The sequence below is a fragment of the Scophthalmus maximus genome, chromosome 9 (assembly GCF_022379125.1).
Source record: "Scophthalmus maximus strain ysfricsl-2021 chromosome 9, ASM2237912v1, whole genome shotgun sequence".
Lineage (NCBI taxonomy): Eukaryota > Metazoa > Chordata > Actinopteri > Pleuronectiformes > Scophthalmidae > Scophthalmus > Scophthalmus maximus.
Window position 1 is genome coordinate 7,901,615 of NC_061523.1, and position 142,887 is coordinate 8,044,501.

General features: G+C 45.4%; 6 protein-coding genes and 1 long non-coding RNA gene across 23 annotated transcripts; 4 read left to right on the forward strand and 3 right to left on the reverse strand.

Annotated features, from left to right (window-relative positions):
- Positions 1-40,196: 40,196 nt before the first annotated feature.
- Positions 40,197-81,116, forward strand: LOC118319490 (rho guanine nucleotide exchange factor 9). 9 transcript variants are annotated; one of them, XM_035649919.2, is made up of 15 exons: positions 40,197-40,548; positions 41,978-43,657; positions 44,766-45,098; positions 46,006-46,132; positions 46,255-46,361; positions 64,203-64,382; positions 65,075-65,164; positions 66,362-66,562; positions 68,747-68,926; positions 69,176-69,408; positions 70,469-70,598; positions 71,798-71,929; positions 73,614-73,857; positions 74,131-74,199; positions 76,216-81,116. In XM_035649919.2, the coding sequence occupies exons 2-15, from the start codon at positions 42,056-42,058 to the stop codon at positions 76,389-76,391; spliced, it is 3,804 nt and encodes a 1,267-aa protein (XP_035505812.2). In that variant the 5' UTR covers positions 40,197-40,548; positions 41,978-42,055; the 3' UTR covers positions 76,392-81,116. The 9 variants fall into 9 exon arrangements, with proteins under 9 accessions (XP_035505812.2, XP_035505814.2, XP_035505815.2 ...); XM_035649921.2 differs by having other exon boundaries at positions 74,131-74,222; positions 76,216-76,354; XM_035649922.2 differs by lacking the exon at positions 44,766-45,098.
- A 666-nt stretch (positions 81,117-81,782) lies between these two features.
- On the reverse strand, positions 81,783-84,782 carry LOC118319505 (ankyrin repeat and SOCS box protein 12-like). 2 transcript variants are annotated; one of them, XM_047334455.1, is made up of 4 exons: positions 84,598-84,782; positions 83,874-84,197; positions 82,350-82,878; positions 81,783-82,237 (listed from the first exon to the last, which is right to left on the reverse strand). In XM_047334455.1, exons 2-4 carry the CDS (start codon positions 84,156-84,158, stop codon positions 82,092-82,094), a joined length of 960 nt encoding a protein of 319 aa, XP_047190411.1. In that variant the 5' UTR covers positions 84,159-84,197; positions 84,598-84,782; the 3' UTR covers positions 81,783-82,091. The 2 variants fall into 2 exon arrangements, with proteins under 2 accessions (XP_047190411.1, XP_035505848.1); XM_035649955.2 differs by having other exon boundaries at positions 83,874-84,219.
- A 1,738-nt stretch (positions 84,783-86,520) lies between these two features.
- On the forward strand, positions 86,521-88,010 carry LOC118319508. 2 transcript variants are annotated; one of them, XM_035649960.2, is made up of 4 exons: positions 86,524-86,648; positions 86,762-87,115; positions 87,223-87,375; positions 87,485-88,010. In XM_035649960.2, exons 2-4 carry the CDS (start codon positions 86,813-86,815, stop codon positions 87,599-87,601), a joined length of 573 nt encoding a protein of 190 aa, XP_035505853.2. In that variant the 5' UTR covers positions 86,524-86,648; positions 86,762-86,812; the 3' UTR covers positions 87,602-88,010. The 2 variants fall into 2 exon arrangements, with proteins under 2 accessions (XP_035505852.2, XP_035505853.2); XM_035649959.2 differs by having other exon boundaries at positions 86,521-87,115.
- Positions 87,956-94,664, reverse strand: zc4h2 (zinc finger, C4H2 domain containing). Its single transcript, XM_035649958.2, has 5 exons — positions 94,421-94,664; positions 93,550-93,721; positions 93,148-93,320; positions 88,962-89,124; positions 87,956-88,646 (listed from the first exon to the last, which is right to left on the reverse strand). Exons 1-5 carry the CDS (start codon positions 94,471-94,473, stop codon positions 88,533-88,535), a joined length of 675 nt encoding a protein of 224 aa, XP_035505851.2. The 5' UTR covers positions 94,474-94,664; the 3' UTR covers positions 87,956-88,532.
- A 1,285-nt stretch (positions 94,665-95,949) lies between these two features.
- LOC118319498 (moesin-like) lies at positions 95,950-105,231 on the forward strand. Of its 3 annotated transcripts, none has more exons than XM_035649946.2 (15): positions 95,962-96,053; positions 96,686-96,733; positions 96,946-97,029; positions 97,108-97,203; positions 97,459-97,581; positions 98,754-98,905; positions 99,004-99,087; positions 99,176-99,322; positions 99,832-99,928; positions 100,622-100,785; positions 100,888-101,018; positions 101,187-101,347; positions 101,766-101,858; positions 102,355-102,588; positions 103,814-105,231. In XM_035649946.2, the coding sequence occupies exons 1-15, from the start codon at positions 95,970-95,972 to the stop codon at positions 103,976-103,978; spliced, it is 1,863 nt and encodes a 620-aa protein (XP_035505839.2). In that variant the 5' UTR covers positions 95,962-95,969; the 3' UTR covers positions 103,979-105,231. The 3 variants fall into 3 exon arrangements, with proteins under 3 accessions (XP_047190246.1, XP_035505839.2, XP_047190247.1); XM_047334291.1 differs by having other exon boundaries at positions 102,430-102,588; XM_047334290.1 differs by lacking the exon at positions 96,686-96,733 and having other exon boundaries at positions 95,950-96,053.
- On the reverse strand, positions 105,232-105,821 carry LOC118319518. Its single transcript, XR_004796016.1, has 2 exons — positions 105,680-105,821; positions 105,232-105,456 (listed from the first exon to the last, which is right to left on the reverse strand). It is a non-coding gene; the product is annotated as an uncharacterized LOC118319518 (long non-coding RNA).
- On the forward strand, positions 105,729-116,912 carry LOC118319496 (androgen receptor). Of its 5 annotated transcripts, none has more exons than XM_035649945.2 (9): positions 105,729-106,962; positions 108,005-108,141; positions 108,386-108,502; positions 108,893-109,039; positions 109,172-109,381; positions 110,015-110,162; positions 111,192-111,322; positions 111,443-111,594; positions 111,910-112,230. In XM_035649945.2, exons 1-9 carry the CDS (start codon positions 106,100-106,102, stop codon positions 112,033-112,035), a joined length of 2,031 nt encoding a protein of 676 aa, XP_035505838.2. In that variant the 5' UTR covers positions 105,729-106,099; the 3' UTR covers positions 112,036-112,230. The 5 variants fall into 5 exon arrangements, with proteins under 5 accessions (XP_035505838.2, XP_035505836.2, XP_035505834.2 ...); XM_035649943.2 differs by lacking the exon at positions 111,910-112,230 and adding an exon at positions 115,668-116,912 and having other exon boundaries at positions 105,731-106,962; positions 108,893-109,036; XM_035649941.2 differs by lacking the exon at positions 111,910-112,230 and adding an exon at positions 115,668-116,912 and having other exon boundaries at positions 105,732-106,962.
- The last annotated feature ends 25,975 nt before the right edge of the window (positions 116,913-142,887 follow it).

Sequence of the window (142,887 nt, forward strand, 5' to 3'; positions counted from 1 at the left end):
AACAACCAGCACCTTCAGTATTAAATCTTATAAAATACCTATTTTAGGGGGGATAAACTGGCTTTTCTGTCTCGCTCGCTCTTTAATTGGGAAAGGAAGTCATCCTCAAAGCAGTTTTCAACAGACCAGACTGTCATTGTCTGTTTCGGTTTCTCTTGCTGGCCATGATGGCTGTCTCTGTGGAGCGGCGAATGAGCTGTTGATTAGATTAATAAGGCAACAGATTGAATGTGGTGATGTGTTTGGTTTACAGGTCATTCCCAGAGCCCCTCTCCTCTCCCTCTGTGGTCGTTACATGGGATGGGGCTGTAAAGCCATTTGTTGCCCGCCGCGGATGCTGATAGGTCCCCCAGGAGTCGGTGTCGTCGGATTACTGCTGCAACACGTAGACGGTCGTGTTGCAATGAGATTTCCTTTTTGGTTTTATTTTCTCGTTTTCCACATGCAACGTGTGTCTCATATATCATCTTTATAACTCTGCACAAAATATAAAACCGAGCGAGCATGGCCGGTTTGCCTTCGATATTTCAGCGGCACGACTGAAGTGCGGAAAACTTTAAACATGGATTTCTAATATCCTGGTGTTGATATTGCCTCGTGTTATCAAGGTCCACCGAGGCTGTGCAAAACATTATTCCACGAGATAATGGAATAATGTCCCACAGTAGCCTCCGTTCCTCGTTCCTCTTCCTGTATAATCACTGATATGACATGATGTATTGTGACAAATGAAAAATATCACATTTCAAAGCAGCCAACGCGTCGCATTCATCATTGTTTCAGGGAATGCCCAAAGGGTGAAGCTGCAGTGCTTACCTGAGACTGTAGCCTATTGATCTCAGCTGGCAACGCTAACTGTGCTCTATTCATCCCGTTCTGGCTGAGGTCTCGCGCAAACAGAGCCGTCAATCACCGCCTCGGAGTAGCGGCTGGCACCACCCCTGACATTAAGCTAACAATATCATTTGTCACTAAAGTCACTTTTCTGCAGAATTATGGGGGGCGATCACAGGCGAATCCCGCTTGGTTTAGACTCTAAAGACGCAGAATTGAATTTAAAGTTTAATTAAGTCATAATGAAAGTTGAAGTGGAAGCAATATTCTGCTCACAGCAGTCATTTAAAGGATTCAGACTTGCATTATCATATGGAAACCACATTGGCTCACAAGAACAGCTAGCAATATATTCTCTTACTATGCAACACATTGCAATTCTGTGTCCTGTGTAAACACGGCTGCCTGGTGGTACGTGGGTGAATGGTGTCAATGAATATGCATTGACGCATGCTGGGTTAAGTATCTGGCTCAAGGTCAGAGCAACAATGTCACCATGTCAGGAATCCTGATCAGCACTTCTCTCTGTTGGAGAACTGTCTGGAAATAATATTGACACCTTAAACAACTGACAAATTCATTGGGAGCTCCAAAAAAAAAAAATCCATTGCAAATGATTTCCCCATCAGTAAAAAAAGAAAGAATACGGGCATTAATAATTCATCCAGATTCAGGGGGAATTGATCCAGAAAGATGGCAGAGTCTTGAGGGGTTCGGGAATTGCTCCTGCATATAAATTGTGTGGACACTTTTACATATAGACATGTAAATATGCATGCACATGCATGTGTAATACAAAAAAAACCCCCTGAATTTCATCACTCAGCTCCGAAATAGTTGGCTTACATAAGACAAGATGCACGTATCTCCCATAGGGATTTTAAAGACTAAATAACAACAAAACATTGTCAAGAGAAGCTACATCATTAAACAGCGATGATGAGTTTTGAATTCTCCCAAATTTCACAAAGGGCAGAATCCACGTTTTCAACCCGCACGTCTTTGGCAATGCCCCAGTTTTTCCGCAGTGGTTAAGACGGAGCCTCGCTGTCTCGGTATCCAAGAGCTTTCGCTTTGAATTGAGTTTATCCAATTATCTTGCAGGTGTGACATCACTGAAGCTGAAGAAAGCCTTGGGAGGCAGAGAAAGTGCTGCCGGTTGAACGAGAGATAAGCAAATGAAAAAGATGCAAATGGAGAAAAGTTATTTTGGAAAAACGTCTACGCTAATTGGTCGCTGGAGAAAAGATGCTGATGCGGAGGTTTCTGCAGCCTGCTGCAAAGCCACCCGGTCCACGACTCGCACAAAAAGCTCAGGGGCGAGCGTGTGCCGCATACAGTACACACAAAACACATCTGCCACGGCTCCACTAACGCCCCGCCGCACTTGCTTCAACAATACCGCCGCCTGGGTTCACTTTGAGATGCACTGGCCGTCATTTTGGTTCTCGTCTTCCGTATCATTTCTCTCGCCAGCCAGTCTTTTACTGACCGGCGCATGTTTAAAGATGACATTAGCACGCCGGAGTGTCCCGCTTTTGTCCTCTTTTTTTATCGCAAAGCATTTCAATCTCTCACCTGCCACTAGCCAACATGCTCTGAGTCATATTTTACAGTGGGAGGAGATGCAGAGGTGTTCCCCTCCACGCTCCATTAGAGACCGGGGGAAAGGAGCCTCGCTGAGCCCGGGACCCTCTCTCTGCAGAACATGCGCACACTCGCACTCTCACACCACGTGCACACAAGCATTGCAGTCGCTCACAGAGCGGCCGTCGCTGCGCCTTCACAACAGTCACCGTGCAGCTTTAAAAAAGATGCAATGAAATGGACCGAAAACAAAACGCGCAGAGTTTTTAATGAGCAGCTCGGGGAGCGGAGGACACCTGTTTGTTTATACAATCCCACGCAAACACAGTGCTGTTAATCACCTGAGCCGCCGCCGGGGGTGACACTCATCTACATTACAATGGTGGGGTCGGCCCCTCCATCAAACACAGAGGACAGATGCCTTTCCATTTTCCTTTGGCTCTCTCAGTTATAATGCCTGCCTGCCCCCCCCCCCCCCGCGCACATGCAGATGTTCAGCATTGTGCTGCACGTGCATTTCCAGCCCCGGCTCATGCGTGCCAGCCATCCCCCCAAAAAAAAACCCTCCCCAAAAAAGAAACACAGCCAGACTGTCTGTACTCACAATGAGCTGAGTGAAAAATGCGTCCCCCATCACAGATGGGAAAGAAAGACATCAAAAACGATTTCAATCTCACCTCAATTTTCTTCTCAATAGTCTTCTGCAAAGTAGTAGTTCTCCAACGTGAATACAGGGAATCCTATTACATATTTCTCATTTTTACTGGGTCTGTTGCCTCTGACGGCCTTTCAACAGCTGTAGTTACCCCCTTATTTACTGCCTCTATAAAGGTGACTTATAAGTTGTTATCACAAGGCTGGCAAGAAACGTCAATACAAGATAAAAAATTTGTGAGCAGAGAAAGGGACAGACTTCATTAAAGTTGTTATGGAGCTACAAAACGCCTATTGATATGTGAGAGACAACCAGGGGTGGTTGAGAGGTTCAATTGAGTCTCAGCCCCTCATTGACACCGACTGACTCCCATCGATTTGTCAGATGTAGCAGCCTGACGGGGAAATGTCACTTCGATTTACATTCATCGTTGGACAACGGTAAATATCGCTGATGCTGAGAGATGAGGAAATACGCCAAGGAGAAGTGTCGATTATTGTGTTTCTGGAATACAATGAGCCGGCCTGGAAACCAGACCAATCCCCCCCCTTCTATTCAGACCGAGTTCCATCTGTCCTAAAGCTGCTCGGGCCAATCATGACTGTTTATCTACACTGGGACAGGTTTGATAGGATGAATGGCAGAGCAACGTCCAGTGGGAGCATTCGAGGCCTTTTCCTTAACAACCAAGATGGTTCTGTTGATGTGTGGAGGTCTGCTGAATCCGCAGTGGGGACAGTATGAAACACACCTCAAGCAATAGTTTCACTCAAAGAAGAATGAACAACTGCTGCAAGCGGTAGTCTGTCTCCATTTTTCTTTCGTTCTGTGCTCCTTCACAAATTCGGAAAATGTGAAAAAGTTTTACCAGTATACCGGAATACTGGTCCTTCACATACGAAGAACACAGCAGGAGGTTGTCCTGGTCAGACACGTTCACAACAAAAGGAACAATTCCTGAACATTGAGGCGTCTGCGTAGATCTTGCTGCCGTATTCTCACATGGGCTAACTCTGACATTTTGTAAACTGTAAACTGTTAATTAAATAATAAGAAATTAACATAAAAATCTGATGCCGGAAGGCGGTTCAAGGCTTAGTAGATATGTAAATAGGCATTTATTTGGTATTTTTACTGTATTCATTCCAATATCCAATCCAGTCATTACCGATATGGAATATCGGATTAGGACATCCCTAGTTATAATAACAATAATATTAATAATGGCTTGCATTTATTTCCATACTGATCAAAATTGATAAGCAAACTCATGAAACCTGCTGGAGTTGTGTAAACCCCTTTTCCCAAGGAGAAATGTGTCCTGTAGTCTAGTGAAACACATCATTTAAACGTAAAACAATTCAACATAGATACAACACGTAATAGAAAATATGAAAAAAATGCACAGAACCTCAAGTACATCAAGCCGTCACCATCCAACCAGGCCACAGTCGGTAAGAATAACAACAAGCATTGTCAGTGTATGGGCACGTTAGTTTATTTTCAGTCAGTCCCACATGCAACGCCTGGAAATAGTTCCCAGCGAGTCATCCCCCAGCAGAGTCCTTCCACAGACTGTCAGTAGTCTCCTCTCAGTATCAGGTGGCCAGTGCAGTGTGAACAGTGGGTTTTTAAAAGTAGACCTTTAAAAGTAGATCAGAAAACTGTTACAAAAATATATATCTTTCTCCTCCTCTCTGGCACCAGTCCAGCTGGTGGTGCTGGACCGAGATGCCTCAGGGTTTTGGTCTTTTTTTCATGGGATTTGTTGAAAACAACAGCAACAAAACACAGCATCACTGGTTCTATCTTTCGACATGAGTTTAGGAAAGAAAAACTACATTGTTAAAGATCATGGTCGAGGTCATAGGAACATCTTTTTTTGTGGTCACAGAAAGCAGTTGGAGATTTTGTTTTTGGTATGGAATGGGATGTGAGCACAGGCATTGTGTTGAAGTTGCACTTGTTCGCCACCTTGCCCCCCCCCCCCCCCCCCCCCCCCCCTCCCCCTCCTGTATTGCATCTTTTTTTAAACAACATCATCCCTTCGCCACTGACAGAGGGGAATCTTTGTTCATAACGCTAAGAGGCCGCCTGTCACGAAAACACAAGCACAAGTCATTTCAGACATTTGAACAAGCAATTCTGTTGTTTTTCTGCCGAGGACTGTTAAGTTCTGTTGGTCACGACATGCGACAAAAATACGTCTCAGAAATATAGTGCCGCCGCTGCCGCCGCCGCCGCTGCCGCCGCCGCCGCCGCCGTGGCTGATTACTCACTTAATGCAGGTTCATGCCGCATCATGCTGTTCTGGTCTAGTTTGGCCCTCAGCCGCACTGACAACAGAGCGAACACCGTAGCAGGCGAAAGAGTTCATTAGAGCAGCAAGCTGGGGTCCACAAAAAAAGCAGCCTCTTCACACGGAAGAGCAGAGCTTAGCCTCCAGCTGTGACCTCTCCCGTCCAACATGCAGAGATAATACAGCAGCGCACAAACTCAAAGCGAACAGTGTTCACACAGAGACACATTTCAGTCAAGGCAAAGAGTTTAATAAGTAGCGCGGCATAACCTTGCCTCGCAGCACATTGCCCCCAAAACTTACTTCTATCCTAACCCCCCCAACAACAACTCTGCTTTTCAAATATATTTCTTTTATATATATATATGAATATTTACAAAGGTCAGTGTTTCAGAAGTTTGGGGAATTGTTGAAAGAAATATGAAGAGTTTAGGTCAAGGTTATGGGTGTCTAATGAAGGCAGAAAACAAAATCTCAGAACACATTATTTTACACTCTGCATGCTGATGACTTGCCCTCCGCCAACCATTGGGATGGAGCAGAACATGTACTCTCTCTGTCATATGGGCACAGAAAACACATGTCTACCTATATTCAACAGGTGTAGAGCACAACCCAGCAGTACAGTATATCATATCATCATATCATATCCCAAATATCAGTGTATTAGTAGCTTAATCAGTGTACCTAGAAACGGAGTTAGTTCTGATACACGGCAGTCGATTAAAAATGTACCCAAATTGACGTGTATCCTGACATAACCCAGAAACAGCCTCTCGGTTGCCATCTGTTCCGCAAAGAGATAACTTAGAGCATTTACGCGTTGCCTGCTCTGCCAATAGAATAGATTGCATCAGATCTAAACGTTATTCTTTCATCTCCGAGAGAAAAAAAAGTAAATCGGGCCCTCCCGAACTGGGCTTCACACTGTGCAACGAGGCTGAGAAAAGCCAGAAAAGATTTAATATTTTACCACTGCCAGATGCTTTTGTGGGGTTTTTTTTGCAGCGGTTGCAACAAAGGCACACACTCGTGTTAAGAGACTCCTGCTACACCTACAGTTGAAATGCATCTCATATCCAGATTACATGATTTGAACCCCTCGAATGATGTCCAAAGGTGGGGAGTGACGAGAGACCTGCTTCTTTGTGAAATGTGTAATGGCCTCTAGCTGCTCCTTGGCTATTGCCACACATGGAGTCGTTGTATGTGGATTGACAACGCATTGGGCTTAGGTCTTTGTGATGTACTTCCGTTTCAAAATAACGCTGCTCGTCTGTTTCCGGTCTGTTCACCCCTCACTGTTCATTCACTACGCCATTCAGAGTTTTGTCACGAGTGTGCGCAGGAAAGTGTCCAAAACGGGACGTCGTGGAATTCCAGTCTGTCCTCCCTGAGAAACTCCAAAGACGAGTCTCCTCAGGCACCGAGCAAGGCCATCTCATCTGTGGCAAGCCGAAACAATCTGAGAGCAGCTGAAGTTTCTCTCGGGGTGTCATAGTCGCGGGGACATGACGACATTACTCAAAGCTAAATCCACTACAGAGATGGGCAGACCATCTCGGGACGCCGAACACTGTGAGCCTGTTGATCTGTGTAGCGAACCGGAAGTCTCCTCAACATTGAGCTCTTCTAATAAATACTTCTGCTCAAGACATCCACGGTAACCGTCTTCCAGAATCAGCATCCACTCCTTTAATTATTCCATTTCACGGGACATTTTCTTAAAAACAGACGAAGAAGTGCTCGTGCTGTGTGCAGTGCTGTGTCCCACTTTGTTCGGCGTCATGATCGAAATTTAATGGCGTTCTAAGTTTTCACGGGTTTCCGACCCGTCCCGGCCCGAGGAGACGGCGGCTGGTAAACATACTCCAGGATCATTCCTCCGTCGCCTCTCACACGGAGGTCTACAGCAGACACTTCGTGACCGGTCGTCTTATAGAGACAAAACGGAGCGGAAACAGGTGAGCAGGTTTAACGTAGAACCTGGAAATGGTTGTGCAAGTAGCCCGTTAAATTAACTCTCGTGTTCAATGTGGTCACAATGCATCCCTGACCAACTCTTACTCACATGCGACCACATCCAATTACAATCAGATCGCCGTGACAACGTGTTTTAATGCCGAGGGTAAATGGGGTAAGTCTGAACAAGCATTTGAGAAAAAGAGTCCTCCTTGTGACTGGCAAACCGTTCATCAACTTTTCAATTCGTTCTCCGGGTTGAAAGCTGTGCAGTGCCTCCAAAAGTTTAGTTATATTTTCTTTATATATTTTTTTTTTTACTATTAAAGGCTCTGACAGCATCTTCAGTTCGGTCTGGTGTGAACGGGAGCAACAAATCAACAGCCCCTTAAGAGGCTGTTCTCAAAGCCAGGGGGCGACTTGCAGTCAGACGACTACAGAGCTTCTCCGGTTTGTTTGCCTCCCACTGGGACTGCCGTGCTAAACATGTTTACATATATTGACTCTTGGGATAAGTGTCCATTAAATGAAAAGTGTCAGCTTTTTCTGTCTTGCCACAATAAACACAGCATGTTCTAACGAGTTATGGAAATGCCTCGGGTGTCTGACTCACTCAGGCCTCCCTCCCCGTCCTTGTTCTACTTGTCTGCCTCCACCGATTGGGTAATGGATTTTGAGCAAAACACCAGCCAGGAAAACAGGCCAACCAATCAAAATGTTTTGTTTTTTTTCCGACAGAACATCCACTATCCCCATTGACGGCGGCTGAAGCAGTTGAGTTCAAGCATGAAGAGATCAAGGTGGGTAGTGCTTCTCACGGACAGAACTTTCTCTTAGATGTCAAGTTCTCCGAGAATATGGCGTTGATTATACATCTCTTCAAGAACCCTATTTCTTTAAGGCGCTATTATTTTCATGAGCAATTGCCTATATATCCCAGGAATTAAAATGAAAATCAAAAAACTTTCTAAGAAACTTTTCCTTCATCCCTGGTAATTGTCCAGGGGAAATCTGTGCGAACATTGCCACAGAAAGTTTCTAAAAACATTGCTTTTACAAGTCGTAAAAATGTATTGTGTACAAACTGTTTATTCAATTCGGCTGTAAAACTAATAGAAACCGAGCAGTAAAAGGACTAAAGGTTGTTGCGCTGTGTACACAAGATTTCCAACCTCCAAAACCTCAAGGATTTTATTGGTTTTTACCACCACTACTGCTGCGATTACGGTACCACTGCTTCCACGGGTGCAAATGACAGCCTATAACTGCCACTAATACTGTGCACCCTGGGAAGGTTGACAATCTATCACAGGGCTGAAAGAGGGATGGCCTCTCCAACTCGCAGTTCAGCCCTAATATCCCAAGCAATTACAACCATCTTGAAGGATTCTGTATCTCACGATTTTGATCCAAGGCCAATGTCCAATAATATTGTCACAAGGCCTTAAGTGGAGGTCAGGGTTGTGAATGGCCACGTACGAAACAATTGAAAAAAAAAAAAAGTCAGTTTCTTTTTTAACCATAACCATGACATTTTCTTTACCTTTGCAAGTGTATCATTTGCCTTACACTAATCATGCCATGTTTTATCTGCCACTTTTTTTTTTCTCCTAAACTTAACTGTACTATATTTCTCACTGAGTGTAAAAGAAAATGTTAATGAGCTTAATCTGAGTGTTGCAGAATTGTTAATGTTATATTATGTATATGTTGTGTGTCATGTAGCTTATGTTCTTGTCTCGCAAAAAAGGGTTAAGCCGGGGAGAAATTAACAAATTAAAGGTCCCACATTCGACACTTTTTTTAGTGTTTTATTTTAGGTTTAGGTTATAAATATTATAAATATATTTTTTTTGATTTGAAATACCAAAAGCCGTGTCCATGTAGTTTTACATCCCCTTTCTCAGGCTTCTCTCTGGAGTTTTAGCGAGAACAGAGCGATCGGCCGATCAGTCGGTGACGGTTTGTGTCGTCACAGGGTTAACGGCTACTCGTTTTACAGCATATTTTATATTTTTGAATACGCACCGTCTGATTTCTCCATAGATTGAGCACTTTGATACTTGAACAGTAGTTACTGTGTATAGTGGGGGGTGGACACCACATGAAATTCTCACTTTCTACATTATAGACCTTTCACCCTGATGATTTTAGAAAATAATTCCTACCAGTCTGGGTGTTGTTTGAGGTGCAGTTTTCGATGCCGGATTAATTGCTTGAAAAATCAACGATTTTTTTTACTTTATTTCATTAGAATTGACCGAAACTGTGCTGTAATATAAAACTGAACTTTGCCGGAAGAACAGTCGGCCAGTAGCTCCATATCTTTCCTTCAGAAACTTTTATTTTTTTCCTTCTTATTCTCCAACTACAGGAGAGGTGCAAAAAGGAATGCTGCCTTTCTCTCTCTTTCTCAACAATGAAGTCTCATTTCCCTTCTCAGAATAAACTTCATTGTCACTGGACAAAACTGACATGGCGTTCTGTGCTTACGTTCAGTGTGTGCACCCGGAATCGTGGGCAATTAATCTGTACAGTGTGAGCATGAAAGCCGAAGCTTCTGGCAGTGCAGAGAGGACAATTAAAAATGTGTAGCGTGAGTTGACATAGCAAACAATGTCAGCCCAGCATTACACAATCACATCTATTATAAAGGTGTTGCAGCACAGAGAGAACATGCACACTCCAGACAGTAAGACCCAAGGGGGCCAGGGAAATCCAGGTTCCTCTTGCTATTAGGCAAACCACCTCGTCATTTCACCATATTTCTGCAATGTGTTTAAATAAAAGAGAGGAAAAAAAAACGGTGGATTTCACGCAGTGTACTTGAAAGATTTCCAGACAAGGTGCCAGCAGTTCTGCAGTACGCTGAAAGAAACAGTCTGGCCTTGATGAAAAGGTGGGTGTTGATTCAAAGTCTGGAGAGCAGAACAAAAAAAAAACAGAAAAAAGCAGCCCTGAGATAAGCTTGAGATGTGCTTCACACCTGAAATCCTCATCACGACTTGGTCCTTTTTCAAACAGCCAATGGTTTCCAGGGTTAAAAAGGTAAAGGTCTCAACCACTTTCTTCCAAGCTGGGGCAGAACTTAATACTTTTTGTCACTCGGCACAGAACGGAGATGAAGAGAGGATGTCAACGTGTCTATGGAGCTCTGAGAAAAGAAATCTGCAAGGTCACATATGAATCAACTGTGAAGAATTTCCGTTGTCTAAGCTGGGTGCTATTGTGAACAGAAAGTAAGTAATTGCTAGTGTGCAGAGTACAGAACATTTTGAGATGTACTTGAGAAGTACGGCTAGATTTTGACTAGAGTGCTTTGAGACAATTTGCTCAACGTCGGCATGCCAACTGTAATATCTAGTGGGTTTACCATAATAGTTTAGCATGTTAGCATTTTTAAGATTTGCAATGGCAGCCAATAAATATTACCGTAGCCCATATATAAAGATGGACAACTTGACAGCTCCCAACATAAGAAGCCTAAACATATTGACTGCCCCCTGGTGGCTGGCTGCTGTATAGGTCACAAACCCCGCCTACTCTGAGTTAGCAGATGGGACACGGGCAAAGTGAACATGCCAAATGCATTTTTTTTTTCTAAAAATAGTTGTAAGGGCTGTTATATAAATTATCTGAGTTCGTGACACACTCATAAGTCATTCATAAGCACTGTCTATTTGAAGCAATGAAAATGGGGTGAAACGTCAAGACTGACTGACTGACTCGTGATTGGTCGAGCGCATGTAATGAGGGGACGCACCAACACGAGTACAGCTGCGGCCGATGGGAATGTTATCAGTTTTGCAGTGGTGGGTGAAATGTTATTGAACAAGTATTAATTTCCTGGACGCCATACTGTAGATGCCTGTGCCACATTTCATGGCAATGCATCCAGTAGCTGTATTATACTTTTCTAGTTAAAATCAAAGAGGTGACACCGGTGGGAGAGTTGCTCCAATGTGTTTTTCATCACATCATATTTCCTTGAGGTATTGCAGCGTTTCCTGAAGGTCTCCTACCACTACAGGACAAAAAAAGATAGTGTATGAGTCAATGAATTAATGAATCAATTAATGAGCATTGCAGTGGGTTGTTTTATGGGTCCTCCAAGTGCATAAAAATAATAGCTTTGCATTTCACTTGTGAAGCAGCCATTTGACATTACACGTGTAGCCCGCCTGAGCTGTCGGACGGAAAATATGGACGTATAATATTTAATTGTATACATTCATTACTGCAGCGATAGAAGAGCAGCATCTCCCCTCACGCACCACTTCAACCTGTGCCAAGACTGCCCTTCACAACAATTACTACCTGCTTCTTGAAACTGTATTCTCGTGATTATAGACTCACGGGCTGTCATTAAAAGCAGTAAAGGCAGTGGTGTGTTACATTACCACCGGAACAGTTGTAGGTCTTGCTCAACAGCCCCTCTCTTCATTAAAAGTTGGCTAAATGACGGTGAACTGGATCTACTTGAGGAGGAGTAATGAGCTGGGAGGGAAGGTCAGGTTCAGTCAATCGGCACTGATCTCACTCGGGCTAATTAATATGTGGAGAAAACAGAAAAATTCCAGTCAATTTGTACGTATAAATAGAAATGTTTTGGTGGAATAGTCACAAGAATATTAATCCCAGTTCAATATCCATCACAACTATTTCAACAATATTTCTCGTTTTTGTATTAAAACATGTTAAGTTAAGCCTAAAAGCACAGATTTTATCCCCTCACCCATCCTCTCATCCTCCGTCTATTCGACCGGTCATGTGCACATACGTGACTGGCTGTCCCGTCCACCTTGCAAGTGAACGTGTTAGCCCGTTTAAGTGAACACTTTATCATCCTCTCCTCTGTCATGGCATCTGCTCCTCTACACTCCCTTTGTTTCTCGACATCTCTGTTCTGCAGTTTTCATCTTCTGCTTTCTTTTTTCTTTTTTCTTTTTTGCATGCTGGCCAGTCTCCACGCTTCTGTTCTGCATATCTCCCCCCCCCTCTTCTATCTTTTGCTTTATCTCCTCCATCTCCTCCAGCTGTCCCTCTTGTTCATCTCTCCCTGCCCTTCCATCTGCTGATCATGCCCTGATTACGCTGCGGAGGAAGGCTCTTCCTCTCGTCCCGTCGCCTTTCTCTCCCGATGTTCCCCACTCGGCCCCCAGTCTATCAGATTTTCTTCAGACAAAATCCCCCTATTTCTACCTCTGCCTCCCTCCCTTTTTCGTTGTTTCCTTTCCTCCACCACTTCCGTCCAGCTCCCTCTTATACTCACCATCTATTCACAAAACTGTCCATCCCTCCATTCATCCCTTCATTCAGCCAGCTACTCTTTCCCTCTTCCTCCCAACCAGTCCAAACCCTACAGCGGTGGGATCAAAATGTCGGGCAGATAGAGCATGAGCCAAGATAAGCTCTCCCCGCGGGTCACTGTCTATGTACCAGCTGATAGGAATCAATCTGCACCCCGGGATACTGCTTCTTTTGTTGTGTTTTTCCTCTCCGCTGCCGACCCCGTTGTTTTGCTTTCCGTTTTCCCTTAATCCTCAACATTTTTTCCGAGGCACTGCCAAAAATCATTACAGAGCAATACGTTGATCCCTTCCCCCTCCTCAGTGCCATCACAATGTATGTATTTTATTTGGCTTTTTAAAATTATTTTTTATTTAATGCATACCAATAGTGTGTGCTTGATTAAATAGGCTCATGCCAGACTGCTCCCTCTCCCATATTTAACAAATACATTTAACATATAAAGCCAAGAATACCACCAGAGAACCAATGTCTTGACGTCAACGCCAGCTTCTGTAACCTATTTTTTCATCGCTGCTTCTTCAAAAAACTGAAATGTGTCCTTGTGGTTTATTTTCATTATTCTTAGCCTGGTGGATGGATTTAGAATTGAAGGGGTCAGCACTGATTGTTTAAACCTGGCTGATGAAATGATACCTATGGGACGCCAATGGATCAAATTAAAAGAAGGAAAGGAAAGAAAAGAAAAGAAATTAATAAGCAAAGAGAAACAGGAGCTGCTACAGTACATCACAAGAAGAACAAGCTGGTCAACGCTATTTGACATACTAGCTAAAAGTCCATTCCTGTGGCTTTTAGTGAGTCAGTCCTGTCAAGCCCAGTTCAGGGTAACAGAACCCGGAACATCCTGATGTCCAACTCGTTTGCATGCAACTTATTTTTGCCGTGAAGCTACGGCTCCCATGAAGTTATTCCAGCATGGCACCATGTCGTGTGTAATTGTTTTCCCTAAACTTTCATATCTACCTACTTTTACTTAAAGCAGTACTGCTTCTTTAATTTAAAGAGAAAAAAAATACAAAACTGTATTTGGTGTGTTGGGACTGATAAAATAATTTGATTCAGGTCTGGCGGATTGAATTGCCACTTAGCCTAATAGCTGTACTATTTACTAAAAGACAATACACAGAGCTTCAGCTGGCAAACACAAAGAAGTAGATGCAAACTGAACTCGCAAGCCAGGTGAGCTTGTTATCAACAGCCCTGCACAAAGCATATGTTCTGTTCAGTTAGTTTAGTTTATATCAGATTTTCCGCTCGCCGCCGAATGCAAAACGGCACTCGATCGCTATGTGTGAACTACCAACGTCGCGATCAGAGTGACTCTCCTTTTAGCTCTGATTTGGTCTGCACCAACTCCTGGAAAAAGATCTCTTTCCCTGCTAAATTCAAAATGTCGAAATTCCTCTGCGGGATCAGTAAAGGCACATCTTATCTTATCTACAACTGGCAACACTTAATTAGCATGTTCATTTGAACAGATATTGAACAATACTTCTAAAAGTGATATTGCATTGTTTTGTTTTATTACCATCCTTGTTGCGGGGAAAATCTATCCATTCTAATGTCCTCCAAAGCTTAATTAAAACCACAAAAGGTACTATTGTCAAAGGTTAGGGTGAAGGTCATTCATTTTTTAGTTGCTGGCAGTTGTCAATGAGAATCTAAATGAGGTTACTCTTCTCCTGGACCAGAAGCGCTTCTCGTTGACTCTCCGCATGCATACTGCAGTTGATCAACTGCACACCCATTAACAGTTTGTGATCTTTTCTATGGAGATGCTGTTTTCCCCCCACCGTAGGAAGGTCACAGTATAGGTGGATGGGAGTGGACCACACACTCTTCCTGCCACAGAGAGATATATCAAAGCAGCTTTGCTTCCCGAAACACATGGTTAATTTAGCAGCCATTACAGGTGACATCTTGATGAATAGAGAGTGCTGTTCACGCATACATAGGCAATTGGTAAACACACACAAAGAAACCACATACACACACACACACACACACACACTCACACACATGCTCATAGGAAGAATAATGGTCATTTTACTGCAGTCTGCAGGAGGACAGGAGATAAAAGTTGGGAGAAATATGTGTCAGGGTGGTTTCATTAGCTCAGAGATAGTAGATTCCTATCTGATCATTCCAGGAGTAATCCTTCACCACGCCGTAGATGGGCATGTGCGCTAACACAATGACAAACCATCAGGTTACTCACTTTTAATCCCAATTATTTATGCCTCCAACAAGCCCTGGCTCTTAATTAGGACTCCTGCTAATCAGGATTTAAGGTAGTTGAATCGCTGAGAGGTAAATGTGCTCCTGCACCTGCACGTCCAACCCGTAGAGAAGACAGTGTGCGCAGCCGCGGGACAGCAGGCCATCGCTCATCTATCCCCTCAGCCATTTGTCATCGTTTTCCTCCCTTAAAACTGATCCGTATTGATTTGGTGGGGCTGCCCTTCACTGCGTTGAGTAGGAGGTTCCACACAGACCACAAATATTTGATCACTGTCAAACATGTGTTGGCTGCGACTGTGACAAACATAGGCTGCACTGAGCCGCGCTCCAAAGCGCTGCCTATTCAAACTAACAGATGATATAGAGTTGTTCTACCCACACATGCAGGAAGCGATCTGCCTACGGTTGAACGGCAGCCCAAAACCAGGAGCTGGTAGAGAATATCCTTTTATGAGGCAGCGACTCATGCCCGATGCTTCTATCTCTCCCGAGCAGAACACACATACAGACCGACAATAGATCTCCATAGGCTCTGCAGAGATAAGCCTGCACTGCCACACGGCCGCCACTCTTTTTCTCCTGTCCCAGGGCTTGCAGGGCCACCGCGGCCCTCTATTATAAAACATGGACAAGATCATTTTGCGGTGCTTCGTTAAATATCCAAATGCTCTCTGAAGGACTAGCGTCAGATGCATTGGAAATTATTGCAATTGAGAGGCCCAAGAGCATGGGGCACATACTACTTGTCAAGAAATACCAGGAAGCAAATACTTTTACAATATCCTCCTCAGACCGAACAATCACAACAGATGTAAACTCATGTTTTTATCGCAGTCTTTCACCTCCATGGGTATGTGCAGCAGGGAGAGGAGTGTTGTCATTACCTCCTGCACCCATCAACGTGCATCCTGAAGGTCGGAGCTGATGAATTGAGGAGACAGCTCTGTGACAGAGAGCAGCAATTATCCACAATAGCGAAAAGGATTCCTTCACTCTCCTGAGAGAGAAGAGGCGAGAAAACAGTGAAAATAAAGGGATGAAAGTAGATGAAGATTAAAGGAGGAGAAATAGAAATAGACAAAGGGAAGAGGGGGGTGACGGGAGAGGCAGAGATGGAGCTCCACATCCAGTGTGCTCAGAGAACAGCTCAGTGAGGAGCCACTATGAAATGCTGATAGCTGATCGGTGACAAAACTCCCCTAACCACTTAAAGCTGACACCTCGGTGCAACTGTTTCTCTCCGCAGCAGGCAGTCACGGATGATATCAGTGTACCTGAGAGAAGCTAGAATACTCCCCAGCCCAGTTAGAGCTGACACCAGGAAACAGTCTCCCTCCTCCACTCCCCTCCGTCTCAACTCAACATTTTGTCTCAGCGGAGATGTCCTCTGACAGAATTCCGCTCTGAAACCTCTCCACGAGGCTGTTAGCCGCAGACATCCCCTCAGGCTGGATTTTTGAGAAGGGGAACGCCTGCTGGTTCGAGTGAATTAAAATGAAGTTGATCCGTAACCTTATCGCCAAGCAATTTGCCAATAATCTCATAACACGAGGACATCCTGTTTTAAACCCATCATTGCCTAAATTATATTTGCAACTGGGGCAAGGGGTGTTGAGCTGAACGGGGCAGCAAAATGGGATATCCCGTCCTAATGGGGGTCTTCTTGAACCCTGAGCCCATCCTCCAGTCTGTCTCTGCCTCTCTCTGCAGGCTGTGGTGATGAAGTGCTCCGCGCCTGCAATCGTCCAGCGGTGTGCCATGCATGATAAAGAGTAAGAGACTGTGTGGGAAGCTTGGGGAAGGCTGTGCAACCCAGCTGCTGGCACAAAGCTGCAGGCCAGAAGCCATGCTGTAGGCCGCGAGGTGAATAAATGATTTAAACGGCCGTGAAACGCGGATGAAAATAGGTTTGGAACGTAAACACACAGTGGCATGCATGAAATAACACGTATCAACAGGCGTGAGTGCCTGGATTTGACTCTCAGATACAAAAGTAATGCTCAGGAACACACGCCAAAACACCCACACGAGTTTTGTAGGTCGTACAACCATGCACACATTCAGCCTCGCGATCATCAGCAAGAAGATGGATACTGACAAGAGCAGGACATTGAAAGAAAAACAGCATGTTATGCCTCTTGTAACATACATTACCGTTTGTTCACCTGTGTTTTTGTGTGTGTGTGTGTGTGTGTGTGCGTGTGTGCTTGTACGCGTGTGCGGCCATCTACTTCAGTCCTCAAACCTCAGAGGATTAAATTAGTGGCGGAGTGGGTCCTCCGTCGTGAAGAGGGGGAAGAATGGACCACTTCAGGGGTCACACCTCCAGACTCCATCGGCACTCAGGGCCTCATTGAGGAGAAGTTCCTCCGAGGTCCAGGGTGGACAGGATGACCTGAGGTAGGCCTGGGGAGCCCACGCCGAGACGGGCACATGTCACCGTGCGGGTCAACCGCACTTCTCAAGGGGGTAATTAAAAAAAGTGAAAGGTGTGATTTCTGCTGTTGCCGCAAAATATACGGTATTTTGCCTGAGGCGAGAGCTGTTAATTTCTCTCCGTGAACATTTATACGATGGTCATTTGAAATATTTGGAGCCTTAAAAAGTCATAATTAATCTTTATAAAGAAATGGCAGATTGGCATTTGAATACAGGTTAAACGCATATTCAACATGACAAATGAGCACAGACTATCCCAGGCATGCCACATGAGCAAGTAAAAGTAAAAATGCCATTGTCACATTATTCTTTATCTGAAGTTGACTTGACATTGTTCTGCCTGCCTTAGATTTAAATAAATCCAACAGACTATTCATTTAAATCTTGTTTACATTATCCATCTTCATTGATGTGTACTTGTGACTAACCATTACCATATATCTGTGTGGATTCTTACTCAAGATTTCCGTAAGATGGAGCATTATTCAGTCATTTGTATGAAAAAAAAACAAGCTATCTGCAAAAACGGTACAAGTTTGTGTAAAATAAAAAAAACTGCCGCTCCTGTTGCTCATCTCTGGGTAAAGCGAGCATGTAATAGTCCTCAAACAGGACTATATTTATTATATTCCTTTTGTTACGATGGATGTAGGAACTGGACACAAAATGCAGAGGTGCAGAAGAAAAAAACTATTCTGAATTAAGTAAAACAAAAAACAGACTTACTTTGTCCCAATAAAGCAAAGCCAAATGCAACTCAAGGTGTCCACGGGTGTAGCAGCTGAAACAGGTCAATCTCAGGGATAAGAACAGGTCGCAAACACGGGAGTGGGCTGGGGGGGTTCACAGACAAACTGACACAAGTGAAGGGAAGCACAGAGACTAAATAGACACGAGGTGGGCACAGGTACCAAGACACAGATGAGACACACCAGGAAGAGGTGTGGACATTCGCTGGGGCAAGAGACACAGGTCAAAACACCAAACACACTGGAGAACGGGAGGTGACAACTCCAAAGTAAAACAGGAAATAGAAAAAAACTAAACACAAGAAACACGAGGGACAGCAAAAGAAGCTGAACAGGGCCACACGAGGAAACTTAAACAAATAAATCAAAGTACTGAAGTAATTAAATCCTGAATAACAGACCCTAGAGAAATACAAAGACTTCTCAAGGGTCGACAGGGTTCAAGGGGCAGAATCGTGACACCTGTAAGATTTCTAATAGTTTCCATGTTTCTGATGGACTGTGTAAAGTCACATCCAATAGGTGATGATCAGTGTAGACATTGTGATGCATTGTTACACACTGAATTACCTTGAATTGTTCTCCTACTTTGTATGCTGTATATATTATGTAGAATCAGCTCCACCTCCACCAGCCACAATATTAAAAGGGGAACTTACGAGCGATGGGGAGAACTAACCACCAGCCTGTGACGACTGTCAAATACACTGACTCTGGAAGAGCATTGTCAAGTCTTGACAAAATAAACCTGGTGATGATTCTCAGTCGGATTATAGGAAAAGTTAGGATCCATTTAAAGATAAAAGTAAAAAGAATCTTCACCGTTTAACTATTTATCGGGTTTCTTTTGACTAATGACTGTAGTTCAACAGAGTGGAGGATGCCAGCTCGCTCTGTATTTATAATAATAGTAATAATAACAATCAGAATCAGTTTAATTACATTTATTTGCATTTGAAAAGTTTTTTTTATGGATTTTAGGAACAAGAATAAATGTGTCACATTTATTTTATTTGAAATCACAGTGTGCTACAGCAGCGTATTGCATTCATGTAATAATAAAAATATATCAATCCCCTTCTCTCGTAATTAGGAGAAAAGAAATCGTAATCACGAGAAAAGATCTCCTCGGTAGTGTGGCAGGGTGGTACTGAATACCCCCCTCTTTTAAAAATAAAAACCTTCCATTATGACCATGCAGGGTCAGTCTACTGTATCTCTGACTGGCTGTTCTTTCCCTCTCTCTACATCCATGGAGACTACTGTATATTCAGGTCAGCACTGCCCCTGCCGCTTTCAGTTTGATTCTTTTTCCTATCTGTCTTGTCCTACGTCTGTGGAAGTGCAACACTAAATCGCTGGAGCACGCGCTATAAAATTCTGTTTGCATACAATGACTCATTATCAATAATTCCAGTCATAAAGTATAACACTCGTAGGAGCCATTCGGCATACTGAATACTTGAACTTCGTCAAACAATTTCTAATACTTTTGCACTTTTACTTAAGTAACACCCCCAATGGTGTTGATCAGGGTACTGCAGTTGGCATATTGGTATGTCTTATATTTAATGATATAAGGGGCTAATCCAGGTTTCAGAAACAAGGCTTTGATGTTTGCCATTGTGTGTCATTCATATAGATGGTGAAGGTGACCGAAAGAGGATGACATACTATTTTCCAACCAAAATCGTAATTTGCTTTATATTGAATATGGTTTTATATATATATATATATATATATATATATATTGCTGCATACCATCCCTTTCTCTGCCATTTAAACAAGCAACACTAACTTGCAATCGAAGAAAAAAAATATAGGAAACATTTTAACTTCAAATAGTTAATCATGTCTCCAGAGGGAGAACTGCAGTGATTGAAAGCTGACAGGATCTCATATGGCGTTCGTTCATTTGCTACCGTGCCATGTGGGCAGATCTAATCCTTAAGAGAACATCTGCTACAATAGAGGGCTTTGGCCAGCTGTTGATAAACCACGAGCTGTCAGTCATGTCTTACTGTACAAGCCCCCTCCCCCTCCCTCCCTCCTAATTTCCCAGAGGCACGGGGAGAGAGGGAGAAGTACAGAGTTAATCAAAGGAGTAGTCTTGCAATTAAGTGACTGCGAAAGTTACAGGATTGTGTCTTGGATCCATTCGGCTTTCTTCATCCCGGCGCTGAGGGCTCTAAATAAACCTGCGGGTTCCATGATTAAGTTGGTCATTTGTAATATATGAGTACAATAGAGCAGTGTTTTTTCACTCATGCAGAATGTTGTGTTCATGTGCATCCGCACGCCGTCTCGAAAGAAATGTTGGGCAGCACAATCAATGTTTTGTTTTGAAAATTCATTCCCTGTCATCGCGCGCGGAGATTAAACTGAAATGTTTTGTGATGTTCATCAGCTTCGCCTATGAATAATTCCGAGAAAGCTTCTTTCTGGCTGAGGCATTTCATTCTGTTGGGACTGGGGGTTATCCAGGAGCGTGGCCTCAGTGTATGATTACATGTTTAGCTCCAGTATTGATGTAATCCTCACAGGGTATTTCTCTCCACTGGCCAACCTGTGGATATGCATCATGGGGTTTTAAATCTGCACCCAATCTCCCACTATCTTGCCCCCGCAGCTTTTCCCATCAAACTGCAGTGATTTGGCGCTCTTCTCCTGATGGGGTGCGCCGCGCTGTTCTCCGGCTACATTTGGACAGCTGACCCTCCAGCCAAGGTGCCTCTTCTGACGAGGGGTCTGAATGTTTTATTCATGGGCACCTGTAGAACACGGCAAACTGCTCGGCCACAACCAAAACAAAAAACGGCTCAGTCACCTCAGGAGGACCACTTTCCCTGCTGGAATAAGACAACACATCTCTGTTGTGGCAGTCCTGCGGTCCTCATACCGCGCAACGACCGCAGAGTAGACGAGTGAATCCATTTCCCTGGTTGTACGTCAAATATTATCCGTGCATTTCTATCCGCTCTATTTGATACAAAAGTATATTCTGGTCCCTCAGATGAATAGCCATGCTGTTCTGCAGTTAGCTACAGTACGCAGCTCCACTGAGTTAAGCTGAGTTAAGAATATAGGGATATATCATTATTTGGTTTCGTCGCCCATTATTTAAAAGAATCAATACCAATCACATAGCACATTGTTGAACCACAGCATGTTGCTGTCGCACGGATTTTTGTATGAACTACACAAACAATACGTGACATATTAGACAGCGACCTCAGGAGAGATTGGCGGGGTTAGGGTTCATGGAACAGTTTGACAAATGAGGAAACACGTGCAGTTGCTTTCTTGCTGAGAGTTATCTGTAAATATGAGGCTTCGTCCGGCAGCCAGCTTTGGTTTCAGAACGGAATAACGATATTAAATGAAAGCTAAACTTTATTTGTAAAACGCATGTTTACCAGATCATCTTACTCTCGTTGAAATGGATAATGCTGCCCGTGCCGCTGTGGTTGTTGCAAAGAGGAGAGCGCGTCAGTCTCACTTCTACGGATCTGAGCCAGAGGCCCTTTCGACCGCAACATGTCTTGTCTCTCATGAAAAATACAAGGATATCCCTCGTGATCAATAAGAAACCTGTCTGACTGCATCCCAGGCGATCCGACAGAGTGCATAATACACCTTGTGCGTGACAGCCGTGCATTGTGGGATGATTGAAATTGATATGTCAATGTTCAGTAATCACAGAGCTCCCTGTCTCTTCTCCTTGATCATTCAGAGTGAATCAGAGTTAGTCTTTGATCAGTCTCTGGCGCTGTACCCAGGGAACGACCAAAAAAAAAGAAGAGACGGGCAGTACAGAGGACAGGACAGGCACAGGCGTGTATTTACCCCTGAATTTCAATTTTACTAATGATTATTCACGTCCAGTCACTGTATAACAACTTGTAGGAAGCCAAGTGCCGAGCCAAAGCCTTTATTATGGAAGATCTGAGTGAACATTATTGCTTTTGGTGCATGCAACAAACGCTTCAAGCAGTTCTAATGATTATCATTATCTGCGGCGAGACGTGCTACACGCAAATTGGCTCCGTGTCAGTAATTAAGAGATGCAACCCTTCTTTGGAGAGGGCATGAGTGAAGTTTTTCTTAGTACTTTTATAGTAAAAATAAAAGCCTGAGTAATGATGTGTAGAATTGTAACATCCAACCTGTGGGGGGATAAACTGACCCCTTCTCTCCAGAGGTTATTTGATATCATCAGCTTTCACGGTGGCTAATTACATGTAAGAATGGAAAAAATGGAAACTGCGCGGCCTGATTTGAATCTTTATACCTTAAAAGGTCGACCGACACAAAATGTGCCGTCCAAGTCAGGTCTGAGTCGTGGAATTGTACTTCGCATGGTTATTTTCTTTTCTAATTTCCTAACTCTTTCTCTGGAAATGGCCCAGGATCGTGTCTGGCAGAGTGTTGCAGTCTAATTTCCTCCCCGTGCCGGGCCGGGCCAGGAGAAAGCAGCAGCATTAATGCAAAGTATCCAAACCATCCCCACAGCGGCAGCCTCCCAGTTACAGTGGCAGCACCAGCTAGTCCAGGTGTGAGTTTATGTATACATTAAATTTCACATTAATTTTGATTTTTATCACCTTCCACCCACTCTCACGGGGGTGTTGCCGTGACAGAATGAGGTTGGGCGCAGCATGACCGAAAGGCTGGCTACAGTAAAGGAAGCAATGATGGGAGAGCTGAACACCAGATGTGCTCATAGAGGAGTATTATTTGTTTACATCTGATATCCAATCCTCTCAAACGAAAAAAAACAAAAAACAATCCTCTCCAAAACTTTCCCCTCAATTCACACAGAATGAACAGAACTTTTGAGAGGATTGTTTGGTGGCATTTCAGAATTTTGGCGGGCAAATATATGGGCCCCACAGCAATTTGCCTACCAGGCCAAAATAAGTGTTGAGGACGCCATTCTTTTTTATGCTTCAAAGGGCTGCGCGTACTTAAAACATGCAGATAGTTCTGTCGGTGTGTTGTTTTGATTTTTTTCTAGTGCTTTTAACGCAATCCAACACCGGCATCTCTGCTCCAGCCACAACAGACGTGCTGTTCCCGTCTCCCATCATACGTTGGGTTTATTTGCTATCAGCAATGTGTTATATGTGCAATGTCTGTACACACATTCTCTTCAAGGTGCATGTTTCTATTTATCTTTTGCACGGCTGACTCTCTCTATCTATCTATCGACTGTTTGAACAGGCGTCCAATTGAAAAGAAATGGCAACACATGATCCCTGCATGTGTCAAACACACACACACACACACACACACACACACACACACACACATAGTGGACCGACGCTGTCAAACTCCCCCATAAATCAGTGAACAAAACAACTCCAAATTAGTCAGTGTGGCTGATTTATGGCATTTATTGAGATTGGTAATTGCAATATAGGCCTGTTGAAAAAGTAATCACATTTACTAAAATGTACTTATAAGCAATCTATTGGTGAGCATAATTACAAACAAAGCTCTTGTGATTATTCAAAGTGGGAGTCACAGGTGAAAGTGTGTGATCCACTGCTCACGCTGAGCATTCTTCACGTGTCGGAAACACTGGAGGAGCGTTGCTGTAGACGACGCAAAAGAGCACACGGACAGTTACACGCCAAACATCCCACAGCCGGAAGAGACGACGGACAAGGTGAAAAGAGTCAAAGGAGAGGATCGTAAGATTGATGCGAGGTGGCGCGGGGAGTGGGCGGGTTGTTGGGGGCCGTTACTTGGGTGCGGGCAGCTGGGGGAGGGGGGGGGGGCAGAGAAAGTGTGAATCCATAGGATATTGGATGTCCTGACCTGGCCAGTGGAGGGCGTGAGGATGGATTGGCCACCACGGACCCACTGAGAGAGCAAGAACAAGAGAGAGGGCGATGAGATGGGGTGATGGAGGTGTGGAGAAAAAGAAGGGAGTAAGGAGAATATCAATTGCCAGACAGAGACATGTATGGATTTCTCTTCCGTCTCTTCAGAGCCTAACTTTACAGCAGCGCAGGAGTGGATCGAATTTGGGAGGGAGAAAAAGTGCCCGCTGATCCTCCCCAGAGAAATCAACACTTATGCATGAAAAGCTTCTTTGACTATTAACTTTCTTTGCCCGCTCGTTGTTCAATAGGATGCACTTGTTTGTGTTTTGGTTGTTTTTTTTTGTCATGTACTTGTGTTTACAAGCCAACACTATAAAAGCAACATACGGTGGTGACAGAAAGTAATGATCGCCACATAAATGATGAGAAGCCGGCCCGTGCCTCCGAGTGAACTAATAATAAAAACGGAAATCCATGAATAAGTGTGGTTATTACAAAGTGCTGCCTTGTGACTATTTGCATAATTCCAATTATTGCACAATGACACAGTTCCTTCCTGATGTGATTTGTGCTGACTGTTAATACCACCAGCATAAACAAATAAAATATCACATCGATTCTCAAGCTTAGTCTGTCAATGTATGCATGAGCGTCCGTGCGATATGAGAGAATGGGAATGTGAAGGAAGAGGCAGGTTTTTGTTCCGAAAAAAAAGGGAATAGAATAGAATAGAATACACAATTTAACTGTTGTTATGAAGGTCAAAATCAAACCTACTGTAGAGCTTCATCGTTTCAACCTAACATGTCCCAGACAAGCGCTCAGAAAATAACTACACAATTATTATTTTTTAAACATGACGACTGGACAAACTCCTTTTTCCGTTTGAAGCCCATGTTATGTAACCCTCAAGCTCCAGACTGGCTTCAAACAAGCCTTGTAGATATTGTTTTCTTTTTGTCCACCACAAGGTCCCTTCAGTAACTATTTTGAGGTTTTTATCATATTATGATAGAGCCCATGTAACATGGTCAAAAGCTCCAGAACAAATACTAAGTGGACCATGAAGGGATATTTTTGTCAACCGTTTCGAAGATCAAAAAATGTATTTTTGTATTAGAAGACTAAAAACTGAATACAATAGAGAAGAAGAAGAATTTCAAAAAAAAATCTCACCACAAGATCCATCCTGTAGCTTTACTAGAGCTGTTTGATCATGGTTTTCATTGTGATATGATCAAGCTCCAAAGCAGCTCCTGCGTGGATAATGTCATGTTGGTGTTTGCTTTACTGATGTTTCCGAGGGCGGAATGAACTTTTTGGACTCAGGGGAAAAAATAGAACATAATAGAATAGAATAGAAATGGTGGTAAAATACATCCAATATTATCTGCATAATAGGGGTAAGGGTGGGGGGGAATTATATATATATATATGTGTGTGTGTGTGTGTGTGTGTGTGTGTGTGAGATTTGGTGAAGTGACCCTTTAGCAGAGCAGAAAAGAAGAGAATGGAGTGGTGGCCTTTGATCCCCTACAGGGGGATCGCCTGTGAAGAAGATAATGAGTAAATCAATAACTCCGGTTGTAAAACTCCGGCTAAGTCATGCCTGCTCAGCTGGGGGTAAGCTGTGTCTTACCGTCGGCCCGCCAGCATCCACTGAAACATAACGGCAATGTGTTACCGAGGGCACGTGTTGGTGCGGGTTTGCTCGGCTCCTCACACCGCGTGCATCCAAATACGTGTGTGTGTGTGTGTGTGTGTTTTTCCACAAAAGGAATATGGAAGCCACTGAGACGTGTGTGTGTGTGTGTGTGTGTGTGTGTGTGTGCGTGTGCGTGCGAGCGCTGCACCTGCCACATCACTGCTTAAATATATGGCATGTTCTGTGACAGGGACACGAGCAGAGCTGCTGAACTGTGCTAGTCTTACATATGCAAAGAGGCACAACTCCCACAGCAGAGCGTGAGTGTAAAAAAACACCATGCTGAACTCTGATGTCAGCCTCAAAGCAACAGTGAACACACAAAAGCAGAAAGGAAGGAAACGGAATGTGTCCAAAGAAATGAGACATAACCTGTTAATTAGCTGCAGAGGTGCCGGTGGCTGGATTTCGTGACACCGCCGAGCTAACGGTTTCCCTGTTTACAGTCTTTATCCTCAGCTAAGCCTCATGTCAGCACACGGACATGAGAGTCACGTCGATCGTCTCGTCGGACTTTTGGCAAAGCAAATAAGCCTATTTCCCCCCAAACGTGTCGAACCAGTGCATTAAATATGTTTGACATGTATAATGCAGTATGTTTTGCTTGGAGCAAATTTGTATTCTATCAAACCGCAGCATCCCTCAAACCTGTATTATTATTTTTCTTCTTTTTTTTTTTTTTCGATTAGCAGCCTGGGTTACACTATTTGGACAGAGTATAACCTTGTGTGCAGTAACATGCGTCATTGCTCGAATCACCTCTGAGCAGCGTTCTCCGTGCCGCAAATCAAACACAATCATTTGCTCAGACTCTTATCAGCGAGGGGTCAGCGAGGGGGTGGGGGCACGCTATTTATTCCCTAGTTTCACGGCCGAATCCGCGCATTCGTTTTAGAAGTTGGAAGAAGAAAAAAAGAGAGAAAGAAATCATAGGGAATAATGTGACATGATTGGCCATGTTCCTTATTACTGATGCCATCTGCATGCTCCGCGCATACAAAGCAATGATTTACTGTGTTAAGCTCCTAATTGCCAGCAAACAAGAGAACCCGGCGGATCAAAATGCATGGCACAGAAATACTCACGCTGTTTAAGAGACTGTAAAATCAATGGTGCTACAAGAAAGACTGTATAAATAGTATCAAAAAAGTACATGCGAAAAGCATAACAATGGACCCAATCAGCTCAGAGGTTCGCTATTGCTGAAGGTGCATGTACTTGTGACTGAAATATTCTTTGCTGTTGGGTAATTTTTTTCTCTTTTGATATTTGGCGAAACACTGTATTGTATTTTACGATAAAACCTAAAACATTTTTAAGTGATAGCTGCTTTATTGTTTAATTTCATTGGACATGTTTATACGCGGAGCACTTTAATACCTTCTATCAGAATGTGTCTTGACCTTACACTACTTTTCAGTCCTTGCTCATAACCGACCCATAAAAAATGCATCCCCGCACCAAACCGTGATTTTTCCACTTTTGACCCATTTTGCATCGGGCAAGAGAAAACGTGAGTGAACTGCACAAGCTTACATACTTGCCCTGTGTCACGTCGTGTCATCCGTCCACTTCTGAGGGGTGTACAGTAAGAATACTTTAAGGGGCATCCATATTTCACAGTCTCACAATACCTGTAATGGCCATTGAGCAGGAGGAGAGGAGAGGAGAGGAGGTGAGGGGAGAAGATGGGAGAAGAGAGGAGAAGCTCCCATTGTTATATATTCAGGACGGAGCCTCACTCTAATCCACATACACTTCAGCTCTGTCCCCCATGTGTGCCCTGCCCTTAAGAAGACAAACATCTGATATCCTTCGCTCTCCTCCAGCTCACCTCTTTCAACAAATTACCCTTCATCTATTGGCCATTCCCCCTCTCCGCCTTGATCTTTTTCATACATACATCCAGCTGTGCATTTTCATGTAAAGCAGAGGAACCCATTAATACCGCACGGAGAAAAAGAAATTGTCCCACGAAACAGATTTCACGCCAAAAAGACGGAGACCCGGATCACTTTCTGTTTGTGTAAGGGGGATTTTTAGTTAAGCCCATAGCGGCGGGTGAGTTTAAGCAAAGGTGCTCCGCACTTTCTATTCTGCAGCATAAACACTCAATATATGCTAAGCCTCATTCTCCTGGTGTGCATAATGCTGCCTGGATCTCACCAAGCTCCCGCGGACGCGCACACGGCCCCCGTCCTCCTTACTCCTTCTGCCAATAGCTGCCAAGGTAAATCAATATGTCAATACGCATTGCAAATGTTGGGTCTTGACTTTGCGAGGTAATGTCTGCTTGTCTCTGCAATTTTGCTCCGTGCGCAAAAGACAAAAACGAAAAACAAAACAAAAAAAACGTCTCCCTCGCTCTCCCGCGGACATTCGGTGGCGAAGGATACAAACGTCGCCGGGCATCGTTGCTCTCTGCCCCTCGGATGATGACAGGGACATTCTCACCAGCCTCCCTGTTCATCCTTCACGTACTCTACAGAGCATGATTTGTGTTGTCGTTTTTTCTTTTTCCTTTTTTTTTTCTTCGCGTGTGTGTGCAGTTTTTGCAGCCTGACAGTGACTGGGAAGAGGGCGAAGAAGAGGTAGCATCCATCCATCCATCTCTCTCTCTCCATCAACTGATTCTCCACTCTTTCACCCCTCGCAGAGAAAGCTGAAGCAGGCCGATTTTGCATGGGAGCCACGACCCCTCGGACTCCGGCGTTGTATCCAGGTTTCCTCCCGAGGCCCCACAGTAGTTACTGTGAGCATTCTGCTGAGAGGAGAGGGGCTCTGCACTTGGAGCCCAGCTTCTCCCATCTCTCAGAGAGCCAGGGGTCTCTCTCTCTCTCTCTCTCTCTCTCTCTCTCTCTCTCTCTCTCCGAGCGATCGTTTCTACTCTGAAAACTTTATCTACACATAATCCAATCTCAGAGGAACACACGCCCACACATACAAATGGAAGCATGCAAACTCACGTGCAGCTGGATTACACACACACACACAAACACACACACGCACACACACACACACACACACACGCAATGCTTGCATATTGCACATAGTCACAGCAGCTGCCAGAGGACCCTATCCTCTCTGGTCGGACTGAGACCGGAGAATAGCAACTAAATGAGGAATAATTATACCTTTTTTTTTTTTAACTTTAAGACCATTTTCATATTCAGGACTAGGTCCATCGCAGCTGAGTTTGCCGTGGGGACGCTCATCGCTTGCTGGAAGCACGCGTTGAAAGGGGACTTTGGCAGAAACATATGAACCCTCTGCTGGGGTTCCTGCGCAGCACAGAGTGTGTGACAGATGAGCAAAGCCGGAACATTCTGAAACATCTTCAAGAGTGAGGTTGTCCCACCTCAGTTTTCTGAATATGCATGAGATTTCAAAGTAGCAAACTCCCCCCCCCCCCCCCCCCCCCCTTAGATTTCAAATACACAAATCTTCCGTTGTCACACACTGTGCACATATCTGACAATGAACAGCTCACGGAGAACTTTGAAGCGCACTCGGTTTTCATATTTTATTCAGATATAATTTTCCGTCATCAGGCACAAGGAGCACTTTTGTAGTTTGATCCATGGTTTTTTGAAGAAGCCTCATGAATAGGGGCACTAGGGAGGGACCAAACAACCCTGTCAGACACCAGCAGTGTCTGAAACCCATCAAGGTTGCTTTGTCTCCGGGGATTGCTAGTCACAGCCACTCTCGCCGCCTTGTTCTGTTTTGATCCGGGCTTAGCCCTCAACAGCTTTTTGGATGATCTGTGATTTTTTCGCTGCAAAGGTGACTCATGAATAATAATGTATTTCCTAGTGAGTTAAATTAATGCTTTGGCGCTATGTCAATACCCACACTCAGAGAAAAGAAACACAACACTGACTTTGACTCCGACTGCTGTTGCTGCTGAAAATGACTGCTGCTGCTGCTCCTACGCGCACTTGCAGGACTCGCTACTGACCACAGAATCCTGTCAGTCACATTAATACTTCACAATATTTAGCACCAGGTAGTTGTTACATCTGTCAGAGAGACGGTGTACAATAGTTTAATCAGAGCTCGTATGTGTGGTGGAAGTAGGTGCTTGGCTGAATGGTGGTGGAATGTGATGGAATATGGTTAATATGTGCCAACAAAAGCTGTTGGAGACATTCTCTCTCCTGCTGACGGAGGCTGTCGAGAGGGGATGTTAACTCTTCTTTGTCCAGGGGTGCCTTGCGATGACAGCCAATAGTTAGGCCGTAAGTTACTGTATCTTGAAGTTAAGGAGCGTCTGGCTCATTTTGGGTCGAATCTAGGTTCGGGGCGGCCATCGAGGGGACTACACGGAGAGTTTCAACAGATACAGAAGACACCATAGGGTGAGGGTCTTCTCAGATGGTGGGCTAGTGACATGTGTGTGTCTGACTGGGACAGGGCAGACTTTTGGGGGGCACTGCACACTCCACATATGATGGTGTGTGTGTGTGTGTGAGTGTGTGTGTGTGTGTGTGTGTGTGTCAATCTAACTGGCTATCTATCTGGCTGTAAATGGTATGAACACACTCCCTGGGTCTGTCACATTACACATAGATATGCGTATTAATCATTAACATAGAAATATTGATTAATTCAGCTCAGTATTAAAATATTTGAAAAAAGATATATTTTGCAAGATCTAAAGAATCATTGTAGCGCCGGTCTAACCTTCACGCGTGACATATGATCGTTTTACTGCATTACTGTCTGTATTGCTTTGTCAAATATTTTAGATCTAGACTGACAGTCACAGAGTTTGCTCTGGCTGGGGAGAATGCTCGGTGTAAGGTCGAAGCATTTTGCTTTACAGCGATATTCAACATTCCTTGACAAAGCACCCACAATAATAACATTACAAGGACATAGCATCGCAAAATATTGGTTTCAAAAATGTCAAAATGCTTTGGATTGTGGCGGAGGTAAAATGCGTGAAGGAAGCCTTGGGAACTTTGCCTGACTCCCGTCAAGGCAGTGGAGCTTTGACAATGCAGGTGTTGGACCCCATCCAAAGATAATTTGGTGGAGAATTATTCTGGATTTTCAGTTTACTACTTAATCTTTTTCAGGGACATCCAGGGGGTAGGGGTTGGGGGGGGCAGGGCACTGCAAGCTCCACTGCCTCCCCGTCATAGTCTGTTGTCACAACAAAAGTTGAATTCCACAGTTTCCTGTCGGTTCAGATTTCTAAAAAGTCATTTGACTCTGTTTAATCAAAGCTGTGTAAAATTGGTATTTTCAACACCGGATTCCACTCACTGCTCCCAGGTTAAGGGCAAAACAACGAATCCCTAATCCACGACAGGCTGTAATTTGTTTAGATATCTTCACACACAACCAACTCCTTTTATGTGACAGAGTGAGTAAAAAGAAAGAACATGGATCAAATTCTACAGAAACCATATATTTGTTTGCTTCCATTACTTGGTACATCCTTGATAATGAATCGTGTTTGGTTATGATTCAGAAGGTCAAAGTGTATCCAAGATGGACAGCTAGAAGTCCGCTAACAACAACACAAGTCTTTTACGTCTTGAAAAACGGGATCAAATGATCAATAAAGTCCTTCAATGTTGGATTTATCATCATGGACATGTTGTACAAAGACTCTGAAAAGACATGGAAGTTCCAGGCCGCACTACAAATCTTCTGAAAGGGCCACGATCGCACGTAGGCCCTGGCTGGAACGGCGCAAGTGTCAGCATCCCGTCAAAGCAAACCGGAAGTTGTTGGCAGAAACTGATCAAATGTTATGAGGACTTTTATAACATGACGCATTTTCTGTCGCGTACGACAGGTTCAACCTTAATCAAGCAAATATGTCAAATTTTGAATATAAGGAAGATTATTTAATCAAAAAGAAGAACAAATTATGAAAATAATAGTTAGCAGTCCTTCTCTTGCATTTTCACCTGAATTTTTTTTTAGGATGTTTAGCAAACAAAATAATGTGATGTTATTCTCTGTTAATCACTCAATCAATTAATTTGTTCACTAATTGTTTCAGAGCTGAGCTGAACTATTGAACCACGGACAACAAAATCACCTTTCCCGTGATGCTGATGATCTCCTGCTAATGTCAGCTACTCGTTTTTTCATCCAAATTGCATCTCTCCTGTTTACATCATTGGACATATTTCATTAATAAGGAAAATGTGGCGGTGATTTAGCAGGGGCTTTCCGTGTGATGTTTGGAGAATCAAACCAAAACAACAAGCTGAAGACATTAGGGCTGCGGCGCCAGGCAGGGCAGATGGGAAAAGCATGAGATTGCTCTCATGTCTATCCAGTGGAAAAAGGAACAACTGAGCGCCCTTCGCAGCGATAGACAGTTTGCAATAGCCCTGGGGGAAGATGACACACCAGGGGAGGGGAGACACAAGTGTTTTGATTAGTATTACTAATTATCTCCAGACCATTAGCAAAGAAGAGAGAGCATTAAGTTAAATGGCCTGCCCCACATTCTCTTTGTTTCCGCAGCATAAATAGTTAGACGACGAATCAGATCTTTGTCTCCTTCTTATTCCCCCTCTCTCTCTCTCTCTCTCTCTCTCTCTCTCTCTCTCTCTCTCTCTCGCCCGCCGACTCCCCCCTTATTCCTTCTCCCTTTGTGGGGAGCAAAATGAGTCGCGATCTTGTTCATTACAATGAAATCAGACAACATTAAATTGTCCTCCTATGAAATCAACCCCGTTGTGCGAGATGATACATCTTCTCAGTACACTCAGTACACGGGGCACAAGTGACATCCCCGGGTCACCCCCCCCCCCCCCCCCCCCCGGGGTCTCTGCACTCTCTGGACTCCAGCTCTGCGGTCACACTTAGATGATAATTAGAGTATATATTATCACAGTGGATGCATCCTGACAAAACACAAACATGCCATATGCAGATTGGCCAGTTTAACAGGCTGAGGATAAACCAACATTTAGTGTGCACGGACGCTGGGGAAATATTTATCCTGGAGGACAAACAGCGTGTGTGACAAAGCAGCCATACTGGGACAAGTAAATAAGGCAGATTAACCGTTCTGCTTGTTCTGGTGATGTTGTGTTCCCAGACATGTTCTAGTCGGACAGATGGAGGCAGTGAGACATGCAACCCGCATTGTTATCATCACAGACTGGGCAAAGCCGCATTAGAATTAATCAAATGAAAACAAGGGGCCCGCAATGAGAACGAACGGGGTCTCGGCTTGAGGCTGAGCCACGGAGGACGACAGGCTGCTTTCAACTTCTGGCCTTTGAAATCACCAGCGACAAAGAGAAAAGAAAATGTTTCATCCGTTTCAGTTTCCTGTTGATTTTTTCTCTCTCTCTCTCTCTCTCTCTCTCTCTCTCTCTCTCTCTCTCTCTGTAATATCATCATTCACGTCCGTACAGACTTTTCCCCCCAGTTCAGCGTCATCGCTCTCCCATACAGGTGTTTTTAAAAACCCTCCGCCGCTGTTCGCTTTAACTCCCCAATCATACTTTGTCGCCGGAGCGGTGTGTTTCCTTTTTCTTCCTGTCAGACATATTGATGTCAGTGCATTGGTGAGGTCTAGCCAGTCCAATGAAAGGTCAGAAGACAGACTCTATATTCCTTTTCAGTAACAACCAAAGCCACCCACATGTAATACTGTGCACTGCATTATAAAACCTGATGAAAAGACGCAGGCCGATCTTTCATCTGACCCAGCTGAGAAAATGTCATCTCTTTCACTCAGACCTTGTCGGTGGTTGAGGCTGTTTGTGTTCCTTGTCTCCGTGTGCGCCGGCGAAGCAGCGTGCTCCTTGAGGGATTACCAGAATGGTGGTTGAGAATAATCCAGCGATATTTACTTTTTGAGCATTGGCGGCGCGTGACTGTGATTGGATCGGATTGATTAGCTCTTTTAGGGCTGCAAGAAAATTGCCATGAAAACATCGTGCTGTTTTGTAAGTGAATATCGTATATTTCCCATAAGAAATAATTTGCACGCAATCTTTCAAGCTCGTACAGCGTTTACCTCCTGGCAGAGATCAGACTGAGACACTGAGAAACAGATCAGTGGAGGAGTGTCTGGGGAAAACTCGGTCTTCGGCTCACTCTCGATAATAACCACGCATGCATGCTTACTGACTTGAATATATGAGATACCACACAATCTCTTTTTCTTTCTTTCTCTCTTTATGTCACACACACACACACACACACACACACAGAGTATATGGACATATATGTTTGTATATACATTGCATATACAGTCTTGTCACAATGTGTTTCTCTTATTTACACTGCATAATCAATGTGAAAGGACTCTGAGACACAGCAATTACAATCATTACCATAAAAACAATCTCTGTGCATAGCCACACACCAGAGAGGGACCCATCTAATTGAATCTATTTCCTTTGCAGATGATGGATTCACCTTCTGTCATGGTGGATGTTGTCTGATTTCCATTTTCCATGCCGTGGAAATGTGTTTTTTATTTTCAGACTTATCTCCGCTGCCTCTGCCTCATCTGCTCTTGGTTTCCTCAGCAGCTCTCTCGCTCTCTCTCTCTCTCTCTCTCCCCCCTTCACTCTCTCCCTCTCTCTCTCTGACTGTCTCACTAACATTACCACCAACAGCAGCGAAATGATGGTAATTGGCCATTTTGGACTTGGACAGCTGCTAACATGAAAAAAAAAAAAGTGGCTTCAGCTTTGAGTGCCGGTCTCTCACCTCTTCAACAGTTTTCCCCCTAATAGCCACAGCACTACTTTCCCCTCACTGTCTCTGTAATCTCAATAAGCATGCATAAATAAATGTGAGTGTGCACCCAGGCAAAATGGAATGGAAAAAAATCCCCCACGTATGAGACGTAGAGACACATGAACGCCGGCTCTCCCGGTTTCACCTCCTCTTGACTGACTGGAACTGAGAGTTGAGACGGACGCTAGTCTCCCATATACAGATTAAAAAGCCGCTTATCTCGCCTCTCGGAGCCTTCTGAGCGAGGACGATGTGCTCCACTGAATAATAAATGAGAACGTTCCACTTGACTCGTAGCTTTTAATTTAAACCAAGTCATTACCTATCTTGTATCAATTAGGCATCCTCGGATTATATGGAGTAGCCAGCAAAAGTGTGCGATCGCGCCTTTTTCTTTTTCTTTTTTCTTTTTTAACTGAACCTCTTTGCAAATGTGCAAAGCAAACGAAATCATCCCACGGTGTCACAGTGGAAAATGACGAAATTGAATGGAGTGATTCTGTTATTCTGCAGAACATCCCGGAGCTCGGTACCTTGTAACCGAGATCCAATCGATGCCTGTAGCTGTAATCACATCTGCCTATAATGCTAGCCACATCTCTGAGGTCTAATTCTTTACTTTCACACCAAATTACTTTTCTGCCCAAGGCCCATTTTCTCAACAAAAAAAAAAGGTATCTGTGGTCACAGCTTCGGCGGTATGACCGTGATCCATTGATTGACACACGGCTGGAGGGCTGAAACCCCCGAGGAGAGGATTCCTGGCCGTACACATGACTTGACTTTTCTTGACTATGGCAATACTGCACATGTAACTATCCCCCTCCATCGCAAAGAGATGAGCCTGAAGCCTCGGGGGCACCTCGGCCATTAATTCTGGAGCCCACATTCCGGTGCGGATCATTCCACGCCACGATCGCACCCCCTTTGCATGGTATCCTAGCAATTTCTCATTGAGCCCATCTAATAGTAGCAAAATGATTTAATGATAGAGTGAACCATGCCTCACAACTCTGGGAAGTTAATTAAAAACCTCGTAGCAAATTTGGTCAAATTTGGCTTCAACATTTCAGAGATCAATTCCTCCATCATTTCATTCCCCCGGAACCTGGATTTCGCCCTGTGCGGTATTACTCCCGAAATGGACAATTTTCTCAGATGTAGGCTGTATCTGATAGTTAATAATGAAGGATTGTCTCGTAATCCAACGTTCCACGTGCAGACTGCAGTTGCTGCCACTGAAAGAGCCAGAGTGCCATCGTGTGGCAGGAGTCCTTAACTGCAGCTGGGTGTGTACATCAACATCACCCACAGGGAGTTCCACACAGAAGAAAGGTGTCTACAGGTTGAGTGAGCACGTGCTTCAGTGAGAGGTAAAAATAACCAAAAACAATGACTGCTCTGTGTACTTTGCGTTTAAAAACTGTGAATAGCCTCTCACACCCTGTTGGGAAATAAATGAGGAGAACAGTTTCAGTTGGCCACCGCTAGGGGTCTCTCTTCATCTGAGCTTATTTCTGCTTTTTGGGTATTTAGAAAGTCTTAACAACCTCTCTACATGAAGTTACATCACTCCAACTCAGAGATCTGAGCGTGTGTGTGCGTGTGTGTGTGTGTGTGTGTGTGTGTGTGTGTGTGTGTATGTGTGTGTGCGTGTGTGTGTGAAGGAGGGAGCGAGGGTTGCTCAGATGGTGGGGGTGGGTGCACACTCTTGGAACAGCAAGTATGTGCAGAGTCCAACGCGAGCTTGCATGTTCTTCTTGCGCACGGGAAAAGTTTGCATCATCCACATCCGCTGCGGCTCGGTTTGGTTTTATTGTGCCATAAAAACCACCCACACGTATGCTGACCCAAAGAGTCTTATCTATGAATGCTGAATGAAGTCTGACTATGGCTGGGGCTGCCTTATACATCTATACTTTTAGTCTTGTGTACAAACAAGGTCTTCTGCCAAACGCTGAGCCCTGTATGCTCAGGTGTGGTCTTTTATTAAAACCAGACCACCTATGTTTATATGTGTTGCTTGATAAAAAAAAATGGTAATTCCTTATTGTATCATAGACACAAAACCTTTTCTAGCAAGTAACATCAATATTTTTTTACAAGCTTAGACATAAGTATATCGAGAGGGTTATGAAATTATAATCTTAGGATCATGCGTGAATGGATAATTTGGCTATACTTGTTTTAAAATACTAAGGGGACAGCCTCACTCCCTCTTTTGCTCGCTCTCTTGGTGATAAGACAGAGGAGATGCAGCGAGGGAACGGGGAAGGGAGCTAAGTACTTGCCATGCGTATCCCTCCGCTCCCAACTAGGACACGGTGGAGAGGACAGAGAGATAGAGCGAGAGCAACCGAGGGAGGGATTATGTGCAGTTACAATGATGCAGCTAATAATGTGGCAACCGCTCTGTCGACATCAAATACAGGGGGACGACTAAATCACTTTTTTTTTATTTCAGCCTGACCAGCACAGGGGACACTGACCAGAGACAATGATGCGGTCAGAGGTCAGCATTCATCAAGGAGATAAAACCGACAACTCTGAAAAAGAGCCTTCCCAATGACGAATCAGAGAGAGGAATGCCAGTTTACAATCAATCACTCGCGCGGCTAATTGTGCAGGATCTCACCTTGGATCTCAAATCCTCTACTATGCAATACCGACACGGTGCGTTGAGAAGGCAGCCGATGATTTGCAAAGTTTCATCTCCTTTTGTTCCTCTTAGTTGAACGTCCCTCGTCTGATCCCGCCCTTGATCACCCCATCCCCCTGGGGTTTTCCAAATCACCAACTTCGCTCTCCGAAGAAGCAGGAAGCGCACAGGAGAGCGGAAATGGTGTTCTGTGTGCCGGGCGGCGTTTCTGTCACTGCTTGGCGACCCACAAACACGGCCAGGTCTGGCTCAGCCCGAGGCCTGTTGAGCAAGACGCAGAGCCAGACGCTGGAACGATCGCACAGACACAAAACATGGGATCATGTCGGCCTGATCTCACTTGTAACTGCCACATTCACTCAAAGGAGAGCTCGAAAAATCTGCAGTAATAAAACCATGCACCTATAATAACGGGTTTGACAAAAAGCTAAAATTTGTGTAACGCAAAAACTATCAAATAAAATGAAAAAGGAATTCAGGCCTTGTACTATGAAGATGGTCTTTCTGGAGCGGTGCCTCTGATTTGAATTCCTAAAAAATCTGCTGTTTCCTCCCCTGCTTTAAAACAGGAAGTGGAACTGTGGTTGTCTTCCGCCTGTCTTGTTTATTCGAACCCGCCTTCCTGTTTTCAGATTCATCCTGATAGTGGCTGAAAGTCCCCAGCTGAAAGCTCCTGGCGGACACGCACACACACACACACACACGCACACACACACACACACATCTATATAAACACACACTCCGTCAGTCCTGTCCCTCTCGTTCTCTCGTTCTCTCTCTTGTTTTCCCCTCAGATGCCTGCAATTTGTGTAGCTTGGTGGAACCTTCCCGTTCAGACCAACATTCCTGCCGTCCATGTGTGGCTCGGTACATATCTATGAGTGTGTCCGTGTGTGTGTGTGTGTTTGCGTGCAAGTCCAGCTCAAATTGATTGGTTGGTTATCCCAAACCGATTGCGGTTAAGATCGAAGTGACTGCGAGCAGGCCGGATGAGCTCAAGTCTGTGTGTGTGTGTGTGTGTGTGTGTGTGTGTGTGTGTGTGTGTGTGTGTGTTTTTCAGGGATAGTGCCATGTGCAGCCAGGCTATGGAAGTATGCAGGTCAGTGCTGAGGGAATGTCAGGAATGTCAGTGTAATTCAAACTCTCCTCTACCAGCGCAGGCAGCGACACACTACCTGGGCATATTTCATACCAAAAGTGGGCAAAATGTTAATCTGTGTGTGTGTGTGTGTGTGTGTGTGTGTGGCCATGTGCCAGTGTACTGTAAGAGTAGCCACAGTGTAGCATAAAGCAACTATACGCAGCCACGCAGTGTTTCGGCCTCGACGGCCCCCACGCACGTCCACTGAAAACAACATTTGACTGAAATCCCAGCTGTTCTCACACAAGTTACACCTCCCGAGTTCAGTTCCCAGGCTTTAGTAAGCCTTTCATTTGATATCACAACATATCTGCACCCCCCCCCAACCCCCCTCCCTGTCTGGCCGCCTTTTTCACGGCAGCCTGTTTTCACTCAGCGGCTTTTGACAAAGACTGGTGAAATAATTACAGCTGGGCCCTGAACTTGTGTGTTTGTCTCCTGTAATCTCCACCAAACGCACCAGTGGGGGACCGTGTCATAGGAAGAGGAGGAAAAGGTCGATTGTTCTGGAAAAACGAGAAGCTAATGACATCATTTCAAAGGGCTCTGTTCAGGGGTGTTTCACACTCACGCGCAAGAGAGCTAATGTCATGTACGCGGCTCGCCAGACACCAACAAAAACTTATCATTTCAGACATGGGCCCGGCTGGTTGAGAGTCTATAAATCTCTCGTCTCTCTCATCGCCCTCTTTCTCTTTTCCTCTCGTTGCTTTTTGTCCCTCGGACCAAGAAATGCTGTTTGGATGAATTTTATTTTCCACAGATAAGCAGTTGGTGTTATGTCTGAGTAAACCAGATCTGAGCTGACACATGTGACCTGTTTGAGCCAGGATGTCTTTTGTGACGGGGGGGGGGGGACGGACGGACGGCAGGAAGACTGCTTGGGGTTCTGAGGAAGTGGGTGAGTAAGGGAGAGGGGAGGGAGGGAAGAAATGAGGGAAGGGAAGTGAAGGAGAGTAACAAACAGCAAGTCAACCCAAAACTACTGGGAATGATAACAGGATGAACGAGGAATGGCAAAACACAAAAATCTGAACTGGACCAATATGGGTCTGTATGTATATAAATATGAAAAGCCAAGCCTATTAGGTCTGCGTATGAAGCCAGATGCTCCATCAGAGGAGAGGTCATTCGAAGATGAGGTTGCTGTAATTCACAGTGACAGTTGCGGATGAGTTATGGGGGGGGGGGGGGTAGCATGTATATCACCATTGTCGCTACTACTACGACCACAGCCTCAAGTGCTGAGAGCCGCGGCGGCACGCAGAGGGCCGGGCAGAGGAGAGGAGAGCGGCTCCACGGGCCGGGCGAGGGGAAACGTGGACACGTCCAGATATTTACATACAGTCGGGCAGACTTCCTGGCATTGTCAGCCTGAGAGCGTTGATGTCAGATCCACTCCTTCCTGCGCAGAAGGGAGAACGCCACGAGATGACAATGGGCCCAAAACAGGACAAGGAGGAAATGTTTAAATTTAGGCCCCCTTCTTCCACCATCTCCTCTTTTTCACGGCTCTGGAGCTCTGGAGCTGTTTGGTTTTAGTGAATTCCTTCAGTCGCCCCCCCCCCTGAGCTCCCTCTCCCCATTGTGTCATTTCAATAGAAGGATTTTCACATTCAACTCAAATCCCAAAGGAGGATCAGTTAGTTAGACCAGAGTTCAGTCAATCGCTGATGTTCCCTTTAGAAATCACAAGTGCCTCCCTTTTGATTACAAATATACTGATATGTTTTTTGGCACACATATGAATACAAGTACACAGCATTACATTGCTGCAATGGCTCCGGGAAAGACTAGTTGGAATCGTAATGATATAACCGATAAAATGGGATTAAAAGCACAGGGAACACCCCATGATTATTAACTATATAATATATAAAATGAATAAGCCAAATAAAGTGTATAAAGTCAAATTATCTCTCAACTTGCTTAAAGACACACTTTGAATCCAGAGTTGAATTCTCTCTCTCTCTCTCTCCCTCTCAGTGTGTGTGTGTGTGTGTGTGTGAGAGAGAGAGAGAGAGAGAGAGAGAGAGAGAGAGAGGCTTTATCACGAATCAGTGTGTCGGCGTCTGCAGGAGCACACAGGGGCAAGAGTTCACCGGTCTGTCGCTAACCCGGGGAGTTTCTCTCAGTTTGACGGTCGCTCACCGAGTTTGGAGGCACAAAAAAAAAAAAAAAGAGAGCGAGAGAGGGAGAGAGAGAGAGAGAGAGGGAAAAAAAACCATAACACATGTGATCCACAAAGGAGTCGCTGTCCGCAACACAGCTCCAGCCTTTCCCCCGTGGATATAAGTTAACCGCGCTGAAAGTGCCCCGGAGGAGTCGCGCGCGGCGCCTCCACTGACTTTACGCACGGCGGCGATGGCCGTTTAACCCAAGGGAAGTTGTCTTGAGGTAAGTCTTCAGCGTTAACGTCCACGTGCAAGTTGGCAGGGAGAGCAATAGGTTGATTTCGCCTGTTGTTTTTTTAAAATTGAACCCGGTACAAGCTGATAGGCAAGTTTCCGAAGTTCCTGAATTGTTACGCGCAACTTGAACTGACGGTTGATCCGGCGGTACACTGTCCCCTCTCTGACAGAGGCGTGCAATAACGCCGAGCTTTTCTTATTATTAAAAAACAAAACAATTTCCTTAAGTTCATTTCCTGAAAGCGACTTCTGCAACCTGCTGGACGTCAATTTTAATGACGCCATTTTTTTTTTTTTTTTTTTTTTTTTGAGAAAGTACTTTATTTTTTAATTTTTTTTCAACGCCCGATCCAAGTTGAAGTTACTCATCTGTCATCACGTCGCTTCGGAGTGACAGTTTTACATGGAGATCACGGAAACCAAACAACAAACATACCTTGGATATAATATGTTTGTATTTATAGTCGTTTAATATCTATTACCTACAAGCAGGCTTTGTTTTAAAATATATATATATAAAAAACATTCATGTGTTAATGTAAATAAGAACTGGAATAGCTGATGTGTCTTTTAAGGGACGTCCCTTAATGTCACATTCACAAGATCAAACACAGCTAATGAGTGTGATTGAAGACTCTCAGATCCCCTTGAATACCTTTTTTTGTTATGCTTGAGTGTTGTATTTTAATAGTCTTCTTAAACAGCTTATCAGTAAAAAAAAAAAAAATTTTAAAAACTGCATATGCTTTAAATGGTGGCATTGTACACTTAATTGAAACACATCCTGAGTGATGATCTCATGTACCAACAAAGATGGATGCCCAGGGCCCCAATTACACAAGACGCTGCCACACATTAAAGGGATTATGAAATGAAGGGAGGGGGTGATTAACACGTCGCGGTGTGTAGCTCTTGCCCAGCATCGTCTTCCTCAGAGGGCGCTTATCTGAGCCGCGTGATGATGTCACAGCCGGAGCTAGGCCTGAAATAACCAGACGTCTCTGTAGTGAGTGTTTCCGTGGCAACCGCAGCCTGCCGGTTTGGATGGTGGAAGGGGACTGTGTCTCAAATAATAACTTTGGATCATATGGGGGGGGGGGGGGGTTTGTGAGTGTTGACTCATGGTTCAAAAGCCACGTCTGAGTCGCAATATGAGAGCGCTAATGCTTTCACCGTGTTTTAGTGTTTGAGTAACACCACTTATCTTATCTTTGAACATTTGACCTCCCGTGTGGACAAAATGCAGCTGAGCGTCCACCCCTGAATATTTAATACAATGTAGTTTGCCTTTATGGCGTACATATAGAGGCCTTCTGAGCAAGTTCAGACAAGATGAGCATTATATATAATATGACAAGGCAATCAGTGTAATGTCAAACCTCTGAATTAAAGCGTGTGTTTTTATTTCTCTCCAGGTGTTTGCGGGAGAGTGGGAGAGGGCCGAGACATGATGTCCATTGGAGCTGATAGCTGACACTGTAGAATGAGAGAGGATGGAACAGGCGGACAACCCTGCCCCCGAGAGCAACAACCCTAATGGGTTTGTCAACCGAGTGTTTAATGTTTCGCTGGACGTGGAGAATGAGACCAGCAGTGTTTATATACAGGAGACTGGGCCTGGGCCTTTGGAGGAGCAGGGAGGGTCCCAGGCTGCGTCCTCTCAGTCCCCTGTCAAGGACAGACAGGAGGTCAACCGGAGGCCCCGCGCCTCCGGGGGCATCTGGAAGATCTTGAACCGAAAGAGGGCAGTGTCAGAGCTGGAGCGGCGACCCCACTCCATGATCCTGCCAGGGGAGGCCTCCATCCCTAAACTCTCATTTGCTGACAAGGTTCGCTCCTTCAAGAAGCTTAAATCCCCCGCTGTGTTCAGGGGCAGGGCGGGGAAACTGTCCACGGCGAAGTTCAGCAGCTCGTTGGTGGACGAGGAGTCGTTCTGCCACGACATCGGCACTCCACAGCAGTCCAGCAGGGGCACCCTTCGACACCGTGGCAAGAGGCACTCGTATGCCGGCTACACCGCAGAATTTGACTGCTCGTTCGAAGATATTGACCTTTCAGCTACTATAGCCGGCTACCAGCCCACTGTCACGGGAGAGGCTGCGACACAGAATGGCTGTAAACCATCTGAAAGAGTCTCCTATACCAAGAGGAGCCACAACAATTCAACCAACTGTAACAAAGCAACGGCAGGCTGTGAAGAGGCCAGCGTTAGAGGGAGCCCGCACACTCACCAGGGGAGAGGGAGGAGGCACAAAGATGTATGGAGTTACCTGAGGAGGATTTCCCTCTTGGGGAAAGCCAACCCTGTTTACTCAGAGAGGAGCTTCGAATCGGAACTTCACTCTCTGGACAAAACCATCGACTCAGACTACGGCTCTGTAGACTTTGAGACTGTCAGAGACTTTCAGCCTCCGCCCCCGAAACACCCTGACACGAAGGGGCACTTTGGTGGCCTGTTTAAGTTTTTCAACAGCGTGGCGGAGACGGCCAGAAAATGGCGGACGACGTCGCGTTCGTTCTCGCCTCCGGAGGAGGAGAGGACTCCGTTGAGCTCCCCACGGGCCCCACAGCGCACAGTGGACAACATCCACAGTGTGTCCCTTACACTACACAGTGAAGGACTTCCAGTATCCCAGCCTGCCCCATCTACACCGTTGAACACTAAGTCCATACACTCCAGTAGCTTCGACGGCGAGGCTACTGCGCCCGTGCCAGGTGGACGATCCCCTCAGGTGGTCCTGAAAGCCTTTAGGGCGTGCCCAAGAGCTGTCAATGGTCTCCACAGCTCTGAGGGTACAGACAAACACATAGACGCAGAGGCAAACCACTGGTCCACAGCCATAGTAGAGAATCACATCGCCCGGTCAGGTCCAAACGCGGAGACGGAAGAAGACGCAGGGGTTAAAATGGATCCGTTACACTGTCTCTGTCAAGAGGAAAAGGTAGAGGGGCAGACAGGAAATGAGCTGGATTCCAAGGATGCTCCACCTGACTCCCACCAGACACCGGTAGTAAATGTACAATCACAACAAGGTGATAAAGAGAGTACAACCAATAGCGTGCCAGCATCAGATTCCACCGAGGAAATATTTAAGGTATGTGGCTTTAAAAAAAGAAAATGAGCTGCGTTCATTAACAGCCAGTGAATTCTTATTTAAGAAGTAAATAATTTGTATTGCGAAAACTACTGTTCTGTATCTTGTGTAACATCATTTTCATGTATAATTTGCATCACATTTATGCTATAACCACGTTCCATTGCAGGCTTTTTCAACATCATTAACATCCCCGGAGGCATGCATCATGTAATTACTGCACAAATGCACCAGATATCATTTATGTAACTGTTTTAACCTCTCGTCATTCTTTTGCTTCCTAAAATCATCAACACCGAACTAAAGAAAGAAAGAAAGTGAACGGTACCAGAGCTGCCCCTCCCGATACAAGTCCTTTAGGTGTGGTTCAGTAAATGCCAGGGAGAAACAAACATGCCAGCCTGTGAGGACATGCAATGGGCACCTGCTCTACAGTTGTCCTGTTGCCCCATCTGTTGGAGAGAAGAGGAAATAGGCAGTGATCACAATGGCGTATACAACATGGCACTAGAGGAGTTTGTCCTTTCCTGCTTAGCCGGCCTCGTGTTGCACGCAAGGAGACCCTATTTCTCACAGAGCTGGCCGTTTGTGACCGCGTCGGCCCCTAGAGCCCCGTGACGTCCGAGCTACATGACGGCACCCTTTTCCCTTCTCACTCCAGTGGAGGCATTAGTCATCTTCCTCCTAGTCACACCGGCGAGTCAGGGCATGTTTGCCCTGACTCCCGATGACAATAATGAGATATGGCATCTCAATACTCAGCACACTTTTCGTGGGGGATTATTACGCAAGGGCAAGGGCTGTGTGAATGTGTGTTTTGGGAAAGGTGATAATGTGCAGGTCTAGAGTGATTTAGGAGAGGTGACGGCACCAGGAAAATCCTCTCCCATTATCACAGTGTTTACACATTCAATCCACCTGGATTTCCCCCCCCCCCCGTCCTCCTCAATTAAGACTCGGTATTGTCACAGCTCCTGATGCATTGCACTTAATTAAAGGATTGAATACCCAATATATATTTCATTCCTCCCAATTCCCTACACAAGAAAAATGCATTGTTGCAACCTTTTTTCTGGGCCAAACTGCTGAGTGTCTGTGCCAATCACAGCTGTGTGAGCAGATTGCCAGCCAGACAGGCTGCAGTGCGAGGCAGCCAGGCTCAGCCATGCCCCACTCTAGCACAGAGAGGACCTCTGTACACCACAAGCCCCTGCGCCCGCGCCCGGCCTCGGCTGTCCTGGACCTGCGGAGGCCCGACCCGGACCGAGAGCTCTACAGCCATTACAGTGAGGTCGGCTCACTGTGTCGCCGGAGACGCAGGCCTGCTCCCACCATGCACCACTCCCCGGGGCGGAGACGGTCGGCTGCTCGCCCCAGGCCCTGCTCCGTCATAGAGACCAGTGTTACTAGGGAGACGCAGTCCATGGAGATGCAGCACAGAGTAAGACGCCAAATAGAAAATACAGGCATTCTTGCATCACTGAAAGCAAACACACAAACGCAGATATATACACTACAAATAAGCAATTCCCAAAAATAGAATTGAATACTGACTACATGTATGTATATGCATTAGAGACAGATTCTTATATCACAGCCTTATGTTGAAAAAATGAAAGTAGAAGGGCAGTGTTTTACTGTTAGTCTACCCCAACTCACAGATAAATATAACTCGAGTTCATAATTAATCAAACACACTCTTTGAAGGGCAGCCCGGTACTAACCCAGTATTTACACTGCTCACCGTTAGCCGCAACAATGCATGAAGGCTCTGCCCCATTTGTAGAGGCCTGTATTTCTGGAATCTGGTTGCTGCCTTTTCCATCAGCTCACTTGCCCCTCTCCCTCTCTTCTTTCTCTTCTCCTCGCGCTCACTCTTTACTTTCTTTTTCACTCTTTCTTTGTGGCCTCTCTTTCTCCCTGCATCACTCCAATTTTCCACCTCATCGCTCCCATAAGCTCTACCTCTCATTGCCCTAACTCAGAGTCAGTTCATTTTAACCTGAGAGACCACCTGGTTGGCATGATGTATAGTCTCTCATGGCTTGCTGCAGGGCATGCACACACACACACACACACACACACACACACACACACACACACACACACACACACACACACACGCACACAGTGCACCAGTGCACCAGAATAGACTTGCTGGATGTGAAATACTTAAATTTCATTGCAAAAAGGGGGGCAAGGCAGCAAGGAAGAGTTTTTGTTTTAACTTGAAGGGCAGATGAGTGTGTGCATTCATGTGTGTGTGTGTGTGTGTGTGTGTGTGTGCGTGCATCAAAGTTACTCTGTATAAAATATAGGAGATGCCCTAACTACTCAGTCCCCTCCAGGCCTTGTCTCGCCCCCCGGGCGTGTCACCATTAGAGCCCCCACTCAGGGTGTCTCTCCAGCGGTGCAGCTCCCTGCCGCTTCCCCCCAGCACCCTCACTGCCCTGGCGCTGCTGCTGCCTCGGTCAGGTACCATTGCACAATTTTGTTTTTAATTTCAATTTAACATCAATACGCAGACCTGTTATTGACACGTGTGTAACGTCGAATTGATTACCTGTCTGCCCCTCGTCTGTTTGTCTGCCCGGCAGACATGGGTCAGTCGTCATCGTCGGTGCGTCTGCGGTCCGGAGGCTCCGGCAGCTGCAGGAGGAGGAGGCTGTTGAGACCTGGCTCAGAACCACTGCAGGTCAACATAGTGAGTCGCACGATAACCCTCGTGAAAACACACGCACATGTACAGATTGACCTGGTTACTACTTTTGCTCTTTAGAATGCTGTTAAAGTACCGTAATTATTGTGTATATGCTATGAAGTGCCTGTATATACACATAAAAAGGTGGACATGTCACACTGAGTTTGTTCACCTGACGTAAATGTGAGTGGATGTGAGATAAGGGGATGATACCCCCTCACTGATACTGGTAATATGGTGATGACAGAGCTCTGGTCAGTGTTTCATCAGATAATGGAGGAACTGATGCGTGGAGACGGTGGCTGCGTGGATTAATGTCCTCCATTACTCTTAGGCCATCGCTCATCCGGAATCAGCACACCTAACATTTGAGATGCTTTTTTTCCCTTTTAATCTGACGAGAGCACGTGCGGACAGACGGAGTGAATTTCACCGACGTTAAATCATTTCTACATACCTAGTGTGCGAGAGGGGCAACGGGCCTTTGTCAGAAATTAGCTTCGGAGCACGTTGGTGTAATACTACTCAGGAAGGGGAAAGCGGGCATTTCAGAGTCGGTGCTTTGATGTGCGAGTGGCCTCGGGGGGGATTCCAGTGGAAGGAGGATGCCGACTTTTCTTTTTTTTTCTGACACATCCTGACGGGGCAGCGAACATTTCTGGGGCTGTGTCCAACGTCTATTGCTTCAGAAATGCAGACGCTTAACACTATTAAGACTATTATTTGATCATACCAAATTGAATCTCTACTGAGTACTGCATGCTCCATTCTTTTTCTTTGGGTCATTCGAGAGCATCACGGTGACGATCAGTGTCATTTTTTAGCAAATGAATATGCATAGTGTCGTAAAGATATGTGGAGTACGTGTTGAGGTTTGTTCGGCTCTGTCGTCCTCCTTTTGTTGTGTGAGTCCATTCTGTTGGGATCCACTGCGAGGGCACAGAAGCCCCGATCATGCTTGGCCAATAAAGCCGATTCTGATTCTGATTTCCTACAACCGACTTGAATTCAAACAGTTTACACGGACTCTGTGAGGATGTTACCACAACATTTGAGGTACAGCAAGTCGTCGATCGTGACAGAGATGCCGTCTCCTCGGCTGTTGAACCGCGAGCCCCCGGGCTGCAAAGCGCTGGCACGTCTTTGCATCCAAGATGTAGTAAACTGTGTCTTTGAGGAGGTGATACTACGGCATTTAGGCTGCGATTACAATTTCTCCTCGCTGGTTCTAAATAGTGTTTGTGAGCCACTGCACATTGTTGCCATGACACTCGCTGGCTCCCGTTCATCTCCTTGCTTCTATCTTTAGGCAGCCTTTTTAAGTGTGAGCTAAATAGAGAAAGTGTGTGGGTGAGAGAGAGAAAAAAGGGGTGGGAGAGAAGCAGAAAGGGGAAGGGAGAGAGAGAGAGAGAGAGATGCTCCCTTTGTGTGTGCACTTTTGTGTCGTGGCCCTTCCCTGGGGTAGGGAACGTGGACACATAACACTGGGACTCACTTTGTGTGTGTGTGTGTGTGTGTGTGTGTGTGTTTGGATGGCGAGGGGAGTTCATTTGTAGCAGTCTCAGATTTATGATGGATTTATGACTGCATCTTGAGCATACAGGTAGCATATATATATATATATATGTATATGTTTATACATACTGTATCCGCAAACAATGACAGAACATGGTAGAGAGCTGTGGTGCAGTCATGTCGCTGGGTGATGCCTCAAAGTGAAACCGGTGTGTTGCCGTCTTATTGCTGGTAAGTCGGGGCGCTGTTCATTTTTGTGCGCGGTTCTCGCGTCGGGCCGGAATCCGCTGCGGTTTCATGAGAGAGCTTGTGCAGATGATAGATCCTGTAAGGACGACTGCTGGAGCCCCGGAGGCCGCAAGGCAGAGAGAAAGCATCCTCACTGCAGTGGATTAGCCGCTAATGCTGACGCCTCTCTTCTCCCTTTCATTTTAAATGCATCTCTCTCCCAGTCACTGCCCTCTTCTCTTCTCTTCTCTGCCCTTCTCTTCTCTTCTGTCCTCCAAAAAACAACAACAACAACAACAACAACAAAAACACACAAAGTAATAGCAGCCTTTGTTAATTCCTATGCAGATGAGAGGACCGTTTTTCCTGTGTGTTACTAACGCTGTGCCCGGAGCCCTGCTGTCAACCTGTCAGGAAGTGGGACCGTCTCATTAAACGCCTCATGCGGCTTAAGAGTTTCCAACAGAAATCTTCCATGATTTAAGTTTGGGCCGACCTGGGCCTGCGTGGGTCATAATCACATTATGCAACGCCATCTATGTATTATGCACGCATGAGTCAGCAGGCGGAGGCCGGTTGGGCAAATAGTGGGGCAGCAATGAAAAAAAAAAATAAAAGGGACAACGTGGACTCACAGTTCTCACGTGGGTAGCACCGGTGCTTCTATGTTAAATTGAACCACGTCGATTCTGTTTGTACGCGCAGCCTCTATACGATACAACCTTCTCCATAACACACTCGCATATGCACACGCACACACACACACACACACTTCACATGGTCCTCTGATGTATTCGGAATTCATCTGTCACGGTGTGTGAGTCATTGCAATAATGGCTTCGTTACTTGGTGAGGAAATGAACAGCACCGGCTGGCGATATCTCTGTCAACCTTTTGGGGGGTTTTTTGCCCTGTGTGACAAACCATGGGAGTGGGTCTTCCTCAGAATAACTGCATGTGTGTTCATTTTGCAGAATCCTTTATCAGCGCTCATTCCACTGCCAAGGTGCAGGCACGTAGCTGCTGTGACTTAACTCGCAGCCACCAGCTAGTGCTGTTCTTAAGGGATGTGGTGGCCTCCGATAAATAGTTGTGCCTGACTGAATCTGAGCAGGTGGCTGTGTCAGAGCGTCCCCGGGCCGTTACTTCCAAAGAATGGGTTTCTGCCTGTCAGGTGTGTGCATGTGTACTGTTGTTGTCGGTGGCGTATGCGTAGACGTGCGACTCCATGCTTATGTTGGGTGTTTGTGTTTGTGTGTGTGTGTGTGTGTGTGTGTGTGTGTGTGTGTGTGTGTGTGTGAGACACCGAGAGGCTCAGGGCCTTTTTCTCTTATGTAACCGTTGCAAGGGTTTCCTTTGCTCCCTGCGAAAAGCCATTTCCACTCGTATCTCCGATGGCTGCATGTTCACCGGAGAAACAGTGCTGTGCCTTAATTCTCTGACTCACTGGTGTATCCTGTTTTACAGTATTGCACTCTGCGTTTTGTCGGATCGCGCATGCCTGTGCATGCACACGTTAGTGTTTGTGCTTTCTTGGAGTGCATTCTTTTTTTTAATACCTCATCGGGGCCAGTATCTCCGCTCATCGTGTGTGCCGTGTAGCTGCCACGGAAGGACAGTGGGGCTGTGTCGGCGGACGGTTTAATGTCACAACACGCAGTGATTTCTCTATTACGCGACTATTTCAGGCCCAAGGCTCTCCGGCACTTTTTATCCAGCATCAGTTGTGTTATTTGTGATGTGATCCTTTTTCCCAGGCTGCTCGGATGGTTTTACCCATAGTCATCAGCTTCCAAAAAAACCCACAGTTTATTTTCATGGCAATTTGACAGGTTTATGATCGGGATATTAAAGACTTTTTCTGGTCTTTAGTCGACACAGACAAATGGCACCTTGTGCTAGGTACTATGATGATCCCTCCTGTGGGAAATCTTTCAGAAGAAAACCCCACAGGATCAAGTGTGTTGCAGTTTTCTTTGTGTTATTTACACTGATAACTTACACCGCTGTTTTCTTTTACACTTTGACACAAATAATAGCCTAAAATTGCATATTCCCACATCTCATTACAACGTCATCACTTATAACCTATGTACAGTACACTACATTGTAGAGTGGAGGTTGTGTAGTCAAGGTCCTTCCACTGTTTAGTTGCACCTGGGAGTTAGCGACAGGATTCACAATCCTCACAATTCTGATTTAATCCTACAAAATGAATATTCTCTCGATCATCGCTATGCACTAAGACATTCATGGTTAAATATGTTCTACAAATGTAGCTAACAGTGGTATTTGGAGGCCAAAGACAAAGGAAACAAGACCGGCAGGTGTTGACTCTCATCCATTGTGCCGATACATTATTCAGACCTGATGAGGGGTCGTCGGCAACACTCAACATCCAATTCCTGTTGACGTTTGTCTTAGGGATCATGTGTGTTTTGTATCTGCTTTGTAATCTGCCCGACTTTGGGAAGTTCCCCACAAATAATGTATGGATTCAATCGAATGAGCTGTTGCCTCTACAAGGAAAGAAACAGTAGCATTACCACGGTAGCCGCGACATAATGGAGGACCCCATAGTAAAAAAAAAAACACATTTAAAAGACATAACATATACAACCTGCAACTCTTTAATTATCAAGGATTATTTCGATGATCTATCAAGAGATCCATCAAGTGACGAACAATGCTGTGATCTCAGTATGTGTCCATTGAGTATTTGCGCCGTGAGTACCATAGACACTGTAGCTCCAGCCCTGGTCACTTTGTCTCTGCGTTGAAAAAAATGAGACAGAAGCCAACTGCCTATATAGTGCTCTGCTAGTTAGAATGTGTCCTGCAGGCCTCTGTGAAAGATGAGCTAGATTTTTCTGGCAGCTGCCACTTCTGGTGTACATTATTTTGCTTAACTTTTCTGCCTCAGACCTCCCCGGCTCCCTGCCACACCACATGCGGCGTCAGAGAAAACCCTCCATCACATTATGCAACCTCCCTCGCTCCTTGTACTTCTTCCTCTTTCCCCCTCTCCATCCGCCTCCCTCTTCCCCCTGACCTCAGAGCTCATCCTCCCTCCTTCACTTCCATCTCTGTTTTCTCCTGTCCTCGGATCAAGTGTTCTCCCCCCTTGCTGTTTTTCCTGTGCTCCCTTACCTCCATCACTCCGTCCGTCCGTCCATCCATCCGCGCATCCCTCCAGGCATGTGAAAACACCTGCTTCCTGTGGCCTCTTGTGTGTGTAAGTATAGGAGTATGCAACTTTTTTTATGTACATCCATGCCTATGTGCATTCATATATTTTAGATGACAAGCTTGTTCGTGAATGTTTTACAGGCCGACAGTATCTCAGATATATATGAAGTCTTTGATGGGCGGAATTGACCTATCCACAAGAAGTAAGGTGCTGAGAAACACAGAATGCCAAACAAGCCTGCACCCAAATATCGCTTTACTGCAGAGTTTTGCATTTCAGTCCACCGCTGTGCTTTTGAACTCTCGTGGCGTGGAAGCAGTGAGAATGTCAAATCATTTTGGCTCAGAGGACGGATGGAGCGGTAGCGTTTTGTAGCAACTGTGACTTATACATCTATTGCATGTAGAAGGCATGGCCGTTGACTGAAGTCGGAGAGTCTCTCACACAGTGTGTGACTAATCTCACCAAAAGTGTTAAAATAAAAATCCCGAATAGGACAAATGTTTAACCAATGTCGCATGTAGACGTAGCATCAACATCATTTGTGTGTGTAGCTATATGCTACTGCGCTTACCTCCCACTGATCTGGGCCGCAGGTGGCCGACGGTGCGCTGATGAATGGTGACAGTAGCGAGAACGCGCAGTGCACTCGCGACCAGCACAGCGGCAGCACAGTAAAGCTGCGCTGGCTGGGGCCCCCCTACTAAACCTGGCATAGGTCATCCGGCTTTATCCCTCAGCTCACAGCTGGGCTCTCAAATGACCAATCTGTGGGCCTGATTTAAGTACACATTTGGCGCTGATGCTGAACAGAAGCATAAAACAAGAAGCAGACTGTATTTTCAGTCCATACAGTGTTACTTAGTGCTTCTGTTTTTGTCACAGTCTCTGTAAAAAAAAGAACAGTGTTGTCTTTTGGGAGCTTGTCACAGTGTCTGCAGGGCCTCTGCCGTTTAACAGAGATACTGCTTCCTGGCTGTGACGTACGGTGGCAACAACAAGCGTGTCCAGACGTGTGCAGCGCTTTTTCTTAATCTGCATGTGTTTTTCTCAAGTTGCCGTGCTGCGAGCTCTCAGGGCCCCGGAAGTGAGGACATTTGACAGAAATTCCCGACTTACCGCACCTTGACTCTCACGGGTTTAGACCTTTGGGCGTTCAAGTTGGAAACTGTTCGCAATTATTAGTAATGTAATGCATCTTCTACTCCATAGATAGATCAAGGAGGTGAACTTAACAGATCTGTGAACGAGGCGACATGTTTACAAGGGAGCCCCATTGGTCAGAGATGAAAAGGGGGGGGGGGGGGGGGGATATAATTTCATTAATTCTTGCTGAAATCACATAAATTGTGATGGATAGATCCTCAAGATGAGCATTGAAGTAAAAGCATAACAATTACATCATACATTAAAATGTAATATGATAATGTAATAGTCAATTACCATGAATAAATAAAAAAAATCCCCTCATCTTTTCCAAAAAAATCTTTCCTCTAGCACAGATACAATTCTATCAGTATAGCAATGGCCAAGTTTCCGTCACGGGAGTGTGGAAAACAGGTGACATGCATTTTAGATTAGCTTCATATTTTATGCATTTCCTTTTGCAAGCTTGTCTCCAAAAGCCTTTTTTGTTCCACGTGAGATCATATATACCCTAAATTCTGGAAGACTCTCTGTCTTCAGTTTCCCTGCCAGAAGCTGCACAGTGTTATGCAGCCTGAGCAGAGGCTGACATGGAGAACGCAGCCTTCAGAACACGCCGTGTTCGCGCTGGTTTATCGTGAAATCATAATTCAGTCTTACTGGTCCCATGGCAGTGTCATGAATGACTAGGGGTATTTTACTCCTGAAGCCATTAGGCCCAGGAATGTTTGGATATCACGTATGTCTTTAACCCCAATTTCTCCAGCCTACTTGGCACGACCTCCCTCTTCTGTCTCATCTATCTCTCTCTATTTCTTGAATTCCTCTACGCGCTGACCCACTGACGGACAAAATTGAGCTGAACGAATAAACAGCTGATGTCTGAACAATGGTGACAAAGCTGCGTTCAGGAAAGGTCCAGCAATTTATTTTAAGGGAGCTTTTCTGGCTGGAAGGCCTGGGAGGAAGCAGGAAGTCAGTGTGGTTGTCGTGGGGATGGGAGGGGAACAAAAGAAATGCTGCAGACTAGAGGGGAAATGGGTGTGGTGGGTTTTGCCTCCTATTAGCCAAATACCTACTGACCGCAAACAGATTCATTTGCTACAAGTGGATTTTCTATTTTTTCTTCTCTTCTTCTCTTTCTGAAGACGTAGCTTGTGGGCTAATGGCCAGCAAAGTTAGTACTGACCTCAGAGCTTTAAGCAAATGAACATGAAGGAGTGTGGTCAGCAATCCTCCGAAGCAGATGCAGAGTTCCACCAACCAACGACATGGTTATTCTACACAGTCTGGCTGTATAATGCATGGGTGTCCAGCAGTGTATGGGCAATTTTAGAGAAAAGCAGAGTTTGCTTCACACACTCCTGACTAGTGTTGGAATTAAGGTAACGTTTAAAAAGAGATTCTGGGATATTTTACAAAGGTGAGTGGTACAAACATTAGGCCTGATGCAAGAACATTTTTCGTAAATTTCTCTTACATTTGTTTGTACGCTGAGTTCGTACGGATCAGCAAACACTTCTAACTTCATAAAAGTATGTAAATGACCTGTATAATTAACGCCCCTATAGTACAGTATGAGGCTACGCTTCCTGTCCCATGTCAGGAAGTGTTCACTCATGAAAAGAGTGAAAAGAAGAACTTTAGAGTTCTGAGGTTGAAGTCCTGCTTTGAAAGATCCAGAAAGGAAAACCTCTACGTTAAGCAGCATCAGCAGTGGAATGAAGCCACGGACTGAAGCAGAGTTGTAATACGTTTTACGCGACTCCTACGACAAGTGTGGAAATTCAAAATACGAGAAAAATTGGTGGAATGCGGAAAATTCCCCCAACTCACTCGTTAATACACAACTTGAGAAACAAATCTGTAGGTGGGAACGGTTCCTGCATGAGGCCCAATGATCCTCATGTGGTTGTCAGCGTGGCAGTAATGGATTCTACAATCAATATTGTAGCGAACGACGGCCACCTGAAGTAGCAGAGTTGTCTACCTACCAGAATACTACTGAGTAGATATCGCCCTGAGGTCTAAATTAGGGCATTTTTTTTCGGGCACTTACAGTTGGCCTTTCGACAGCATTGCCTTAACCTTGTTCAAGGAAGGTGTTGAGGATGTGCTTTGTGCTCACATGTCTTTGTAGTATTCATTGACAGGATATTGAAGCGCACTCCAGGTCTGGAGAGGGTCCAGTTTGATGACATGAGATCGGCCTCTGCTATTTGCAGATGATCTCCTCCCGTTGGCTTAATTGGACCGTGCTCTCTGATGTGCACTGGGGCAGTTCTCTCACGGGGAAGCGATGTCCCTGTCAAGTGCAGAATGAGCAGCTGCTTCTGTGGAAAGAGTTCAGGGTCATTTTCACAAGAGAGGGTGAAGGGAGAGATTGTGAGATTGACTATCTGACTATAAAGGAAGGAATCTCTGTCTGTGTGTATGTGGCTCGCATGTCTTGACAACCATTCATCTTATGGGCTAGTTCACACTTGGCATGTGTATTGTTAAGGGCCTGAAGAAGTGCAGTGTCAATTTTGGTGCAATTTTGACATGTGATAAGTTCAATATTAAAGGTGAAATATAATGCTCATATTCAGGTCTTTTTAGACAGAGGTCTTTTTACCCTCTGTCTAAAATGCCAGCATTTAATTTAGCCCCGCCTCCCGATAAACCCTAGTCTGTTGTGATTGGCCAGCTGGCCCAGTCTGTTGTGATTGGTCAGCCGATTTCAAAATGTGTAGAAAATGTCACCCCACTTCCCCAGAAAAATGGAGATTCTTAGATTGTAGGCGGGGTTACCCCAAAAGAGTTCAACTGTGACATCAGAGTGGGAGAGAAATCTGACAGCCAAAATCCTCTTTCGCTGTGAAATGTTGGCAATCCATTATCGCGGTGGTTATGTCAGATTAAGACAGCACAGTGTGAAGTTGTTTGTATGAACACTTCTTGAAAAAAGCTGCAAGCAGCGATGCCACAATCCAAAAAACATTGGCCAGTTCCAAACAGGCATGTTTTGAATGGGCACTGCAAAACTAATAATGATAATAATAACTAATAATGATAATATATAAATAATATTATTTTTGAGTCTGGACAGACATGGATGTAAACTGCACCGTTTCTGGTTGGCGATTGTGGTTGAGACTATAGTTGTATGAGGTCATCATACGGTATGTGGTCATTTTAGACTGGACCTCATGACACTGTGAGATGTTTCTTATATTTTTCTGAATTTGTTTGCATAGAATTGCTCTTACCTACAGTACAAAATCCCAGTAATAATACCATGATTCCTTCACGACACGACAATCCCGAACGCGAAGGAAGTCGCGCTAATTACCGGTGCTTCGCCGATCCTGTCATTCACATGCGACATGCGATCCTCCGCTGGTGGGAGATATTCTCCCTTTTTTTTCTTCCTGCCTCTCTGCTGTATATTATGTATGAGTTTATTAGCATTGGTGTCTGTGCAGATTTAGACTTTCAGATGTGACCTTTGTTGTCTAAATGTCAGGGAGATTGGAGAGGGAGCCCGCAGAGGTAGGGCAGGCTTATGTAATCTGCTCACACTGCCTTTCACACACACACACACACACACACACACACACATGCGAACACACATACACAGTGCAGAGGGGGGGGGGGCTTGTTTGAGGACGGTTGTCATATCTCAGCTGCGATACCTCATACAGCTCTCTGCGACTGACTGAAAGCCGGGGCTTTCAAGCCACTGCTTTTATCAGCATGTATGTGCAGAAAGTGCCCAGGAAATTATTTATGGCGTTAAAAATACTGATATAGTGCATTCCTTCTGTGTTATTCTTTTAAACTTATTCTGAGTCCTTTGATCCATCCCAGAGCTCTCAGCTGAATTGTGGTTTGGAGAGAGGAGGCGTGTGTGTGTGCGTGCGTGTGTGTCTCTCTGTGTGTGCGAGTCATGGTTGACTTGGTGGTGGCCGGTTTGGGAGTGTGGGGACCCAACTGAACTAAATCTCCTGCCCGTATTGATTCATGATCGTGTTTTTTGCTCATTTTTCATAATCTGTCGACAGCAGGAGGCACGGACACCAGGGCAGGTGCTGCAGGCTGCGGGAGGCGCTCATGTGTAACACAATGTTTACCATAAGTATCAGTGTGAGCACGAAGGCCAAACTAGCGATGGGCATGCCAGTGGCAAACACGTGCGTCAGATGGGAACCGGGGTCATCTTGTCCTATCACTGACTTCTCTCTCACATCACTGAGCCTTAAAGGAATACCGTACCGAAAACCATGTTCCAAATACCAAACACACGTATCCTGCATGTTTGAAAGCCGGCTCCTGAAATGCTTGCTCCTTTGTTGAGGACGACAGTAGTTTCACAGTGGACTTTGACAGAATTGTCATGATGAAAAGTCATTCACAGAAACTTCTCCGAACATCCCCGAAGCATAATCCACTTTGCCACTATCCACCCATATGCTCACAGTGTTCCAAGTAGTCAAACTTTGCTAAAACATTTCAAGCCGGGGCTACACTTGTTTTATGATGGCCCTTTTGCATAAAGAACTAATCGCGCTGGCAGCGACTACAACCTGTTTATTGAGGCCACACTTTGGTGGAAGTGTGACAGTTTGGAACACATTGAGCATCTGGACGTACAGCTGCAGGAGTGGTTCGGGAAAGTTTCGGCTGGCTGGCTTCTTACTTTTTTTATTCCTGCCACGGTGCCAGATTTTTCTGTTAAAATGTGTTGTTGTCATCATGATTTCAAGGTGAATAAGGCCTCTGTCCTCTCTAAATGACCCGACTGTTCACAACAACCTGCAAACGTCAGTTCCCAATGCTGCAAGAGTATATCCATGGTACTTTGAGGGAAACACAACCAGAATTATATTTCAAATTTGTGTGATGATCATATGATTGTGATCCCGCAGTTTATTTTATAAAAGTGTGTCTACAAAAATCATTTTTTTCTATACCTCAGTTGTAAGTTAATAGTATAATATAAATCCAGGTTTGTGTGCAGGTGTTGCCCCAGACACATTGAGACATATTATAAACATTTGTCCACATTTAAATGCACTCGGTCCTATCCATTAGAATATATATATTAAATGGTCATGAAAGTAAAGGGGAGCTTTGTTTGCACATCAAGATCAGTTTCCAAGTCCCAGGCAGTGCTACTCAGCCTGCAAAGTACAGTTGTAAATCTTTCGCAGCTCTGGAGGAGATTTTTCTTTCTGATAAATGAGCCCGACGAAGTTGCCGGAGGGGAAAAAAAAAAAATATACACACTTTGATCCCAAAGCCTGCGCTACATAGGTGTGGAGTTTGAAAAGACACGTGGGTTCTTTCAAGGAGGGAGAGGGTCAAAAACATAATATGATGTCAAGTTGCATTATGGGAAATGTAGGATGGAGCATTTTTTGGAACTTGACCTGTACTTGACCCATGACCTCTGCTGCATCGACTGCATTTATATATCTTCGTTTTTTTTAATGGACACTTTGCAAGCCCATTCTCCCGCATTGTGGATTGAGCAAAACTACTAAACTATTTAATAGATTGACGCAATTGAACCCCTAAATATGTCGACACTGAGCTTCAGGTTACAATATACGTGAATTGAACATGTGCAGGCCTCTCAAACAGAGATCAAAACTATATATTTCTCAAGCGGATCGAGACGTTTGAATTGCCCCGGCAGGGGCCATGCAGCGGTCGCTCGCATCGGTGATGTTTGCCTGGAACCTGAGATCAGAGTTGTAAAATGGGGTTGACTGCCAGATCTTGTGATGGACTGGCAGGAGGAGGCCGACATGATGCCAGTGGAGCTGTACCGACGGTGATCCCCCCTCTGAGCAGCGAGCATCCATTATATACTCGGACATCTATTCCCCTTCATCGAGGGCTGTGTTAATGATAAATAATAAATCACCAGGGGCACTGTGATTATTTTTAGCCGGGGTGGGGAGATGGAGGAGGTTATGATTCTGGCCTCTGTGTGCGCCCCCCCCCCCCCCCCCCCGGACTGTAGGTGATGGCTGATGCCGGTAGTCTTGCGGCGGAGCGCTGATCAGTATTAATAGAGGACCGCCTCGCAGCCGATCTCCCTGGTCCCCCCCCCCGCCACCGGAAGGCAGCTCGGCAGCTGCGACCAGCCTGCGCACAGCCTCCCTTCTCGTTCGCGTCGACAAATCTATTGGCCGGTCGGTTTAAGGGGGGAAGAGGCGAAACACCGGCAGGTGTCGACGAGCGCGGAGACATTGCGGTGCGGACTGATGACGATGATGATGGTGAGGATGATGCATCTCTTCGCCTTCTGCCTTTTATGAATTGCATCGCGTAGTGTGAAGAGGCGTACAGGGGCTCTTTTTTTTTTCTTCTTCTTCTTCTTCTTCTCCTCCTCCTCCTCCTCCTCCATGTCTTGCCCGTAAAGGTGGATTTCTTGCTCGCTTTGGGGCTCCGTGTCTAGACGGGGGGAAGCGGAACACTGCCCGTCACCGAGGGCGCACGAGCTCCAGCGTCGGCCCGCAGCGCTGCGCCATGGCCTTGGACGTCCAGACTTGCGCGGTGTTCACGGTGATCGCGGTGCTGGTGCTTGTGAACGTGCTGTTGATGTTCATCCTCGGTACTCGTTAATGGATCTGCGCTTGGGGCCCGGTTCGCAGCGCGGCGCGCTCTCGCACCGGAGTGGAGAGAAAGGCGGCGCGCGTCGGTCGAGAGCGGGGACGCCCGGCGCTCCATCGCGGCTCCGCGTTGAAATGAATGACGTTGGTACAAAATAATGTATTTCTGTTACTCCCCTCCCTCCCACCTCCCCCGACCCCCCCGTGATGTCTTGTGTCCCCTCGCCGTTTGTGATAGCTAGTGTTGTCTGGTGGTGCTGGTGCTGGTGGTCGTAGTTGTGCGGATACAGATCTGTGATGCTCTTACCCTTTCTGTGGTGACTTCAGATTCACCCCCCCCCCCCCCCCCCCCCCCCTGCATATAAATATGCCCCCCCCCCACTCCCCCAAGTCGATCTCCCTCTCTCCTCTATATTGTGGTTTATGCGCATGGATGAATTTTATAATAAAACAAATAACTAGTATTTTGGATGAAAAGAAATGAATCTGATGGCCTGTTGTTATTTTATTTTTATTTTTTTAACCACAGCCCACTGCTGCGTCAGGACTTGTTTTTTCCATTGTGTCCCACTGTAGCCACATCTACAATATGGCAGCTCCTAGCACGAGCAGTGCTCTCTCCTCCGGAGTGATTGGGATGTTTGTAGTGAATAGCTGCGGAGGTGAGAGGTTTGCGCTGTTCATCACACACCGTGGGGGGAATCGTCGCCACCTCGTGTGAACAGTAACCAATAGCGGGCAGGTCTGGGCCTGATAAAAGTATAGGGCCGCCGTCACTCCAGGTTTCCCCCATTTTAGATGCAGCTAAACTCAGCTCCCATTTCATAGCCCACAATATTCACATTTGTCCCATTTTGCGACATGTCAGCGTGTCCCTGAAGCCCACACACCATCACACGTGGTCGCTACATAGTGACTGATGAAAAACAAAAGTGCATCAGTATATGTGAATATTTCTCAAATGTGACGTCCCTCCAAGTGAAAAGGCTTGTCAGGTGGAGATTATAAAAAATGGCCCATTTCCTTTTCTCCCACGTGCAGCATTATAATCTAATAAGGGATTTGGAGGCAGGTGTCATGAATGTTGAATGAACGTCAGAAATAGATATTCTAAAAGCCTATCCCAGAGCTGTCCATGACGGTCCTATTTATAGTTATGGCAGACTGGTTAGGATATTCGAAGATACTGTATGCTCTTTCACGCTCAGGCTAAGTGCTGTGGGGTTTTTGTGTGTGTGTGTGTGTGTGTCCAGTTAAGTGGTAAATGTTGTCCTGTAGGTGTTAAAAGAAAAAAGAAATGTTTGGCAGCCATGTATTATGAACATAGGCACCTTCATCACATGCTGTGGCATGTGGGTGTTTTTTCATCACGGGGGTACAGAGCATAACCAACCCTCCTTGCGGGGACCCCCACGGGGGCCGTAAACATAGCATCATAACGCTACATGCTGTCGAGGTTAGGGATCATTTGGCTGGCAGTGCTACGTACAGACGACGTGGTGTTCACATGTAAACACGTCGGCATGTGTGACATGGACTGGCGTGGGTGTTATCTGGAGAGTTCCCCCCTTTAATCGGAGTCCTGCACGTGTCCCAGGTGTTCACGCATTCGTATTCCCCCTCCGGGGCAGGTGCCTTCTAATGGAGTTCTGTTAAATGCTGTGCAGTCAGAAGTGCCAACGTGCGGTCGGTGCGTGCTGTGTGTGCGGATGTGTGTGCGGATGTGTGCGTATTTCTCACCGGTTTTAGGCAGCGCATCTTTGATTGGCTCCCAGACTCGGGGTATAAGTGTATTACATAACAGTGTTGGCAGACACGGGGAGGACGGACCGCGAGACTCACTCAGTGCGTCGGAAAGAGAAGCCTCTTTCTGGAATACGGCACCTTGTTACTCAACATCTCGCGCGCAGCATCTCTCGCGGAGGACCGTCGGCGCGAACCGCTTCCACAAGAAGGGATTTAATTATCATGATCGTATGAGCCGGACTTCTCCATGCATACGCTCTCCGAACAGTTTCATGCCACAAACATGGTAAGGCTGGCTGAAGGCGTGTGTGTGTGTGTGTGTGTGTGTGTGTGTGTGTGTGTGTGTGTGTGTGTGTGTCTGTCCGTCCGCGTGTGTGTGTGTGTGTGTGTGTGTTTGCTCGCTCGGGGATGCTGTAGGTGCTGTCGGTGCAGCAGCTGTGCTTTGGCTACAGAGAAAGATAGAGGATGTTGGAATGCAGTGGAGCTGCCAGTGCAGTGAATGCTGATGTGTTGTGCTGCGAAGACGATATATGAGCCAGTGGAATCGGATTTTTCACTCGCTCGTATATTTTTCCCATGTGCTGGAGCGTGGAAGCGGAGAGCTCCGTCATACATGTCACATTGTATGGGGAGAGATCCCTCTGCATTCATTTGCACTGACCCAAATACAGGTTTTGCGGTCGAAAGACCCCTCGGATCTTTGATGTTGTAACTGCCGCGTAACCACAAATGATGACACAGGTCATTACGGCTGCTAGACACATAGGTACAAGATGTCTCTGCGTTTGTGTGTGTGTGTGTGTGTTTGAACTGTTTGATCAAGCTAGGCAGGAGCCCGTGCTAAGGCAGGAATTGGGAAGATTGATTATGTAATGCTTTTAATTTATTCAGACATGTAGAGGGAAAGGGGATGCAATGTATCGGAGAGGGTAGTGCTGATCTCATTAGAGAGATGGAGGGATGAGGGGAAGGAGAGGACTGACCGAGGAGGAACATTGGCTTTGAATGGACCTCTCTCTCTCTCTCTCTCTCTCTCTCTCTCTCCCTCTCCCTCGCTCTTTCTGTCTGTTGGCCATATTACAGGTGATTGATGGGGACTGGAGAGTTTGTGCTTGGAGTGGATGGGGCTGAAAATGGAGTGGTGGTGGTGGCGGTGGGTGGGTGGGTGGGGTGGGCGTTAGGGCCGGGTGCCAAGACTCATCTGCTCTGTTGTTGCTGTTTCAGACAGAGGTCCTGATGTCAGATGGTGACGGTCAAGCAGAACTGATTTGGCTTCAACTAGTTATTTCTGCAATGTTTCTTCCCCCCCATCCAGTTGTGTAATCAATGATTCAAATCAAATTCCTTTCCCTGAATCAACAATTATCATTACTTTTTAAAAATCTTTTTGAGCACTTTTCTTTTGGCCCTGTTTCCATGGCAGCCTGGCACATGTTTTGTAGTATCCCCCTCTCTTCCCGTAGTGGAGAGTTTTGAGATATAGACCAGGAGCTATTGTTACACCAAGCTTCCAGCCCAATGTGCTACCGAATTGAATCAACCCACTCAAAGACATCTTTGATCTGAAACCCGCCTGCAGAGGGACACACCATCACATTTCACATCGCCGCGGAGACGATCATGTTGGTGAATTCCGTTGTGTGTTTGGTTTGTCATAGCTAACGGAGGGATATTCAATTATTCAGTGGTCACTCCGTGTCCCCGCACACGCCTAAATTTGGAAATATCCCGGTGCATCCTGATGTGTCCTTTGCCTCATCCCATCATCTTGTCAATACCAGTGAAGCATCCTCATCTGTCGCCATGACTACGGCTGTTCTTTCCCCCTCCAGGCACGGGTGTCCCTCCCTGTGTTCACTGCTCTCCCCCGATTGGCTTATATCCCCCGTAGCTGTCTCAGTAAGCCATCGGGGAGGTGTGCTTGTCTACAGGTTGAAGGGGCAACGTAGCTGCTGAGTCTGAGAGCTTAGATTCCTCATGGGGGGGTTGGATGAACACAAATAAACACACACACACATACTGCGGTTTCTCATGAACATTCTTACAAATACACTGCATCAGCAGGAACATGGAATAGCTTCTTCTTTTTTTTTGCTGGAGTGATGGTGTGCATTTTAAAAGGGTTCCTCATCTAGGGAGTTCATTTTATAACAGGCAAAAGCAGTCTTAGATGATTGGGGGGAAAACATCACTAGCCCACACTTGCTCTATGTTAATATGCGTTAGTCAAGTAAAGAACACATTGACACAATGTCCATCCATGTGACAAACACTTCCCCTCGGCCCTTTGATAACTCCTTACCTAGAGCCTAAGCGGCTCCTGTCAGGCTTGGTTAGCAGTGGCTGCTCTGCCCACATCCCCAGGGACTGGATGCATGGTTAGCTCCGGACTGGAGAATGCTGATGAACACTCCTTTGGAGGGAACAATCGGAACAAAGAGTTTGAGCCGTGCCACGAATGCATTCACAGGTTTACTGCATACAAAGTGTGCCTTGCACGTGTGTGTGTGTGTGTCTCTTGAGGCAACAAAAGCCAAGTCCACAGAGTAATGGATAATGGTGCTGTTGGGCAGATGGATGATGTCGGACTCGGGTCCCTCTCAGGAACGTCGTCCACCGCCTCGTGTCCATTAATGAGAACAACCTTTAGCCCGAAGAATACTGATCACCTGACAGCCCGCCATGCCCTTACAACCCCCCCACTATACTCACATAAAATCATTTGATTTATTTTAAAACTTTTATTTTCAGTGTTGCATTGATTTCCACGTTACTTATTCATGGTGTTAAAATCGATAGAACAGATATGATGAGTCATCCCTCCACGTTTTGTCTGAGACTGTGCTGCAGATGAAATAACAAGCCCCGGTGACAGCATGAGGGAAGGGAGATTATCCCTTCACATTTGTTTGCTCCTCAGCATTTATATTACATTAACACGTGTAATTATTCTAATGTCATAATGGGCCAATTACCATCCCTGTGTGGAGACTGGTGCTGTGCATCCGAACACACTGCGTTGTTTCTCCACTAATGGCTCTGCCTTTTTTGTGTCGTCGTATTTTGTTGTCTTGTACTGTGGTCTCTGTACTCGCCATTGTGTTGTTCTATTTGCGATCCCTAAGCTGCCAGTGGGCCCTGGCTTTGAGGGTGTGTATTTGCATCCATTAGTAATGTGAGTGGGTTTAGCAACAAGGATTCGCTCAAATCGGGGCCAAAATGAGGCCGAGTGCTGTATTACAATCGGCATCAAATTCGATTTACATTCTGTCCTAGATCACGTGGGTCCATATTTACTGGGCAGCGTCCACACTGGTGTCTGTATGTTCTGGTGGTGCTTCCACAGCGGTGGCTCCCCGTTACGAGAAAAAATCATAAGATGTCGCCCCTTGTCTCTCCCTCCGATCCCTCCAGTTGATAAGTGGAGGTTCAATCGTCAATGCTGAGGCGGTATGGGACCACGTGACCATGGCGGACCGGGAGTTGGCGTTTAAGGCCGGTGACGTCATCAAGGTGCTGGACGCCTCCAACAAGGACTGGTGGTGGGGCCAGATCGATGAGGAGGAGGGATGGTTCCCTGCCAGCTTTGTACGGGTGAGTTGGCTGCAGCCGTGGCTGACCAGCGACCATAGACACAACACGCACCCACGCACACACAGGCAGTGGAGGCACATGAGCATATGCACAGAAGCTGATGAATACACAGCGGGAAGGTGCACACGCAGAAATGTCTCGTCATATACACACAAAACACACACACAGTGATATGCCCGTGCCACAATGTTTCATTTGAATAAGACATAACACTCAAGAGATCAGAGAACAGCTTGCTAAGAGCCTTCATCGAGCGATCAGGGACAATGAAACAACGATGATGATGATGATGATGATGATGATGATGATTTGTGATGATAATGATGAGCACTTTTTTTCAGTATCAACTTCTTTTCTTGAATTCCACTCTTTTCCGACATGTTCACGTAACTGTGGTTATAAAATTTCACCCCTAACTGATCCTAACCAAACACTTGTATTGACACGGTTGATGCACTTAACATATTGAAGGCAGAATTAGCAATTTTTGTCGGAGGTGGAAGCTTCCACAGCAGATATCCCCCCCCCACCCTCCATCCACTCCTCCTCCTCCTCCCAAGACACCCCTCATGGCCATTCCCACCTGTCCACCCGTCCATATTTTTCACTCCTGAGAGGGCAAGGCAGACAAGGCTGACTGACTGTCAACCAAAAAGTCTCTTTCTTTTGTTCTGTCATTCTCTCTCTCCAAGGTGGAACCCCACCCTCCTCAGCCCCAAACAAAACAGGTTTTCTATATCAACCCCATAGCAACTCCACGGTTCCAAAACACCACGTCAAAGGTGCGTTCTCCCAGCTTCATCCACCCACCCATCCAGCCTGCCCGCCCACCCGCCCCGCTCCAGTCTGTCCACGCGACGTACCCCCCCCCCCCCCGACATTACCAAACATTAACGTTCCCATGGCGTTATCACATCATCCTCAGTGGGGTCGATAGAGAGGCAGAACTGAGTCAAAAGTAAAGATAATCCCAAATGCTTTTTTTCTTTACGGCCTATACTCAAATTCTACAAATGCTCTTGCATAGAATCACAGCGGATGAATTTTGGACATCACGATTCCTGTTAACTTTCCATTTCAAACATGGATCATTTTCTTCAGTACTCTTCTCTTTTTTTTACTATTGACTCTGACTATTTCTCAGTCTTAACGCTGCGCTAATAGTTCTCGTCTGCAGTCAGTGCTCTACCACCCGTCACTCTTGCTTGTCTGTGGCGCTGCATTTCTCATCTTGTGTTTGGCATTCTACCCGTCGGTTCTTTGATGTTCTCTTGGAAAACTGTGTGTCATCAGGTGTTGGCTGCTGGGCATCTGAAACCACCTTAGCTCGGCCTTTTCTGAGAGCGAGATGTGGAATATGCTGTGTGTGTGTGGATGTTGGTGAGCGTATACTTGCGTGAAGAAATTGTGAGGTTGTGTGTGAGTGTGCGTGCATGCATATGTGCAGAGGGGAGAGTCACACACAGCGCCGAAGTTTGGCATTCAACACCCTCTGGGCACCGGTCTCAGAAAGAGGCTTATTCGAAGCTCTGGAGTGTTTGGCAGTTTGTCCCACACCTTTCTGACACGCTGGACCAAGAGCCCTCCTCACTGTCCGAACTACCAGAGACCCTCTAAAGGAAGCTGTGTGTGCGTGTGTGCGTATGTGTGTGTGTGAGCTTGTGTGTAATATGCGCAGTCATGCTAATGAAGAGTGAGTTGTACCGGTATTATGGGAAACACTTTGTAATATGAATACCTAAAATATATCATTTTTTTCATCAGATTTATACTAAAGGCTGCACATTTCATGCTGAAGTGTGTGTGTGTGTGTGTGTGTGTGTGTGTGTGTGTGTGTGTGTGTGTGTGTGTGTGTGTGTGTGTGTGTGTGTGTGTGTGTGTGTGTGTGTGTGTGTGTGTGTGTGTGTGTGTGTGTGTGTGTGTGTGTGTGTGTGTGTGTGTGTGTGTGTGTGTGTGTGCGTGTGCATGTTGGTCCCCAGCTGTGGGTGAACCAGGAGGACGGGGGAGCAGAGCCAGCCGAGGGGACCAGCGAGGTGCAGAATGGGCACCTGGACCCGACCAATGACTGCCTGTGTCTGGGCTCGCCCCTCCAGAACCGAGACCAGATGAGAGCCAACGTCATCAATGAGATCATGAGCACAGAGAGACACTACATCAAACACCTCAAGGACATCTGTGAGGTATACGAGAACGAGTGCGCACATGCGCCAACGCACACACGTGCACGTATGCATATGCAAACAAACTGCTGCTCCAAGCCAAGCCTTCTTGAGTCTAAAATGAATTATTAACACTCTCACATTCACACTTTTATTCCAGATATAGTATTTCTCTATCCATTCCAAACAGTCCCAAAAATATTATAATGGTCTTTTTTCTTGAATATGAAAACGCAATATGCCACTTGTACACAGCATTGGTTGCAGCCAGACTCCGAGTGAACCAGTCCAGATTATATTTGTCATCATGCTATGAATCATGCCAAAGTGACAAGCTGGAATTCACACCTAATTCCTTCTCCGATTGGAAGCATGACAGATTTGAATCAGAATCGAAAATCGAGAGGGAGGGGGATTTATAAAGACACAACCCAGGTTGTTTCGCAAGAGGAGTGAAACAAACAGTCTCACAAAAAGTGAGCACTGACTCCTGAAGTTATCTTTCACATTTCTGTGAGCGATCAAACGGTGTGCGAAAACACGGACGACTTGCGCTGAATGGTTTTCAGTTGAATCCATCTGACAAGGTAACGGTGTTTGGTTCAACAATGGTTAAACTTGAATAACCAAACGCTAAAAAGGCTGATTGACTCTGAAAGACTCACTATAGACAGACTTGAATTCCCCCCTTAATAATGCTTCCAACAACCCATAGTGCAAAACCCTAAAAAAGACTGTAGTTACACTCTTGACTCAGTTATAGCTCTTGGAAAGAATAGTGTTAGTAACAATTGTTTAGCCCTGAAATTGTAGACAGCCCCCATTTTCTTAAACATAAGTTAAATAATAACATTTAGGGTCAACACATTGTCCTCTTAGAACTCTCAGCATTGTACAAATGCCTATAATAGTCTCATAATTCCTAACATGGAACAGTTGTATCTGTGTTAGTATGGCACATTTTAAAATGACAAGTGCTTAAAAAAAGCTGATGTGACTACATCTATATCTATATGTATTATAATATATCATTTAGATATATGAAGTTGGAAGAAGTCAGGATCATCCTGCTCATCCCATCATCTTTCCGTTATCCTCTTGTTTACCCTTTGTTTGTATCTCACGTGAGGCGTAATGGTAATAAAAAATAGTTTCAATGCAGAAGGCGAAATTTACCATTTATTGCAACTGTGGGGGAAATACCGTAGATATGAATAAGCCGTTTCAAAGTGAAGATTTATATTCGTAACTGTTGGCAAAAGTGTGTCATATGTAAAGTAAAGGGTTTCAGGATTCTGGGAAGCTAATTAGAGGAGACATTAGCGTGGGGATCCCTGTGTCCATTAAGTCAAAATGTCACCGAGGTGATTCGTAATGGAACACTCCGTGAAGGTAATGGCTGCGCTAGTTGCTGAGGTGGCTATCAAAAACAGATGCTTCATTTCTTCATGGACAACATAGACACACACAATCATTTATACAGTTCATTTTTTTGACAACCCACATAGTATGTTTCTGGAACGGAGGATTCCCCGTGTTGAATCACTGCCTGAATTAGGATGAATTTGATTGAGCTTGACGTCGAGAAACAGAACAACAAAAAAAAAGGGCTTAGCATGTGTATTTTGTAAGGTCAACAGAGAGAGAATTCTGGGTGGTGGAGTGTGAAATGGCAGAAAACCCGCCTCTCACCGCAGATCTTCTTCCAAAGCCTCGGGGCCAAAGCTCCACAAGAAGTGGACTGACTGATTGGGTCCACCGTTCGACCTACACAGAATCGTTTTTTGACTTTACTAAAGTCAAAGCTAAGACTCCGGAGAGTCATAGTTCATTTTTATTCAAACGAATCATATATTTCTCACGAAATAGGAAAGTACAGTGTAGCTGTAATCCCAAAAGGTTATTTCTTTTATCTGATGCACACAAGGTATTAAATTGTACATTATTGTGCAAGTTAATTTTTTTTTTTTTTTAATCTTGTGCGCACAAGTTAATTGTCTTGTGCACAGAGGGGAAAAAAGGTATTCTCCTCCGGGACTACTGGGGCTCCATATGTGTGAGATAAAAGAAGCTAAGCATAGATGGCACATTTTCTTGTAGCATTTTTTTATTTTAAATTTTTTTGGGACTCGTTGCCTTGCAGCCATATCCCAATACAGGACCTGGCACTTTTGCTCACAGAAGCTGTAACCCGTGTCGTTGCAGGGCTACCTGCGCCAGTGCAGGAAGCGCGTGGACATGTTCAACGACGACCAGCTCAAGGTCATCTTTGGCAACATCGAGGACATCTACCGCTTCCAGATGGGCTTCGTCCGAGACCTGGAGAAACAGTACAACACGGAGGAGCCGCACCTCTCTGAAATCGGACCGTGCTTTTTAGAACACGTGAGTTCAAATAGTGTTGAAGCGAGAACTCTTTCATTACCAATGATACCAAGTTGTCGTGCAAAAAGTTGAGCTCTGGAGTTGATGAAGTCACCGGCAAATCTCAAGGTAACGAGATGATGAAGTCATTATCTTGAGAAAAAGGCAAGTTAAAAATGTATGGAACCATAGCCGTTCATCTATGCATATATATTCATGACGTATTTTCCCCTCTCTGATCTCGTCCATCCGTGCTCCCTCGCTCTACAGCAAGACGGATTTTGGATCTATTCAGAGTACTGTAACAACCACTTGGATGCCTGTATGGAGCTGAGCAAGCTGATGAGGGACGGCAGGTACCAGCACTTCTTCGAGGCCTGTCGCCTCCTCCAGCAAATGATCGACATTGCCATCGACGGCTTCTTGCTCACCCCTGTCCAGAAAATCTGCAAATATCCTCTCCAGTTGGCTGAGCTTCTCAAATACACTGCACAGGAGCACAGGTAGCCGCACGCCGGTTGTGTTGTTGTGTGATTTTGAGTTCATCCGCTTCCAAAAGAGACGGTTATTACCGCTGCGTCGTTGTGTTCCGGCTGCATTCTGTTGCGACGCAGCTGTTGCGGGTGTCGGGTTTGTTATCCACGCGTGAACAGACACAAATGTTGTTTTGCGCTGTTTCTTCATTTTTCCCCGTAAATGTTTCAGAGGAAAGCATTTCATCAGGAAACTCGAGCTGCACCAAAAATGTGTGCGACAGCGCTGCGCTCCGTAAGCAGGTCAAATGGTTTTCGCCATTGGATCATTGCATATAAATAGATTGCAGATTAAATATGAATTTGGGCTTGGCCCCGGCACACACACACACACACACACACACACACACACACACACAGGCAGGCATGGGCGTTCCACGCGCTGTATGCACAGGCACAGGAGAACAACGCGCAATCGAAACATTTGCGCATGATCCCTCACGAAACAGGCCGCGTCTACGGGCGTCCAGATGTGCAAACTCACGCGCGCAAACCCACAGAAAAAACATGGTGTAGAAATGATTCAGCGTGTCTCAGCCGGCTGCGGGTCATTCACAAACCACCACGCATTCTCAGCCAGAGAGGGATAAGTGCCAGCTCTGCCAGCGAGGCATGCCAGATCACAGTGTTTGACTGTTAGGAGCTGCGCAGAATCTGCCAGATATAGGCTTGATCTCTGTCGCACACACACACACACACACACACACACGCATTATCTTTCAGAGTGAGGACTGGATCCATTGCACATCTAAGCCAGAGGGATAAATCCTGCTCAGTTAGCAAAGACGCAGTCGGAGTTAACTGTGGATAGAGAAAATGGCTGATGGCTGTGCTGCAGCAGATGTACTGCTGCTACTTTTGGTTTCTAACCCCCCCCCCCCGTCTTTAATGGGCTTCTCTGTGCCATTCACTGTACTGCAACATTACACATGTCTTTTTTTTTTTAAGAGTGGCCAGTCTCCAAGAGCTATAACCCCCCCCCCCCCCCCTTTAACACCCAGGTGTAACTGTGTGTGAACTATGTCCACAGTGACTATCGATACGTGGCGGCGGCCCTGGCAGTAATGCGGAACGTCACTCAGCAGATCAACGAAAGGAAGAGGAGGCTGGAGAACATTGACAAGATCGCCCAGTGGCAAGCTTCTGTCCTGGACTGGGAGGTATGTGCCTGTACCGACTGGGGCGTAGTCACTGTTGTCACACCGGCCGTATTGTTTTTTTCCGTCTATTTGTCTTGAGGAGAATCAACATTTCTCTGTGTTAAAATACTGGAGTCATTTGTGAATTCCCTATACATCTACGATATATTCATAATATTTCATCCTTTAAACAAAGTAACATCTCTTGACTGTCAGGCTTTCAGACTTAGACATCGACAGGAGGGCAGTGATGTTTTTCATTATCACTGAATGTAGACGTTTTCAACACAACCTCAGGTCTGCTCTGGGAAACCATCTCATGCTTACACTTGAGAGAGTGGAAGTAGAAGTTTTAATCAAACTGATAAGGAAATCTTCTCAACCTTGACTTTCAAAAAAAGGAGAAAACCCTGCATTACATTACTATTGTCTCACAGTTATCTTTTCAACATTTGGAAAGATGACAAGGGCTATTCTTTACTTTGACAATGTTGGGAGACTTGTCAGAGACAAATATAAAAGAAAATAATCAAAATCGAAATCAGTGTAGCAGAGGATGAGATATCTTACATTTACTCTCTAGTATGGGTCAAGCTCCCCGAAATGCTGGAACATACATTTTCTATAATGCAGCTTTTTGTTCGACTTCCCCTGTCCAGTTAACAGTCTAAAGGTCGCATTAACCACACTTCTGCAGTGCCCTCCGCTATACACCCGCTAACTTTGAATTGGAAAAGAAACTTTCATTTGACTGACTTCGCACTTGCCGGTGGATTTTTGAGCACTCCAGGAAGTGCATTGTCAACTGTGTCAAGCTATTGTCGAGTGGGGAACTTGGCTTTGCAGTCAGGTACACAAAATAAAAGACAACAAAACGGCACGATGCAACAAACAAAAAAGTCGCAATATGTACATGAATACGAAAGTGCAGACGTGTTCCCGAGGTGTGTCCCGCAACTTACTGAACAAAGTGCAACATGAACAATCTCGGTTAACCGTTGGCGGCGTCGGTTGTGGCGCAATTAAACCATGGATGCTGTGGTAACATCGAGTGCATTTTACAGCCAGAAGACTTCCCTGGATGAGTCGAATACAGAGGGGCAGACGGACATCAGCATCCGAGTTGATCTCTTGTGTGTGTCAATACACAGCAGTTTTTTACTGGATGACAAAGAGTGTTCTCTTCATTATTGACTGTGTGCGTCTGTGTGTGTGTCTAGGGAGAGGACATCTTGGACAGGAGCTCGGAGCTCATCTACACGGGGGAGTTGTCATGGATCTATCAGCCGTATGGACGCAGCCAGCAGCGAGTCTTCTTCCTCTTTGATCACCAGCTGGTCCTCTGTAAGAAGGTAGCTGCCGTCTCTGTCCCTTTGTTCACTCCCCCCCCCCCCCTCACTTGAAGACTCTGTCGGCTGAAAAAAAACAAGCCAACAAGCGTAAAGAGCTCGCCCTCGGCCCGTTTTCTGGAAAGTTGGGTATCACATGTCCGGTGACGGAGACGCTCGGAGACAATGTGACTCGTTCAACGTTACTCGTGGCCTGCGAATGGATTACGCAACGCCGACTAAGACACACCAGCGCTCGGCGGAAGATTCGTTCCCGTGCTCGGCACCTTTCACAAAATGGAGCTGTGCTAGTTTGGGCTCTAATGCACCGAGGCTGCGCTCTCCTGTCAGACGGATGTTCACGCTCGGCTAGACGCGGCAGTACATGCACACAGAGGCACGGACACAAATTCAGACCGACGCTTACACACACACTTACAAAACACACACACACACACACACACACACACACAGGGGCTGGATAACAGCATCATGACGCACATGTACACACAGGAGGAACAATGGTTTCACCATTAAACCCCCCCCCATCTATCACATTTGAACATCTCTGGCACCACAAAATAAACTGCAGTGTGTCTGCAGAGCACACACACGTGCTTTGGCCGCCCTGGCCCACTAAATCAAGTTAGCTCCAAGACATACTGAATTATAAAGTCTCCCAGTCTTTGTTCTACACTTCCTGCTTCGGCGGTCCTCCATACAACATGTGTAATGGCAGCCCTCGGGGCGCGTCGGTAGTGCGCCGCATGTAGCCCTTCCATCTTTCCCTCTCATCTCTTATCAGCACACGAATGCAGATTTGTCTCCGTATGCTTATTAAAAGATCCCTATTCCTTTTCTTTTTCCTTTTTTTTTTTTACCTTCCTTGACCTTTTTTCGTGTGACTGGATGTTACTCGTTCCTGAGGCAACGGTCACAATGATGAAGACTTGTTTTTCGTGCAAGTCGTACTCCTGCATATATATCCGTATAAATAGAAATCCGTTGAGGTTATTTGTTTGATGCAGGGATGAAACAGTCAATTAATAGAATGGTCGACTGGCAGAAAACAACTTCATCGATTTTTAGTAAAAAAAAATTATGCGGCAGTGCCAAACATTCTGTGGCTGTAGCTCCTCCTGTGTGCAGATTATTTTACATCTTCGTTATGTGACAGTGAATTCATATTTTGCAGTGTTGGAAATTGTGCATTGTTCACTCTTCCCTGACCCAACGATAAGTCTATTAATAAACGGCAGATGAATAGTCGATGGAGTTTATCATTCGTTGTGGTGTAGCTGGAACAAAAAATGTCAATGAAATATTCATCATTGTTTTGTATATCTTTTTGAGGCTTCAGCGGTTCTTCAATCAGAGATGATACCAAGAACGTCTTTGACAGTCCGTCAACAGTGAGAAATGTATTGCAGAGTTGTTGTACTGTAGAGCATTAGTTTGTACTTGCTGTTAAAATACTGTTGAAATATTATTTTAGTTGCATTTGGTGACCAGCAGATTTACTGAAAAATTTGGCTATTCTGCAGTTAGTGTGGAAGGTGCTTGCATGTTTTTCGGGCAGCAGATGGAAAAGGTTGCGTAAGACAGACTCTCCGGATACCAAGGGGGAAGGATGCTTGTTGACATCTTTAAGGTTCAGCACACACACACACACACACACTAACAGACATCTCCCCCTGTTCTCACCCAGGACCTGATACGCCGGGATATCCTGTACTATAAGGGCCGCATCGACATGGACCGCTACGAGGTCCGGGACGCCATAGACGGGCGCGACGACGACTTCAACGTCAGTGTGAAGAACGCCTTCAAATTGTACAACAAAGACAGCGAGGAGATCCACATCTTCCTGGCCAAGAAGCCGGAGGAGAAGATCCGCTGGCTCAGGGCCTTCCACGAGGAGAGGAAGATGGTGCTGGAGGATGAGAAAATCGGTTAGTCATGCGCCTCCCCGTTTGGAAAAAGCAGGGCGATGCCTTTTCCTTCACAATGGGCATCGGAGCTTCAGTTGCATGTTGTTGTATTTCCTGCTGCACATGACATGAGCATTCCCTGTGTAATTTCCACACGGTGCGTGTGACAGTCAGGCCCTTTGAAAAGCTAAAACCTAAACATATCACTGCTACATCTTCCTTTTTTTAGACCCGATCTACAGGATCTGTGCGGGGAAAAAAGTGTGTCCAACATACGGTGTTGTTGTCATTTAGGTTTCGAGATCTCCGAGTACCAGAAGCGGCAGGCGGCCATGACAGTGAGAAAGGTGACCAAACAGAAAGGTGAGGCAACAAGAAGATATCAGGTGATTTCCCTTCTTTTTGTTTTTCCTCGTTAGTGTGCTCTGTCTTCTCATCGCTGTTTACTCCTCCCTTAATCTGCTTCCTTCTTTTTTTTACTTCCTACACCGTTTTCTAACACGCACACTTTGTTTACGAGTCCAGGATCTATATTAGACTTGTTCTAAGTAAGCCAGAGAAGGGTCGAGTGAATCCCTGTCGTCTTACTACTACAGTATTTCAATATCATTGCTTTGAGTTAAATGTCTGTCTGCATATATAAGGATGGCTGGACCTGAGCTGTAAAGCAGCTGTTAAGCATCAATGAAAAGACAGAGGGCTGTTTGCATGAACTATTGAGTTTAAAGGGCGATGCCAGTGTTCCTGACATGTGGGTGTTGTGTCACGCTTGTCTTGAAATGATTTACCTCCTTTTGCCTTTTAATTTTTCCCTTTTTAGGCTGGTTGTCGGTGCTTAACATCACATCCGTTAACATCCAGATTGTTGAAGAAAACCTAAAAGTTATAAGTTAATACTTCCGAAGTGTGCGGGTGTTGTATAGTTGATTCACTATGTTTCATTACAGCATCTAAAGAGAGAAATTCAAGTTATTGTGTAATTTTGTCTCTATGCTTTAAACGTGTCTTTTACCTTAACACAACATATGTCCGAATACTGTGGCGTCAACATTAACCCACTTTCCCAGTAACAGAAGAACACGTGAAAACACGTTATTCGAGATGCTAGTCGCCGACAGAGCAACGAAGGCAGAGGACCCACATGTGCGAGCTGCTGGTGACGCCCTTTAAGTTTTAGCCATTTTTAGCGGCAGGCTAGTTGTTTGTACATTTGCCATTACTGATGTTCTCGCTACTGCCAGTTACACAATGAGCATGATCATCCATTGAGGTATTGATTAACCAATGACCATTGCTGGAATGTTCTCTCCGATGTTAGGACCCCCCGTAGATGTCTGTCAGAAGTATATGTTGTGTGTCTCTAAGTGCTGTATGTGTACATGGCTGGCACAAGGTGAAGTACTCTCTTGAATTTCAGATTCATTTATAGATTTCATCTTGAGAAAGAGGGCCATGTTGTATGGACATGGTTTGAGAATGATAAAGGTATATGCATTAGAGTTCCCTCTTAGAGCTAGCACATTAAGATGCCATGGCAACTGCTGAGCAGCATTGGGAGGTGTTTGGACTTAACGCTGGCAATTCAATCTGCATAACCCGACTTCCCAAAGTACACGCAAAAAAACACATTGAACTCCTTCTAACCTGCTAAGACAGTGTTGGGCAAAAAAATACCCCACTGTTTCCCATCTTTTCATGTTTATTTCTAAGATGCCATGGCAACTTCTGAATATTTTCCATCGCCAACTATTGACTGTATCCAATGTTGAAGTACACGAGCTCCACTAGCTGTGATGCTTGTAGTCCTGTAGCGAAACGACATCGTAGACTGTAGTTAAATGCATATTAACGGCTTCCTGTTGGCTCTACTTTCGCCACTCTTGTGCTCTCAAGTGTCGAGGGTGCTATTCAAACAGAAGTGCTGTCAGCAAACATGGCAGAACAGCGTCCCTTGTCCAAATGCCTTGTTCCCTCATCGTAGCCCGATGTGATCTGTCGGTTCTCATGTTTGCCTGCCACAGCGTTTGTCTGAATAGCATCTTCAGTCTCCCTTGTGTCATTGCTAGGGCTGAATTCCAATGTTCTCCCAATTCAGCTGTCATCATATGATCATAGTGTATCATATCTCAGGTTTAATATGCGGGAATGTTAACACCGAAGGCTCATTGTGTGTGTCCTAGTGCCTGTTTTCTGTGGAAGCATGACTCGATGTTGTGTTGTTTTGCGTGCGCTCCAGATACAATACTGACAATGTTTCCTCTTTGCCATCTACCTCCCTCCTTTGTCTCTTTCGCTTTGTGCCCTGCACTGCCTCCTTGTCCCCCTTCCCCTCAACCCCCTGCCCTCCCCTTCTTGCTCTTTCCGCGCCTGCCTCTCTAGGTGTAAACAGGTGCACGCCCCCCTCATACCCGCCCCCCCAGGACCCCCTCAGTGCGGGGCAGTATGAGGTAACGGAGGACATGGCACAAGGAGAGGTTTTTGAATTCAGTCAATCCAAAAGAGGCCAGGCTCCCTTCTGGCAGAATTTTAGTAGATTAGCTCCATTTAAGAAATAGAGATACAGAGACTCTCCTGAAGGACCAGCTATTTTTCTTAGAAGCACTAAACACTGGATGATCATGTCCCATGATGAAGAAAAATATGAAAAACATAACACACACACATACACACACACACACACAATGGACTCCGAAGTTAAGGACCAATGTTAATATAAAGTGTGACCTGAAGCAGCAAGAGGACTAAAGACTTGGATTTTCAAAAAATTGAGGGGGAAAAACAAAGAAACTCAATTCATATATGTTAGTAACGTTCTTAGTTATCATGCTTCTCCAGCTGAGTCAACTTGTCATGAACTCCTTCCCTCGGATTCTGCATTATTCACACCACCTGAATGTCCTGGAGTTATTGAGATTGTTACACTGTATGATTTCATTTTTAAATCCGCCACCTGGAAAGAAAACACGAGGCCAAGCCTGGTCACTCCCAATAGTATGATTGTGTCCTAAAAAAAGACGGCTGAGATCTTGCTGTGCTGCTATGTTGCATTCCCCTGAATGTGGGACTGAATGACGACGACGACGACGACGGGCCTTCAGCCCCTGGCTTCGCCCCTGCGTTGGATCCACCCTGCCTCTGGTCACAGACCCGGTCAGGGCCCCCCCCCCCCCCCTCACATTTGACGCTCCACACTCCCTTTCTCTTGCCGTCTGCGTATGCAGCAGGAGCCCTCTGACGTCCACGAGCGTCGCACCTCCCTCTCTTGTCCGCCCTATCGCTCTACCCACCTGCTCAGCCCTCTGTGAGTCAGTGGCTCTCAGAGGATGCGCTTCATTCTCTTGGACGTCTGCCATTGGCTGTGATACGATGGGTCAGGGAACAAATCAATAGTCGGAACATCAATAGAATATTCACATCCTCTCACCGAGCACTTTTGACAGGGTATTCATGTCCAATCACGCCGAGGGGGGCTGTGGGGTAGCATTTGACGTAGAGCTCGCCGCTCAGGTGACACAGCTGGGAGCAGGAGATACGGCGGGCTACGCTCCGCCCGCCTTTTGTGTCAGAGCCCCTCCCCCACTCTCCCCAGAGACCACCCCTGTAGCACTGTGCTGGCAGCTCGCTGGGTGTTTCGGAAAAGAGCGCGGCCTACCTCCAGAAGTCCACCGAGAGCTGAAAGTGAAGTTGATGCACTGGCCTAAAATAGTCTCTCTCTTTTTCATGTCAGCGGTAAAGAGAAAGAAAAAAAGACTTCTTCTTCTTCAGTTGACTTAATTATTTTGTATTGCTCACACTGTAAAAAGCACAGCACATATTCAGTCTGAGGAGTACTCTCGTTTCGGTAGGGGCAACGCCACAGTGCGACAAAATAGGAAGCGCCCTGTCCAGCACAAGGGGAAGTGGTCGGAAACAATTATAGATGAGCAGGAAAACTGAATGATTTGTTCGTGAGTCAGTGCTGGGAAAAAAAAGTACACAGCAGAAGTGTTAGCCAAAAAACGCAGGGAGGCCCGAAAGGTGGATGTACTCCGTAGCATGCAGGTGTCCTCTGACGGACCCGTGCATCTCCGAGGACGGCAGCTCCAAAATCTTGGCACTCCCCCTCCCCTCCCCTCCCCTCCCCTCCCCCCGCTCGCGCCACGTCGTTTTTCCCAGATCTGATCCATGCCCTGGCGCGTAGCTGCGGCACTGCTCGGTGATTTTACGAAGGACTGTGGCTCCCGATCAGATTGATTTGTTCGATCAACGTAGGTCCCCGAAGCTGCTGGGCCAGAGCTCCTGCCATAGAGTCCCGTCAACTGGGGTGTCAGGAAGGAGACGATCCGCTGAGGAGAAGCTCCCACTTTACACGCAACATTGAAGGTGTATTCTTTTTCTACAGTTGGAATGTAAGTGAAACACCTGTCCACGGTGTGTGCTCATATTTTGACCTCAAGTAAAAACTTTGTGTTGAACTATATCACCTGATGGACAGCGCATATACAGTATGACAACTTTGTGCAATGTGATATATCATTATATACCTTCACTATTCACTACAACGTGATATGAAAGAGTTATATATCGTTCTATGTCATTTGTTTGCCTTCTTACGGGCCTTATTAACCTATTGGAGACACACACATAAAAAAAAAAAGACCTTAGAGTTGCTTTGTATGTTGTGTGACTTCTGTTCTGTTTCAGTAAAAGAAAGTTGAGAAATGGGTGAGTTGACTGCTGGTGTCTGTAGAGATGGCTCCCAGTGAGATTGTTTGTGGAAGATAACGCCCTCGTCTGGCACAGCAAAAAGATATGGTTCCCAGGCCATGATAACCTCAGGTCCCGTGCTACGCCCGCCCCCCATACCCCCGTCCCCCGCCTCCCAACTTCACGCCGCCACCACCACCACCACCACCAGTACCAACATTCAGACACAAGCATGCCGACGAGCGCGCGCACACACACACACACACACACAGAGACACACGGACACATAATCATGCACATACTTGCTGGCCCGTTCTGCTGCGGAGAAGAGAGATGCTATCTAACAGTGCCTTCCAGCATTCCACTAGTGATTATCTATTCAGTTTCACAGGCAGATTTGAATTAGTCATGTATTTTCCCTTCAGTGTGGGACTTGCATCTCTTTCTTTTTCTCTCTCTCTTTCTCTCTCTCTCTCTCTCTCTCTCTCTCTTCTCTCTCGTACACACTGGGAATTCCTCGCTCCTCGGTGCGTGAGATCCACTCGGACAGAAACTTAGGTCAGGCCTTTTCCATACGAGTAGATACTGTGCTGTCTGACTGAAACACTTATATAAAAAATTTAAAAAAAACAACACCTTATTATATATTATGTCACACTTGCATAGCGGTAATTTTATTGCACAAAAAGAGACTTTAACTCTTATTTCAGATGTTTAGAAACTGTGTAGAATTCCTTTTACCTATTTAACATGCTGAGAAATGGTTTCATTTGACTATATTGTAGGAAACAGGTTTCCATTAGTCGAGGTAGGGTTTCACATTTCAAAGTATATTAGTAACCGCGATGAGTCGCAAGGAGAGTCATCTATTTTACCTTTATCAGCTACACACTGTAAATACTGTAAAAAGAACAGATCATATATTTGGATATTGGTATTTTGCGTTGGAGACGAATGTCGTTCCAGTTCTAGCGTGCGGTAGACCTCAGTACCAGGTAAAATGCATGCTTGTGGCATCCGATATTTTGCATGAGACTTACAACAACTCTTAACAGAGTGTTCAGTTTCATTGAACTCCCAATGGGATTTCTTTTTTCTTTTTTCTTTTTTTTTTTTTACCTCAACGCAGAACCATTCATTTGTGAGCCCACACCATCTCACTGAAGGGAGTTCTTTTCTCTGTCGGCCTGTCTCCTGCTCACTTCACATCACAGGTTGTAAGCTTCTGTTTTTATTTTGTGTCAAGTCCCATTGGGAAACATCTTCTCCTCGCTCTGAGGCAAAAGACTGAACTGGCGACAGGCGAAAATGAAAGGCACCGATGCCCTCTTTGCCCAGATACGATGGGTACTGTAAACTGTAACATTGTTCGAAACCTTTTATTATTCCTTTTCTTTTGACTCCAGCCTACGCTGTCATGGTCCAAACTGCTTGTTATTCTGGGGTTTTTTTGAATGCCATTAACTGCTGAGGCAAAAAAGAAAAAAAGAAAAAAAAAACGGGTATAATTTTTCTATGACAACAGTGAACCAAATAGGAGTTAGCACCGATCATGGGTGTTTGTGTACAGATTTGTAGTCAAGCAGAAGAGCTGAATAAATGTGACAACCTCTCGGGATGAACTAAAAATAAACATATTCCTGAACACACACACACACACACACACACACACACACACAGAGACACACTACTGCATTGCAATTCATACCATGCTTTTGTTTCAAACGGCAAATGATCCTTCGGAGTACAATGACTTGACAGTGCAAATTGATTCTTCACTTGTATTTATTGAATGCAGTATTAAATAGCATCATTTTGGCCACACTGTTCAAAGGATGTATATGTTGGTTTTATTGGTTTTTATTTATATATATATATATATATATATATATATATATATATGATTATCAGTCTGACCAGCACTGCGAGCTGAGAGGACAGCCGGCCTTGCAGTTGTTGTTTTTTCTCTCTCTTTTTTCTTTTTCAAGTCGTAGAATCAAGATTAGTTAGCAGACTGTCCAGATTTTGTTCAGATATCTGTCATTTCTGGGAGTGTGCACGAGCCAGTAACCAGTGCTCACTCACACTTAGCATAGCAACTTCCTGAGTAGGAACTCCTTGCAGTCGCTTACATAGTCCTGAGTTGTTTCAGAATAGTCAGGGTAAAGCCGAGCCATATATCAGTGTGTGGCGTAGGTAAACAGAAGACTGACGTCCCACTTTTGAAATCTATCCATTGTATATTACCATCTAGTTTGAGGTCTGGATTTTTGCCTCTCACAGAAGAATTTACACACAGTATCCTTTGTCACCATATGCAAACATTAGTCATTTTCTTTCTTGCTGGCCTCTTTTTTTCTTTTTCTTTTTTTTTTTGAGTTTGATTATTTGTTGTAGAAATGGAAAACACCTTAAGAATAATGCCTATTCAATCCAGAAACTGTGAATGGGAGAGTGGAGATGTCAACTGTATGTACATTATATGTTTTGATGTAATCAGAAGCACTGGGAATATGTTGTACTTCGCTGTAAAAAAAATTTAAATCCATATCTGATATAGCTGTACTTTTGTTGAAAATAAAACCTCTACAGAACTGCGTGTCGAGTGAGAGCATTGTGCTGGGCTTCCCGTTGTGTGACATCACTTCCTGTTTGTGGGGCCCTTCCCCAGGAGCTGACACATTTACTCCTCCTGGACACGAGAAAAGGCCTGACTGGGGAATAAAAACATAGGAACGCCAAATCGGACTGGTACTCGCAAGCCACCAGGAAAAGTTTGAACTAAATTTCGGCTGCAAACTGCAGCCTGCAAATAACTATGCTGTGATCAATAAGTAATGAGACTTATGCAAATATGTTCTCCCAGTTGGCCACGCTGAATCGCTCGCTGATCGCTCGGCTTCCCAATGTTTTGAAGTCCACAGATGCAGAGCTGTTTTTCAGGGAAGATCTGAGACGTCCTGGTGCGATGCGGTCAGTGTGTGTGTGTGTGTTGTTTGTTTCTCTCGTTGTGTCTGGATTTCTAGATAACTGAAGCGGGACCACATCTGATTGTGTAGTGATTCCATGACAAAGGGGCATTAACCGATGATGAAGAGGACTCATATTTGGACAAGAGCTAAACTGTATGTAGTGTTACTGTGGTCTCTAGTGGTCTAACATTGGTGTTACACTTCCCAAGGACATGGCACATTCTCCAGAACAGAGCCCTTAGGGAAGATCACCTGTTCGTGGTTGTAAAATAAGACTCTTACGAAGGCTTTGCAGATTTAAAAAGTATCTATGAAAAAAAAACTCAGCTACAGGAAGTGACAAACATCGATATAAATGTGCATATATAAATAATAAAAACAGGAATTCACAGCACTTGGTCACAATAGTGACCGCCAAAGTCAAGGACAAAGATTACACAGTGTGCACTTAGAGAGGTTGTGTGTGTGCGTGGTATCTTGTCCTGCTTGTGGGAAACTAATGGTCTAAAAATCAATCATCCAGTCGTGGGTACAGCAGCGAAGGTAAAAAATCAAATTCACTGGCCATTAGGCCTATATCTGAGGCGGGCATGAGCATCACATGAGTTCAGAGGTGCCGTGCTTCAGGTAGTTTCTCAGGATCAGAGGAATGTCCAGACTGTCAATGGCAGGCTCTTTATCAGAGAAGGGGAGGTGTCTTCGGATCGCCAGCCGAGTCTGAGACATCAGTGTTTTGGGAAAAACTTGGCGCACAAAGAGAAGAAGGGAAAAAAAACAAAGATGGATCAACATGTGCCTTTTTGAGACATTCCACAGAAAAGTTTGCGCAGAATCTGCCACAACCAAGCGCCTCACCTCTCTCCTTGAGCAGCAGAGCCAGAGCTTCGTTCTGCTTGGTCGTCTTGTCGATGATCAGCGTCGGTAGATACACGTCTGCCCCGAAGTCTATGAGCAGCTGGATGTACTCCACCCCGCAGCCATAACGGAGACACACCTCCAGAACTGTCTTTGGCTGCTTTATCCTGGCCAGCAGCTTCTCGTCTGTGCAGTTGTAGTTGGGGTTGGCCCCGTGCAGGAGGAGCAGCTTAAAGCCGTCCAGGTGTCCATAAACAGCTGAGATGTAGAGGGGCCCCCTGCACGCCGTGCCGTTGGAGGCCCACTCGGGCACTTTGGGTCTGGCGTCCACCTCGGCTCCGTAGCGCAGCAGCTCTCGGAGCACGTCCACGTCACCCTCCCGGGCGGCGGTCAGCACCGGGGAGCAGTTGTTGTGCTGGCTGCCGTTGGGATCGGCCCCGGCCTTCAGCAGGGCCACCACACAGTCCAGATGTTTCCCACTGACCGCTGTGAACAGGGGCGTCTGCGCCTTCACATCCAGGCTGTCAATCTGGATTTAGACACAGGAGGAAAAACCCCACGTGGTTTGGCATTAGGGAACACAAGCTCAGCAAACAGTGGGGCAAGTAGGCTTGGTCTACCCAGCCGCCAAATATATGATCTGTTCTTCACTTAAAGGTAAAATATTATGCAAAATCACTTTATGCAAATAAGTGTGTGTATCTGTGGAGCCTGCCAGCCCACAAAATGTGAAACAAAGACCACCCTGTGGTTTTGTTGTGAGCCTAAAGGCTGGCTCTGAACAACTGGTTCAGATTTCTCTCCCACTCTGATGTCACAGTTGAACTCTTTTGGGGGAATCCCGCCTGCAATCTGAGAATTGCCACTTTTCTAGTGAATGGGCATGGCATTTCCTACACATTTTGGAATTTTTTTGACCAATCACAACTGTCTGGGCCAGCTGGCCAATCAGAGCAGACTGGGGGTTTATCGGGAGGGCGGGGCTAAATTAAATCCAGGCGTTTTAGACAGAGGGTGAAAAGAGGAGCTGCAGGAATGGGCAGTATGAGAATAATGATGCCTTTTCTGAACATTAGAGCATGTAAACCTTTTCAAGCGGTAACTCAAATTAAAAGTATGAACCTGAGTATGAGCAGAATATGTCTCCTTTAAAACAGCCGCCATCTGGGATTAATGCTGATAACTGCTGAGTCAGAATGACCAACACCAAATCCTAACTTAAAGATGCTAAAAGACTAGAACTGATCTGATGATCTGCTATTTTATATTACACAGAGTCATTTGATCCATAATTCATAGCGAAATATTCGTGAGAGCAGCTTTAATGCACAAAGTGTAAAATGTGATGAAAATAATTTGGGTTGTTAAACAGGACACTTAGGATACATTACACCCACCAGCAGGCACATGTTTTGTAGTGTCCCACCTGCCCCCATCCACGCCCACTCTCAAAAACACATCTCATCATCCTCATCTGACCAGTTGCACCACAAAATGCACTCTCTCTCTCTCGTCGCATCTCACCTCTGCGCCGTGCTCCAACAGTAACTCCAGGCACCTCAGGTGTCCCAGAGCGGCGGCCGTGCGCAAGGGGGTGACCGGGACCCCCCACCCGCACCGAGCATTGATAGACCTCCTGTAACTCTCCTGAGACAGGAGCTCGGAGAGCAGGGCCGCGCTGTCGCCGCTCACGGCGTTGTTCAGGGCCTGACACTGCTCGTTGTCCTCATCCTCCTCCTTGGGCTGCAGCAGGGAGAAGATCTTGGAAATGTCCATCAAACTCATGTTGACAGCTTGGTCCAGAACCATAATGTAACTCCAGGCTAGTGCGAGTCAAAGCCCTTCCATCTGCGGTGACAAGAGAAGGGAGCTGATGCACCCACAACACAAACAAGCTGAAATACTCCTGTCATCTCGGGTTAATATTGTCAGACGTGGTTTTTACTTTAATATAAGTTTTAACATGAAAGCCCACGACAGTTTCCTACTTTGAGCAATACTATACCATAAGCCACTGCATCTTGTTTACGTGACACAGTTGCTGTATATTGGGCAAATCACAGTAATACAGCTTAAATAGACGGAGCAGACATAATGTACATGGCTTAAAAAAATACACATTAGAGCATTTTATGCATGGACGCACAAAATTAATTTTTCTCCCCCTCCCAAATGTCCACAGACTTCGGTCAATAGCAGGTTTTCTTCAACAGCCCCAAGCAGGTTCTGAACGTAACAAGACACTTACCTCACCGCGTTGTCGGCTGATGTTACTTCCAAAAATATTAAAAGAGAAGTTAAAACCTTTTAAACTTTCGCCACAAGTCACGTGAGAGAAGGAAAGAGAGAGACGATGGTCCTCCAAGGAGTGTGTGATGATTGCACAGGAGCTGTGAGTTGTGAAAAGTGGAGTATGGTGTGTGTGTGTGTGTGTGTGTGTGTGTGCGTGCGTGTGCGTAAGTGTGTGTGTGAGTGTGTGTGTGTGTGCGTGCGTAAGTGTGTGTGTGTGTGTGTGTGTGTGTGTTGGCTAACAAGGGGGGGGGTCCTTTCTGGGGGAATGGGGGCTAATTTTAGGCCACAGATGGGCCTGGCTAAACTTCCATTCTTGGAGAGTGAAGGCTCAGGTTTATAATTAGAAAGGTGATAGAACAGTGACACGCCGTCTGTGATTGGTGAGTGTGACTCTGTCTTTCCCCGTCTCCTGGGTAAAAACTCAAATGAAATGGAGACGTCCATGTCTCCGTGTCATTGTTAGACATGTAAGAATTCCTCAGCAAACGCTTTCAGCTGAGTCAAACTGGCAGATATTACAGATACAGCTGCATCTCCACAGGCCCGATAATGCCAGATAATCTATGAGCTGTGCAGTGAGTCTGCTGTACGGGTCCTGTTAGCACCCCATTTCCCCGATTCACACCAAGGCGGCCATTTTAGTAAGTGTCAGCTGCGTGACTGTCAGAAGTTTTGGAGGAGCAGCAGCCAGTCAGCTGTTCGTCTGCCGAATCCACCCTTCATACTGCCCCGAGTTGACAGGGAAAGCAGTGGCACCCAGCATTCTCTCAGCAGATGGCACAGGAGTCCAGATTCCTGGCATTGCACAAATACAGGAAGACGCTTTATTTTAAGTATTTGAACGCACAGACGTGGAACAATAACACGTTGACAATAAGCAAGGGTCAGTTTCCAAACTCTCTGGCCCAAAGAACAGAGACAATACAAGAACAACAACAATCTGCAATTGCAGTACAATGCGAAAAAAGCCCTTATCACGGCAGACATTATAATTTGTCATTGTAGGAAAAGTCCGGGTGTCAGCACTAACATTAACTACGGCTCTGTTCTATTCGTGTCCCAGTCAACCATGGCAGTGCAAAAATAGAAATAAAATTAAGACCAAACAACCACTGGAAATGCAACCACTTTTGATTGAATTATTTACACCTGTAATTATTCCAACTGTGAAACTGTGAAAACGTCTTCTTTGAAAAAGGCCTGTATAAATTAATGGTGAAAATTGCTGAAGACAATCGCAATTATTATTATTACAGAGTAAGTGTTCAAAATTTAAATTGCATCTTTGACATTTGCTATAGAATGTACTCTCCCACACTGTTTTTTTGTTATTATTACGGATACTCTCCAGACAAAGTAGTAATACATGTGAACTTATACCACTGCCAGGTAATGTAAAGCCAACACATAACCAGCTGATGATGAGTCATCATGAAAATGATTATTATATGATAAGAGGAGATGTACCTTTATTGATTCCCCATAGGGGAAATTCAAAATTGACACAGCAGCACAAAGGGAAAAAACGAGTGAGAAATAAAATCAGAACAGAAAACAGAATCTAAGGTAAATAAGACGAAGTATGAAATACTACATACAATAAAAAATAGTATATACACAACAATGTTAACAGTAAAATATAGGCTGCTGTGCAATTTAAACATAGATAAATATACAGAACGTATATATACAAATAAATAAATGTTAATACAAATAACACTAACGCTATCGATGAATCAAGTGATATTATTTAAAAAAGAAAAGCTGGATGACAATAAATTTGATGTCCTCATTGTGTCCAAACGATTCCCCCCTCACGTGCACCCTTGTCCGCCACCAGAGGGCGGTAGTGATTCGCCGCTGGCGGGCAGTGCCGCTGCTGGCGAACAGTAAAAGAAGACGCCGTGCGTAAACAGCTTGGCGTCATGGATCCAAGTTGCTCTGGCGAAGAAGAAGATGATGATGTGAACCACAGTTGAACTCACATTTAATGTCACTGTTGGCTTCGTGAGTAAACGTTTACGCAAATTAAGGGGCTGTCATCACCCTAATGTCACTGCTTAGCTGAGGGAGAAGCAACTGAAACACAACCAGGTGTTGTTTTTATCCACAAAATGGAGGAGGAGGAGGAGGAGGAGGGGGAAGCGGCGCTGGCGAGCTACTGCAGAGCGATGGTCGCTCGTGTCCGACTCCAGCAGCAGCAGCAGCAGCAGCGTCAGTCGTCGGGAGAGGGGGCGAGCAGGAGAAACAATCCCGGAGGAGGCACAGGCAGGACTGGGAGGGAGGGAGAGGTTGAAGCGGGGGGCGCGTCGGGGGGGCGCGGGGAGATTGGCCTCCCTCTCCCGGGCTGCACAGGACGGGAGAGGCAGCAGCCCTCCCCCGGTCTCGTGTGTCAAGGTCCCGAGGTTCGGCCCGTCCCCCTTCGACTCGTCTCCATGCTGCGGCTCAAAACGTTCAAGGAGGAGGCGAAGCGGGTGACTCACTTTTACCACGTTTGCCGGTATTGCAGTAGAAATACTTTTTTTTTTTTTTTTTTTAAGTCTAATTTCTTGCCCTCTGCGTGTTTTATCATTCGTGGCAGGCGGCAGAGGTGGAGCTCCATGATCCCGCTGTCTGCGACGAGTGTGCGCAGGAACGGGCCCATCTGGCCTTGACAAGTTTTATCTGGAGGAAGAAGACACAACTGCAGACTCGAACACCGAAGAGTAGACTAAACACACACCCGGGCCACGGAGTAAGGGCCCTTTTAAGTCACATTACACCAAACTTGGTGTCACACATTGATTGCCAAGTTCGGCAGATGACTTATCTGCAACACTGACACGTCTCCCTCTCGTTTACAGGATCGCACCAGTTGGATCTCCCAAAGTCGTCCCAGGCCCCTCTCTGGATTTGGGAGGGAACAACTTGGTGAAGATATGCGGGTCACAGCAACCTGGGGTTGCCTTAGCAACGGCTGAGGAACGTGGAGTTACCCTGGCAACAGATGAAATGAGGGGTCACCCTGACAAAAGCGCTACAGGAACTCATTTAGCAAGACCTCACTGTCCTTTTCCAGACAAGATAGCTGCAGACACGATGGGCCCAGTATTAATATAATAAAAACGGACAACGTTGTGTTGGGAGTCAGACATTCTCCTGCCTCTTTGGTTCACACACAACGCTCGGAGCATCCATTTGCTCAATAAACATCGATCCATATGCTGATGGTGGTGTTCTCGTCGCCCACCTCAGCCACAGCTGTTTACATTCACTCCAGTAGAGGAAGTGTGTAGAATCTGTACTCAGAAAAAACAATACGGTAACAAGGTTGGTACAAAACAGCCATTTAATTTTTTTATCACTGTATTAAAGTTAAACACAACACTATTCATGAGCCTGGCCTTTTTATGTCCAGTTTCTGGTCACTTAAACACTGTAAACATTAAAACAACAACATGTTTTATTAACTTAGCTAATAAACCTATTAGACTTTATATTGGCACAAATAATACACAACAGACAGTCATGGAAGGCGCATGCATTAGAAATGAGGAAGTACAGTACGATATATATATGTGGCGATGGACAACAGCAACATGGATGAAATTATTAGGACTTTTTTATCCAGTTCATTTTTGCATTATTGCAGGTACAATGTTTAGGGGCTAGTAAACCTACGATGGAAGTCATACAGCTACATACAAACACATCCAAAGCACTAATAAAAACAAACAACACAATGAAATTATCAGTCCTCCATCAGTTGATGACTTATGAACAAGTTACTAAGAACCAGTTGCTGTTAAATTTGTCCTGACGCACAGATCTCTTATTTCAGCCATATATTTGTAATGAACATGGCCGAGCAGTTCCCTTTAAACCCTGCAGGAGCTGACGGTGGAGTGGGATCTACTCATCTGGCTTCCTCTTGGGCTTCTTCGGGTTGCGGGAGCGGCTTTTGGCTTTGCACAATGGGCAGATGGGAGCATTACGATGGATCTGCTGGTGGCAGGACAGACAAGCCTGGGGGGGGGGGGGTTCAGAACAGTTACTTCACAACATCTCGCTTTTTGTCGTATTGTTGAGATAAACCAAGCAACCTAGTCAAGTGGTATCTGTCAATGTGTAGTCTTTTATCCATTTAAGATTCATGGTGGTTTGTTCTCTTGCCATTTTCCCCACGTATGTCACAGTTTGGAGACAATTACGTCTTAGAAATTCACAGTGTTGTGTTTTCTTGGAGACTATCCAAGATGGAGACTAATTAACTGTAACTTCGGCCAAAACTAAAACATTTACTATTTGACATCCACAATGCGGGTTTTTCATGAGCAATACCTTCATGGGTGGAGGCTGCTGTCGGAAGGTGGCCGTCTGACGGGCATCTTGCTTCCTGGACACCTGAAGCTGCTGTGCTGCCGCTGCAGCCGCAGCAAGAGATTCTGGGATGGCAGGCTCATGTGGCTCCTTCTGCCACTCCGCTTTCTGCTTCTCAAAGTAGCTGTTGAAAGCAAAAGACAGAAGGAAGCCTTGTCAGATGTGATTATTATTCAGAGCGTGTGAGAATATCACCGTAGATATTGTCCTTTCTTTGTTCTGCAACTCTGAGCTCAAGTACAGTCGTGGTGAGAGTTTGTATGCAAGTGCATCTGTGAGTGTGTGTGGGCAGGAGAGGGCTGGGAAAGAAATGTGGCCTTGGACTTGATGCTTGATTGGCCCATTTTCAAGAATTATAAAAATAAGTGATATCCCATTTCATTATGCTCTCTGGTTCTTCTCAGAATAGGTTTGTGATAGAACTTAACGTTAAAATTTCACAGAGATTTCACATTTTTCCTGTAACCACAATCCACCAAAGTGCAAAGACAGCAAAGCCTATTTACAGGCTCTACATTAACACATGAATTAAAATATCAATTGTGAATACACGTTCATTTGATATGAGTTCTATTGTCATTCTTGTCATAAAATAGAATTTCATTTGGGATTTTTCTTTTTTTTTTTGCTATTACTGAGGTGTAGAGTGTTCGTTTTTGTGATGATATATCACTCTCCCAGAGTAGCTTCAAATGTACCTAACACTCCACAGGCCTATGAGGTGTGACTTAATTTTCTTCGAAGCTGTTCCATCACACCTTGTAATACAATTGCAGTAGGCACTATTACTATTAGACAAAATGACTCCAGAATGACTTTGCTGGCATCGAGATGTGAGTGAAAGTTTTAGCGTCTCCCCAGGCATCATCATGAATCGCTCACTGTGATGAGTTCCGTCCATGAAGAAAAAAACACAGAAGAACAACAGCGATAAGCCACAAATTTATCGCGTAAGCTCAGGGGAACATCAAGGAGCACGCCACCACGAAGTAAAAAACGAGAACACGAGAAGACGACCACCTGGCCAGAAATGAACTCATCATCCAAGCTTCCACACAGCACAAAGCCAAATTGAGAATCCAAGTCTGCCAACAATGTTGTCAGCATGCAGAGCAGCAGTGGCTCAACACTCCTCTTCCTCACGATTAAAACTCTTCGTTTGTGAAGAGAGTATGAACAATATAACCAACACACACGAGGAATTACAGTTGAGTAGGAAAGGTCAAATCTTGGTTTGTACAATGGATAAAAATAATCTGAAATAAAAAATTGAAAAACTTGTCTTTACGCGAACGTATTCGCTAACACGTCTCTCATGGTGTCGGGGAGTGATGTCTACAAACGATACACACAGTATATCGACATACGATATACCCTAACCCTTTACAGAGCCAGGGCCGCACCGAAAAGATAGATTTTTTTCCCGGCCTGCACACAGGACCGTCAGCTAGCGCTAGTTTTGCAAAAAGTGTATTGGATTAAAATCGTCTTCAAAAGGCCCTGAGTAAAATCAGTCAAACCCCCCCTTCTTCAGGCCACTGAGGCCCATGCATTAAAATCATATACCCTTGATGGAGAAAAAATTAACAGTCCCACAGCCAAATCCTGCCATATTCCAGTTCTCCATCAGACCACGGCGTTGCTCCATCACGGTGTCTTGGTAATGAGCTCCACCTTGTTGTCTGCACTGCGCAGCATAAAAAACAAACCAACATTAGACAAACTGGTGACAAAAGGGGCAGGGAACCACGATTCGCCCTTGACATCTGAGCTGTCTGATCTGAACATGTGATCAAAATGTCTCTACTGGGCAGTAAGCCCAGATTCACATGAGCTACAATCATCCTGTCACCTCTACTTCCTTCCAAGACATTGAATATGCTACTAAACCAGCCAATAGCATAAGTCACTAACGTAATATGTGCTATCCCCACCACCCAAAATGACAGAAAAACCAGTAATTGCCATTAAAATCATGGTTAATCACCGTTTTACTGTTGCACAAGTTTGCACTACCTTGGTCAGACCGTGTTTTCATTTTCAAGGCAGAAATCAAGCCAAACCCCTGCCTCCAGATACCACTGATGGTTATCTTAATATCCACAATGATCTTGTGTCAGATGGTAACGCTCCTTTCTGTTTGCACAGTCGGAGGCTGGAAATTAATCAGTGCGCTTCAGTCCCTCTTTTTTTCCTTTTTAGTTTTATGCTACGGAATTGACTCATGACTGAGTTTTTAAACAGGATACTCAGATTGTTCTCTGGAGGATTTTGGTGTCGGTTTAATTCTAATTTTGGAGTATTTAAAAAAACTATATATACAATTATCAATTGCATCTTTAATGATTAACGATATCCCTTCCTGTTTGCTAAAATTATAACAAGTTGGACTTGGATCAAATATGTCATTGTTAGAGTGGAATTTCCTCTTCAACCTTAGCTTCTCTAGTTTTGTGGGAAATTCACATCCAAACCTTACAGTAAATCGCTTAATACAAACAAAGAAATTGTTGTTTTAATCAGACAACAGTGTCCTTGTCTTTTCGAGTCTATCAGGTCAGCCCAACATGCAGACATGTCTAACCTTCTTAGATAAAGTTAAGGACATCTGAATCTAGAATTCCCTGCGCTAGTACTTTCTTCACTGATTCTCCCTGTCCTTACAGAAATACAGCATTTCTCACCTACATTCAATAGCTCAAAGTCTTGAATAATAATAACACATTAATAACAAATCCACATCACTGACTCTGTTGTTGCTAAATCACTGTTGCTGTTGTATATTGTATTTCGCTGAGTGGCGTTGCAGTCTGATGCAGATTGTGCTGCCCAGTTTTGGTACAGTAATTGATATGGTGGACAAAATTATTCTCATCAATAGACTGAAGCAATTACTCTTTGACTTGGAAATCCCAACATGAACGAGTTAATATTGACAAAGTCACTTATAACTGTATGATACACTTATCTGTACTTGTCACCTATTAATAAGCAGAATATCCTAAACTACTTATGTCCCTACACAAGCCTGATTAACTCTGGACTTTGCACAGTACACAATCCCCACTTTTTAATACCTTGTTTTAATGCTTGTACTTCATGCATCACATCCCCACACTGTAATGTAATATGACGCATGAAGTAATGTGATAATGTAATTCTGGTCTGCAACACTATGATGCTGATGCACACTACGCATTGTCACATCATTTTGGATCATTACCAGTAAGATATTTAAAGAAACACATCACATTTCTGTGAGTGACTGCTCTGTGCACCATACAAAACAACAGTGAAGGGATTCGAACTTCAAATTGATCATCCTCCCGTAACCATCTGACAACGCACCAGCGTTTGGCTGCTTGCCAAAATCTTTGGCCAATTGGACGTCTGCAGACAGCTGGCTGTCCCTGTGACCACTTGTCATCCGTATGAGTTACTGTAGTGAGTTGGTTCCCCTCATTCCTCACACATAATCATTTTCTTTAGCAGTTCGTCTGCAACATATGTAATTTTTTGGGCTGTTTGACAGATTTTCTCCCTGTCCTGATGTTCCTGTGGGGCGCCTCATCAATGGGCCAGTGGAACGCCAAGTCGACCATTACATATGTGCCTGTCATTCAGAGTGCACATGGGAACGTGCGAGATGTTAAGAACTAATTTTCACTCATCATTAATTTATTTCCACTGTTGCAGCAGAACATGTTACACTAGCCTTCTGGAAATTCTACATGACTCATACATAATAAAGCTACAATGCAACACTATAAATGACCATAGTTACACTGGTAAGCTAGTCATGCAAAAAGAACATCTTTTGTAATAAACGGGCACAACATTTTTTAGTCCTGAAATATAAGATAACCCCGGGGCAAACACAGCAGTAGAGAACACAACTCAGCATCGCAGAAATACTTCTGCGATTAAAGCTATCTTTCATAAGTCATAAAAAATACTTACTATGTACAGCACGATAAGTTAATAACCGGCTGTGAAAACTTCTACGTTAAGGAGAAAGTTTTATGGGACCTTAAGACAAAAAAGACATTTGTAAATGCACCGTGAACTGCATCAAAAAGAAAAAAGAACTTCCATGTGCCTTGCATGAGTTTTGTGTGTGTTTGTATTTGTGTGTGTGTATACTTACTCCAGAGAAAGCTTCTCCTCTTCTTCGTTGAGATTAGGAAGTCTGTGTAGGCCTAAAGTCATCCTGAGGGCATCAACGTGTTCCTTCAGAGGTTTGTACTCATCGTGCAGCCGGCGAGTGGTTTCTAGCAGCTTATTCAGGTCGTTCTCCGACTGCTTGATGGTGCTCTCCATCTGAAAGGACCCGGTTAGATGTTTCAGACATACACAGCATAATATGCTTGGGATGAGCTATTTGTGGAGGCCTAAAATTTCATCCACAGTGTCTTTGGTATGTGTTGATGGTCAAACATTGCTATTGTCGATTTACATTGTCAATGTACACATCTTACTGCGGAGCTGAGATTTCAGTCTCACATCCTGTATGGAGCCTGCTTTTCTCCTGTGCATCACACTCACTCACCACATTGATATCTGCATGGATGAGCCGCAGCTCCTCCACGTGGGCCATTTTCTCTTGCAGGAGCAGATCCATCTCCTGTTTGTACTCCTTGAGATGCTTCTCCTCAGACTCCAGAGCCTCGAACTCAACCTTCAGACGAGACTTGATCTTTTGCATCTGGATGGTCTTGTTCCTGCAGCCGAGGCGGGGGAGAGACAAACGACACCGGCTGTTAGGTTTGCGCCTTTTGTGGACACAAATATATATAAATAAATAAAAGAGACAGATGTCTTCAACAAATTTTGGCAAAATCTAAATCTATCACACATTATATTCCGCCTGCCGTGCACTAGCTTTGAGTTTGTGCAAAATCTGTATTGACTTGACAGATGTTCTGCATTAATGCCCAATTACTCCCAAACAGTGAATCAATGTCCCTCGGTTATTAAGTGTTGTTGCAAAGGAGACATCGGGGTAAACAAAACACCATCCTGCCTCCGGTGTTATCAAGGGAGTTAATGACAGACCGCTAAGCTTGTTAGCTAAGTAGCTAGCTCACCCAGAGCAATTACTAGCAGCAGCACATCTGGCATTTTGTTGATACACATCTGGACTGTCGATGTTTTGATCCCGAACTTGCAACTCAACTACGGCTTGTGTGTGTTTATGTCTTATTTAACCTGTAGACGTCCTGGCAGTCTTAGCAACCCAGGAGTAACCAAAGTGAAAACCTATTAAAAAAAAAGGGGGGGGGGCGGGGGGGTTCACAGCAGACCGGCTAATGTTAGCTAGCACAGTAACAAAAGCGAAGCTAACGTTAGCTAAGACACTGTGCTCGAGCGCGACGAAAACACCTGGAAACCATCAATTCGCTCCCGCGCCCGAGTCTCACCGTATTTCCAAGATGTTCTCCAGTTTGCACATTATTTCTTGCTCGTCCGCCATGGTTCTATCGGTCCCCCGGGGTGGTCGCTCGGCTCCGGCAGGCTCGGTTACCCGCGCTGGCCACGGCGGTCTCCTTGTTGATTAAAAAAACACAATAGCCCCCGTGAGCGCGCACACGAGCACGCGCACGCAAACGTCGGCGCCGCGGGCTACGTGCGGTGACTCGAGCGGTGTTTCACCACGACCTCCTGCAACTGGCCCCTGACACAGGCCCCGTACCGACGCAGCAGTAAATGCTCCGTGAAAGAAATTCGACACGTCGCAGTAGTGAAGGGAGGTCAGTTAGAAAAGAAAGAAAAAAAATATGATCATCTCAAGGGGAAATATTGAGTAATTTCGCGCTGGAGCTGGTGTTGAAAGAAATATTTAGAGCTGCAGAAAGTAGCGAGATGCCCACCACATACCTTTTTTAAGCAGAAGTCTTACATTCAAAATACAAAAGACTAATGTTATGTGGAGTGGTCCTTGTCAGTGAAAAGTAGCTTGTAGCATTTTATTGGTGAATGCTGAAGCCAATTTAAAATACATTTACATACTTTTGGGGTACTCGTAACAGTGGGTTACATTTTATAAACTGATGTTGCAGTTTCCACCCTGAAATATGAAACTTAAGACGACCGCTCTTTGAAAAACATTCACGGGGGAAGTAAAAATGTGTTACATACATCCATGTATCCAAAATAGACGCAGTATAAGATGGAAATGCTTGTTAAGTACATCAACATTTCTAAATTAAAGTACAGATATAAGTCAAATGTACAGTATAGTTATATAGTTACACCACTGCATGGATGTCTTATCCCTTATGTGATTTTCTTTTTCTCCTGACAGTTTGGAGACCAGAGGACAATGTGCCCAAGATAATGTTAGAAGTTACAGACTCCTTGAATCAAGACATAAATGAAGAAATACTGTACCCTACTGATTATTGAAAAAATATTCAAATTAGTAGTCTTCTTTTTATTAGTCTCTTCATAAATGTTGAGAGAGAGGGGGGGGGGGTTCTTGAGCACATGACTACACTTCTAAAATTATTGGCTAAGGCCCTGTTAGCCCAGCACAAACACTCTCTTGTTGCAACATGAGCAGTTAGTGGCAAGCCCACGTTCAAACACACCACCACCACAGAATCACCATATGCCATAAGAACACATGCTTGAAACATTAACTGGGAGGATTATTAGATTAGTAGAATGTGTTGGCACTTTCACTGCTACTGGAACATCAGGTGCTCATGAGTTACTGTTGATTCCTGCCCTTCTATAATTAGGTTTTGGGAGACACATGCCATGTCTAGGTCCTCGTTGAATGATGTACAGTCAAAACCAAATCAATATAAGTGGGAAAATTGGCCACCAAAGGCCGAAGGCAGTCTGTCAACAATGCGTGGGCCTCTGGCTACCATTGGATTAACTAGGAGAGAGAAATTCTTGAGAACAACACAATGGTCCATTCTCATTCAGTATAATCCTTGTAGGTATTGCAAGCGGTTTCATATGACTCTGCAGAGAAAAGGAATCTACAAGCACCTCTCTCAAGAAGGGTTTCGACTAGAGATTAAAAAAATACAAATGTCAACTGTAAGTAGCTATCTTTCATTGTTTATAGTTTTTTTTCACCACGTTTCATGTTTGGTTGACATGGTTAAATTGCAAATGCGACGGTTTGTTTGACAAGTGTGATCTTGCTCTGTAGTGTGAAGGCTACAAGAAGGCATTTATGTGTAGTTTTTTCTGAGGAAAACGAATAATGTGTAGTTGCCAGATGTGTTTGCATTCCTGGATTTATCGTGGTGTTGTCACGTTGAATACATTAACAAAACTAAAAGTTGAGCTTGCTCTTATTTACTTTAAGTTTGTTCAGCAAAGGTTACAACTCCTGCACATTATTATTATTATTATTATTACTGATGTTATTTTTATCATTTATGTAGGCACTATTACAAGGCTGCCTTGCTCAATTACTCTCAGAAATCTTGTCAGGATTGGAGCAAAGAATTTGTCAACCATGCTGCCTTTTTTGTGTTTTACAAGTCAAGTTTTTTGCCAACAATTGGAAATATGTACTGTTTATGGTTTGATGAACATACTATGCAAGATTAAAGGGGTGTCACTAATTTCACCCTGTCGTCAATAGTTATGCATCATGGAATGAACCCCCATGTTCTTGGTTAAGTCTAAAATATACTGTGGGCTTCATTTTTTGATTGTAGTCCCCACCAACCTCTTGTGATTGGATGCTCCTGGTTGAACAGAAGAATGTAAGGAAACCTCTTTTTGGTCATTTTGCTGTCAAAAAACAAAACACGAAGCAATGTTTCAAAGAACAAACAAAGTCATTACAGAATCGGTATTGCTCTCTTTCACTCAGTTGTTGGTCTGCATGCTCCTTGATGCTTCTCCAGTGTCACAGATGAGTGAACAGCAGGGATATTTTCCTCCTGTATCTCAGTGTGCGCATTTTTTCTGGTAGATAAATGTTCGGGTTACAACCATGGATGCTGAGCTGGAGTTTGCCATCCTGCCCAGCACAACTGGCAAACAGCTTTTTGACCAGGTACGCTGTGCATCACAATCATGACGGCACTTTGGCAGGCAAAAATATGCACTCACGTGTACTTATTAATATGTTTAGATAGTGAAGACCATCGGGCTGAGGGAAACCTGGTTCTTTGGCCTCCAGTATCAGGACAGCAAAGGCTTCTCCACCTGGCTCAAGCTGAACAAGAGGGTGAGGGGAGAGTTTGTCTACAAGCGTAACATCCCACATGGTCATAATCTGACATCTTAAAATAAATGATGATGTAATCATGATTATGGCTTTGTTATTATTATTATTATTATTATTATTAGTATTATTAGTATTATTAGTATTATTAGTATTATTAGTATTATTATTGTATATGTTATTGTATCACCCCATTGAGGCTAATTAGTACCTATTTCTTCATTCCGGCATCACACTGCTGTGGGGTATCAATCCCAGGTGACAGCTCAAGATGTGAAAAGGGACAACCCTTTGTTGATTAAGTTCAGGGCCAAGTTTTACCCTGAGGATGTCACTGATGAACTGATCCAGGAGGCAACGCAACGGCTCTTCTTTCTGCAGGTGAGAGACGAGTACACATACTGTACAAGGATATTGTTATTTTTTAAGGGAATCGTATTGTAAAATGTTCATGTTCTTAAAGTATACCTCACTACAACAATTATCTTGACACAAATGTCAGAAATATCCAATCTGGGCAAGGTGCTTATCAGGATGTAAATATTGCTGTCTTATGCAAGAGTTGTACACTTAAGATGCAACGGCAAATCATCAATCTCAATCAAAACAAAACACTGAACCTGTCTTAACGACCAGAGGGGGTTCCACGATGACTCACGCAGATCTCGTTAATCCCCATGAGTATTCCATAAGGGAGTACATGCATACAAAAAAAGGTGCACAAAATAAACACCAGAATTCTTCACTTAGGAAATGTTCCGATACAACCATGTGTGCATGTCCTGCAAGAAAATGCTCCTTTAGTAAAAGTACATGCGAAGGAAAATGTAGTCTAAGTATAAAAATAACTGCTTTGGTCCCTTTGACTCATATATTGTTATATATAACATAATCAGATGATTATTACTGTAGTGTTAGTGTGTACGCAGCATGTTACTCTTGTAGCAGTAGGAAGTGAAGATAAGACTGATCTTTTGTAGATCTAGATCTACTTTATGTTTTATACACACAAGATAAATCTAAGAGATTGGGAGATAATAAAGGAAAAACAAAGTTTTGATGCACTAATCTGTTTTCTGTTTTTGAACTTTTTCTCTGGTTTTTGATTTGGGTGAGATATTGGATCATTAGAATATTTATGGAAAGAAATACTGTGAGAGGGGAAAATCTGAAATATGAACCGGACTATACAATGCTTCTTTTTGTAAGACGTCAGAAGCCAACAAGTTTGGAATCCGCTGGTTTAATCTTTGACAGTGTGTTGTATTTTTAAAGGAATGTTACATTATCCATTGTGTAAATTGTGTAACTTGATGCAGCAGTCAAATTAATGTTGTCGAGTGGAAAGAATTTTACATTCCACTAACCCTATAATGCAAGTATAAAGTGGCATTGAAAGCTAAAGCTTTGGTTAAGTACAAATATCTCCTGTACTTTTACTTTCCACCACTGCAAGGAAATGTGGGATTTCTTTCTCTGTAATGTCGTGTTGAACATCATCACAGAACATATGGGATTCATATATATCTTTCTGTATTTCTTCTATGTTTCAGGTAAAAGAGAGCATCCTAAACGATGACATATACTGTCCACCCGAGACTGCAGTTCTCCTGGCATCATATGCAGTTCAGGTCAAACATGGAGACTATAAGAAAGACTATCACGTACCGGGATACCTGACAAGAGAGAAGCTGCTGCCACAGAGGTAGTGCGTATATTAGTGCTAACCAAAGGTCAGCCTAATTCAAGTTTAAGTCACCTGAATTCTAACTGGTATGTCCTATTTTATACGGATTAAACCAGGGTTTTGGAGCAGCACAAACTGAATAAGAATCAGTGGGAGGAAAGAATCCAGGTGTGGCATCAAGAGCACAAGGGAATGCTGAGGTACTTCAGTCTTACTTTACTGGAAAAATTCATTAAATTCTCAAATAGTTGTTCTGTAGCTCATTCACCGAATTATTCCACTCCACAGGGAAGACGCCATGGTGGAGTATTTGAAGATAGCCCAGGATTTAGAGATGTACGGGGTCAACTATTTCAGCATCAAGAACAAGAAAGGATCCGAGCTGTGGTTGGGAGTGGATGCCCTGGGTCTCAATATCTACGACAAAAAGGACAAGTAGGTCACGATTTGAAAATGTTTATCTCTTTCTCATACAAAGTTGAAGCCATTTTAATGGCATGGCCCTAAGGATGACAGTCTGTTGGTCCGCCGCATTGGACAATCATGGCCGCCAGAGGATAAATCCTCCTGAATTTCGGTAAACCCAGACCTTGCATCTAGTATCACAACTAAATTGACATTTTCTTTAACTGAAATGTCTCAACAATTATTGGATGGACTGCAAAGAAATGCAGTACAGATATTCATGGTCCCCAGAGGATGACTGTTCCTCTAGTGACACCGCAGGTCAAACATCTACACACATCTACTAAATAATTGGTACAGAAAGTTATGATTTCAGAATCCCTAGATTAGAATCCTAGAATAGATCAAACTCAACCACCACCGACTTAAGGCCATAGCCATATTTTAACTTCATTCTCTAATCGTGTAAAGCACATGCTAAATAAACTATACTGTGGACCATACTATAATTGTAATTAAATAATTACAATATTTTACAGAATGACCCCAAAGATTGGATTCCCCTGGAGTGAGATCAGGAACATATCCTTCAATGACAAGAAGTTCCTCATCAAGCCAATCGACAAGAAGGCTCCGGTATTCCAATACACAGTTATTAGTCATCCATAATAGCTATTGCAGCATCTGTAATTAATATGAAGCATAACATTGCACCAAACACAGCTCATGTCTCAATTGCTGCCAGGCCATATTAAAAGATAGTTGATTTTCTGGGAAATTAGCTATTTTTCCAATGCACCCAAAGTCAGAAAAACTGAATGACCCTTTGTGCAGTTTGATGCCATGTTGGACTATGGAACTTTAGGAAAACATTTTCACAGATACATCAAAGATCCAACAAATACTTTGTAAGAGGTATTCCTATTTCATATTTGTGAACCATAGCTGTAACCAGGAGGTGTGAGGGAATCCTACATCCTTGTTACTGGAAAAATTCAAAGTTCGTAAAAGGCATAAATTACATCAAGCAATGTATCGACAGCAGCTGGTATTTGATCTCCCTCCCAATCAGGAGTTTAGCTTCTCAGTTCAACTTGCCTTCTGACTGCATGCTGAGACTTATGGGAAGCAGCCAAAAGTTTAGGAAAATAAATAATTCAAAACTGAACTATCCTTTTAGGTTATTTAAGGCCATGCTTGAATGTAAAACAGATGTGATGTTGATTACATGTCATAGATAAATGCCTGGGCTTGGTGATTTTGTGTGTGTGTGTGTGTGTGCGTGTGTGTGTGTGTGTGTGTGTGTGTGTGTGTGTGTGTGTGTTGCAGGACTTTGTTTTCTACGTGCCTCGTCTTCGCATCAACAAACGTATCCTGGCGTTGTGTATAGGGAATCATGACCTATACATGCGCAGACGTAAACCTGACACCATTGAAGTGCAGCAGATGAAGGCCCAGGCCAGAGAGGAGAAGAACAAGAGGCAGATGGAAAGGTATGTAAGGAGGAAATAATTGTGTTGTTTTTACAGTGTGTTCTCTCTGCTTTATTTTTTTTATTTTTTTTGATGTGTATTTATGCACAATTCTCCTGTCAGGGCTCTGCTTGAGAGTGAGAAGAAAAAGCGAGAAAATGCAGAGAAAGAAACAGAGAAGATTGCCCGAGAGACCATGGAGCTGATGGAGAGATTGAGACAGATTGAAGAGCAGACAAAGAGAGCTCAAGACGGTCTGATAAGTTTCTGAGTATAACTGTTCCTCAGCTTGAGTATTCTTTTTTATGTTTAACATTAAAAGAATGGATGTATATGGACATATTTATGAATGCACTGATGTTATCAAATGTCTGCATTTGTGTGTTGGATGTTAAATGCACACGTGTGCATGTGTATTTCAGAGCTGGAGGAGCAGACCCGGAGGGCTCTTGAGTTGGAGAAGGAGAGGAGAATTGCTCAGGAGGAGGCTGAGCGCCTGGACAAGGACCGCAGAGCTGCTGTGGAAGCTAAAGCAGCTCTGCTCCACCCTTCTGAAACCCAGATCAAGAACCAGGAAAGCTTGGTATTCTCGCACAACACATTTGCATTTGAATACATCAATTAATCTGAAAGGATTCAATTGCACATAGTTTTTCCCCCCAAAGCCTCGAAATAAAAATAAAAAATAAAACAGGTGTCGCTGTCAAAAAAAAATCTACCTTGTCAAAAATGTATTTCCTGTGATCAAGGACTCATTATGGTACATTTCCATACAGTATATTGATCAAGTCCTCAAAGCTGGAACCACAGGTGATAAAGTAATCAATGTCATTAAATCATACTAAAAAAGAGCTAAAGGGAATGTATTTTTCCTTAAGCAGAAAACTAAAATAGCATTTTCTACTTCACACACGCGTGCACAGACACACAGATAGAGCACACTGACCTTACATCGGGAGCACTCTTAACTCTCTTGCCATTTGTGTGCCCGGTGTGCACAGGCCACTGAGCTGGCAGAGCTTACCTCCATGATCTCCCAGCTGGAAGACGCCAAGAATAAAAAGGACGAGGAGGCGACGAGCTGGCAGAAAAGGGTGAGAATTAATCAAGGAGCCACAAGAGAGGTAACGGATGAATCAAACATGAGCAAAGAGGGATGTCTGACACTGCTAAGTGTTAAAGCCAGGTAAAATAGAAGCAAGGCATCGACCACAGACAATCTCTTGCCATCGAACTTCTCTTCACTTTCAAACTGTGATTGCATGAATTTCGCCGTTGCCACTGAACTGTCACATTTAGTGAACTTTAGCCCCATGTGAATATGGGAATGTAGATATGTATCTAAGGTGAATGCAAATCTTTGCATACAAACTAGGAGACTTGCCTGTATGCAGTCACAACATTGTCTGTTAACACTGCAGTGTAATCATGATTTATATTTTCTAATGAGAATGGCACACTGTTGCATTAAATGCTGAGAACTGTTCTCATGGGTTAGCTTCAAGTCTCAAAAGCCAAACTTACACGATAGGCTTCTTGCAGTTCACTATCCAATAACTGTGCTTCACTGCAAGTCATGTGTGTTGACAGGCGTTGATGGTTGCAGCTGATTTGGAGCGAACCAAAGACGAGCTGAAGACTAAACTCATAGGTGTCCACATTCAGGATTCGGTCCACCCCCACATGCATGAGCATGACGAGACGGACGAGAGCAGCGCAGAGGCGAGCGCTGAGCTGACTGCTCCAGGCACGGTCCGAGATCGCAGCGAAGAGGAAAGAGTGACAGAGGCTCAGAAGAACCAGAGACTGCAGAAAAACCTCAAGGTAAGGTTACAGTATAGTGAAATGTCTTATTTGACTGATTTGCTGTTCTTTTACTCCCTTCGGGTCAGGGGTCAAGTTCAGCTGGAGATTAGCAACCCTGCAGCCGCCCTTGAGCGTTTAAGTTTGCAGACAAACACATCACAAAATGCCTTCGATATTTAAATTTGAAGGTTCAGTAGATAATGCGCTCTTTGAATTTGTAACCACTCCAGTCGAATGCTAAGGCCAATCTGTTTGTGCCTATTGACACTTACTCTAACCGATCTTAAAACAAGACAAAACTGAATCAACATGAACACCCAATTTAATTTTAGCATCACTGTGGTCCAGACTGAAGTATATTAACAACTGCTGGACTTTGACATTCTTAGTACCCAGCGGATTAATCCTAATGACTGTGGTGATCCCCTGAACTTTTCCTCTAATGCCACCATTCAGTTGACTTTTGTGATTTTAAATGTCCAAACAACTGTTGGATGTCTTGCCATGAAATTTGGTGAACACATATCTTCCTCTAACTGTAATGAATTAATATCTTAATGAATTCAGTTTTTCAATTTATTACAAAAAACATCCCATCAGTGTTCGGAAATGTTCGCACGCTACCATGCTAAACCAAGATGGTGATGATAACATCATAATATAAGCCTTCTTTACATTGACATTGTTACTGATTGACACTGACATTTTAAAAAAACATTGATTCTCTAGCTTTAATGAGAGGTATGGATATGCTGGAGTGATATGCCCCACCTTGCGGTTTGAAAGCCATTTTTGTTAGTTGTGTTGTTTAAGATTTATGAAGTGTTTTTGGTACATTTGCTGTTTTGTCTGTTGACACAGTCACATAGAGGGTTCGGCTGCTGTAAAGTTAATTGCCGCCAAAAATTGTGTTTCACTGAGAACTCAGTGCATCGTTGAATAATTAAACATTGTTGCAGTTACATTATTACTCTGTTGGTTTAACTCAAGTTGCAAATCTCATACAGACGAGGGCCTATTCCAACTGAAATGAAATAGGTCTCTATCTCACAGACAAAACAAGATACGATGTTGCACAGAGGACTCAACAGAAAAAATGGAATTAATAACGATGGACAAAAGAGTGTTTTCTGATCGGGATGGGGGGGTTATAGTCCTGAGGGGTAAGGCTTTTTGAATAGTCTCCCCAAAGGAGTCTCAGGTAAGAGGATTTCATTCACTGCGTTTTTGCTTTCTTTTTCAGTTCCTCAGCACCGAGCTGGCTGCAGCTGTAGATGAGAGCAAAAAGACCCCCAATGACCTGATCCATGCTGAGAATGTGAAGGCGGGCCGTGACAAATACAAGACCCTGCGTCAGATTCGCCAGGGCAACACCAAACAGCGAATTGATGAATTTGAGTCCATGTGAGAAAGTCTGTTGTAGGCCTACACTCTGACTGAAGGGTAGACGGTGAATTGGACACACTGACAGATTTCAGAAGTGTAATTGCAGACAACGGCATAGGTAGTAAATTAACCTGGAGTTGAATATGACAGCAAATTATATTGATGCTGCGCTTTGATGCCAATGTCCAGGATTTAACATAGTTTCACTGATAGACTAGAGCACACACCTCTGCCAAGGACCAACAGCCCTACACATCTGTCTCGCGACCACTATTATTATTATGTCATTTTTATTAATTACATGTTGATTGAAATACTGACGTAAGCCTTCCTGAATAAGACTGGTGCCATTTGCAATTATCCAATTGTTAATAATATGTACACCTCTGTAATGTGGATTCAGCATTTTCTTCCACCAGATCCAGATTATTATCCATAATCTATATATGTAGATATGTTAAGTGATATTATCTGTATATGGAGATATTATCTTAGATCTCTCTTGCTAAGATGTTATCCTATGTCTTTGCATTATTTCCTAAAAACTTGACAGAAATTTGGAAAAATGCCAGTCTCACAATGTTAAGGAAAGTGATGTAAAAAAAATGATCTCAGATCTGCCCCCTTAACTGGATCCGCACCAGTGAACTCATGCAATAATTGTTTTTACCGATTACAGACAGACAGACACGGGTGAACACATTACCTCCTTGGCCGAGGAAATAAGTCAAGAAAATGACAACCCTCCTTCTGAATACATTTTTAATCTCAAAGGATAAAGAAACACATTACCAGTTTAGTTCAGTGTTTGAAACATATGACGCTATCAGTGCTCTCAACTTTAAAAAAGCTTTACTCGTGCCAACTCATGACAATCCTGTTTATACTGAATAATGAAAGCTATGACACAGTAACAGGGCACTTGTTATTACTCAAACTAAATGTCAAATCCTCTACACTTGATTGCAGTAATAAAATACCCAAAAAAACTACCAGTGTGTGTGTGTGTGTGTGTGTGCGTGCATTAGTTCCCATGTGCATGCATAAGCATCACCTCCAGTGAGCCTAATGAGGCAAACTGTTTGTGCAGCAGAAAAACTGAAGGGCTGTAATCAAAAATAAAACCCAATTATCACCTTCTAACTCAGACAACAAAATGCACTGGGACTGATGTTATGTGTCCCCAATTCCTCCTCTTGAGCCGCTGCACCTCGACTGCCTCGACTTCAAAACGCAGGGTTTCCCCCCCCCCCCAGAAAAATACCCACACAGACACCAAGCTTCTTTGTATTTTATTTCACTCCTTCACATGATTGATATGCCATAAACCCTGACTGATCTCGGTTTGATGCTTCTGTATATGCGTTTGCACCGTGTAGGCTTCTCGACTGCCTTCTCCTGTTGCTGTCTGCTCATCCATCAAAGAATGCTGTCCAAAAATAAACGGATGAAAGTGCAGAGTGACTATCGGATGCTCCATTAACATGCCGGGGATGTTTCCTAATGTTAGGGGATATTTTGTGTTGGGGGGGGAAAAGAAGAGAAAAAAAACGTAATGTTATTTTTTTTTTCCAACTGCTACGGACAAAGGAAATACATATTAACCGAACACATTCGAATCGACTCAAAGTGCATATATAAGTCACAAGCGTGGCAGATGACAGCAGCCTGCCGTTAAATATGCTCGTCTCGCGTAATCTCGCGAGATTTGCCTTCGAACGACCTGTGGCGCGCCGCTGGCACTTCAAAGGAGTTGACAAGTTGCAGTTAGGGCCGTTGTCGCGCGTGGAGACGTCTCTCGCTGCCAAACGGCAAAGTCGCCCCGACCTCCAATCTTTGCTTAGTGGCGCGTTTTGTCCGCATGTAAAAGCGACCGAGGCTCCGGTGTTGAACGCGAGCAGCGGCAAAGTTCGCCAAGCTCCTCAGTCGCGCGGAGCAGCTCGATGGGACGTCCCTGCCCCGAACTCGCAGCCTACGTCGATGACAGATCCCCTCCGCCGAGACAACACGAGCGGAGGCTCACCGGGTAGGCGTTTTCTCTCTCCCTCTCCCTCTCCGACTCGCGGGCTCGGGAAGTGTTGTTTTTATTTGTTCTCCGCGCGAACCGAGCGCCGCGTCTCAACTCGGGCGACGCGAGCCGAGCATGGCCTTCCACCCGAGCTTGCCCGAAATAGACGAGACGACGAACTCTTTCGCGGCGGATGAGCGGGGTCGCTTGGATGCCGCGGACGGCTACGCGCGTCAGACCACCGCCGAGCTCAGCGAGGCAGTGTCGGTGTCCCTGGGTCTGGACTCGGTGTCTTCTCCGCTCAGCGGCATCGACCTCTGCTCCAGCGGCGCCTTCGCGGACTCTTGCGACTCCGTCGGCAGCTGCGCCCGGGGAGCGCCGGGGTCGGGGTCGGGGGCGGCCGCGCACGTCACCTCGCGTGACAGCAGCCCGCCAGAGGACGACTTCGGAGAAGTGTGCCAGGGCATGCGGCAGGTGAGCTGCATGGACATGCTCCGCTCGGGCGACGCGGACCGCGCGCACACCGTGACGCGCGGCTCGCTGATATCCAGGTATGTCTGCAGGGAGTCCAACTTGTTCACGAGTCCGGCGGCGGAGCTGCCCGCGCCCTCGCAGGTGGAGGAGCTGCTGTCCCTGAAGCAGTACTCCGCGTACGGTGCCCAGCCGAGCCTGCACAGGGACGCTCGCGGTGCGTGGTGCGCACACGAGCGCGCGTACGGCGGCCGACCCGAGCCGGACAGAGACGGACCCAGCGGACTGCAGTTCTTGGGCAAACATTGCAACTGTGGCCAAACGCCTGGTGGATCCAGACAGGAGTGCCCCTGTGTCTGGTACGGCAAGGGCGAGCAGTGTGGTAAAGGTGGCACGCGGGCGCCGATGGCACCGGGCTACGGCCAAGTGGAAAGATACCAAAGTGCGATCGCCCAAGGACAAGCCACTTTTCCCACCATCAAGACCGAACCGTCCGTCTGGGTGGATTGCTCGGAGCACACTTTCAGGTAAATAATAATGATTATCTATTTTTTTTCTGAACAATGCTTTGATCTGCTTGTCTTTGGCACCGGGTCCGGGTGGAACAGGTCTGTTAATAGCCGCTTACATTCTTGTCCTGCTGTTAGTTCGCACTCGGCTTTCTTGAATCGGAAACAAAAGGACCAGCGCAGCGTGAAAGGCGTGCTCAGTGACCAGCCTTTACACTAGGTTCTAACGAGGGCTGCATTGTCTCATTGTCTCTTTCTATTAAACGTGTGAACTTCGGGCTTTGTTAAAAAAAAACATTTCTATTCTTCGAAGCTGTGCTGTCCCGCTGGAATCTCGTGCCTAACGTCTTGATATTTGCACACACACACACACACACAGCATTGTCACCATTATCACCGCAGCACAAATACATCAAATGCAGTAGACATAATTATGATGTATTATTATTATTATTTGCCATGACATTATGGAGCCCTGCTCCGGGGCAGGTGCAGATGCAGCCATGTATCGGGCATAAATCATCTGTGTCCCGACCGCCACCGTGTGCTCTCTCCCCCCAGCCTTGGCCAGGTGTTTCAGCATGATCTCTAGACTGTGTCAAAGGTCATCCTATCACCAACTTTCCAGAACTGTCCCTATTTGTGCTGTGACTACAGAGCGAAGCATCAGTTGATATGTCATGGCCACTATAAACAAGAGATACGGCACCTGTTGCCGATCTGGCACCCCAGAGTTGGGGGGAAAGCGCTTTCTATTCTCGCCTTGCATGTTTTGCAGATTCACTTCACTTGTTGTCATGTAATCACCGATGAGATAGGGAAATCTCTAATTGGATTGAGGGAATTAGCGCTGCAAACATCATAACAGGAAGCCTTGCGCTCTTGGGGACGGACCCAGTGACCTAAATCTGTTGTTTAATGCGTCTGTTTGACTGTTTGCCCGAATTTTTGATTGGTATATCGTTGCTGCAAGAGGTAATGCTGCTGTGTCCATTTCTGAATCCTTTAAAAATCCTTTATTTGTGTTTGTGCCTGTGTGTGTGTATATGTGTTTGTCTAGGCACGAGGATTTATTTCCAGGTGTGTACCTGTCAGACAGGAGAGTGTGTCAGGTGTGCGGGGACGATGCCTCAGGTTGTCACTATGGAGCAGTCACCTGTGGCAGCTGCAAAGTATTCTTCAAGAGGGCAGCTGCAGGTGGGTGACGCGCACACACACACGCTCACAAAAAACAACAACACGCAAGTGCACACAATTACACATCCGCTGATTTAATTTTCACCCACTCGCTCGCACTGCGCAGGCAGGGCACAGTGACCTGACTTTATGAGGGCGAGTTGTTTGTTATCAGTAAACACCCACATGTCGTTGCTATGAGTGGAAGCCGGGGCATTGTGGAAATCACTCCCCTCATCCCCCCAGGACTTTTGTGTGCCTCCAGGTAAGCAGAACCACCTGTGCGCCAGCCGGAACGACTGCACCATCGACAAACTGAGGCGCAAAAACTGTGCCTCGTGCCGCCTAAAGAGGTGCTTCATGTCGGGAATGAGCCTTAAAGGTGAGGAATTAAAGGTGAGAACAGAAGGGGAGACTTTGGAGGGGGGGGGGGGGGGTATGTGCAGTGTGTCGTTGCAAATAGGGGTCAGGGTGGTCAGATACCTTACATGCAGTGGATCAGAACTGACTGATCAAATGTTCTAGCTTAAATATAGTGTAACAAATGCATTATCCAGCAGCCAATGATCAAAAAACTGTTCCACATGGTTACGATGAGGAACAGCTATTTGGGGCTAACAGTCATTCGAGTAGTATCCCATTTTTTGTAATTACAGTACTTTCCTTACTTGTCCTGCTGTGAAATGTGTAATCAGTCACGACAACAAATATCTTATCTCCCGTTTGTTACTCTTATCTTCTACTTGTCTGCATTTTCTGCGGCGGATTGTAGGTCGCAGGCTGAAGGGAACCGGACTGACGAGAAACGAAGAGGAGGAGCAACCAACTGCTGCCTGGGGGCCGGGAGACAGACGGGAGAGGTTTGGGATGAAAGATGTGATCTTGGAGCCCAGAAGTGCAGCTGCCAGGGCTCAAGGTGGTGAGGATTAGTGTCGTACAAACTCAAGTATCATGGTAACGAATTTAATATTGCCCTGAATGATCTTGGATTATTCTCTTTTTCTCAAACCTTTCTTCTGGCTCGCGTGTCATCCTCTCTGTTTATCTTCAGCAACGTCTCAAGCCATGGTTCTGAGTATACCCCCCAGCCTGCGCTCTTGCCTTTCGCTGCTCAGCATCCTGCAGGCCATTGAGCCGGCCGTGGTCAATGCCGGACATGACCCCGCCCAGCCAGACACCCCCACGTCACTGCTCACCAGCCTCAATGAGCTCGGGGAAAGACAGCTGGTGACAGTTGTGCGTTGGGCCAAGGCAATCCCAGGTAACACGCTGCAAACTAGTCCATGCCACACACGGTCGTCTCTGCCAAGGCTGCGAGCAATAAATTGCTGTCATGGGCGTTTTTTTAGCGCCAGTGGATTGCCAGACAAACCAATTGTACGTCATGCAAAGCAAAATGCTGCAAGTCCAGACCTGCCAACGGAAATTGAGCCAAAGCGACACAGTGGGAGGCTGAACGAGCGCGGAGGAGCATCACTTCTGTGACCTCCGGCTCAGTCATTTTGACAAGCTCTAAATCTACAAGGAAACGTATCTGATATCCGTTAGTATTAGCGAGGGGCTTCAAGATCCTGTTTACAAGATTCGAAGGGCCTTGGCAGAATGTACGTGTTGTCTGTGCCAAGTTTAACTGCCGTGTTAGAGCAGTCAATCCTATGCGATGCAAAGCGGCCTATTCAAATGTTGACCACTAGAGGGGGGTGTGTTCGCATTAAAGCCAAGCGTTGCCGGGTTGGAAATGGCCATCAATGTGTCCACACTGGGTTATCTCTGTTGTCAATTCTCTGAAGTGTTCTCATTTATTTGATTGACCTGTGTGGTGTTAACCTATTTCATGCCTTGTCACTTCAACCTGAGCGTACGGAATCATTTGATTGAAAACAAGTGTTGTCAGCAGGTTTCCGTGACCTGCATGTGGATGATCAGATGTCAGTGATTCAGTTGTCTTGGATGGGGGTGATGGTGTTCGCTTTGGGCTGGAGGTCCTACACACTTACTAACAGCTCCATGCTCTACTTTGCTCCCGACCTAGTCTTCAATGAGTAAGTCAAGAATTCTTTTTTTCACTTTACACATTGTTCTTCTGTAAAGAATCAAATGTTGAATGAAACCCTGTTTTTTCATAGGTCGGGCAAGTTGTTTGGGTTTTTTTACCAAGAGGGCAAAGAAAGTTTACTTGCACTCATACAGCCTTAATATTCATTCTGACATTCTACCTGTCACCATGACTGGGAATAAAGACACCGTGTAACGCGAGCTTCAGAGGAAGACCAAAAAAATATATATCATATAATGATTATAAACAAGTCTTTTCAGTTCTTACCTTTCTATGTGATCATGGCCGCAGAGGGATCACCTCAGATGATTTATTCCGTTTCTTCTTTTTAAAAAACAGTCATCAGTCCCCAAGAATGGCTGCAACATTGAGCTGTTTCTTTGAAAAGTTTGGTTTCGCACTGCAACCCTCCTTCAGCCTCTACGGAAATGTTTTTGACACTTCGGCGGCCGTCTTTTTTCTTTTTCTTTGTACTTAAAAAAAAAAAAACGAACACAGAGTTCATGAAACAAATGCCTGCGCATGCCCCTATGTAAATAGCAATGCCACGGCCTCACATCAGTACACTGTCTTTTTTGTTATTGAAGGCGGGTTGTTGCTCAGACTGCTGAAGCCAGCCTCAGGCCTTCGTAGCAGCTTTCACTTGGCTGCTATTTCGCACAACATTAGCAAGACACTCATTCTGCCTTCATCAGACCTCTGTCATTCTATTGTGCTGCTTGTGACCTGCATGGTCATGGATAAGCCTGTCCTTGTTGCTGAACCTCATTTCTCTCTGCCTCTCTGCTGTTCTCTTTTTCCATTACCCGTCTCACTCATTTTTTCCCACCTCTGCCACTTTCTCCTCTTTCCTATCCACTCTTGTCTCTGCCACCGTTAATTGTCTTTCTCCTTTCTACATTTCTCTCTCTCTGGGCTTCTCACCTCGTCTTCTTTATGTCGCACTCTGTGCTCCTTCTCCCCCTCTCATGCTGGTTTTTTTTTTCTTCCTTTTCTTCCCATCCCTTCCCCACAGCCACCGGATGCAAGTGTCCAGTATGTATGAACACTGTGTGAGAATGAAGCTGCTCTCCCAAAGGTTCTGCATGCTGAAGGTCACCCAAGAGGAGTTCCTGTGCATGAAGGCCCTGGTCCTCTTCAGCATCAGTGAGTCAGCGAAGACCAAGTGAAATACGACTACAATAGAGTGCAGCCATACTTCATCAAATTGATGGGGTGGATAAAGTCTGTGAGAGTTATTGTTGTGTTCTGGCTTTGTGGTCACAGTGCCAGTGGAGGGTCTAAAGAGCCAACGCTGTTTTGATGAACTGCGGACGTCCTACATAAAGGAGCTGGACCGTTTGGTCAGCCACAGCGGAGAGACCACCCGTACGCAGAGACTGTTTCAGCTCACGCAGCTGCTGGACTTCCTCCAGTCGGTAATGCACGCAGCTCCGTTTCACGTTTGACTCTGAAACAATACGTGCACATGTCATTTCAGTTACTGTCACAGAACCACACGAGCAGAAAACGGTGTGGATCAAAGTTCACCTCATAAGTACACAAACACTGTATTTGCCTTACAACAATACAGTGTTGCCTTATTCTTCCCTAACTAAACCACACTGACTTTTTACATTTTGATTTCATGGCAGTAATTACATTTAAAATCGAAGCAACAGTATTCAGTAACAGACACATCTGTACAACCTGTAATATCATCCTGACACTATAAATTCCCTCTCATTTTTTAGCAAACTGACAGTGGAGGGTTCACCCACAGTTTGTGCAGAATTCTCCAGCCACTGACTGCTGTTTCAGCTTCTCTGTACTGCTTATTTGCATGGAAGAACGGTCCACGAGTCACCCTCTGGTGGTAGCATTGCCACAATAAAATAACTGGAAAAGCCCCCGGCGTGACTGAAATGTAAACATTACACACACATGCAGAACACCAGAAAATCAGTTGCATCTCACATCTCACTAGCTGCAGACCTGTGCAATATCGGCATAGAAAACTCAAACCTCTGCAGTTTCCACACTTGAGTGTTAAACCTGCTAACTTTTAGCGGCTCGTAGCTACGGTCTGTGTGTACGTCTGTGTTTTAGGTTTTATTTAATTTTTTTAAATGTTTAAAAGTTTTGCTAACCAGTCCTGACCAGATTTCCATCGTGACAAGTAAGGCAATACAAAAACATTTTTACTGACTATGTTCTGCCATCAAATATTAAAACCATAGGAGAGTGCGTTATTGAAGTATTTTACACATTACATGTCATTTATTTTGCTCAACAGTCAGATAGTTCAGGACCTCCTAGAAAACACTTAAAGGGGCAGTAAGTAGTTCTGAAGCGACACACGTTTTGTTAAAAATCTGCGAATATTTCCTCACGGTCCGCTAGCTGTTGGTTCTGTATGTTTTGCCGAAAAAAGAATCAGGGTTTTCGGCGCAGCCCTGGCTCTGTAAATCGAAACAACACGACACTGTGAGTACAGTTTGTAAACATCACTCGTCGACACTTTTAAGACTGTCAGCGGGTGCATTGCGACTCTGGGCTTTTGGCCGAGTGGTTAGCGCGTCAGTCTCCGGTACTAGTTCCTGCAGGCCTAATATTAAGCCTTAGACATAGCACCTGACAGTTGCAGTTTTATAGCCACAAGGTGAGCCGTATTTCTGTTTGATTAATATCCGCTGCAGGACAACATGACACAGAGGTTTTCAGTTTTAGAAATTATTTTATTTAAGTAGTGGATCAATGAGCCGTAAAGGTTAAAGGGGAAAAAACTGCAGGTATTTAAAAAAGAAAAGAAAAAAGAAGCACTTTCTGAAAATATAATAAAACTCTTTGGATTTTCAGAAACTTAATGTGTCTGTTACACCGAGACTTACATCACATCACCGTTATCCGCCTGTTCTGTCATTATTGACATTACTTTGTTCTAACTCCGTAGTTGTAGCCAGGGTAAATATGTAAAGTCAGTAAAACCTGAAACAAAGCATACTTTATTTTTTCTCACATAAAATGTCTGACTATCCTGTATACTTTTAATTTTAGACTTTGGATATATGATAGTTCGCAAAAGGGTTCAGAAGCTGATTTTACTGTACGTGTACAGTTACACCTGAATCCTTTTATATTAGATACTGTAAATGTATTTTGCAAACGGTCCACTTGTGGCGCAGTTACCGTAAAGCAAAAAATTCAAAGAGCTTCAGGTGGCGTTTAATGATGCACTCAGAGTCTTGCTCAAGCTTCGAGTGACGAGTGCTGGGGTCTGTACTACGAAACAAGATTTGCGGTTATCGAGATAACTTAAGCTTTAACTCTGGATTTTCCGTCCTACGAAGCCTATTCTCCCGCCGGCATAAATCACAATGGTAACTTATGCTCAAAGGCTAACCTGCTCCGGAGCAGGTTATGTTCCAGATAAGAGATCACAGCCCGTCAACAGCCCCACTACTACTGACCAATCAGATCACTGGAAACCAGATCTGAATGATGGGATCCTGTAGTCCTCATTCTACAGGATCCCATTAGGGACTTATGGAGTTTAGGGTCACGTAACAATGGACAAAGTGCAGCACATATTTATGAGTGGAAACATGTTGCTGTTGCAGACTTTTCATGTAATGTTCTAATAAACAGAGGGAGTTTATCACACTAAATAAATACGTCAACGCAATATTGGAACTTCATTTGAATTCAAAAAGATGATTTGATTCCCCACAGATTCTTTTTTAGTTTATTTTTCTATCACTGCAGCTCGGACACAAGGACAAGGAGACTGACGATAAATAGTAACGAAAACTAAATACTTACTATCTCTTTTATTAGAACAACAATCCACACACTAATTGATATTCCCCATGATCGCGAATGAACAGTTCAGTCACACATTAACGTCTTCTCTCCTCCACCGCAGCAGCAGAAACGGTCTGACATCACTTCAACGTTTAACGCAAACTCTCAGATATGCTTTGTCATATACACCTACACCTGTGAAAAAATCGAAACCCAAATCCTCTAATAATGGATGTTATAAATGCTTAACGTGACTTAATGTGCCGAATTTAATATATCATCCATAATTATAGGATTTCGGTTTTGATTTTGACACAGGTGTGCGTGTTTATGACGAGACATATCTGAGAGAAATTCTGTGCTTATAGATCGCTGCTTTGGCATATTAAGTGACGTGAAGCCTTTTCACATTGAATGTCAAGCGTTTTAGAATGTCCCTCTTCATCATAGTTTTATCATCGTCAGACAAAAACACTCAGTAGTAAAATTGATAAATTATTGTGCTTATTTACATGATATTTTTAGTCTGACTCAAAAAAATATATATTTTCTGTTGTTTGATCATACTATTTTCATTTCACTTTGTGGAATGTCACTTTTACATCTCGCTTAAACCAAACTGACCTGCACGTATCAGAGTTTAATCTCATATCATATCGAAAACTTTATTTATGGATCTGACGATGTCGCTTGATATCCAGCTTCGTAGTACAGGTGATCCAGAATGGTCAGTGTGAGGCTAAGTCAGTCCCGACAATGAGAACATATCCTAGGTGTGTTAAACTTGCTTCGTTGTGCTTTCCCCTGACCACATGTTTATGTTTATGTTTCATAAAGTTCCCACCTTTCGTGCTGTGTTGAGGAATTTTAAAGTACAAATTTATATGTCGATTAATTGATAAAAAAAAATCTAATCATAATGGCGCAATGTGCTGTATCTGCATACATTCTAACACATGTCTGTCTGTATTTTAATCACTGGGGACTTGTGAACTGCAACGTCTATATTCTGTGTTGTTGCCCTTGTATTTTATTATTTTTAGACTGATAATTTAAAGTACAAATCAAAGTACAGAGCCAGACATTTTTGACTTAAATACTACATGCTAAATGGATTTGGTGAAGACCATTCTTAGATGTGGCTACCACTAGAGGGTGTAGACGCTTTTATCCTTTGATACCTTCAGAACTTTTAATACTAGTTTGATGAGAAAAATAAGTTGTCAAAGCAAAAACATATCCCGGCATCTCTGATCGGGGGGTTGTGACGAGAAGCACAACTCGCAAAAAGTTTACTCCCACAGAGTTGCAGCGGGTTGAGCCCTCGTGTCTGTCACTGTGGATTTACCCTTAAAGGCTCAGCTTTGTCTGCGTCCCACTCACATCTCACATCTTCCCATGTCTTAAGAGCTGGCAGGCAGCCAGGGGTTGTCTGCCAGGGATCTTTAGGCGGAAGACCAGAGTTGATCGAGACTTTGCAGTTCAGACCCCTTCGGCTTTAGCCTGCCTGTGCAGCTTAGAGTGTCACAATGAGTGTCATCTTTTTAAACCCCTTCTTAAGGGTCGAAGGCCGTTTATTATTTCCTCTTTTATCTGCAGGCTTTGTTCTCTTTCAATGCCGCACACATCTAAGTCTTTGATACTAATAACCCCTGCATGACATATTTATGTTTTTTGGGCTTTTTTTGTCTCCGTCTCTTCATCTCAGATTGTGAGGAAGCTACACCAGTTCACCTATGATCTGTTCATCCAAGCCCAGTCCCTGCAGACACGTGTCAACTTCCCAGAGATGATCTCAGAGATTGTGAGCGTTCACGTGCCCAAGATCCTCTCCGGCATGGTCAAACCCATTCTTTTCCACAATACAGCCTAGAGGGAAACAGAGAGAGGGGGGGGGGGTCTCTGTGGTTGGTCACTTGAGCTCTACACCTAGTTCTTCAAGAGAGGATTTATGATTTTATGAGGTGAAAGAAGTGTAAGCCCCTCTTTACCTACAGTGAGTCTAGCGGTGGGTTTTAACAGAAGGGAATACAGCACATTCTTCCAGCTTAATCTAATCTAGTTACATCTACTCTGTTCTTTCTTACTGCCTGTTCTCTGTGTCACGCAAAACACATGTTTCTGGAGCTCATTAAAACACTATTTAGCATGCATTCCTCCGCGCAGGCCCCCACGAGTGGCCAATGGCCCGGCACCGTAGACTTCCTCAACCCCTCATAGAGATTGTGACAACAGGCAATATTTCATTTTTGAGAGGTAAGACAGAAGAAAGCGAAAAAAACAAAACATTTTTCTTTTACAGAGCTCACGTCACCGTGGCTTATCTGTGTGTGCAGTAGTTTGACATTTGGACTAGCTTCTTTTTCCCCCACAATGGATGTTATTGTGTGCGCCCGAGATGAACAAAGTCGATGAGTGACAGTTAATAAACGGTTGTGACATGCATGCTTAGAAGCAGCGCCGTCCCACCATAAGGCATACGAAGACACTTCTGAAAGATGTTCTCATCTGTAGAAATAACAGTCGGCTAGTTTTAGAGTGTCGACGAAATACATGCACTTGTGACAGTGACGGCATCCGTGCAAAAAATTTATATTTGTCATAAGCTCACACCAAAAAACAATGACGATAATTATTGGACAAAACTCACATCATACTCCGATGAAGTCGTCAGACACTATATGGTGACCTTTTTGTTGTTGTTGTTGTTGTTGTTAAAGTTTGCTTGTTTTTGAGTGTCAAATGTTATTCAAGTACAGATTTTTTCCAGAGTGGGCATTTCATACCGTTAAGACTTTTCTACAGTTTTTAAAGTGTTCCTTGCAGGTGCGTTGTTGTGTGTATCCTCTTGTATTGGTCGTAGATTTTTGACAATTTCTTGTGAAACGTTAAATGAATGTGCTCAATTTGTTGCAACACTTTCAGCTCAACATGTAATAAAACTGAAGCATGAGTGTGTATCTGGTGCTTTATGAACGAGGGCAGTGTCGCTTTGCGGCACAAATCTGGTTCGAGAGTGGCCGATGAGAATAGAGTAATCTTCCTGTTTCTCTTTGTCTGATAGATTCATTTCAGTCTGTGATGCAGTCAAGTGGACAGACAGGCTTTAGAGAACATCAGACGTCTTTTCTCCCGCGGCATTGCCTACCCTGAGGATTATCTCAGTCTCTACCCAGCCAGGTAATAGATCTCAGCAGGAACCCAGAGCATATGACCGAGTCAAATGAGGAGGCCTGGCTGATTTATTCCAACTATTCATCCTCTGAGAAAAGGCAAATATGCCTGTTGATCCGAAAGCCATGGCCTGTGTTTCACTGCCATCTAGTGGCGGCCGTCGGTGCTCCCAAATAAAAAAACAATCCAATGAGGCTCGGCAGTTGAGCATCTGTTGGATCCATTGACATTTGCCTCGTAATGTAATTGGACACGGATTCACTCGATGTTTGAACGAGGTTACCGTTAAATAGTCAGAGTCACGAGAGGGGAGCTCACAGCATTAAAGGGGAACTGTAAACAAAGAATTCATTTGATTAAAAAGCACAGTTCAGGGCTAAACTGGAAGAGTAACTGAAGCTTAACATGAGGTTAAATCTTTTTCATTAAGAAATGCAGATATGATATGTCTTTTTCAATACATATTACAGTTTGTAGGCCTAGATGGGGCATAATGACATATCTTTAAAGAGCTGGTGTATTTTAGGTACATGGTGAATTCTAAAACCCAAACTGTAAAAAGCAGTCTGTCTGTCTGGGTAACCTCCACCAAGTCCCATTTCCTGAACCACCTCTTTCAACTAGTATTTGTCCCTCTCGTAAATGAATTGGAGCTGAACGAAGTTGGGATCGACAGGACGCACTGAAATATCACTTATTTCTAAATATATTCCCCGTTTCACATGCCCCGGTGGCTGTTCTTAAAAGGAATTGCATCTTGTGGGTTTGCAATGATCAAAAATGTATGTGTTGATGTCGACATTTGAACTCAGTTTAGATTCCATTTGATTTCTCTGTTTTCCCCGAGTCGGCTCCGCATCAATATTACATGCCTACTCTAGCAGAAGAGGGATTTTTTCCTGTTGGGTAATGGCAACCACAGAGAGCACAAACAAAACGGGGCCCGGAACAACAAAAAGTGAAAACTCTTTCCTCATGTGCAAGATGAAGGAAAAAGATTAACGGAGGGGGGTTGAGTTCCAGCTCGACGGTTCACTCTTAAATGTGCCAGGATGACACACAAGAAAACGGTGCATGAAAACTGGAGAAGTGGAGACAGTAAAAGTGTGACGCTTAGGAAACCGAATACCCACAATGCCAATCTCCCGAGGAAATGTGGTCGGCGCGGGCCAAAACGCTGCTCGCAGGACCCTTCATAAAAACTCCACAGCGATAATGTCCTTAACACCAGGTTGCAGCAACTCGCGGCTACAGTGACCGGGAAACAATTAGATTGCGGAGGTGGTAAGATGACACCTGTGAATGGGCCGTTTTCGGTGGCCTGTCTAATGGAGGGGCGACTCCAACCCAAGCACCAGTCCATTAACAACCAATTAACTTCCTATTAATATTTTACCAGACAGGGCCTCTCATCCTGACGTGTTTTTTAAGGAGCTTTTCCCAGGAGTGTTTGAACATGAGCAGCTTTTAGCGCAGCATAAAGAGGCCTGTGTAATGGGCTGGAGGAGGAGGAGTGGCAACCTGATAGCACTGAGAGCAGAGGAATGGAGGGAGGAGAGGAGACAGACTCCTGCAGCTGGCCTGCCCCGCAACGAGCCAAGGGTGAGCCGGGCAAAACACACACACACACACACACACACACACACACACGTAGGGCTTGCAACGTCAGGAAATCCACGATTTTATGGGTCCGGCACGAGATCTGACCCCTTTGCCGCGTGTTGATCATAATTGTGTTTTGACAGTCAAAGATGTGACTAATGTTTTTTTTCTTCTTGTTTACTCAAAATTGCAGACGAGCAGCAGTTTTTTGCCCGCAGGGGGTTTAGAGTGTCTCTTGCCATCCTCTTGGCTGCATCATAAAGACCTTTATCACAAGTGCTAAAACTGGAATATCCACCTTACTCATGATCCGTCCTGTACCGGCTTTATGCTGTGCAAAGCTGGTTTGGGTGGACATTTAAAACTAGATCAGGGGAAACTCCCTGCCCTGAGAGGAAAAAGAAAGAGGCAGAGAGAAAGCGAGAGAGAGGGAGGCCATTATGACTGTAGCCCGAGGCTACTCCCAACGGATAAGGCATTTGTCTTCACTTGAAAGTATGATTTATTTTTCCACCCGTCAGAAGGGTTATGTTTGTCACCGCACACTGAAAGGACTTTTGGAAATGGCAGCAGAAGCAGAAATGGGAGAGAGAGAAAAAAGAATGTCCCCTTCATGTTTTTCTGAAAGACTTCCCCTTCTACGGTTACCTTGTTGAGATCACTTTCAGTCTTCATTAACTTTAGTTAATCATACTGAACCTTGCGACTAATTTATCAGCAGGAACTGTGTGTGTGTGTGTGTGTGTGTGTGTGTGTGTGTGTGTGTGTGTGTGTGTGTTGATGATTAAGAGAAAGAGGGGAATGTGGGAAGGGGGGGAAAAGATGTGGTTGTATCAGGTTCCCTCCACTGGGTGTAGATGTGGTCTTAGATTTCTCTCTGGGCTGCTGATTAACCGTGTGTGTGTGTGTGTGTGTGTGTGTGTGTGTGTGTGTGTGTGTGTGTGTGTGTGTGTGTGTGTGTGTGTGTGTGTGTGTGTGTGTGTGTCTGTGTGTTTGTGTGTGTGTGTGTGTGTGTGTGTCTCTGTGTGTGTGTTTGTGTGTGTGTGTGTGTGTCTGTGTGTCTGTGTGTTTGTGTGTGTGTGTGTGTGTGTCTCTGTGTGTGTGTGTGTGTGTCTGTCTGTCTGTCTGTGTGTGTGTGTGTGTGTGTGAGAGAGAGAGAGAGCATTGAGGAGGAGAGGAACTTCGGCTTTAATTTCCCCCAGCTCCAGATATTACACCCCCGCGCTCTGTTTTTATTGGAACAGAGACCAAAAAACACCAAGTGTTTATGATGCATTAAAACATGGTGGGGAGCTCGAGTGTGGAATTGTAAATCTATACGTTTGGCCCCTGTCTCTCCGCCGAGCAGAATTAATTCTTCTATACAGAGGACTGTGCGTGTTTTGTTTTTTTTGACGAAGACCAGTGACTGTAACACATGGTGAGATCACGTTCATCATCCTGGTGTGGAGGACGTGGAAAAAATGTCCGTCAAGGGGATTGACGGGGGAAAGTGGCGGGAGAAAAAAAATTCAGAAGGGCACTTGGGAGATCGTGGAGGAGTCATTGCGTTTTGGGGTTGATGCGCAGAGGGAGAGGAATTACTCTGCATTACCTTAATGATCAGCTCGGCAAACGGATGGCCGAGGGAAACCACATTACATTCTATTAGCGCTTGCTTTTGTTGTCGGCGAGCTGTTAATGGCGTACGAAGGGAGCTCTGCGCCGCTCTCCTGGACGATTCGTGCTCCGTGCTTCTAATTATTCTCAGGAAAGTGCCGGCAGCCGTTTATACCTGGAGACACATTAGCTGGCTTTAATTAGAGTAAATATTCTTGCGGTATAACACCAGAGTTGCCTCTACGATCCAACAGTGATTAGCTCTGGTGTTGTTTTTCTGTGGGGCAGCTTATGCATTCCCTCTGCTTCTCTCCCTCCCGATCCTCTTGATCATTGCCTTCGCCTCTTCCTCACTCTCCTCTGCACTCAATTTTCCTCCTCTCCCTCTCTCCTCTTCCTCCCCCCTCGCAGCAGCAGTATAGGTGCACCACTAGCTGTGACAGGTTCACATTGTCTGCCAGTGCTCCAGCTTTCTCCCAAGTTCATTATATCCGTACACAGTGTCCATGCCCTCCGCCACTCGCAGGCCCTGATAGCGCCCGTGTCCCAGCCAAACGCAGTGTGACAGCGCTGCCGCGGCCCTCATTTACAGCCATCACAGGACAGATTTCCCCTTCCACCGCTCCAGTCTGGAGCCTGATGGATGGCACCCCTGCTTTTTCTCTCTCTCTCTCTCTCTCTCTCCTGCGCATGCACGTGAGCGACCGAGTATGCATTTGTGTCCCTCCATTCATCTACGTCCGCATGTGTGTGTGTGTGTGTGTGTGTGTGTGAGTGTGAGTCTCTGTGATAGAGCAGGCCCGGAGCCGCAGCGGCAGCGCTTCCTCTGTCAGCAGTGATCCCCAAAACAATGTATTGCAACGTCACGGGGCTTTGTTTCCTCTTACTCTCACCCTGTGTTTTTATATTTAATGCGCTCCGCGTGTATTGTCCCGAGTTCCTGCCCCGTGCTCCCTTCCGAGTGGCGCTCAGCTTTTAAGTGCATAGTTTCTGCAAGGCCCCTTCCATTTCTGTGGTGTGCTTATTGGAGCACCGTTGGGGCGGGCACATCTTTCGTTTGGGAATCACTGCAGCACAGATCGACCGCGGCATTCACACTTTCCGATATATCTCGTCTCTTCTCCCCTCTCCCCTCTAAATATTATACTTGTAGTCGTACCCTCAGGCATCGGCTGTTGTGTCATACTGGGAAGGTCAACACACGCAGAGACACACGCACACACACACACACACACGCACACACTCACACACTCATAGATTTCAAATATCTCTATCAGCACTCAGAGGATCAGATTTATTTTACGGGAAATCATGTCACGGGTCAAATGATTGAATTATTAATGGAGGCGCGGTGCAATAACAATCGGCCCTTGTCTATTGTGATTCCAACGTGATATTCACAGACCCCTCTCTGCCTAACTTGATACTACCATGTTACGATCCAAATCCAATAATGCAGACTCTGCAAAAGAATGTCCCCCCCACCCTTCCTTCTCATCCTCTTCCTCCTCCTCCTCCTCCATTGTTCCATCAGTCGAAAAAGTGTCTTTAGTCTGTTGCCTTCACAGTGAAGAGTATTACAGGGTCTGTAGAACCATATCGACTGCTGTGCCACATTTCCAAGGACAAGGCGATGCATTTTCATCAAAACTGTCATGGTAAAGTAATTCGCTATGATAGAACTCTTACACAATACACTGGTCTATGAAAAGTGTGTGTTTCTTGTGCACATATATATATATATCTATATATGTGTCTGTGTGCGCCTACTACGGTATGTGTGTGTAATCTTGCCTTCCGTACAAAACTAATCTTTGCTCCTTTTTTACAGAGAAAAATCTGGATTTTGTTTGGGAGCGTAGCTGGAAATCAACCAGGCAAATCAGCACGTTGATGGTTCACATTATGGAAATGAAAGCAGACAAATTCTGTAGTCTCACATTTGCATATGCAAAGCGCCACACTCGCACAGCTTTGAGTATTTTAACCCTATTTAACACAGGACGGGATCCAATTGAATGTAATACGTTGCATTACGGTGTTTTGTGATGGGAGCTCACTACCAACCAGAGGCAGTCCCCCCCCCCTCAGGCCCCGTTTCTCACAGAGCCGGTATGGAAGGCTGCGTGTTATTGTAAAAAACTCCGGTGATGAATTCTTGACCCTCAGCTCAGGAGGATTTCTCGGTCTGTTTTGAGAGTGACCGTAGAGCAACACGGGGGGAGCGAGACATAGGGTCAGCCCTTTAGCATTTATTATCAGCCGGTGCCAGAGAACACAACTCTTTTAGACATCCCAAACATAGCGGGCTGGACACATGGGCTGACAACTTCACTTAGGAGACGGAAATCAAACAGGCTTGTTAATGCAGCTGCTGAAAACAGTCCCATTAGGGGCAGTCACTCCCATTCTTTGTTTTTTCATCATTTGTACTTGCCTTTTCAGCGGCTCACCCTGTTGAGAACAACTGCGCCAAAAGAAGGAAAAATGAAAAAGAAATGAAACATGTTCCCTTAAACATTTAATGAAGACATTTCTCTTCCACTTAGCTGCAGCTCGAAATGGATATCATAGAGGGGGGGGGGGGGGGGGTGGTAAAAGAATTTTCTTCTTTCATATTCCTGAATGAAGGCGCTGCCATGTCTAGCCCCATCAAGCTTATTTGTGTCATTGTGCATTCACATTAGTGCTCGGCAGAAGTTTCCCATCTGGAGAGGCAAAAGTCCCTGCTTACAGCCCCCCTCTCCCTCTCCCTCTCCTCTCCTCCCGTTTCAAAGCCCATCGATGTCGTCTGAGGCCTAAATGAGCTTGAAGACAAAACGAGCAACATGTAGCGACGTTTTTTCTTCTTCTTTTTTTTCTCCACCCCACAGATTTTCTTCTTTCCCTCATTATGTTCACCATTTTGTGGGGAGTAGAAAACAAAAGACGACATATGTAATTACCGCATGACTAAAGCGTAAACATGCCTCGGAGAGCGGGGCTGTGCTTTCGGCGGCGGGGCTAATTGTAACTTTCCCCTTCTCCTTCAGTGCCTGAGTTATACGATAGCTCAGAGTCAGACATGTGAACATGCGTATGTGCTCGCATGCACGCACGCACAGCCAGCACAGAGGCACCCAGTGCTTTGTATGGTGTGTGTGTGTGTGTGTGTTGTGCAGTTTCACTTTCTTTCTCTGAAAAACAGGATGTTTCCCAACGCTGCTCCTTGACTTTATCGCTTTATAAAGTGAGCCGCGTGACTTTAATGACGAGAGGAGATAATTTTTTGCTGCCATTCTCCCAAGCAGCTCATATAGTTACGTCCTCTGCATGTAAAATAAAAACACTGACGCTAGTTGTTTTTTTTTTAACCTTTTTTCTAAATACACAATCGGCACCAGAGGTTGCAGCAGGCCATGTGTTGAAACTACTGTATGGAACTTAGAAGCCAAGGCCTTAAAAAGCCTCCTCCGGCAGTTAAACCCGCAACACTACAACCATGAGTGGCATCTCGGCTTGGTCTACACACACATCATTCCACACATTACTCCCCTCAGCTCCCCTTTTGATGTGTCAGAGAGAGAACTAGCCACTGTTCCACTGGTTTATTTTATTGTTCACAAAGCAATGTGTGTGTGTGTGTGTGTGTATTTATGTGTGTGTGTGTGTGTGTGTGTGTGTGTGTGTGTGTGTGAGCAAGCGAGAGAGTGTTTGCTCTTCAAAGGCTGCAAAGGGGGGGCGCTACTTAAGGCCTATTAAACCTGGAGCTCTGCGCATTGTGGCTGCGAGAGAAAGAGAGAGAGAGAGAGAGAGAGCGAGCTCCGCATGCTGAGGCAGACAAAAAGGCGAAGGCATACCTTTGAACTGGAATCACGTGGGAGCTCACATTTTCACAAGTGCTGCAGAACTGAAAACAATGTTTTGGCGAGTCCCCTGATATGTTACTTTTTTTTTTCCCTGCTAAGGGCCAGCTAACGGAGAATCTGTTAGGGCTCTGCCCTGACGGTGTGATATTACAAGTCCACAGAACATAACGCAACATACTGCGAGTTATTAAAATATGACCATAGCAGCTCCCTGGGGCCACATAACCCACACATACACTGTATGTACCCCCCCCCCCCCCCCCCCCCCCCCCCCCGCCCCTCTCTCTCTCTCTCTTTCTCCCTCTCATGCACACACACACACTGGTACACATTCCTGTGGCACACATGCAAGCACACTGTCCCCTACCTCTCTCTCTCTCTCTCATTCTAATGCAGATACCAAGACATGAACACACGCTTGTATCCCACAGTGGTGGAGGTGAACGTCCCCCACAAATCAATGCTTTAATGGTCTTTCATACACCTTCATTAACACGCACGACACTGCAGTCGTCTGCTGTGCAAGGTGAAGGAAGGTGCAGTGTGTCTCAGAAGGGGGACCACACTACCCTCCATCGCCGAGGTGCAGCAGATAAGTACAGCAGACCCATTTCTCTCAGGAAGCAAGGAGGGGAGGAAGGACGCGAGTGAGACACAGTAAATCTGATCGCACTCAATCGGATCAATGCCACAGACTGCAGTTCTATTTACATGGGGATCGGAAAGGAGGGAGAAATGATCATAGCCTGCAGGGTGTTTTTTTTGTGCAAAAAGCCGAGTACGGACGGATTGATTTCTGAAGCGCGTTCCAAATGAGGAGAAGCATAGAAAGAAGCGAGCCGAGTGCAAGTCCTGTGGTAATGATAGATATGCCAGTGTTGCGTTCATTTATAGAGTGGGAGTGGAGCGCTATTGTTAGATCATAATTCAAACAACCTGTTTCTTTCAACTATGGTAGATGAGGCTCCCGGGAGGATACTGCTATAGTCATCTGCATTATATGTGTGTGTGTGTCCGCCGTGGCGTGCGCGCACACACACACACGCGTGTTCCTGTGGATTCGCGCGGACTCACACACATTTTGGTGTTCGTGCAGTCCCCAGGGCGCGGCGCGGGACAGGAGATTTATGTTCTCTGTCGTCCAGACACGGCTCTCCTGGCCAGCTCCCGGCTCATTAGGGCTCCTACATGGTCATACGTGTTACTCTAACAAGCTGCATGGCGCAAAGTCTGATGGCTCCGTGGGGGCGGGGGGAGCTTCCTCCCCGCAAGAGCCCAGAGGAGACCTCACAACTCACGCGCCAACGCGGAGGCAACTTATCTCCACCGAGGCAGGAAGAGGACGAGGAAGTTGTTCAGCCATCCATCATGGTTAGCCGCGTTTATTGGGCCTTGGTTTAATGATCCTTTCATAGACACGAAGATGCGCCGAAATGAAATTGTTTGCTTGGCGCTGTGCATGTGTAGAACAGAGGCAGTGAGCCCTCTTATCTGTGCGCTGCGATGGCAACTGAAGCGGGAGAGGATGTTTGCTAATCTCTATAGTTACCTGATATCAAATGAGTGTCATTCTCTGCCGTTCTCTGTTAGTTACAGGCACTGGAGTAAATATGAAGGGGCCAAATGAACAAACAAGGCGACTTGCTCTGCTCGCTCACTGGGTTTATCAGTTTTGTGGTTTTGCAACACACGCCTGACAGATCGTGGTGCGTTGCACGTGTCTGTCTGCCTGTGTTGTTCACACACACACATCTTCCAGGAGAGATCCCTGCTTGTCATGGAAATCGACTGCATCCGGGGGGGAAAGCAGAGGAGCTTTGCTTTGTTAAAGCACCATTTCTCGTGAAAGCTCAGGCAATAAATAGAAAAATCACCGCCAATAAAGCTTGTTTCGTCTAAGTCTGCACCTTTGGGGATTTTTTTTATCAAAGATCCTGTTCCTGCTCAGTGACAACTGGTGCGACTGGTCCATTACTCAGAACACATAATAGCGGTTTCTGTAACGAAGACACATTGCACATTCTCAGACGAGCCGTCTAGCGCTTTGATCAGAAAAATAACCGACCTAACTGCCACTAATGATCTCCCACTGGCCTTCTCCGTTTCTTTTTTTATGGCGAAGGTGACAAAGTTACACACAGGTGAAGGTTGTTGTGGGAGCCGCCAAACAGCGGGTAAAGACAGATGGGAGACGCGAGCTTTTATTTACGGCCCAGCGAGTGTGAGATGGGCTCATGTTGGGGAGCAAGATGGATGCCCCTCCATGCTCCACACGGGCCCATATTTCAAGCGCTGCTATCAAGGAGTGGCAAATAAAATGTCTGCAGTCAAATTTTACAGACCAGTAAAGTGTAACTTAATAAAGGCGGTGAAATGCCTGCTGTATTGACTGCTCGCGGAACAACATAGTGATTCCACAATGATGGAGGATGCCATTAACGGCATCATTAATGAGCCAGCTCAATGCCTCGGTAATCAAATGGTTCCGTTCAGCAGTCGAACCTGTTCAAACAAATAGCGGGAAGTGAAAACAGTTGTTATAGCTCAGGCGCAGCCGGCAGTATGTTGCTCCCGAGCCTTTCCTGATTAATCACGCTGCAATTTCTTCGCTCTAGGTCATTCACCTCGGCAGTTTTGGCAACAGCGAGGGGGTTTGATGGTTCTTGGAGAGTGCCACTTCATCATCACACCAAGCACAGACGTTCTAAATGTAGGACAGGTCAATTCATTCGATCTAAAGCTGTTTGAGTTGGCGTGCCGTATGGGTTTTTAAAAAGATATTTGGGTGATCTGGACAGGGTCTCACTTTTCTAACACAACATCCAAAATAAACCTTTTCGTTTCCAATGATTCAGAAACCGGCGCGGCAGAGACAGAGTGCGGTGCCATTGTAAATGAATCAGCCTTGTGCAGGAGAAACGGGGGGGGGGCCTTCCCCAAATTAGACAAACCCCAGCCCAGCTTGATGTGGGCAAGCCCTGGCTGTGATATGGCCGGCTTCCATGCTCCATACCTGAGCCAAGGCAAATTTAGAGCTGATTCAGTTGGCCCGGCCTGTCACAGGTAACCGCCGTGCTATCAGTGGCTCGGCCAATTGTGTTTTTCAGATGCTCGTGCATTGTCTGTCGCTGCAAGTGAGTGGCATCACCACGTGTTCATGTTAATCGAGGCGAATGACAAAACAAGTCAAGCTGTGTCTTTGGGCTTTTTTTTAATCCAGACACATTTCCTCCGCTGAGTCGCCGTCAGATCGGTGCCTCCGATTCCTCTGATCCGGGAACACAGTGAGGGGAGACTGTGGGGTAGTGACGAGTCCCAGCCCAAGCTGCTCTGACTGTGGGGTGGGGGGGGGACACCAGGCCAACCTGGCTGTCCGTCCCCTTCACGGAGACAGTGCTGAGTTTAATTATCCCCAGCTGTGCCTCATCCCCCTCCCCAGCTGGGCTGGGCTCCGTGTCCCAGTGTCCTCTGCAAGTCCGCCGCATACACCGCACTGACGTCAAGGTGAGATACACACGCGCACACACACACACACAAATCCTGCACCGACAGGCGTGTGGCCGCACAGGGAGCACAGTACACGCATGCGTACGGACGCCGACGGTGGACACAATGACACGAACACTGCACATGAGGTGATTTGTCATTTTTCATTTTTGGTGCCATTGCACTGGATTGCATTATATCTAAGTTATTCAGTTTCCCCCTGTATGATGCATATACAGGGGGAACGTAATAATATGAACACCTTCCAGGGTATTTAGCTTGGTGGTTCGCTGGTCAATTGTTTTGACTGAATGATTTCCTACTGTCCTTTTTTATCAAGAAAACCAGATTGTTATGTAAACCTGAAATATTTTGTTGGGCAAGAAACACCAGCATCTTCTGAGTGTTACAAAAAGGGTTCAATTTTCTCTTCACATTACTGTCTTCAGATTCCCCTTGAACACTTTTTCACAGTATTTTTTTGGCTGTATATTACTCATATATATATAATTCATATAATATCAATATACATTTCTCCACCACTGTTGTGTTGGCTTTAAAATCCACCTACCCTCATGCTGGGAAACAATATAGTTGAACAGGTAACTCAGTGAAATACATTGGCCAAACTAAAAAGATTGGACCGCTGTCTCATGACCATGACCCAACATCCAGGAGACTTGTTTTAATATACTGTACATTTTGTACAGTGGTTTAAGGTTCTGGTGCCCGTATTCATATGCACATTGACAAACACACCCCGGCGCCCGTACGCACACATTTACAGTTGCATAAAACAGATGTGACTGTTGAGATAACAGAGCACCCCCCGCCCCATGCTGCTCTCTGAACGAGACAAATGCTTATGAAAGCCGGGCCCCGCGTGACGCCTTCGCATGACCACTGCTCTGGCAGATTTGATTGAATCCCGATCTGAGTGAGTTTGACTCGGTCCATCTGTGCGACTGTCCTTGGCCTCGGTTCGGGGTCTGGAGTCGAGGGGGGGGCCTGCACAGTTATCACACTGAGAGGCTGCTAGGGTCATTACAAGCCCTCTGCTTCGATATTTCCACTTTTTTGATGGGAGCCAAATGTTGTGCTGGAATCCCCGTGTCTGTCTGTCTTTGTTCCCGTCTCTCACCATCCTGTCCGGGGCTATGCCAGCACAGCTGTGAGCGGCAGCGTGTAATAAAAGTCTAATGCGAGCAGCTGCTGGGGGTTTAAAACTGTAATGAGATGGTGTGTGAGATTACCACACTTCGCTAGTCGCTGAGAGAGAGCTTGGCACCCCGACAACGCCGCCCCCCCCCCAACGGAACAATTACACTTTAGATATGGCTAATAGAATACCCACACAACGCCTGTAAGCAACAACCATAATGAGCTTTAGCTTAGCCTCTTCCCTCGCTCTTCCCCCTGTCTCTTCATCTCCGTCTCACTTGCCCACAGCTGCGCAACGCATCCACCCCGAGGAGCCGCTGCAAACGCGAGGAGCTGATGTAGGAAACAGAGACAGTGCTTCTGCTATCAAAGCCGCGCCTAGTCAGGAGATTCCCACAGAGGGGGACAGTTGTTGGGGTTTTTTTTGTGTGTGTGCATTTTTTTTGATCGTTCAAAAACGGTTCGCCTGCTTACATCAGCCCGACGAATAATTCAGGCCTCAAGTCATGCATCGCTGAAAAGCCACCGTGTCAACTTCATTAGTCATCATGGGGGAGATTGTGGTACAGGATGTATACGTGCCCACATGGTGTCCCATACGTTCAATGGCGGGGTTACAATGGTGTGGAGACGCACTATAGAGTTGCTTTAGGCCTGCTGTGGAGCTCTTGTTATGCACTACTTTATCATGCAAACTCCTTCCCTATTGTCTTGCTTATTTTCCATTATCATCACTTATTGTGCCCGTTTCGTTTTATTTACTGCTTCTCTTCATCCTCTCTTCTCTCATCATACCATTGGAGCTGTGTCGCAGCCACGATCGGATGGATGTGGGAGCACAAGGCTCCTTGTTAGGATTCCGGCACCTCTGCAGAGTCGCTCTGTAATGAAAGTTCAGGGTGTCTGGGTGTGAAGCGTCGGAACCTGTCACAGCAGCGCTCCGATTATAAGCCCAGAGGTGCCACCGCCTCATAGGCTAAAGTCTAGATTCAGAGCTCCAGGGAGCTGGATATTGTGCGCGTGACCCCCTGGGGCAGCAGAGCCCGGGGATGGAATGGCCCGACGCCACTCGGTCAGTATTCTTCCACAACTGAATGCAGGAGGCTTCAGACAATTAGTGGGAAATTATAGTGGGGGAGGCCTCAGGTAATTTGCCGAGTCCGTCTCGCCTCAGCCCTAGCCTTGGCCTTCGCCAGCCAATAGGAATATCCTCATTCTCCCAGAACGGTGGAGGGGCGGTGTGTGTGATGCCTCCGGCAGGGAGAAAGAAAATGGATGCTCTCGGAGAACTTAAATGGGGGCAAACTCAATTTCTACAGGGATTTAGGAGATGTCGAGCGAGGCAGCCGTTCAATTCCTCAACGTTATTGCTGAGTGTCTATACGTGTCACACTGATGTCCGCCTCTGTCGCCGCCGCCGCCGCCACCGTGCTCACAGTGCGCCAGTGTTTCACTGCAGGTGGAGAGTTTGTGCCCAGCAAATGGCCTGTCACCGGTGCACACTGTAACCGTTTTCTCAAGCCGGCGCAGACGAGCCCCGTCCCCATTAGACATGCACAGGATGATCGAGTCATTAAAGTCATATCTGAGCCTGGACTGTGGACTAGGCAGCCTCATCGGAGTGCTCCGCCATCGCTTTCATTAGCCCCCCTCATGGTGTTATCATCAACAGCTGCAGATGTAGTCTGCTGGAGATAGCAGTTGTCATTTTACCACACCACAGCCCCTCGATTAAAAACGCTCCATCGAGTGAAACTCGCCACCAATCGGTCCCCTCATCTCCACGGGAGGTTTTTTGGGGGGGCGGGCTCTCGTCGGCAGCATTCAGTCGGTGGACGTCAGCCGATAACCCTCGAAATTACAAAACACCTAAACAAACAATTTGCTTAGCGCGCGAGTCAGCTCACTTCTGTTTCCCCCCCTTGTCATCTGCGTGTCATGCGATGCCGCAGCCCGCTCGCCCGTTGTGGAATGCTCACGGCCACATGAGATCTCCGCAGTATCCCGGCGCTCTCCGTCTGAAACGTGTGTTCCAGCTGTTACCACTCTGTGGAGTTGTGAGGTTATAATGAGCATGGAAGCAGCTGCTTCCTCCTACAGTAGAGGCCCCAGCCTCTCTAATCCTGATCATTAAGAAAGGGAAGGGTGTGGGGAGCCAGCGCGCACAGACTTGTGGGCCTCAGCACCCCGCGACACGCTGCGGAGACTTGAGTTACCCGACCGTTTTATTGGTCGGACCAGCAGGTATAGAACTTTATTGATCTGCCTGAAGTGGTAAAAAAGGATTAACTTATGCAAGACAGCTGGAGCAAAAGACTACAAAGAAGTGCAGCGGTTCCATTTCTTTCAATCCGTCATTGTCCAGACCGTGGCCTGACTTTGGACATTCAGCAGAAAGATATCTGCGTGAACTTGCTTAGCTAAGATAAAGACACGGCGGCCTGATATTTCTGCCTTCTCGCGGCCTTAAACCGTGTCACCGTGCATAAACTCAATCTTACACAGAAAATATCAGATTATGAAATATTTATGCTCTGACCTTTCCCGGTAATGATTTCATGATTTAATTTTCTCCGGCTTTACCTTACAGTGCTGAGAGAATACAAAGCAGACCCAAGCAGCGGGCACAAGGGGGGAGAAAAGATGATCTATAGAGAAGATGACATTTTCATTCAGCTTGTAAATATCAACAACACTCTGGCAGATTATTCATACAGTAGGTTTAGGCTCGCCTGTTTCACTATTGTCCCTCAATAAGCCCTCAAACATTGGCACAGGCATCTCGCTCTGTCTTTCATTTTCCCTCTTTATTATGAACCGAAGCAGTTGAGTGAGCGGAGTTTAAAATGGACTGATATCCTATACAAGGGGTTGTAAATCTCCAGCCATGAGCGCAGCCCCATTGAGTCAAAATATATGCAGGCATATACCATGGAATGTACCGGTGTTAAGTTAATAGTGTTACATTTAGAATAACAAGCCCACTCAACCTTGTCACAGTCGCGTCAACGCAAAAAAAAAAGCTCTGCACCCAGAGCAGTGACGCTCTAATAAGACTATGAGCAATTTTATGTAGATTAGTAATATGCTAATTTGAAGCATGACCTCGCTGTTTGCCGGAGAAAAGTCTGTCCCCTCTTTTTGATCTGCATATTAATGCCCAAAGAATAGATGGAACCCGAGACATGAAAAGGTTTAATAAAATCAGCAGGTAAAAAGGCGGCCTCATAATTAATCCAGCAAAGAGGAAGCCATCCACTGACAATGGCCGCACCTCAAATCATAATTGGGCTCTTTATTGGTATTCCACTGCCTCTCCAGCGCATTTCCTGAAACAGTGATTAATCTTTCACTGTGAGGAAAAAAGAAAGAAAAGAAAGAAAGAAAGAAACTGCAGTGAAACGTGTCTAACTTCCCCCTGCACCTCTGGCACAACTGGCTTGACCAATCAGGGCCCTGGCCTATCTCAGCTCGACCCCCCTCCCCCCACTGATGATAAATACACAAACTATCTAAATGACTAACTAAACTAATTTCTCAACAAGAAACACAAATGTAGGTGCAGTTGAGGGGACAGGCCGTGGCTTTATGCCTGATAGTCTGTCATTGCGTTTGCTCTACGTAACCTCTCCTGACACCTGGAGTCAGGGACCCCCCCCCTCTAAATGTGTAATATTCAATCTTCCTGACAGCTCTGCTAATGACCAGGAGGAACCAAAACAGAGGTAATAGGTGAGCCTCAAAATTGCTTTCAAATTATCCCTGATAATGATTCCCTTCCAAGTAATAAACTCTGTGTGGTGTGTGTGTGTGCGTGTGTGTGTGTGTGTGTGTGCGTGTGTGTGTGTGTGTGTGTGTGTGTGTGAGTGGCGGTGTGTTTACATCGGGAGAATGTAGAATGGCAGGGCTAATTATCAGCACTATTAAAGGTAAGTACATCCATCTGCATCCCGGACAAGTCCTAATGAAGGACAGCAGACGGGGCTGGACTCTTTCATCTGTCGTCTGTTGTTGGTCAATATCCACACCTCTGCACCGCTGCTCCGGCTCTGCTACTTCTCCCGCTTGTCTTTGAAGGAAAGGTCTCAACATCCCACGGTGGGATTGGTTTATTCCAGCCGCACGCCGCGGCGAGTCAACCCACCGATGCTTGCTCTGCGCTCGGCTTTGTGGGAACACACTGACCTCAACACGATACGGATCAGAATGATGAACTCAGAGGCAATTCAAGAAACTTATTATGTTTCACGATGATTAAATCTCAAATTTTATTTCACGTCCAAGATGAACAATCTTGTCAAGCGCCATTTGTCCCAGGTTATTAACGCGACACAACTGCTCTTAATCTGTCTCGCCATAGACGCTCAATCTATTTTTCAGCGAGAGCTGACGACGAGCAAGTCTGAGAAGCTAATTGCGCGGTTTGTCACACTCACATCCCGGACATCTGTTACTGTAACAGAAAACGGGATGGCTTTGCCTAATTTAACCCATTTAATCTCAGCTTCGTCTCAGATATGTGCCCACATGAATTATATGAAGAAATATGTGGGCTATCTTTTTTATTTATTTAGTTTTTTTAATTAACAAGACGAGTCGGTGATGTAAAGTAAGTTGTCATTTTGCATTCATTGCATTCATTCATTGTTTATGTTGTTTGTCGTTGTCAAACAACATAAACAACCTGTCATCCCTTCTATGTTTTCTAATCTGGTGCCCCGACCATCCCTTTTTTTTTTTATTGTGACAATATTTTTCAACTTCCATTGAAACCGTACCAAGTAATTTGATACAAGCAAGGTTTTTGTAGACTTTGCAGTATATTGCTTGTTTGCCATAAGCCATTGTGCAGCGCAAGTGATAAACCACCATCAACCTTCGCTCAATTACTTTAACATCACTGTATGGGAATTCCAAGGCTTAACACATAATTTACAGCTGCTGGAAAAAAATTTCGGAGCCTTTTCCCCGAGATATCCTTATTCGCCACGTTCGATGCCAAACTGAAGGAGCTGGCTCATTTCACAGAGGCCACACTCTCGGATCACAGTTCAGCGTATTTCAACACTTCATTGTTCTGCGTTGAATGCCAGCGTGCCATATATCAGTCTCTATTTTCCCCTCTAATGCATGTAACATGGCAATTTGTACATTTCTAATCAGTGCCGCGCGCATTCATCACTGTCGACGTGCAGCACTCCGCCGACTTGTTTCTCCTCTCAAATTACAACCAGCGTAAGTGCTCTTAATTTTTTCCAGCGCTGGTGAATTATGAATGATATAAAATATTTAAAAAGCAGCATAGAGCAACGGCAGAGAGAGCTTTCATAATCAAGCTGAGTACGCGGTGGTCCTTACTTAGCCAAATGAGCCCGGAGTTGTGCGCCGCGTGACTCTTTGACCTCCGCCCGGCACATTCATTTTCCCAACATATGTTGGCTATTTCGGCGGCTCTGGACTGTGAAACTGAGACAGGGAGCGGAGGGGTCTGTCGTGCACATGAGCATGATCTAACTGGCTGTGAATACGGGGAATGGACCAGCGGTTAGCGGTCGGGGAGGAAAGTCAGCAAGCTGAATGACATGTTTGTGTGATCGGATGCAGATTCTTCTGGAGGAGCTCTGGTGGAACGGGGGTAACCCGGGGGGCCTTTGGGCTATGAACTTCAAATCATTTCCAAACGTGCATGGGCACACACACGCACACACACACACACACATGCACACACACACACACACACACACACACGCACGCACGCACTCTCACAGAGCGCCACGAGTAATCATGCCACCAGTCCCCACCAGCATAAACATTTGCAAGGTACAGCTGTTTTACTGTGTCTGATACTAAGCGACAAGGTGACTCGGTGTCCTGTCGGCCACCCGAGAGGTAAGACGCCGCGCGGGTACACAGCAATCTTTTCTCCTCGGCGCTGAGAGGAAAGTTACTCAAGCAGAGCAGCAGTTATTTCCCCACCCTGCTCTGCTCCCAATCCCGACCCGTTTGCCTTCAAGTCGGCACCAGTTAGTAGTTTTCCCCTGTGTGCGTGTTGCGTGTGTGTGTGTGTGTGTGTGTGTGTAAAATGTGGGTCTACGACGAGATTGTACGCCAGGCTAATTTCCACTGCGATGCGCCGCAGTGTGCTCCAAGCGGTTTCTCCGGGATATTGATGTGCTGCATATTAGGCAGGCAGAGTGAATCAGCTCTGTGGGCTGTAAATATTCTATTGTCACTTTAATGCCTCTGTCAGTGGCTTTGTCCAGGGTGATTCAGTCCGCTGGTGTTTCTGTCCCCTGTAGCTTTGCACCAGCGAAGTGTTTCACACACATCTGCGCACACGTCGTGCTCACACACACGAGCAGATACAGAGAGAGTGAAATGGAGAAAATGAGAGCAGGAGGGAGCGAGAGATAGGGAAGACACACACATATTCCGCTCTCGCTCTCGCTCTCTTTCTCTCTGTTTCCGTCACGCACACACACACACACACTTTGCCTCAGGTTGTTCTTGCCGTCACAGATGATCAGGCCCACTTTTGGCTTTAGCTCAGCTCTGACCAACCCCTGGTCCTGGAGCCAAACTGTTAAAAGACATTAAGTCAGCACAGAGATGGGCCACTGCTTCCTCTCTCTGCTCACCACAGGACACTAAAAGTGTGTGCGTGCTTGCCTGTGTGTGTGTGTGTGTGTGTGTGTGTGATGGAAACGAGGTGACTGTGGACTGAGATCTGCACACATGTGCGTCCGTAATGAGTCTTTGCGTGTACAGGCACATGTGTAGCCCTTCTCCTTGATGAGGTCAGATGGAGAGGGAATATTTGGAGCAGCCTTTTGGGTCTCTCTGGGCACACCGCATGCCTGTCGCAGCTCAGTGAGCAGACTGTGAAAAGCTTATGTAAATGACGAGCCGCTCAGATGTGAAATCAGCCCTGTATTAAATTGTTTTGTTCCACTTGTCAGAGCTGATTAGTCCAAAAGCTGCACAGGTATTGTGTTGATTGTATTCATATAGGAATCCGCACGCGGAAAAAAACAGAACAAAACAAAAAAAAAAAAAAACGATTGATCCCCTCGGTTGAGAGCAATCGTGTGGGTAGCGCGGTGCAATTGCTTTCTGAAGTGTGATCACCAGTCAGTCATCCGGTGACAGATTGGTCCGGCGGGTTTCTGACGATGCCGGATGGCGCTTCAGATGTGCACGCTGATTGCAATCCTCCCCCATATGTACCCAGAAACACTTCACCTGTCTTCTTCAAAAGGAGGCCGTCCTCGCTCCATTACAAAGAGCAGATCGCAGGTCCCATTAGTCTAACCTCTGTCTGAACGTCATAGGCCAGGAACTGCATCTCCCCCCCCCCACCTCAAGGACACAGCACAGGTGCCATGGTATCTTCAGTCGTGAGCTGAGATAGTTGGGGGGGGACGGTGGGGGACTAGAGTGGTGGAGAGAGAGAGAGGGATGTGAGAGAGACAAGATGAGGAGAGGGGGTTACTTGAAAAAAAAGAAGAGAGAAAGAAAAGCGAGGAAGCAAGTTTGGGAGATGTGTGGGCAGAGAGAAGGAGATGGAGAGAAAGAAAGCGAGAGGGAGAGAGGCACTGAGGAGATTGCCGAACAACGGCTGGAGGGCTCCCAGCATAAAGCAGGTCTTTGAAAAGGGCAGACAAAGAGAAAAAGGTCTCGGCCAAATACCTGAAAGAATGTCGAGAGGAAAGAAGAGCGCGGCCAGAGGGAGATAAGGCAGTTAGCCGCACACTGAGGCAGCTCCTGTGTCATTGGATCAAGTTACTTCTGCGCGCATGTGCACGTGTGTGTGTGTGTGTGTGTGTGTGTGTGTGTGTTGGCGTGCACTCAGCTGTGCGGCCGTCCATTTGAGCGCTCAGGTCGATACCGGCCCTGCCGACATTCCGGAGCGGTCTGTCTGCGTTCATGGTCCAGTGAGGTCGCTGACAAAGCCGTGATGGGTGGAGGCCGTCATTGGCGCCTCCAGGGCGAGCCCAGGTCGGTGCGACAGGACCCGGGCCGCAGAGGTGAAAGGCGCATCTTGGCCAGACCACAGGATATACATCAGGGATGACAAAAAGTCTCCATATTCCCGCTAAGACTCGGAATCGAGGTTTTTTTAGGCATGCGTCACTCGTTCAAGCGCCTCTCTCCGGGGCTTCAAAGCCTCCTAACAGGAGGGTCTGCTTTGAAAGTGATTATCAAGTCCGGGCTTTATCTGCGTGTGGGGAATCACCCTCTAGCAATTTTGTGAGCTTAGCTACCTGTGAATGAACTAACAGAGCCCTTCAGATAAAGGGATCCACCGTGCTACCGTAGCAACAAGCCAAAATGAGGCGCCAACTGCCTCCTTCCAGGGTTGGCGTGGAAACAACAACACATCTGTCAGGGTATTAGAAGTGGATAATATGAGTATCGAAAACAAATCTAAGCATTTATTAGTTGTGATTGAGGTCTGATAGCAATTAGTCTCGCTCCGGCACACGGACTGACTCCTGTCTAATGATGTCATTGACCTTGTCACCTCCCAAAGGTCAAAGTGTCCATGTTAAACCATGCGTAATGGTTCCGTGTTTAGACTACAAGGGCCTGTCCGGCTAAATGGTGATGGATCGCTTCTTTTTGCTGCTGCTGGTGTGTGTTGCATCAGATGATACGGGTCTCAACATGATACGCAGTTGATTAAATCAATACTCCAAGGAAATGTGTGGTGGGCTCCATTTCAATCCAATAACACAGGGGCTTTAGGTGCGTGTGTGTGCGTGTGCACATGCCCTGCAAATGTATGAGTGTGTCTGCGTTGTACCCTTGAGGAGAGTTTGCACAGTGCACAAAAAATAAAGGACAAGGACATTCTGTTTGTTTGCTTGCAATATGCTTTTGAAATAAGGTCATCAACAGTAAGCGCACGCCTTTAAAGAGGTATTCACGATCATCTGAAACAAATGGAAGGCGAAATCTCTTCCCTATCAGCGAAGACAGACGAGACGATAGCGGTCATTTGCTGCCCCGGGTCCCTGAATCATAAGGGGAGATGTAAATTCACAGAGTGCCGAGGAGGCTCGTGCAAAAAAAAAACACGTGGAACGTTTTTCTGTGTTTTTCTTGGCTTGTTTATTAGATTTGTTCACAGTAAAGAGGCCAGCTGCCGCCGAGGCAGAAAACTCGCCGAGGCTGGTGGGAGGGATGAGGGACAGCTGATGTGGATGTAGAATATTGTACATTAAAGAATTTCCAACCATATGGCCGGCCTGCTTTTCCACGTTATGTCAGCGGTTGTTAGCGGGACAGGTGCCGCCCTTAGGCTGTGCACATTAAGAAAAATGCGTGTACACTGTTCATCACGCACAAACACCGCAAAACAACGCCAGAGCTCAAGACAAGGAAAATGATCTGAGCTATTTACCAGCCTTGCACTTTTCTGCCCTCGTCTCCCCGTTTTTTTCTTTCCAGTCTTTTTTTTTTCTGTCTCACCCCAGCAGTGACCCGTAGCAACCCCCAGTCTAATGACCGCTGAGGTCTGACACTCTTTAAAGGTGCTCAATTAACCAGAGGGCCCGGAGTCACTTTCGCTAGACGACTTGTAAAGGTCTATTTTGGTCTGGTTTTAAACACAGGGGGGGGCGGAGGGGGGTGCTGGGTACCTGGACCTCGAAGTGGTTGTAGGGGTAGACGCCGGAGATGGGGGAGGTGTAAAAACCTGTGAGGAGGGGAGGGGGGGAGGGGTGGACCTCTGGAGAGCCATTTGTTATGTTTATTGTTTGTTTTGCTGAACTGGATTCTGTTGTTGTTTTATGGAAACAAACTCAAGTAGTGAAAGAAAACAGCAAAATTGCCGAGCAGAGCACCGAAAATGAGATCTCCTGAGAGGGAGGATGAAAAACAGAGCCATCTGCGCTGAGGGCTGGCTCTCAAAAGACGATCTGGTCTCATTTCAATCCTTTGTATCCCTCCTTCACTGTAAATCAAGGGGGAGACTCTTTTTTTTTTTTTTTTCCGATACCAATACCAAGTCACGGTTAAAGCTTTTGTGCACATGTATACTTGTGGCTTCAAGTGTGTGTGTGTGTGTGTGGGGTAGGGGGGGGGGGGGGGGTGGGAATGTTTTTCCCCACTGTGCGTGCTTCCTGTTGGCCTCTGCTGGCTTAGGCCTCTGGAGTCGTCGGCCTGTGAAGGTCAAGTCTGATTCAGAGAGAGACAAGGCAGATTGGCATGGAAATGGAATCTACTGTCTCCGTGCCAAGCGTCCAGACTGACTGACTGCCCTCAGCCTCTCATCACATCCAAGTCTATCCTCTCATCGCACCGTCCACTCCTCCTCCTCCTCCTCCTCCTCCTCCTCCTCCTCCTCCTCCCGCGGCCGCCCCCTGCATACCAATATCGGAATAACATAGAGGAGGAACAGCACTGAAACAGGCCTGTTTAATAATCACGATGTCAAACAATGTCCACATGAATGGGAAACATGAATCCAGCTGTTCGATGCAGCAAGGAACCATCTGCTTAAAGTGGAGCTGTCTCTTCTCGTTGCTTTTCTGCACAATGCAGATTTTGCCCGAGGCCATTTGAAGCAGTTATTCCGTAATGAAACAAGAAATGCACTTATTGAGCTAATGGATTCATAAGCAGCCGCTGCTAAGAGATATTGTTCAAATGTTTATTATATCTTCATGAGAGAAGTCAAGTTAGATGAGTTGTATTAGGCCTAGTGCGTGCGCGTACGTGCGCGTGCGTGTGTCTGAGTTTGTGTGTGTGTGTGTGTGTGTGTGTGTGTGTGTGTGTGTGTTCTGCAGTTGTATGTAATGAGCATGCGCTTTTGATATAAATGAGTGCAGTGAGGCGTGAGATGAGTATGTGCCTGCTGGTATGGAACAAGTCCTTGCACTTCTCGTGTGTGTATGATTTTGCAACTGGACTGTGTGTGTGTCTGTGTGAAAGAGAGAGAGAGAGAGAGGTAGAGAGGGGGGGGGGAGTGTTCATTGGTTTGAAATGGGTCCCTGCCCTTCATGAATATTCAGTTACCCCCTGCGTTCCACTGATGTCTCACTGATGTCAACTTGCGTGTGGGAAAAACAAGTTGCCCCGGTAACACTGTTCCCCCAAAGCTGCTCTCACTGCTGCAAAGAAAAATTTGGGACGTGTACTCCGGTTCATTCCCAAAATGCAAAGCGTGCTGCTCGGGAGCCAGAGATAAAACGCAGCTGAGTGAAATCTCCCTGATCTCATGTGGCACCCTAAAAAACTAGGGCAGCACTTAGTTCACATGTTTAGGTCAGTCACCCTTCACTGAGGGATGCTCTAATGCGCCCTGTCAGGCGCTGCTCAGCCACGGCCACGCAGGCAACACACACAGGCGCGTCTGTCGTCCGCCCGAGACGCCGCCCGACTCATTTTCTGGGCTTTAATTCCCCACCGGGTGTGTTTGTGGGTGAACGCTGAGCAGCTCCCGTGTAAAAAAGGGGTCTGTTCTTTTACGTTGTTCAGTGTTCGCCTGACATTGAGAGATCCTTCACTGCTCTGCTGGCTGAGAGATTATTATTATTCTGACACTGTCATTGTCAAACAGACTTGCAGACACACACACACACACAGTCAACTCAGGCATGCGCGCGCACTCATACATTCACACTCGATCCGTCAGCATCCACCGTCTCTGCCCCCGCAGATGTTGCCCAGTATTTAGGTCAGTTAGTCTGCAGATGGGTGGTCAGCAACGCTCGCATTAGCTTGGGTTTCCAGGGACCGATACAATAGGCCAGTCAGCTCTCCGGCCACCCGGAGGGGCCCCGGAAGTGCGGCTCTTTGTTAATCATAACCGACAGTGTTCGCTTACCGATAGCAAACAGCATGAGGGGTTCCGGCCGGTGGCCGCGGCTGCAAGATTGTAAACCGCTGTGAAAATTCCAGCCTACAAGTGAATTCTCCTACCGTAGCTGCGATCGTGTGATCATGTGCTCCCTTGTGTTGCTGCCACCGTCTGCCGCCAGGAGCTCTGCTAACACGACGAGTTCAGTGCAACTGCTGCGATCGCCGTCGATAACGAGCCAGTATTTCCTTGTGAAGAGCTTGTGCACATGAGTGTTCATTCATCAATATTCATATCAATATTGTTCAATATTCTCCGACTTTATTCCAGTATTCTCAAATTCTCGGCATTCTTCATCCAACAGTTTCAGGTTTCATTTTTAAAAAACATGTAATATTTTCCTGACTCAGACAGTACATTTAGACTTTGGAGTCTATTACTGTATATATTTAAAACACCTTAATGTCATAAAGTCAACTCTGCACACTGTATGCACTGTGCACTTCATTTAACCCTCTCAAGTTTTTGTTGAACCCTCTTGTATATTTGTGCAGTATTCTCAGGTGTTTGCTCAGTGTGCTCAGGATGTCACGCAAACACGCTCAACTCCCTCCTTAAATATTTCAAACTGTTCATTCAATATTCTGAGCATCTCATCAAATATTTTTGAGGTTTTCATTCCATGCGCTCAGTTTTTCCCCCAAAATATTTTACAGCCTTCCATTCTATTGTGCTCAATAGTCTGAAAAAGATGTTCTCAGGTGTAAGTTTTCATCCAGTATTCTCAAATATTAATTTAATATTCTAATTTCCAAAATTCAAAGTAATGTTTTTTTATGAGTCTTCATTCTTTGCTCTCGGGTTTTTCATTCCCTATTGTCAAAATTGAATTTAATGTCCTCAGGATTTGATCAACATTCGTTTTTCATCAATACAGTGATATTGTTCAATATTCTGAATTCCTGCTCATCCTTAGATTTCCATTTAACATCAGGCTCATTCAACAAGCCTATATTCTTGGGTCTAATTCTGTCTTTCTATACATAATCTATATTGTTCTTCTTTATTATTGTGTTATATATATATATATACAATCTTAGAAACAGACTGTATATATACTGCATATATATTCAATTATTCTATGACTTTAATTTAGTTCTTGTTCTTTGCCAGATGAACCAACTGAGTTTCGTGTCCTTCACCTTCCTGTCAGTAACTCGGGGCCAGCACACAAACAAACAAACAAACAGTTTCATACGCCTCAACAATATACAAAGGGGGGGGGCTTTACTCTAAAGTAGCAATGTGTGTCTGTGTTCACAGGGTTTGACTCTTTTGTAGTGTCAAACATCAAGAGCAGTTTGAGTGAAAGGGAGGCAATGAGAGAGAGAGAGAGAGACAGAGAGAAGCGACGCTTCGAGGCATAATACTGTAATGGGGAAAAGGGTGCAAAATACATTTTGGACTCATGTTATATAAATGGCCAGCAGAGATAATGCCTGAGATTCGAGGCACGGCCTAATTGAGAGTATGGGATGGAGGGGGGAGAGGGGGGGGTGACGCTGAAGGGGCAAATGAAGTGTGGGTTTTAAATTGGGTGAAGGAAATGTGGGTGTTTTTCAAAGAAGTGGGAGGAAGGCATGGGAAGAGAGAGAGAAGGGGGGAGGGGGAGAGAAGGAGAGAGATGTTTCTCTTCAAAGGGAAGGAGGGAAAGAAAAAAAGTGGGAATAATTTCCACTTTCTTTCTTTCTTGGTCTCCACACCTGTGACCCAGCAGCCAGCTGCCTGGGTGGTGTGTGTGTGTGTGTGTGTGTGTGTGTGTTTTCAGGTTTTTTTTTATGTGTGTAAGTCTCTTAGGTTCTCTCACCCTCTGAATGATTGATGAGTCTCGGTCAGACCTGGATCCCTGCCATGGCCCAGGCCTGATCAGGCATGTTCTGGTCGTAACAATGCTATCAATATGTGGCTGACGGCTGTGTGTGTGCGTGTGTGTGTGTGTGTGTGCGTGCGTGTGTGTGTAATGATACGTAAAAATCATAGCATACAACCTAAACCAGGAGAACCACGAAGCTTTGGTGGAAACTTCCATTTCCTGCCCCTCCAAGGGGATTAAAGAGGAACAATGTTTAGATATATTCCCCCCCCCATTGATTGGAATTTGGATCGTATTAATTAGCCCTTTCATGAACCATCCATATGTTACTCTTTGACTAATGAACTCCCCTTTCGTGCTTTTTCTTCCCTCCGTTTCC

Bases quoted from the DNA above. Each gene is read 5' to 3' on its own strand.
- LOC118319490 (XM_035649919.2), top strand. From the start codon at position 42,056: ATGGAACAGGCGGACAACCCTGCCCCCGAGAGCAACAACCCTAATGGG. The intron at 46,362-64,202 runs GTGAGTCGCACG...CGATCCCTCCAG, and splicing joins AACCACTGCAGGTCAACATA to TTGATAAGTGGAGGTTCAAT. The intron at 69,409-70,468 runs GTAGCCGCACGC...CTATGTCCACAG, and splicing joins TACACTGCACAGGAGCACAG to TGACTATCGATACGTGGCGG.
- LOC118319505 (XM_047334455.1), bottom strand. From the start codon at position 84,158: ATGGTTCTGGACCAAGCTGTCAACATGAGTTTGATGGACATTTCCAAG. The intron at 82,879-83,873 runs GTGAGATGCGAC...GTCTAAATCCAG, and splicing joins TGTTGGAGCACGGCGCAGAG to ATTGACAGCCTGGATGTGAA. The intron at 82,238-82,349 runs GTGAGGCGCTTG...TTGTGCGCCAAG, and splicing joins TCTGCTGCTCAAGGAGAGAG to TTTTTCCCAAAACACTGATG.
- LOC118319508 (XM_035649959.2), top strand. From the start codon at position 86,756: ATGGAGGAGGAGGAGGAGGAGGAGGGGGAAGCGGCGCTGGCGAGCTAC. The intron at 87,116-87,222 runs GTGACTCACTTT...CATTCGTGGCAG, and splicing joins TCAAGGAGGAGGCGAAGCGG to GCGGCAGAGGTGGAGCTCCA. The intron at 87,376-87,484 runs GTAAGGGCCCTT...TCTCGTTTACAG, and splicing joins ACACACACCCGGGCCACGGA to GATCGCACCAGTTGGATCTC.
- zc4h2 (XM_035649958.2), bottom strand. From the start codon at position 94,473: ATGGCGGACGAGCAAGAAATAATGTGCAAACTGGAGAACATCTTGGAA. The intron at 93,321-93,549 runs GTGAGTGAGTGT...GGGTCCTTTCAG, and splicing joins TCCATGCAGATATCAATGTG to ATGGAGAGCACCATCAAGCA. The intron at 89,125-93,147 runs GTAAGTATACAC...TGCTTTCAACAG, and splicing joins GAGGAGAAGCTTTCTCTGGA to CTACTTTGAGAAGCAGAAAG.
- LOC118319498 (XM_035649946.2), top strand. From the start codon at position 95,970: ATGACTCTGCAGAGAAAAGGAATCTACAAGCACCTCTCTCAAGAAGGG. The intron at 97,030-97,107 runs GTACGCTGTGCA...TAATATGTTTAG, and splicing joins GCAAACAGCTTTTTGACCAG to ATAGTGAAGACCATCGGGCT. The intron at 101,348-101,765 runs GTATTCTCGCAC...CGGTGTGCACAG, and splicing joins TCAAGAACCAGGAAAGCTTG to GCCACTGAGCTGGCAGAGCT.
- LOC118319496 (XM_035649941.2), top strand. From the start codon at position 106,100: ATGGCCTTCCACCCGAGCTTGCCCGAAATAGACGAGACGACGAACTCT. The intron at 110,163-111,191 runs GTAAGTCAAGAA...CCTTCCCCACAG, and splicing joins CCCGACCTAGTCTTCAATGA to CCACCGGATGCAAGTGTCCA. The intron at 111,323-111,442 runs GTGAGTCAGCGA...TTGTGGTCACAG, and splicing joins CCTGGTCCTCTTCAGCATCA to TGCCAGTGGAGGGTCTAAAG.